The sequence below is a fragment of the Salmo salar genome, chromosome ssa14 (genome assembly GCF_905237065.1).
Source record: "Salmo salar chromosome ssa14, Ssal_v3.1, whole genome shotgun sequence".
Classification (NCBI taxonomy): Eukaryota; Metazoa; Chordata; class Actinopteri; order Salmoniformes; family Salmonidae; genus Salmo; species Salmo salar.
The window spans coordinates 75,147,411-75,291,589 of record NC_059455.1 but is presented as its reverse complement, the minus strand read 5'-3'; the positions used below and the strand labels follow the sequence as shown (position 1 = coordinate 75,291,589).

The 144,179-nt window shown below is 44.3% G+C and overlaps 3 protein-coding genes, 2 long non-coding RNA genes and 1 pseudogene across 5 annotated transcripts; 3 read left to right on the top strand and 3 right to left on the bottom strand.

The window, feature by feature from the left end:
* Positions 1–46,929: 46,929 nt before the first annotated feature.
* Positions 46,930–72,132, bottom strand: LOC123726596 (glucocorticoid-induced transcript 1 protein-like; annotated as a pseudogene).
* Positions 72,133–77,136: 5,004 nt separating this feature from the next.
* Positions 77,137–97,535, bottom strand: LOC123726792 (uncharacterized). Its single transcript, XR_006758937.1, has 4 exons — positions 97,199–97,535; positions 96,794–96,896; positions 80,945–81,030; positions 77,137–78,209 (listed from the first exon to the last, which is right to left on the bottom strand). It is a non-coding gene; the product is annotated as an uncharacterized lncRNA (long non-coding RNA).
* A 49-nt stretch (positions 97,536–97,584) lies between these two features.
* Positions 97,585–99,789, top strand: LOC106570310 (replication protein A 14 kDa subunit). The gene is made up of 4 exons (XM_045694805.1): positions 97,585–97,786; positions 98,055–98,129; positions 98,330–98,441; positions 98,807–99,789. Exons 1-4 carry the CDS (start codon positions 97,613–97,615, stop codon positions 98,887–98,889), a joined length of 444 nt encoding a protein of 147 aa, XP_045550761.1. The 5' UTR covers positions 97,585–97,612; the 3' UTR covers positions 98,890–99,789.
* Positions 99,790–127,573: 27,784 nt separating this feature from the next.
* On the top strand, positions 127,574–131,120 carry LOC123726785 (collagen alpha-1(XXVIII) chain-like). The gene is made up of 4 exons (XM_045694797.1): positions 127,574–127,891; positions 127,995–128,031; positions 128,353–128,579; positions 128,816–131,120. The coding sequence occupies exons 1-4, from the start codon at positions 127,823–127,825 to the stop codon at positions 129,002–129,004; spliced, it is 522 nt and encodes a 173-aa protein (XP_045550753.1). The 5' UTR covers positions 127,574–127,822; the 3' UTR covers positions 129,005–131,120.
* Positions 129,318–137,737, bottom strand: LOC123726784 (glycoprotein-N-acetylgalactosamine 3-beta-galactosyltransferase 1). The gene is made up of 4 exons (XM_045694796.1): positions 137,419–137,737; positions 136,928–137,120; positions 133,510–134,174; positions 129,318–131,420 (listed from the first exon to the last, which is right to left on the bottom strand). The coding sequence occupies exons 2-4, from the start codon at positions 137,094–137,096 to the stop codon at positions 131,244–131,246; spliced, it is 1,011 nt and encodes a 336-aa protein (XP_045550752.1). The 5' UTR covers positions 137,097–137,120; positions 137,419–137,737; the 3' UTR covers positions 129,318–131,243.
* Positions 137,738–138,148: 411 nt separating this feature from the next.
* On the top strand, positions 138,149–139,296 carry LOC123726791 (uncharacterized). Its single transcript, XR_006758936.1, has 2 exons — positions 138,149–138,677; positions 138,861–139,296. It is a non-coding gene; the product is annotated as an uncharacterized lncRNA (long non-coding RNA).
* The last annotated feature ends 4,883 nt before the right edge of the window (positions 139,297–144,179 follow it).

Below are 144,179 nucleotides of genomic sequence, written 5' to 3'. Positions count from 1 at the left end.
GTCACCCAAACTGTGAGGGTGCTTAGCCATCCTCAGGAAAGTTATCAAGGCGATCATTTGTAACAAGTTTCAATACATTTTGGGGTAGAATTTCTATATTGAAGATTTTAAAAAAAGAATTTGGTGCATTTTACCCCATATTCCATCCAGTTCGCTTTATTTTTATAATATTTTACTGATTTTCTTGTCGTTGTTTTAACCTTCCCCAAACCATAGCCCTAACCTTAACCCCTCCAAGTAATACCCTAAACATAAATCTTTGTTTTAACCCTTTAACCATATGAATTAATACGGCAAAAAATAGACATTCATCCATATACGCTGAATTTATAAGTAAACTATGAGATCTTGTTTGAGGGCCATACACGGGACAAGGGAGATGTGCTCAACACAACCAGCTGTTTCTTTACATATGTCCACTTTATGAATGATGTTCTCTTGATGTTTTCTAACTTGACCATGTTATAGATTTACGGGCTGCTTAAAAGAAAACTCCAACTTCTTTGTTTCATTATCCATTTTGACATAGTCCCCAAAATGTTTTGCTTTCGTCAGCAATTCAGTTTAAGATATCTAACTTGAATACTAAATCATCCCTCTCACTACTCTTTTTTCCTCCTTCCCTACTGTCCCGTGTAATTTCCAACTGTCCCAAACTGAACCCAACCATCCCAAAATAAATATATATTTTTAAACGTTTTATATGCCAACATGGGTCTAGGTCATTTTGCAGTGCTTTTAAGTAAATGGTGTATTTAACATAAGCTTAATTTATTAAAAAAATCTTTCACCATCTTAATAAGCATCCATGACATTATTATAATTTATTAATTGAACATGCTAACCACTATACAATATCTAAGAAACATGTTATATAAACTGGTCACTAATACATTTAAGTTAGAGACTTACATTCCACCACCAACTGCCCCATAATAAATATCATTCATATCTGTTTCCCCGCCTTCACTTTCTCTGCTTCCCCTCCCTCTTCAGTTACTAAGAATGAGTGCAGCCTTGACCTTTTTGAGAGCACCACCACTTGGTAACAACCACAGCCTAAAATTTATGGACACCAGCCACTGTGTCATGCAGATTTAAAAAATATCCCAGCCACTCCAGATTTTACCAGCCCAAATAAATAAAGATGCTCAAATTACCCAACAAAACACAAAAAACAGATGAGCATGCTTTGTAATGTTTCTAAAACAATTAATTATACTATAAAAGTAATGTGTGTGTATTGTTTAATTTCATACATTTTTTGTCATTTAACAAAAAATATCCAATAGACAAATATGTTCCACCTGCCCCTTTAAGGGCAGGGGGTTACCGTGTTAATGCAACTGTCATGTTTGTGTCTGTGTTCACGTCCTGGCCAGTATAAGGGTTAATTGTCATTTTAGTTTGGTCAGACGTGGCAGAGGGTATTTGTTTTATGTGGTTCAGGGTGGTGTGTTAGTTAGGAGGGCGTTTGATTTATTATTTCCGGGTTTTGAGTTATGGTCTATGTTATGTATTTCTATTGTAGTCTGGTTGATCTATTTCTATGTTGAGTTAATTGGGGTGGACTTCCAATTGAAGAGAGGCAGCTGTGTGGTGTTGCCTTTGATTGGAAGTCCTATAATTTGGTGTGTTTGTCTGTGTATTTGTGGGGAGATTGTTCTGTGTTTAGCCTTGTGCCTTGCCAACATGTCTATTAATCGTTCGTTCTCTTATTTTGTAATTTTGGTATTCATTTTTAAGTTAATAAACGTCAAAGATGAGCTTACACATACCTCTGTTTTGGTCCTCCATTACCACGACAACGTGACCAGAATCTCCCCCCAAACCAGGACCAAGCGCAGGAGCGAGGAGGAAGGATGACATGGCCGTTAAGGAGGAGAGTTTCCAGGGCGATGGAGGAGTTTAGGATTCCCCCCCAATAATTTTTTTTTGGGCACAAGGAACCGATTTTGCGGGGCAGAGAATGGAGCCCCAGGCCAGCTCCCGCACTAGCCTGGGCGGTACGTTTTCCCAGTCTCACTGGGTACGTCCAGTACCAGCACCACTGCCTCAGAGCTTCAGAGTCGTCATCCCATCAAGAGTCGCCAGAGCACCCCCCGCCAGTCAGTCGCCAGAGCCGCCCCGCCGGTCGTAATCGCCATTGAGCCGCCCGCCGATCGTGAAGTTGCCAGACCCCCCATATCAATTCATTCTAATCCCCCTCACGTCCATCCCCATCTATCCCAACCCCCCATCTATTCCCATCAGATCCCTAACCCCCGCCAGTCAGATAGCCAGAGCCGCCCGCCAGTCAGGGTGCCAGAACCCCCCCAGTCCCAGGAGTTGCTAGAGCCGCCCGCCAGTCAGGAGTCGCCACCCCCCCATCAGTCAGCCAAGCCACCCGCTGGTCAGGAGATGCCAGAGCCGCCCGCTAGTCAGGAGATGCCAGAGTGCTTGCCCCAGCTCCAAAGTGCCCATCGAGCTGTCAGAGGTGGCCCGACTACCCCATGCGTGCCCACTGCCCCAGCTGCCAAGAGTGGCCCCTGCCTGAGCTGCCAGAGTGGCCATGGAGCTGCCAGAGTGGCCCACTACCCCAGACTGCCAGAAGTGGCCCACTGCCAGAGATCCAGAGTGGCCCGACTGCCCAGGAGATGCCAGAGTGGCCCGACTGCCAGGAGATGCCAGAGTGGCCCACTGCCAGGAGATGCCAAGTGGCCCACTCCAATGCCGAGTGGCTCGACTGCCAGGAGATCCAGAGTGGCCCACTGCCAGGAAATCGAGTGGCCCACTGCCAGAAACCTCCTGCCAGGAGATACCGTCGCCCGACTGCCCCGGGAGCTGCCAGAGCGGCCCGAGCTGCCCCGAGCTGCCAGAGCGGCGCCGAGCTCCCCGAGCTGCCAGAGCGGCCCGAAGCTGCCCCGAGCTGCCAGAGCGGCCCGAGCTGCCCCGAGCTGCCAGAGCGGCCCGAGCTGCCAGAGTGGCCCACAGCTGGCCAGAGTGGCCCGAGCTGCCCCGAGCTGCCGAGTGGCCCGAGCTGCCCGAGCTGCCAGGAGTGCGGCCCGAGCTGCCAGAGTGGCCCGAGCTGCCCCCAGCTGCCAGAGTGTGGGCCCGAGCTGCCCGAGAGCTGCCAGAGTGGCCCGAGAGCTGCCCGAGCGGCCCTCTGGGCAGCTGCCCGAGCGGCTGCCCGGCTGACGGCCCGGCGGCCAGACGTGCCCCCCGGCAATGCCAGAGTGGCCCGACTGCCTGGAACGACAGAACCGGAGCCACCTCCAGATATAGGTGGGTTGGGGAGGGGGGGTGTAGCACAGTGCCGTCGTTGACGCAGCCACCCTCCTTCCTCCCCTTTAGTAGGGGAATTTTTGTTTTGTTGTTGTTTGTTTTGAGGTGCTTCCGGGGTCAGCACCTTTGGGGGGGGGTACTGTCACGTCCTGGCCAGTATAAGGTTAATTGTCATTTTAGTTTGGTCGGGACGTGGCAGAGGGCTATTTGTTTTATGTGGTTCAGGGTGGTGTGTTAGTTAGAGGGCGTTTGATTTATTATTTACGGGTTTTGAGTTATGGTCTATGCATGTGATGTATTTCTATGTGAGTCTGGTTGACAAACGTGACACTGTGGAGATTGAGTCTGACTAGCATCCGCATTGTTTCTCTTTCCATATGCTTGAAACTCAAACATTGAAAAACTTACTTGTGAACAAAACAAAGTCTCACTTCAGTAGACTTCGGTTTTAAGTAAATTAATGCCTGTGAGCAGCGCTTCTAAAAATGAATCTATCACTCAGCTCTTCACGTGCTATACTGCCACCAGCCCCCAGCCAGGCAATGATGCAGAAATACTTTGGAATCTGTTCAGGTCAGGGAGATATATTCTCTAGAATACATAGTAGCTTAGCCATAGCCTACAGACAATGCAAATGACGGCAGAAACTCCCGCACTTGAAACCTCAGCTCTATAGCTGGCGGGCCCTCAGACAGGCTGGGTGAGTGTAAAATAATAAAGCATACTAATAGGCCTATTTGCCCACCATTGAAATTATATTTTAGCATATTATACCATTTCATAACCAAATAATTACATATGCTATGCCTAGCAAGCCATATCATTGTTTAAACCTGGAAATGTGTTACATCTTGCCTTTAATAGCCAAAATCCAAAAGTGAAGATTTCCTGATATGCCATTGAAACCAGAAATTCCTTACTCTACTGTCACCAAGGGCAGTAAGCACAATCCTATTGTTGCATCTTCAGATATTCCCTCTAAGTTTCTACCATTGGGCTGTAAGTATCCATCTCAGTCCATTGTTTAATGAAAACACTTGCATCAGGTGCGCGTTTGAGAGAATGGTTTTATCCCGCAATAGAATTGTGGAATATTCACGCTTTATGGCTCGAGACAAGAGAACACATTGCTGCGACTTTTGTAATGTGAATTATTCAGGCTAAATGTTGTGATCTGTTTCATGAGTTGCCACATCTTTGTGTTAAACATTTTAGTGAAGTTCACGTCCTGACCAGCAGATGGAGCTGTTGTTGTAGTTTTGGGGTTCAGGACGGCAGTCTTGTGTGTGTGTGATTGTTCTGTGTTGGTCTTAGGACTCCGGAAATCAGGAACAGCTGGGGATCGTTGTTCCTGATTGGGAGTCATATATGTAGGAGTATGTTTGTCACTTGGTTTTGTGGGTGAGTTGTTTTTGCACTGCGTGTTGTGTAGCCTGCAAAACTGTTCCTGTCTTATATTTTGTTTGTATTGTTAAATGGATGCTCTACTCCTTTATTTTTATTAAAGATGATTATTCCACATACCTGCACCTTGGTCCATTTCCACAGAAGACAGCCGTTACAGAACTACCACCACCAAAGGACCAAGCAGCAGAAGAGGAGGAAGCCACAGGAGAGAAAAAGGGAACAATGGACATGGGAGGACGTCCTGGACGGCAAGGGAGCCTACACCTGGGAAGAGATCCTGGCCGGAAGGGATCGCCTCCCATGGGAACAGTGGAGGCACTCAGGAGAGTGGAGGCAGCTGGACAGAGGAACCATCGGGAACGTTCGCTGGAACACGGTTGGCTAGGAACCCGAGGGGCAGCCCCAAGATTTTTTTGGGGGCACACGGGTAGTTTGGCCAGGCCAGGGAAGAGCCGTAGGCCAGCTACCCGTGACTACAGGGAGGTGCGTGCGAGGTAAGGGGCGTCATGTTACGCTGAGGTGCGCACCATCTCGCCTATACGACGTGCAGCCCACTTCGCCCAGTACCAGCGCCCGCGGGCTGCTCCCAGGGCAAGGGAGCATCGAGCCGAAGGGGTGATGCCAACCCCTGCACTCAAGACCGCCAGTGCGCCCTTTCGGTCCGGTGTTTCCCAGCTAGACACAACTAGCATGGAGTGCGTGTCTCCAGGCTGAGTCGTCCAATACCTGCCCCACGCATCAGGAGTCAGCAGTCGGTCATCAGAGCTGCCCGCCAGTCAACAGTCACCAGAGCTGCCCGCCAGTCAACAGTCACCAGAGTTGCCCGCCAGTCAACAGTCGTCAGAGCTGCCCGCGCCAGTCAACAGTCGTCGGAGCTGCCCGCCAGTCAACAGTCGTCGGAGCTGCCCGCCAGTCAACAGTCGTCGGAGCTGCCCGCCAGTCAACAGTCGTCGGAGCTGCCCGCCAGTCAACAGTCGTCGGAGCTGCCCGCCAGTCAACAGTCGTCGAGCTGCCCGCCAGTCAACAGTCGCGGTGGCCGGACTCTGAACTGCGGAGTGGTCGGACTGCGCTTTGAACTGCCCGGAGTGGCTGGACTGCGCTGAACTGCCGGAGTGGCGGACTGCGCGTGAACTGCCGGAGTGGCCGGACTGCGCTGAACTGCCGGAGTGGCCGGACTGCCCTGAACTGCCGGAGTGGCGGACTGCCCTGAACTGCCGGAGTGCCGGACTGCCCTGAACTGCGGAGTGGCGGACTGCCCTGAACTGCCGGAGTGGCCGGACTGCCCTGAACTGCCGGAGTGGCCGGACTGCCCTGAACTGCCGAGTGGCCGGACTGCCCTGAACTGCCAGAGGTGCCCGCCTGCCCGCTGATCTGCCAGGTGCCCGGCCTGTCAGGGGATCAGCCCGAGTGGTCCTCCTGCCCTCCCGGTCCAGCCGAGTGGTCCTCCTGCCCTCCGGTCCAGCCGAGTGGTCCTCCTGCCCTCCGGTCCAGCCCGAGTGGTCCTCCTGCCCTCCGGCCCAGCCCGAGTGGCCCGCATGCCTTCCGGCCCAGCCCGGGAGTGGCCCGCATGCCTTCCGGCCCAGCCGAGTGGCCCGCATGCCCCTTCCGGCCCAGCCGAAAGTGGCCCGCATGCCTTCCGGCCCAGCCCAGTGGCCCGCATGCCTTCCGTCCCAGCCCAGTGGCCCGCATGCTCTACTCCTTTATTTTTATTAAAGATGAGTATTCACATACCTGCTGCACCTTGGTCCATTTCCACAGAAGACAGCCGTTACAGTATGGAACCACTGTTGTATGCTTTTTTATATTTTGGCCTATCATCCCGAACAACTGTCCCAATGTCTGTTTTGAACCTTCCCAGGCATATTTTTAGCATCTCCGGGATGACAGAACGCCCTTAACTTCGAGCTCTGCATCCCCGTATGATGCATTTTGCATCACATGATTGAAAATCCATCATACAGGGAGGATTTCTGTATTTTGAAAGTTAGATATCTTAAAAAACTAAACTCAGCAAAAAATAAACGTCCCTTTTTCAGGACCGTGTCTTTCAAAGATAATTCATAAAAATCCAAATAACTTCACAGATCTTCATTGCAAAGGGTTTAAACACTGTAAAAGGGTTTTAAACACTGTTCCATTGATCATCCTTGAGAGATGTTTCTACAACTTGATTGGAGTCCAACTGTGGTAAATTCAATTGATTGGACATGATTTTAAAAAAAGGCACACACCTGTCTATATAAGGTCCCACAGTTGACAGTGCATGTCAGAGAAGAAAACACCATGAGGTAGAAATAATTATCTGTAGAGCTCCGAGACAGGATTTTGTCGAGGCACTGAATCTGGGGAAGGGTACTAAACAATTTCTGCAGCATTGAAGGTCCCCAAAATCACAGTGGCCTCCAACATTCTTAAATGGAAGAAGTTTGGAACCACCAAGACTCTTCCTAGAGCTGACTGCCTGGCCAAACTGAGCAATCGGGGAGAAGGGGCCTTTGTCAGGAAAGGGTGACCAAGAACCCGATGGTAACTTTGACAGAGCTCTAGAGTGTTCCTCTGTGGAGATGGGAGAACCTTCCAGAAGGACAACCATCTCTGCAGCACTCCACCAATCAGGCCTTTATGGTAGAGTGGCCAGACAGAAACCACTCCTCAGTAAAAGGCATATGACAGCCCGCTTGGAGTTTGCCAAATGGCATCTAAGACTCTCAGACCATGAGAAACAAGATTCTCTGGTCTGATGAAACCAAGATTGAACTCTTTTCCAGAATGCCAAGTGTAATTTCTGGAGGAAACTTGGCACCATCCCTACGGTGAAGCATTGTGGTGGCAGCATCATGCTGTGGGGAGGATTTTCAGCGGCAGGGACTGGGAGACTAGTCAGGATTGAGGGAAAAATGAATGGATCAAAGTACAGAGAGTCGTTGATGAAAACCTACTCCAGAGCGCTCAGGACCTTAGACTGGGGCGATGGTTCACCTTCCAACAGGACAATGACCCTAAGCACACGCCAAGACAACACAAGTGGCTTCGGACAAGTCTCTGAATGTCCTTGAGTGGCCCAGCCAGAGCCCGGATTTGAACCTGAACAAACATGTCTGGAGAGACCTGAATATACCCGTGCAGCAACTCTCCCCATCAACCTGACAGAGCTGGAGAGGATCTGCAGAAAAGAATGGGAGAAACTCCCCAAATACAGGTGTGCCAAGCTTGTAGCTTCATACCCAAAAGACTCAATGCTGTAATCAATGTCAAAGGTGCTTCAACAAAGTACTGAGTAAAGGGTCTGAATACTTGTGTAAATGTGATATGTTGTTTATTTTGAATAAATTATAAAATTTATAAAAAAGTATGCTAAAACTTTTTTTTAATACATTTTGGAATAAGGCTGTAATGTATCAAAATGTGGAAAAAGTCAAGGGGTCTGAATACTTTCTACAGGCACTGTATATACATGTATATTTTTTTAACAGGACAATCTGCCCCAATGAGCATGACGCCTCTACATACACACTCCACCCCAGCAGTATGACTAATATCCAGTCAGTTTGCCCTGGAGATATTACAGTAAAGATTTACTTAAGTGCTCTGACATTTACAAGGAGATTTGAGTAGTTCCCTTGCTCTCTCTCCCCTTCTTTCTTTCCTTCCATCCTTCCTTCATCTCTTTCACTATCTCGCTCTCTTTCCGTCTTTTTCTCAGTTTTAATTGCTAAGGATAATTCCTAAGATATCATCTCAGTGTGGAAGAGGTGCTTGGGTAACCTTTTCCAGGCTTACCATGTTATGACAGAGTCCTTCTCAGTCTTTATTGCTCTGTGTGTGTGTGTGTGTGTGTGTGTGAAGACACTCATTGTGAGAGGAACTCCTGAAAAGGTTCCTGACACCATCAAGTCTCCCTCTTCACACAGCCACTGTTATGAATCCCTTTGTCCCTGCACGTCTAGGGGGATAGGCAACGAGACCCGGAGCGGATCTCATACAAATCATAACAGTGAAAAGGAACAGTGAGAACAAAAACCACAGACAACTTAAGTCTACCGTCAAACACTCATGGTTTATTTTTAAACACACGGTAAAGGGGGGTGGGAAAAGGGGCTGAGCTGGACCCAAGGAAAGAAATAATAAGTATTTAAACAAACCCCTAACTAGTCTAGCCTGCTTTAAGAACAGATAGCTAACCAAAAATACAGTGGGTGGTCCACCCAGTTCTAACTAGGGTATTTAGACAACAATTACCTACGGGTAGTGTATGCCCATGGGCGAACTTGTCTTGGTACCCCCTTTCCCACTAACAAACAAACGCCATAACAAAACAATACTCACAGGATAATGGCCAAAGTACCATGTAGTTGTAAAAACAAAGAGAGATCTAGCTGCAGAGAAAACAACTGACTGGGTTTTTTAAACCAAGAGAAAGGGGATGTGATTGGGTAAGGGAAAAGGAGCAGGTGTCTTCTGATTGGTGACTGATTGGGGAATGATGATTGCCACCTGTGAGGAGGGGAGAAGGAGAAAAAAGAAATACACCACAGGATATCTGTATCCATAACAACCACGTTAATGGACTCTCACAAATACACAGAATACATACACAGGATACCTGTATCCATAACAACCGTTAATGACTCTCTGACACTAAAACACGGGATACACACACAGGATACCTGTATCCATAACAACCACGTTAATGACTCTCTGACACACACAGGATACACACACAGGATACCTGTATCCATAACAACCACGTTAATGACTCTCTGACACAGGATACCTGTATCCATAACCAACCACATTAATGACTCTCTGACACACACAGGATACACACACAGGATACCTGTATCCATAACAACCACGTTAATGACTCTCTGACACACACAAGCGCACACACACACGTCGTGTAAATCAGAAATGAGAGGGACTGAGTGTACAGCAAGTACGCTGGGACATAAGTCAGACAAAAACAGAACTGAACTCTCACCTAAACGCACACACACACACTCACACACGCACACTCACACGCGCACTCACACACACAGACTAGTTGATTCTGATACCTGGATGTTGTGACATCTCGAACACGGAGGAGGAAGAAGACAGGGTTCCAACTGTCATATATTTAGTTCCTTTCTGTCTGTTGTGAAAATTGTTTCTTTGTCTGTTGTGTAATATCCAGTTCATGTTGACAAAAGACTAATAATAATATTAGTACAACTTTCACCATTCAGCAAAATTCCAAGAAAGGGATGACAAATCGGACCTTTCTATCTATCTCAGTTAAATTGCTCTGTGTTTAGAGTTGTGCTTGATACTAACTCAGGCTTGGTTGTGCAGTATAAGGTCCTCTCGAATTTTAGATAAATATTTGTTTCTAATGGTAAAGGTACTGAAGGAGTGACACACCTGCTAAATATCTGTATGGTACCAATAGCATTTTATTTGATTTGATTTGACATCAGGAAAGCGGTTCTGTGAAATTTACGGCCACATGAAAAGGTAAATACCGTGAGGTACAAGGCCGCTCAGAGTACAGGCTACTGATAGTCTTTCTATTATCAGCTTTATGGCTGGTGTAATTCACACAGACACGGAACAGGCTACACATAGCACCATCTACACACGTATCCTGTCTGTGTGTGTGTGTGTCTGTGTGTGTGCGTGTGTGTCTGTGTGTGTGCGTGCGTGCGTGTGGGTGTGTGTATTGTGTCTCCCAGGGCTACATTCACTCGCTGCCTTGTCCAGTGATAGGCCCTACAGTATGTCTAGATGAAGCAGATAATAGGAGACATTCAGTACCAGTCAAACATTTGGACACACCTACTCATTCAAGGGTTTGTCTTTATTTTTACTATTTTCTACATTGTAGAATAATAGTGAAGACATCAAAACTATGGAAATAACACATAGGGAATCATGTAGTAACCAAAAAAGTGTTAACTTCTCTAGGGCCAGTGGGACGATTTCGTCCCACCTACGTAACAGCCAGTGGAATCCCGTGGCGCGTTATTCAAATACCTTAGAAATGCTATTACTTCAATTTCTCAAACATATGACTATTTTACACCATTTTTAAAGATAAGACTCTCATTAATCTAAGCACACTGTCCGATTTGAAAAGGCTTTACAACGAAAGCAAAACATTAGATTATGTCAGCAGAGTACCCAGACAGAATAATCAGACACCCATTTTTCAAACTAGCATATAACTGTCACATAAACCCAAACCACAGCTAAATGCAGCACTAACCTTTGATGATCTTCATCAGATGACAATCTTAGGACATTATGTTATACAATACATGCATGTTTTGTTCAATCAAGTTCATATTTATATCAAAAACCAGCTTTTATATTAGCATGTGACGTTCCGAACTAGCAAACTTCCGTTGAATTTACTTCAAATTACTCCCCGATAAACGTTCAAAAAACATAACAATTATTTAAGAATTATAGATACAGAACTCCTCTATGCACTCGCTATGTCCGATTTTAAAATAGCTTTTCGGTGAAAGCACATTTTGCAAAATTCTGAGTAGATAGCCCGGCATCACAGGGCTAGCTATTTAGACACCCAGCAAGTTTAGCACTCACCAAAGTCAGATTTACTAGCTAAGAAAATGTTATTACCTTTGCTGTTCTTCGTCGGGAATGCACTCCCAGGGCTTCTACTTCAATAACAAATGTTGGTTTGGTTCAAAATATTCCATAGTTATATCCAAATAGCGGCGTTTTTGTTTGTGCGTTCAAGACACTATCCGAAGTGTAAATAAGGGTCACGCACGCGCTTTTTCGTGACAAACAATTTCTAAATATTCCATTACCGTACTTCGGAGCATGTCAACCGGGCTGTTTAAAATCAATTTTTATGCAATTTTTCCGTAAGCGATAATATTCCGACCGGGAAAGCGTGCGTTTTACGTTCAAAGAGAGAAAATAAAAGCATGGGATTCCCTCGTACCCGAGCCTGAGTCTCATAGTACTTTCTGACCCGGCCACTATCCAAAGCTGCTAATGTTTTTCAGCCAGGGCTGCCTCGATATCATTCAGCTTTTTCCCGGGTTCTGAGAGCCTATGGGACGTAGGAATGTCACGTTACAGCAAAGATCCTCAGTTTTCAATAAACAACGCCAAGAAGAACAAGAACTTGTCAGAGAGGCACTTCCTGTAAGGAATCTTCTCAGGTTTTTGCCTGCCATTGAGTTCTTGTGTACTCACAGACACCATTCAAACAGTTTTAGAAACTTTAGGGTGTTTTCTATCCAAAGCCAATAATTATATGCATATTCTAGTTACCGGGCAGGAGTAGTAACCAGATTAAATCGGGTAAGTTTTTTTTTCCGACCGTGTCAATACTCGCCCTTTAAGCCCTAACAGGTTAAATAAATCAATACTATATTTCAGATTTTAGATTCTTCAGTAGCCACCCTTTGCCTTGATGACGGCTTTGCACACTCTTGGCATTCTCTCATCAGCTTCACCTGGAATGCTTTTCCAACAGTCTTGAAGGAGTTTCCACATATGCTCAGGTACTTGTTGGCTGCTTTTCCTTCACTCTGGGGTCCAACTCATCCCAGACCATCTCAATTAGGTTGAGGTCGGGTGATTGTGGAGGCCAGTCTCCTGATGCAGCACTCCATCACTCTCCTTCTTGGTAAAATAGCCCTTACACAGCCTGGAGGTGTATTTGGGTCGTTGTCCTGTTAAAAACAAATAGTATCCCACTAACTTCCACCGAAAGGTCGGTTCTCTCTCCTTGTTCGGGCGGCGTCCGGCGGTCGGTGTCACGGTCTTCTATCCATCGTCAATCCCCTTTTCATTTTCCATTTTGTTTTGTCTTGTTTTTCTACACACCTGGTTCTTTTCCCTCATTAAGTGTTTGTTATTTAACCCTCTGTTCCCCCAAATTAAACTGCTCCCTATTACCTTGTTCTGCTCTCCTGCGTCTACTTCACTCCACCAATTCCCACCCCTTGCCTAGCGCAAACCCAGATGGGATAGTGTATCGCTGCAGAATGCTGTGGTAACCATGCTGGTTTAGTGTGCCTTAATTCCTAAATAAATCACTGACAGTGTCACCAGCAAAACCCAATCACACCTCCTCCTCCATCTTCCACGGTGAACCACACATTAGATATCATCCGTTCACCTACTCTGTGTTTCGCCAGAGGCACCTTGTAAAATCTCAAATTTGGACTCATCAACCGAAGACAATTACCGTCTAATATCCATTGCTCGTGTTTCTTGGCCCAACAAGTAAATTCTTATTATTGGTGTATTTTAGTAGTGGTTTCTTTGCAGCAATTTCGCATGGCCTAATGGTCACATTGTCCTCTGAACAGTTGATGTTATTGTCTCTGTGAAGCATTTATTTGGCTGATTTCTGAGATGGTAACTCCTAATAACTTATCCTCTGCAGCAGAGGTAACTCTGGAGTCTTCCTTTCCTCTGGCGGTCCGCATGAGAGCCAGTTTCGTCTCATAGCGCTTGATGGTTTTACGACTGCATTTGAAGAAACTTTCAAAGTTCTTGAAATGTTCCCATTACTCTTATGTTTTAAAGTAGTTCATGACCTTCGTTTCTCTTTGCTTATTGAGCTGTTCTTTCCACTAGTTAAGGTAGAAAATATGGAGTTGATCTTACCAAATAGGGCTATCTTCTTATATACCCCCCTACTTGTCACAAATCAAATTCAAATCATATAAAATGTATTTATAAAGCTCTTCTTACATCAGCTGATATATCAAAGTGCTGTACAGAAACCCACCTAAAACCCCAAACAGCAAGCAATGCAGGTGTAGAAACACGGTGGCTAAACTCCCTAGAAGGCTAAAACCTAGGAAGAAACCCTAGAGAGACTATGAGGGGTGTAGCCAGTCCTCTTCTGGCTGTGCGATGGAGATTATAACAGACCAAACTCACACAACTGATTGGCTCAACGCATTAAGAAGGAAAGAAATTCCACAAATTAACTTTTAAGAATGCACACTGTTATATTAAATACATTCCAGGTGACTACCTCATGAAGCTATTGAGAGAATGCCAAGAGTGTGCAAGAAGCTGTCGTCAAGGCAAGGGTGGCAACTTTTAAAATCTCAAATCTCAAATATATCTTGATTTTTTTAACACTTTTTTGGTTACTACATGATTCCATATGTGTTATTTCATAGTTTTGATGTCTTCACTATTATTCTATACAATTAGAAAATATAAAAATAAACTTAATATAGGTGTGTCCAAATTTTACTTATGTTGTATGGTGCAGCAGTAGCCTAGTGGATTTAGAGCGTTGGGCCAGTAACCGAGGTTGTTGGATCGAATCCCTGAGCTACAAGTAAAAATCTGTCATTCTACTCCTAACAGGCTCCTGAACACTGTTCCTAGGCTGTCATTGTAAATAAGAATTTGTTCTTAACTACTTGCCTAGTTAAATTGGTGGTCTGTTATAGCAGTACACCCTTTTATGCAGTTATATTTGTCAACAAAGCAACAGCATGGTGGCTGTCAGCTAATACAAACACATTGTGGTTGCTACTTTCAAGTAAGTATAAATAATATTCAAATGTATCTAAATACTTCTGTTAAAATACAACATACATCATTCCGTCACCACAGTTGGCCCAATTCGAAAATCTGTTCTATGTCTATTTATATGAGTCAGTCTATTCAAACGTTACCACCCTCAGCGATCTGAAGTTTGCTAGAGCATTTGGATATCCAGAGGAGGATTGGGAGGAATGTCATATGGTCAATAAACCAAAATATAATTTTGGTTAACTCCTTCGTCGTGTTTGGAGGCCAAAGAATGCTGAGTTCAAAAAAACACCATACCTACTATGAAGCATGGGGGTGGAAACATCATGCTTTAGGGTTGTTTTTCTGCAAAGGACCAAGGACTGACTATCCGTGTGAAGGAAAGAATGAATGGGGCCATGTATCGTGAGATTTTGGGTAAAAACCTCCTTCCATCAGCAAGGACATTGAAGATGGCATTGTGGCTGGTCTTTCAGCATACAATGATCCCAACACACCACCCGCTTCGTAAGAAGCATTTCAATCTCTGTGCCTACCATATCTCCAGATCTCAACCCCATAGAAAATCTTTGGAGGGAGTTAAATCTGTTCTTTGCACAAGCCCCAAAACATCACTGCTCTAGAGGAGATCTGCATGGAGGAATGCCGGCCAAAATACTCAACAACAGTGTGTAAAATTTGTAAACTTACAGAAAACGTTTACCTGTTCATTCCCAGTTTACTTATTAATACTTTTTGTTATTACCAAATACTTATTTTCCACCATAATTTGCAAATAAATTCATTAAAATCCTCAAATGTGATTTTCTGGATTTTCTTTTCTCATTTTGTCTGTCATAGTTGAAGTGTACCTTTGTGATGAAATTACAGGCCTCTCTCCTCTTTTAGAGTGGAGAACATGCACAATTGGTGGCTACTAAATACTTTTTCCACACATATTTTGTCATTCAGGAAACACTATCTCCTGCAGACATACGCCACCTCAGAGATACACTGTGCAGTGCGCCACTCCACCAAACACCATCTTTCTCACTCCACCAAGGACAGCAGCACCAACTTATGTACCCCTCTCCTCTTCCTCTCCTTTTCTCTTCTCTTTCTCTTCTCCTGCCCCAATGCTTTAGCTTCCCTCAGCAAAGAAAGCAACAATAAATCCCAAAGAAACAAACAAGCCTTCTTATAGTGTACTGCACTATTCTTAGTGTGTAACAACAGTTTCATAATGTTATTTATATGTAAATACCGACTTCGTTTGTGTGCTGTTACAATTGTGCAAAGAGAAAAAGCTCCTGAGTTATTATACTAGAGCTCAAAGCGAGTAGTACCAATGCCCTCTGCGTCTACACAGCAAAGCAAAATATGATTTCTATCAGCAGATTGTTCTCCTCTCTCTGTCTCGCTCTCCCCTTATCTTAGTCTACATTTCTCTCTCTGTTCCCTCTGTTTGTCTCTCAATATTTCTTCTCTGTGTCCACGACTTCCACCGAGTCGCTCCTCTCCTTGTTCGGGCCGGCGTTACGGCGGTCGACGTCATCGGCTTTCTAGCATGTCGCCACTCCATTTTTTCATTGTTCCATTTGTTTTGTCTTGTTCCCTGCACACCTGGTTTTCATTCCCTAATCACACTGCATGTATTTATTCCTCTGTTCCCTCCATGTCTTTGTGTGAAATTGTTTGTTGTTATGTGGTTATTGTGATCGCGCCAGGCTATGTTTCCATATTCCGTGTTTGTGCACGTTGTATGTTTATTTGGTACATTAGCTTTGGTGAGTGTTTTTCGCGCTTTACACTTTTTGCCTTTTGCTGGAGGTTTTGACGCGAGTTTGCGTCCGTCTGCTGTTCACTCCAGCCTGAATAAAGTGTGCGCCTGTTCCAACTCTCTGCTCTCCTGCACCTGACTTCGCCAAAAGTACACACACCCTTGACACTCTGTACCCTCTCAATAACAAACACATTCCATTCCCTCAACTGCTTTCAACAGTTAAGTTTTGTATTTGTATTTATTGTGTATCCACATTAGCTGCTGCCAAGGCAGCAATTACTCCGCATTATTCAGTTTACAAGATTTAGTTGAGGTTTAGGAGACTTAGGGAATGATTTTAGTTTTTGAAATATTTAGGACTGTGGCTGTGCGTAACTGCCTGCAGGGGAAGTCAGCACAGAGACAGCAGAAATGTGTAATAACTTGGTACACTTTAATAATGCAAAAACCAAGCTGCACCCAGAACAACAAAGATCCGGATAACATAACCCGTCAGAAAACCAGTCCAAGCAATGCACATACACTGTACAAACAAACAATTCCACGGAAAGACATAGAACAAAGGGTTATATACCACGTCAAATAATGAGGGAATATAAACCAGGTGTACGGGAAGACAAGACAGAACAAATGGAAAATTAAAAGTGGATCGGGTGATACCTAGAAGACCGGTGACGTCGACCGGCAACGCCGCCCGAACAAGGAGAGAACTGACTTAGGCAGAAGTCGTGTAAGTACCCCCCCCCCTTGACGCGGCTCCAGCAGCTCGCCCGACACCAGCTTCGGGGACGAACCGGAGGTTCGAAGTGCAGGGCTGATCCGGACAAGACAGGGGAACTCCCGCAGCATTGAAGGGTCAACACATCCTCCACGGAACCCAGCATCTGATCCTCCGGACCGTACCTCCCACTCCAGCAAGGTACTGAAGGCCCCTCGCCCGGTGCCTTGAATCCAGTATGGAGCGAACGGCGTACGCCGGGAGCCCCCTCGATGTCCAGAGGGGCAGAGAAACCTCCCACACCTCAGACTCCTCGAGCGGACCCGCCCAGACCACCGGCCTGAGGAGACACATGGAACGAGGGGTTATACGGCTCGGGGGGGGCTGTAACCTGTAACACACCTCGTTCAGTCTCCTCAGCTTTGAACGGCCCCACAAACCGCGGACCCAACATCCGGCAGGGGCGGCGGAAAGAGGCAGTTTTGGGTCAGAGCCAGACCCGGCTCACTCGCCGGTGACGGTCTCGCGCTAGCTTTCTTACGAGCACGGCCCGCTGAAGGTGAACATGGGCGGACCGCAGAAACCTACCCACATCCTGGTTAACTCTCTCCACACTGCCCATTACTCTCGGGGTGAAAACCAGAGGTAAGGGGTGAAAACAAAACGGGTGAAAAACACGGCCCACCTTGCCTGGCGAGGATTCAGTCTCCTCGCTGCCCGGATTAGCGGTGGTCAGTCCAGATGAGAAAAAGGTGTTAGCCCCCCTCAAGCCAATGTCTCCACGCCTTCAAAGCCGACGACAGCCAACAGCTCCCGGTCCCCACGTCGATAGTTTTGCTCCGCCAGGCTGAGCTTCCTCGAGAAGAAGGCACAGGGCGGAGCTCGGTGCGTGCCCGGAGCGTTGAGAGACCACGGCTCCTATCCCAGCCTCCAGACGTTATCCACCTCCACTATGAACGCCAAAGAGGGGATCCGCGATGGGGCCAGCACGCGGGGCGAGGTAAACAGAGCCCTCAGGTGACCAAAGCCCCTGTCCCCTCTCAGCCGACCACTGCAAACGTACCAGGCCCCCCTTCAGCAGTGAGGTAATGGGAGCCGCTACCGGACCAAAACCCCAGATAAAACCTCCAGTAGTAATTGGCAAACCCATTGAAACCGCTGCACCTCCTTTACCGTGGTGAGTCGGCCAATTCGCCGCATACTGAATACGTCACTCTCATCTCCACCCCTGAGGTGGAAATGCGGGTACCCCTAGGAAGGGAGACGGACTGCTGGAAGAACAGGCATTTTCGTCGCCTTGACGTACAGGTCATGCTCCAACAGTTGACCAAGCACCCTGCGTACCAGGGGACACATGCTGCGTGCAACAGAGTATATCAGAATGTCACCAACATACACCACTACACCCTGCCTGTGCAGGTCCCTGGCAATCCCATCTGCAAAGGCTTGGAAGACTGATGGAGCATTCATCAACCCCGGCATGACGACGGTACTCATATATGCCCTGAGGTAGAATGAGATGCCGCCTTCCACTCGTCTCCCTCCGGATACACAAACAGGTTGTGGCGCTCCCGAGATCTAGTTTGGTGAAGAAGCGGGCCCCGTGCATTGACTCAATCGCTGTGGCTATGAGTGGTAGCGGGTAACTGTACTCCACAGTGATCTATTTTAGGCCTCGATAGTCAATACATGAAGCGCAGACCTCCCTCCTTCTTCTTCAGCCAAAAAAAACTCAAGGAGGCGGGTGAAGTGGAGGACCGAACTGAACCCCTGACGAGGGATTCGGAGACATGTGTTTCCATAGCCGCTGTCTCCGCCTGTGACAGGGGAACCGTCGACTCCTGGGAAGTGCGGCGTCTACCAGGAGATTCTTCGCACAATCCCCCACGATGAGGTGGTATGAGTCTGCCCTCTTTTTGGAGAAGGCGAGAGCGAAGTCCGGAATATTCGGGGGGGAATGCGCACGGTGGAGACCTGGTCTGGGACTTTCCACTCGTAGTAGCACCTACGGAAACACCTAAACACCTCCCCGAGCACTCTCGCAACCACCCCGTGAGAGCCCTCTGTTGCCATGGGAGTTGCCAGTGGGGTCATGACAAGCCCCAACCAGGCTAGGCCTAGCACCACGGGAAACGCAGGAGAGTCAATGAGAAGAGACTGATTCTCTCCTTGTGACCCCCCCCTGCATCACCATGCCCGAGGGAGCAGTGGCCTCCCTAATCAACCCTGACCCTAATGGTCGACTGTCTAAGGCATGAACTGGGAAGGGCATAGCCACTGGAACAATGATGATCCTTAATTTATGGACGAATGATCGCCTGGCTCTTAAAATTCCCACCGCGCCTGAATCGACGAGCGCCTTATGCTGGGAATGCGGGAAAACTCAGAAGTAACATACAAAATATGTGCATGCAAAAACAGAGGGCTCCTGGGTGAGAATGTTTCCGCTCACCTGGGGTAATACCAGAGTGTCCTGCCTGCTGCCTCTCGACCCCCAGAGGATCCAACCGGCACCGACCGCCGAGTGTGACCTCTGAGGCCACAGATGGTGCATGCGGCGGAACCTCCTCCGGTCTCCCTGAGCGCAGCACCTCCCAGCTCCATGGGCATTGGAGTGGTGGTGCTGGGGATGGAACCGACAGACCCCGCTCTGGACGTCCGCGGGTAGCCAGCAGGTTATCCAGCCGAATGGACAGGTCCACCAGCTGGTCGGTGAGGGTGGTGTCCCTGCAGGGCCAAACTCCCAACGGACGTTGTCGCGCAAACTGCAGCGAGCAATGTGGTCAATTAGGGCCCTATCGTTCCATCCCCGCCAGGGTCCGAAAGTCCATTAGCGAACTCTTGGCGCTCCTCGTCCCCTTCCTCAGATGGAGGAGACGTGAAATCCTCAAAATGGTCCAGCACCGCATCTCTTTCTCCCCACATGGCGTTAGGCCACTCCAGGGCTTTCCCCCGAGGAAGCACAGACAAGGCGGACACCTTCTCACGGCCCGGGAGCCGGTTGGATGGTGCCGTGGTAGAGATCCAGCTGCAACAGGAAACCCTGAAGCAGCGTGCAGCCGTCCCATCGTACTCCGGGAAGGTCAAGACGAATCCCACTGGGATCGGGTGCAGGGGGCGACCCGGTGGTGCTTCCGTGGAGGTGCTAAAGGAACTCCCTGTCTCTCCCAGCGGTCCATGGTTTGGACGCACGTGGTCCATCGCGGCCCGAGATGGTGGAGCATACGCGTGCTCCTCGACCCCTATACCAGGGGCACCTGCTCCTGCTGACTCCTATTCGGTGTGTGGAATTCTGTGGGGTGGTGCGTAACTGGCTGCAGGGAAGTCCAGCACAAGACAGTAGAAAGGGGGTAATAACTGGAAAGCACCCAATGGCAATGCAAAAACCAAGCTGCACCCAGAACAACAAAATACGGGTAAGCCATAACAAATCGTCGCAAAACCAGTCAGCAGTGCACATACACTGTACAACAAACAATTCCACACAAAGACATGGGGGAACAAAGGGTTATATACACGTCAAATAATGAGGGAATGTAAAACCAGGTGTGTGGGAAAACAAGACAAAACAAATGGAAAATGAAAAGTGGATCGTGATGTGGCTTGAAGACCGGGTGATGTTCGACGGACCCGTAACGCCGCCGGAACAAGGAGAGGAACGGACTCGAAAGCGTGAAGTCGTGTACAAGGACTAACTTATTTCTTGCCACACATTGTGAAACGGACTACAACTCTTTTTACAAGTTTTCAGTTTCACTTGCTGTGTTAGCTGACGTGAGTCAACATCTATTGCTAGACACACAGGCATTACTCAGAGCCAGTCGCGGGTCATTAGTAAAGATTGAAAAAAAGTAAAGGGGCCTAGACACTGGCTGCCCTAGGGCTATTTGACTATGGATATGATGGAGAGGCTTCCATTAAAAAACACCCTCTGTGTTCTGTTAGACAGGTAACTCTCTGATCCACACAAAAAAGCACAGGATGTAGAGCCAGAACACACAATACATTTTCCGCCAGATTATAATAATGTCCACTGAAATCCTAACAAAACAGCTTCTTACAATATTTTTTTATACATTTCTCTCAGCACAATCATCAGTCATATGTGGTGCCGTACATGTTGAATGTCCTTCCCTATTAAGCGTGCGTTGAAAATCTGTTGTTTAATTTGTTTACTGTGAAAATAGCATTGTGTTTGGTCAAATCACCTTTTTTCCAGGCCTGAGGGCACTATACTTTCCTGTAGGTTTAGATTGAAGAAATGGCAAATAGGAGTTTGCAATGTCCTCTCATGCTCAGTAATTTTCCATCCAAGTTGTCAGACCCAGGTGGCTTGTTATTGCTGATAGACAACAATACTTTTTTCCCCTCATCCACACTCACTTTACAGAATTCCAAATTACAATGTTTGTCTTTCAGAATTTGGTCAGTTATGCATGGATGTGTAGTTTCAGAATTTGTTGTTGGCATGTTTGCTAATCTTACCATTGAAAAAATCATTAAAGTAGTTGGCAATATCAATGGGTTTTGTGATAAATTAGCCATCTTATTCAATGAATGATGGAGCCGAGTTTTCCTTTTTGCACAAAAATGTCATTTAAGGTGCTCCAAACTTTTACTATCATTCTTTATGTAATTTATCTTTGTTTCAGGTTATGCAGCACTTTTTGGTCACATAAGGTTGCATCCTTCGTCCTTGCTGGAAGAATCTTGCAAATGCCCATGGTCTATTCCTGTAGTGTTCTAGAACCTTTTTGCCTTGATGCAACTATACTTTGTTTCTGTGCATCTCAGATTCTTGCAATGCCTCATTGCCTATAGCTCTCCCTATCTGGGTCCAAGTTCCCTAGTTGACATGTGTTAGTTTTACACAGGAAACTATAGTATGCTGCCATAATGCAGCTATACTAGCCTGTGTGTGTGTGCAGAGTCTGAGAGTGCATGACGGGTTACCATCCGTCTCACTTGGGTCTTCCTCCTGCCAGCCGTTTGCCTGACGCGCTGTTATTAAATTGCCACGGCAACATGGTGTTCTAGCTTCTCTCCATGACCTGTCTGCTGATAACGGATCTGTTTGCTGTAAATTTTCCGGCCATCACACACACACAGACAGACATACACACACAGACCCTCCCAAATACCATCTGCTGCCCCAACAGCGCCGTGCCCCTCACAACCTCTAAAACTAGGCAGTCTGATTGGCCTCTCGAAAAGAAGGGGATCCACATCACACCCCCTGGCATAAAAACCCTTCAACCTCGTACATAATTGTCAGTCGCTCAGGAGTGGGTTTCGCTGTTTTTTACCTGCTTCCCATCCCAAACACTCCACACAATTAATTTGACAAATTTGGGTGCAAATCTAATGAAGCTGGTGTGTGTGTTTGTCTGCACGCTAAGTGTGTGAGTACACGTATGTGCATGGGCATGCAAGAGAGTGAGAGAGAGAGAAAAGAGAGAGAGAGAGAAAGGGAGAAAAAGATTGAGAGAGTGAAGGAAACAAACAACTTTCTCATTCTAAATCTCTCCCATGTTGGATGGATGCATGCATGTGGAGCACATTCCCTATATGGTTCCTGGATGCTTGTTTTACATCCTGCTCCGTCACACTGTGATTGGTCAGGTGCTGATTTATCAATTGCTGATTGGTCAGGTGCTGATATCGTCATTTGATGATTGGGCAGGTGCTGAAATGGGGGATGGTGCTTTCCCAATTTCATGAGTGCGGACTGCACTATGAGGTATGAGTAGTGTGTGTAAGAGATGTTGTTTAGTGGGTCCCTGGACATATATTTCCAGTCTGGTTAGAGAGACAGATATTCAAACTAAGAGGTTGAGGTGATGTTAGTTATAGAAGGTCACAGAGAGATTATTTGGTATTTATTAGGATCCTCATTAGCTGGTCGCAAAAGCAGCTAATCTTCCAGAAAAAAACATGGAAGTAATACATGCCCGCACGCACACACACGCACGCACACACACGCAAGCCCGCAAAACACGCACGCACTAACAGCACACATTGCCACTACAAATAGACTTCCCTTTTATCTTCAGAGTTTTAACTTCTCTTAAAAGAACCAAAACAGCTTTAGACCTACACTTGAATGTGATTTTATGTGTGTACTGAGAGTAAACGTCATTCCAGTTTCCAATATGTTTGTCATGTGTCTGCTCTACCTTAACCCACCCTTTTAGACTACAGTACTGGAAAGACTGATACTTCAGTGCCCTCCAAAGTGCAACAGAACTTTTTCACCGCCATGCAGTGATGCAGATAAATAAGCGAGTTCCTTTGAAAAAAGCTGAAGAAATCTATAATAATCTCCTTCTGGCCGGGGAGCCCATATCTGCACTCCAGCTCGGCTCTCTCTGCACATATTTAAGGGTCATCTCTAATTTTACAAGTGGTTAATGGTTGTTCCTACATGTCCATGAATTGGCTGATCTGTCAAGGAGGCTTGTTTATGAGCCGTTTTGTTACCCCTGCTGCTCCTGCCTTCTCCCCAACTCCGTAGAGTTCCAGCCGCCTCACGCTGCTCCCGGCTGCGCCACCAGAGCTCATTCCATTGGTCGTAAAAATACAGAATTGCCCCGGTTCATCACTGAATTAGTGGAGCCTGACAGCCCACTGCCGAGCCCATGCCACAGGCTGAGAATCCGTGATCCAGGTAGGCCTACAGTCACAAACTATTTATATAAACTGATTAGCGAAGAAGTTTATCCTGTCAACCCTGGCCTGGGGCAGCTAACTCTGGCTTGAGTTATGCACTCTGTTACATCATGCCATGCCAGAGTCTACGGTGGGAGTGGGCAGGAGCTACACAAATACTATACCAATGTTAATACAGTACTATACTATACCAATATTAATACTGATATTAATACTATAATATACTTTGCTTTAATACTATACTTTACCAATACTATACTATAATGGACTCCCGAGTGGTGCCCTCGGACTAAGGACTTATAGCTAATATATATATATATATATATATATCTACTACAAATCAAATTTTATTTGTAACATACACATGGTTAGTAGATGTTAATGCGAGTGTACGAAATGCTTGTGCTTCTAGTTCCGACAGTGCAGTAAAATCTAACAAGTAATCTAACAATTCCCCCAACAACTACCTAATACACACAAATCTAAAGGATGAACGAGAATATGTATATGTATACCATTTACAGATGGTAAAATACAGTATATACATGTGATATGAGTAATGTAAGATATGGTAAACATTATTGAAGTGGCATTATTTAAAGTGTGATTGTTTAAAGTGACTAGTGATTCATTTATTAAAGTGGCCAGTGATTGGGTCTCAATGTAGGTACGCAGCCTCTCTGAGTTAGTGATTGCTGTTTAGCATTCTGATGGCCTTGAGAAAGAAGCTGTTTTTCAGTCTCTCGGTCCCTTTGATGCACCTGTACTGACCTCGCCTTCTGGATGGTAGCGGTGTGAACATCGCAGTTGCTCGGGTGGTTGATGTCCTTGATGATCTTTTTTGGCCTTCCTGTAACATCGGATGCTGTAGGTGTAATGGATGGCAGGTAGTTTGCCCCCGGTGATGCGTTGTACAGTCCCGCACCACCCTCTGGAGAGCCTTGTGTGGTTGAGGCCGGTGCAGTTGCCGTACCAGAATGTGATACAGCCCGACAGGATGTTCTCGATTGTGCATCTGTAAAAAAAGGTTTGTCAGGGTTTTTGGGTGACAAGCCAAATTTCTTCAGCCTCCTGAGGTTGAAGAGGCGCTGTTGTGCCTTCTTCACCACACTGTCTGTGTGTGTGGACCATTTCAGTTTGTCTGTGATGTGTATGCCGAGGAACTCAAAACTTTCCACCTTCTCCACTGCTGTCCCTTCGATGTGGGATAGGGGGTGCTCCTCTGCTGTATCCTGAAGTCCACGATCATCTCCTTTGTTTTGTTGACATTGAGTGAGAGGTTGTTTCCTGACACCACACTCCGCAGTGCCCTCACCTCCTCCTTGTAGGCTGTCTCGTCCTTGTTGGTAATCAAAGCCCACTACTGTTGTGTCGTCTGCAAACTTGATGATTGAGTTGGAGGCGTGCATGGCCACGCAGTCGTGGGTGAACAGGAGTACAGGAGGGGGCTGAGCATGCACCCTTGTGGGGGTCCCAGTGTTGAGGGTCAGCGAAGTGGAGATGATGTTTCTTACCTTCATCACCTGTGGGTGGCCCCGTCAGAAAGTCCAGGACCCAATTGCACAGGGCGGGGTTGAGACCCAGGGCCTCCAGCTTGATAATGAGCTTGGAGGAAGTACATATGGTGTTGAATGCTGAGCTGTGGTCAATGAACAGCATTCTTACATGGTATTCCTTTTGTCCAGATGGAATAAGGCAGTGTGCAGTGTGATGGCAATTTCTTCATCTGTGGACCTGTTGGGGCGGTATGCAAACTGAAGTGGGTCTAGGTGGCGGTAAGGTGGAGGTGATATGGATCCTTCGACTAGTCTCTCAAAAGCACTTCATGATGACGATGTTGAAGTGCTACAGGGCGATAGTCATTTAGTTCAGTTATCTTTGCCTTCTTGGGTACAGGAACAATGGTAGCCATCTTGAAGCATGTGGGGACAACAGACTGGGATAGAGAGCAATTGAATGTGTCTGTAAACACATCAGCCAGCTGTTCTGTGCATGCTTTGAGGATGCGGCTAGGGATGTCATCTGGGCCAGCAGCCTTGAGAGGGTTAACACGTTTAAATGTTTTACTCACGTCAGCTGGCGGAGAAGGGGGGTGGGGTGCAGTCCTTGTTTAAGCGGGCTGCAACGGTGGCACTGTGTTAGTGTTTAGCCTGTCTGGAAAGCGTGACGTCGGTGTCCGTGACGTGGCTCGGCTTTCTTTTTTGTAGTCCGTGATTTCGTGCAGACCCTGCCACATGCGTCTCGTGTCTGAGCCGTTGAATTGCGACTCCACCTTGTCCCTGTACTGGCATTTCTACTTGTTTGATTGCCTTGGCGGAAGGAATAGCTACACCTGTTTATATTCAGACATATTCCCAGACCTCATTCCATGGTTAAATGCGGTTTGCGCTTTCAGTTTCTTGTGCCGGATCGTCACCATCCATCCACGGTCTGGTTATGGTAAGGTTTTAATTAGTTACAGTGGGTAGCAACATCTCCAATGCACTTCTTTATAAACGCACTCACCGGGAGTCAGCGAGGGTCGATGTTGTTCTCCCGAGGCTGACTCGGAAACATATTCCGTGTCCGGTTGATCAAAACACAATCTTGAAGTGTGGCTTCCGATTGGTCAGACCAGCGTTGAATGGTTCTCGACACTGGTACATCTTATTTGGAGTTTCTGCCTATAAGACAGAAGGGAGCAAGATGGCGTCGTGGTGGATTCGGGTAAAGGAGGACAGGGGAGGGCTTTGTATGCATCGCGGAAGTTAGAGTAAGCAGGGGTCGAGGGTATATGCGCATGCGAGTAGCATAATCAAATATGCTGGAAGAATTGAGGGTAGACTTGTTCTCAAATTTTCTTTGTTAAAATACTATACTAATACTATACTATACTCTACTAATACTGTACTATAATATAATTTACTTTCCATTTCAGGTACACATTTTCGGAGATAATAAATCCCACAAACTAAGCAGAGCAGGCTCATGTAATTATCGTACCAAAATCAGAAATTATCTGCTTACCCTGACATTTTGTAAGTGTAGTCGTTAATGGTTAGTTGTTAAAGGTTTCCTTAAACTATTGTTCTCCATGCACACTTTCACACACCGGTATATTACATTGTGTTGTTGCCTACAGAGTGCTGCCAACCTACATTAACTGATATCCTCTGATGATGTTGTAATATAGTTCAGGGTAGCTCCTCCAGTCCCACATGGCTATTTCCACACACTCTTACCCACACCAAGCTCCAAAGCACAGAAGCTGGCAGTAAAAAACCGTGGTTGCCGTGGTGTTGCCGACAAATACAGATGCTTAGCCCTGCTCTCTATGTATAATATTGTGAAGGGTCGTTCTTCTTTACCCATGCTTTGTTTTTCCTACATTTCTGTTCTATTTCTCACCTCAAGCTCTGTAGCGCTATGCTAAAGGTACGCTAGCCGGTAATTTCCCTCAGTTTTATAATCTTTATCTTCCTTTCCTCTGGTCTCGGTCTCTCTCTTCCTCTCCATCTCCCCCTCTTTCTGTCTCTCTTTATCTTCCATTCCTCTGGTTTCTCCGTGAGCGGAGGTGTCCTGCACATCTGATGGTGTAATCTTTCCTAGCGGATGTCCTCATTTAAATAATGCCTTTTACAGGGTCACATCACCACTCCTCTCTCCCATTGACACCTTTCTCTCATAGGTTGCTACATACAGAAATTCATCCCCGGATTTTCACTCTCACAGGGCGTATTCCTGACTCAAAATGCCCTGTTGGAAGTTTTCGGTAGGTGAGACACCAAAAAGCAAGATCTGAAAACACCATCCGGAAAACCACTATTTCCAGTCTGACTGAGTGTCATCTATCCCAATCATTTTCATTACATCCGCTTCATCTCAGTGTTTAGACTGGTTGACAGTAGACTGATACATACGGACAGGTTTTCGGAAAGATGCCTGGATGCTAATCCATGTTACAGTTTGACACCCGGTCTTGTAACATCACGTCCTATTGGCCAGTCTGCCTGTCCATCATTTGGACTGGGAAAAGGCTGTCGTTTTACATTGGCTAGTCTTACTTACTCGTCTGTCATGGCTGGTAAAAAGCTCACCCTATTGTTGGTCGCAGTATGGCTTCCTCTCTCTAGCCACTCAATGAAAGCGGTGAGAGCCTTCCAGCGGATGATTTGGCCTCGGAACAAAACGAAGGCAACAAGCGGGTGCCATGGCGGCAGTATACACCTACCAACTTCCTCACTGGCAGCTTACAAGCCCCCAATATTCATACAATGTTCCCACAGTGTCCCTGCAACGTTACAGAGCAACCAGTGCCATGCGATTATCATAGTCCCACACAGCCTTAGACGTCATGTCATGAGAGAGGGGAAAAAAAACAATTGAGCATTAGAATGTGCTGGTTGGTAGAAAGCTGGCTTCAAACCTCCCTCCTTGTCGGGGAGAGAGAGAGAGAGAGCGAGAGACAGAGAGAGAAAGAGAGAGGCTTGGATGACCTGGCAGACAAATCACATCGCTCTGCACCCTGAACGTCTGAACTGAATACGATAAGGCTTCATTACAATATGTTTATTTCCTCCTATTGAAAGGGCTGCTAAAACAAAAGTTTACTTGATTATTTTGCTTGATCATTGTAGCATTCAAGGCGTCTGTTTGAAAGGGAGAGTGAACAATGGGATCGCTCACAGGGAGAAGGGGAAGAAGGGGAGCTGATGTGCATACAAGGCAAGGAGGATAGCTCGATCCATGGGATCTGCCTGCTACCTGCCTCCGACTGTCCAGTTGAACACAATGGGGCTCACGAGACAGAGACACAGCACACACAATAAAGCCGAGACTGTCAGTCCCTGTTCATCCCCTGTCCATCACTGCCACTACTGTCCCTGAGAGCATGGACTAACTCATATATTAGTTTTTCCTGATTCGCAGAATACATTTTGACTGGATTTCACAATAGGCTTGATATTTGGATAGGCTTGATAGAATTGATAGAGCTGTCTCAGGACCAGGGAATCAATGCAAAAGTGGCTCTGATGGGGGTATTTAGGCCTTGAAGCGATACAATTGTAAATCTACAGAAAACATGGTAATTTGGTTTAGAGATAAATTATGTTTTATACCAATTTGAAAGTTAGCCTTCTGTCTTCATTTTTGTCCAAACATCCATAAAAAGTAAAGACAAGCATATCCATGTTACTAGCCTAAGAAACAAGGTTCATGAAATTGTTAACTTGCTGTAACAAATAACAACTCATTTACTGACTATCTCTGAAATTCACTCCAAATAATACATTTGATGATACAGTGGTAGCAAGACATGGTTTCAACATCTTCATGTTGCCGTTTGTTTTGTGTCATATTCCTGTAAAGCTTAAAGAGGATCTCTGTCAAAATGCTGTTGTGAAGTAATATGGCTACAGGTTCATCTGCCTCACCTAAAACACATTCTGATGGAAGCTGCTATAGACCACCAAATAGCTAACAGTAGTATCTGGATAATAGGTGTAGAAATTCTTGATAGTGTTACATGTGATATCCACAGAGAGGTATATTTTCTTGGGTGACCTAAATATTGATTGGAATACTATCATCAAAGCTGCCCACAAGAAAAAGTTTCTCTGAAACTCGTAAACTCAGTGCCTGCAACGGTTCGGTTTTAACCTTCAGTGGTAAAGTTACAAACTGCACAGAAATTAAATCATCAACATGTATTGATCACATCTTTACTAATGCTGCAGAAATCTGCTTTAAAGCGGTATCCATATCCATCTGATGTAGTGACTCACAATGGTAGCCATATCTGGGAAAACCCAAGTTCCAAAGGCTGGGCCTAATATAGTGTATAGTCTGGTGTGTAATGAAGGAGCAACCAGATGCTGCACTTGGACACAATTATGAAATAAGCATGCACCAATGAAGAAAATGACTGTAAAAACTGTTAAATCCCCAGTTGATTGTTGAGGAAATTGATGCACTGTACTGAAGTCAAGCCTGCTCCCCCTCACAGGCGACAAAGGCGCCAGGCTCTCAGCTTTTGCACTCCTGCCACCATGATACGCGCACACTGCCTTCCCCCTTCCGGGGCACATCAGCGTATTATTGGACTCACCTGGACTCAATCACCTGTCATTACCTCCCCTATACTCTGTCTGTTCCCAAGCTCTGTTCCCTGCTTCAGGGTAATGTTTGTTTGTCTTTGCATACCCGGTCTGACGCTGTCTGTCCTGTTTGATGTCTGTTCCATATTAAATGTTCTACTCCCGGCCTGCTTCTCTTCTCCAGCGTGGGTCTTTATAGAATCCTGGAAGCTCATCATAGGAAGATTCGGGAGCGCTAGCTTCCGATTGGTGGTGACGTCGGGTCCGAGGGCCACCCCGCCCGATGGGAACCGGGGTGCCTAAGCCAGCTTCGCTCCAGAGAGTTTTCTTGTCCGGTTGGCTCGAGGCAGGCGCCCATCCCACTTCAGGCCTCAGCCGGATCACCAGGGTTTTTGCCTCAGCCGGCGCGTGAAGTTCAGCACTTCAGCCGGCTCATCAGGCTCCCCACATTCCAGCAGGATCATCAGACTGTTACACCTCAACCGGGTCGTTCAGGCTCTCACGGCTCAGCCGTTCGCTCGCGGGCTCCCACGCCCCTGCCGGTTCGTTGGACTGTCACGCCCCTGTCCGTGGTCCCTAGCGCCCGGTCCTCGGCCCGTCACAGGCTCGCCCAGGTGGGGACAGCGTGTGGTGCCCCTAGAGGGGTGGGGGGTACTGTCCGCCTGCTCCCTCTCCCCTCCCTGGCACTCGGGCGCGCCAGAGCTCCCCCGTTCCACGCACTCCTCCACCATCAGTACGCATACCTGCCTTCGCCACCAGTCCGCGCGATTATTGGACTCACCTGGACTCCTGTGTCACTACCTCCCCTATATCTGTCTGTTCCCCAAGCTCTGTTCCATATTAGCTATTTCTACTCCCCGTACCTAAGGCGTGGGGTCCTTACAGTAGAAAGGGATGAGGCCAAAAGGAATGGCAAATAAGTCTGGATGCACAGCTGATTGGCAAAGCACTGTAAATTGAGAAATCATGTGACTAAACTGAACTAAAAGAAGAAAAGAAACAATAATATGAAACTAAGATAAATGATATAAAGAAATTTATGAATTTATAAAATGATTTTTTTTTAAACGGCAACCTCGGCTCCATCATTCATTGAATAAGATGGCTCATTCATCACAAAACCCACTAATATTGTCAACTACTTTAATGATTTTGTCATTGGCGATTAGAAAATGTAGACATGACATGTCAACAACAAATTCTGAACCTACACTTACTGCACCAACTGACCAAATTATGAAAGACAAGCACTCTAATTTTTGAATTCCATAAAGTGAGTGTGTAGCAGAGGTGAAAAAATCATTAGTTTCTAGCAACAATACAGCCAGCTTCACCTGGATCTGACAACATACTGTAGATGGAAAATGACTGAGCATGAGAGAGGACAATATTGCAACTCCTATTTGCCATCTCTTCACCTGCTCAGAGTATGTGCCCTCAGGCCTGGAGAGGAAGCAAAAGTCATTCCTCTACCCAAGATTAGCAAAAGTGCCCTTTACTGGCTCAAACAAACAAACCAAGAAGCCTGTTACCAACCCTTAGCAAACTTTTGGAAAAATGGTGTTTGTACCAGATACAATGCCATTTCACAGTAAACAAAATGAACAATAGGTTTTGTGCACACTTATAGGGGAAGGGCATTCAATATGTACTGCACAAACATAAATGGCTGGCTGAGAGAATCCTGATAATAAAAATATTGTTTTAGACTGCAAAGCTTTTGACATAATCGATCATAATCTGCTGCTGGAAAACATACAGTACATTCGCGAAAGTATTCAAACCCTTCACTTTTTAGACATTCTGTTGCTTACTTTGTCATTCCTAAAATGGATGAAATAGTTTTTCCCTCTCATCAATCACACACAATACCCCATAATGAAATAAAAACCTGTTTTTTTACATTTTTGCAAATGTATATAAAAAAACTGAAAATATCGTATTTACTTAAGTATTCAGACCCTTTACTCAGTAGTGTGTTGAAGCACCTTGGCAGTGATTACAGCCTCGAGCCTTCTTGGGTATGAAGCTAACAAGCTTGGCACACCTGTATTTGGGGAGCCTCCCATTCTTCTCTGTGTGATCCTCTCAAACTCTGTCAGGTTGGATGGGGAGCATCGCTATTTTCAGTCTTTCCAGAGATTTTGACTGGTTCAAGTCTGCCTCTGGCTGGGACACTCAAGGACATTGGAGACTATCCAAGAAACTCCTGCATTATCTTGGTCAGCTTAGGGTTGTTGTTCCTGTTGGAAATAGTGAAACCATTGCTCCAGTCTGAGGTCCTGGAGCGCCTGGAGCAGGTTTTCATCAAGGATCTTCTCGGTACTGTTTTCTTGTCTAACTTTGCGTCATCCTGACTAGTCTCCCAGTCTCTGCCGCTGTTAAACATCCGATGAGGCCGCCATCACCATACCACTGTAGGGGATGAAATGGGCCAGTTGATGAGCGGTGTTTGTTTTCCTCCAGACGTGACGTTTGGCATTCAGGGCAAATAAAGTTCAATCTGGGTTTTCATCAGACCAGAGAATCTGTTTTCATGGTCTGTGAGTCCTTTAGGTGCCTTTTGGCAAACACCAAGCTGGTTGTCATGTGCTCTTTACTGAAGAGTGGCTTCCGTCTGCCACTTCTACCACAGTGGCCTGATTGGTGGAGTGCTGCAAAAGATGGTTTTCTTTCTGGAAGGTTCTCCCATCTCCAGAGGAACTCTGGAGCTCTGTCAGAGGGAATCATCTGCCTTGGTCAACCTCACATCAGCGGCCCTTCTCCCAATGGTTCAGTTTGGCCGGGAGGCTAGCTCTAGGAAGAAAGTCTTGGTGGTTCCAAACTTCTTCCATTTAAGAATGGGCCACTGTGTTCTTGGGAACCTTTGATGCTGCAGAAATTCTTAAAGTACCTTTCCCCAGATCTGTGCTTGACACACCTCCGTATCTTCAGAGCTCTATGGACAATTCCTAGACACAGGGTGGGACCATATAGACAGGTGTGTGCCCTTCCAAATCAATGTCCAATCAATCGAATTTACCTGCCAGGTGGACTCCTCCAATCAAGTTGTAGAAACATCTCAATGAGGATCAAAGGGAAACAGGATGCACCTGAGCTCCATTTGAATCTCATAAAAGGGTCTGAATACTTATGTAATAAAGTATTGTTTTTAGTTTTTAATACATTTGCAAACATTTAAAAAACCTGTTTTCACTTTGTCATTATATTGTGAGGGGAAACCATTGATCAATTTTAGAGTAAGGGCTGCAACATAAACAAAATGTGGAAAAGTAAAGGGGTCTGAATACTTTCCCGAAGGCACTGTAAAGGGCGTTATGGCTTTACATCCCCTGCTATATTGTGATTTATTACCCGTTCAACATAAACACAGTGGGTGTTCTTTTAAATGGAAGCCCTCCAACATATTCCAGGCAGAGTCAGGTATTCCCCAGGCAGCTGTCCAGGCCCCTTTACTTTTTAAACAAGTTTACTAATGACCTGTCACTGGCTGTGAGTTAAGCCTGTGTGTCTATGTATGCTGGATGACTCAACACTATACGTCAGCCACCACAGCAATAGAAATCACTACAACCCTTAATGTGTGGCAAGAAATAAGCAATTAAATATTTCCCAAACAAAAACGCACATTTGGGACAAATCATCATAATTCTAAAAATGAATAAGGAAATTGAGCAACTTGAGGAGACTAAATCAAGCTGAGTAACTTGGATTGTAAACCTGTCATGTCAAAACATATTGATGCAAACAGTAGCTAAGATGTTAAGAAGTCTGTCCATAATAAAGCACTGCTCTTCCTTCTTAACAACACTATAAGAATATGGAACAGTGGGGTACTGTGAAGAGACACACACAGGCACAGACACATACATACATACATACACATGATAACATAAACACTATACACACTTAAACATGGATTTTGTGTTGTAGATATGTGGTGGTGAAAAGAGTCGTGGCTCGAGGGCACATGCTTAATGTGTTGTGAAATCTGTTATGAAATGTATTGTTGTGTTTTAAAAATGGTATATAACTAGTTTTAATTTTGTTTGGACCCCAGGAAGAATAGTTGCTACCTTGGCAGCAGTTTATGGGATCCTGACACAAATGCAAATACTAAAGCATAGCATACTAACAGAAGTACTTTGTCAAAGAATTCAGCATTTCCGTAGATGCTTCTCCAAAAGAAGATCATATTCTTCAATTCTGCAATCGAAGCAAGAAAACTTGTATAATTTTCACACTCCCCTATACCAAAGTGATCAATGTTTGCCTTATCTGCTAGACTATCTCAGTGTGAGAAGAGACAGAAAACTCAAGTGAGGAAGTGGTTTAACCTCTGAGCTGGAATTCTGTGTCCTGGAGTGCTGATTTGGTCGGGTGAAGAGGGCTCTGATGGGGCCAGCTCTCAACAACCAGCCAAAAAGAACAGAGCTGATTAATCTGTAGAATTAAGGTGAAGGGGAAACTAACCTGTCTGCCTGTCTCTGCTCATCTTCTGCCAAGTTTAGGTCTGCAACACTCAGTAGGTACAATGCTTTATAACTTGTTACAACTATGGCAAAAGAATAGGCGGCAATATAACAGCATCATAATGCATTTAACCTGTGGGCTTTAAAGTAAGGGCCAGTTCAGTAAATTAATGCGAGGAGGGTGTTGTTGCTAAAGCCGGAATTTCTGACCGTAGTATTTTTGTGTTTTTGTAATGCAAGTAGATTGAGTACATCACTGATCACACATAGGCCTGCCACATACTGTATGACTGATGTTGGTGTCAGCTGATTTGATAGAAATTCACTGGTTTTTAACTTTGTTCCATTGCTTCTTTAATAGAAGGACAGATTTGTGCATTATTATTATGCATGAAATATTGCTTTGAATAATATGGGAACAGCAAACACTACTAAAACAGAGAAAACAGAGGATTACAAGAGGCTTTTGCTCCATAATGTGATTTTAAAAGAAAATCTTACCTTTTGTCTTCCATGTTTCCTATAAGGCTGGTGGGAGGTGGAGATTAGCTCAGAGAATGGAGTTTGTCTGAAAGCCGATTAGCCAGAACTGGAAACAGGCCAAATTGAGTTTTCTCTCTGCTAAAAAAAAGGCGGTTTGCTGTGTGTTCAGCCAGTAAGAACTCTGGGAGAATCATCACAACATAATGAATGCCATTTCTACTTTGTGGATCTTGTTTGTTATTTTAATGCGCAGATGACATGTCATTACATTGAATATTAGCAGGTAGACCGAGACGTATGTTGGCTTATTATAAATTTTCAGTCCTTAAATGAACATATTTAAAAACGAATATTGATATTTGTAAATGATCCATCAAACAGAATATCTGAGTGTCAAATGTCCAATCATTGAACATTCATCCCAGATCCATTGTCAACCTGATCCAAGAACCACTGTTACACTAGACCCTGGGGGTACTTGACCTATCCACAGGGGAACTTAAAAGACCATGGTTCCATAGGGTTACTGGTAAACGCACGTGAGGGCAATTTCATGGGTATTCCAAAAGAGCTTCAAATTCAGTTGGTAGCACTGTAACCAAAAAAGGTTGGGAACCACTGCTCTAGGCAGCTCTAAACACCACATAGCTTTTAGTTGACTCCTCTTTGTTCCTATATACCCCACGATACAAATAGTACATATCATTGTTCCTTTTGGAATTGTTTTTTTAAATTACTTTTATGTCACCCAAAAACCCTAAACAGCTTTTAAATCACAAATTATAATTTCAAATGTTAAAAATTGTAAGACCTACATAAATTCTCAATGCGTCCATTGAATGATGGGCCACACCTGAAAAGTGTAGTTACGACTGGCCTAAGAGGTATATGGTTCAAGATGCAAAGGCTGAAAAGAAGCCAGCATCCTGTACGCAAAGGATCAAAACTCACATTCTGCTTGACTTTTGAGATCATGTGATGATTGACAAATGAATATTGTCAATTGGGATTTCCAAACGATGTCTCAAGTTTAAACGTTAAAGTTATTGTTTGAATACTCAGACCAAATCGGCTGGCGGCTTTTAAGTTTGGATGTATCATAACCTCAAGCAGACCCAGATGCAGACACAGGAGGTAGATGGTTGAAGCTCCTAGATGTTTAATAATCCAAAAGGAGTAGGCAAAAGAATGGTCGTGACAGGCAAAAGGTCAAAACCAGATCAGGAGTCCACAGGAGGTACAGAAGTGGCAGACAGGTTCGAGGTGTCAAGGCAGGTAGAATGAGCCAGGCAGACGATACAGAGTCCAGAATCAGGCAAGGTTCAAAACCAGGAGGACTAGAAAAAGGAGAAATAGCAAAAGCAGGAGAACGGAAAACTGCTGTTGACTTCTGGACATAACAAAGAGTAAACTGGCACAGAGAGACAGAAAATACATCGAAAATAAGCGACACCTGGAGAGGGTGGAGACAATAACAAGGACAGTGAAACAGATCAGGTGTGACAGGATATATCCAACATAACCGAGCCGCACCCACTGTCATCCACTTCCCCAATATTCTGCAAGGCCCAGCCTGCGTAATGTGTTGGTTTGAGGCTATTTACAGTCCATGTGACAGTGCTTTTTGTAGCCTGTACTGTATTGTATGGTACCCTCATACCCTACCCTCAGTCACTGTGGTAAACTAGTTGTCAGGCAGTGTTATCTGACAAACTGTCTGTCACTCCTCTCCTCCTCAAGGCCAGCCAGAAATAGCTACAGCTGAAGTCGGAAGTTTACATGTCAAATCTTTTAGCCAAATACATTTCAACTCAGTTTTTCACACCCTGGACTTTTAATCCTAGTAAAACTTCCCCGTCTTAGGTCAATAGGATCACCCTTTATTTTAAGGATGTGAAATGTCAGAATAATAGTAGAGAGAATGATTTATTTCAGCTTTTATTTCTTTTCATCACATTCTAGTGGGTCAGAAGTGTACATACACTCACTAGTATTTGGTAGCATTGCCTTAAATTTGCTTAACTGGTCAAACGTTTCTGCAGGTAGCCTTCCACAAGCTTCCCCACAATAAGTTAGTGTCAGCCAGCCCTGACCCTAGTAAGATGTCATTTTCTATAGTAGAGCAGGGCAGGGTGTTACAGGGGGTGTTTTGTGTTGTTCTAAGGTGTTCTATTTCTATGTTTAGTTCTAGTTTGTCTATTTCTATGTTGGGATTTGTGGTTGATCTCTAATTGGAGGCAGCTGATCCTTATTTGCCTCTTGGATTAGAGATCATATTTAAGTGCAGGAGTTTTTCTTCCTGTTTGTGGGTTATTATTTTTGAGTTTGTTTTTGGCGCCACGGCTTGTTGTTTTGTTTTTTCAAGTAATTTAAGTGTATTGCATTTCAGTTTCAATGCTTAATAAATATGTGGAACTACGAACACGCTTTGTATTTCGTCCGCCCTTCAACAGCCGGTATTGGGTTAATTTGGGCCCATTCTCCTGACAGAGTTGGTGTAACTGAATCAGGTTTGTAGGCCTTCTTGTTTCTCGCACACATTTTTTCAGTTCTGCCTAATAAATTTTAAATGATTGAGGTCAGGCTTTGTAACGGCCACTCCAATACCTGACTTTGTTGTTCCTAAGCCATTTTTGCCGCCGCCTTTGAAGTGGTTGCTTGGGGTCATTGTTCATTTAGAAGACCCATTTGCTAATTAAAACTTTTTGTCTCCTGACTGATGTCTTGAGACGTTGCTTCAATATACAGTGAAAAGTATTTATCCCCTGCTGATTTTGTTTGTTTGCCCACTGACAAAGAAATGATCAGTCTATAATTTTAATGGCAGGTTTATTTGAACAGTGAGAGACAGAATAACAACAAAAAAATCCTGAAACACGCTCAAAAATATTAGAAATTAATTTGCATTTTAATGAGGGAAATAAGTATTTGTCCCCCTCTTCAATCAGAGATTTCTGTTTTCTTAGTAGTGTCTTTATACAGATAGTAAGCTGAGATTAGGTTAAATAATTTCAAAGGGGAGTGCTCCAATCTCAGTTTGTTACCTGTATAAAAGACATCTGTCCACAGAAGCAATCAACTGAACTGATTCCAAACTTTCAATTGCGTGGCAAAGACCAAAGAACTCTTCCAAGGATGTCAGGGACAAGATTGTAGACCCGCTACAGTGCTGGAATGGGCTACAAGACCATCGCCAAGGCTTGGTGAGAAGGTGACAACAGTTGAAGAAACACAAAAGAACTGTCAATTCTCGCTTGGGGCTCCATGCAAGATCTCACCGTGGGAGGTAAATGATTATGAGAACGGTGAGGAATCAGCCCAGAACTACACGGAGGACCTTGTCAATGATCTCAAGGCAGCTGGGACCATAATACAAAGAAAACAATTGCAAACACACTACCGCTCTTCCGGTAGCGACTGAAATCCTGCAGCGCCCGCAAGGTCCCCCTGCTCAAGAAAGCACATATACAAGCCTGCCTGAAGCCTACAATGAACACCTGAATGATCTAGAGGACAACTGGGTGAAAGTGTTGTGGTCAGATGAAAATCAAAATGAAAGCTTCTTGGCATCAACTCAACTGCCGTAGTTTGGAGGAGGAGGAATGCTCAATATCCCAAGAACACCATCCCCACCGTCAAACATGGAGGTGGAAACATTATGCTTTGGGAGTTAGCTTTTCAAGGGTACAGGACAACTTCAATAAGATCACGGGGACGATGGATGGGCCATGTACCGTCAAATTCGTGAGAACCTCCTTCCTGTTAGGTATTGAAAATGGGTCGTGGATGGGTATTCCAGCATGACAACGACCCAAAACAATGGCCAAGGCAACAAAGGAGTGGTCTCAAGAAGTTATACACAGAAGGTCCTGGAGTGGCCTAGCCAGTCTCAGACCTTAATCCCATAGAAAATCTGTGGAGGGAGCTGAAGGTTGAGTTGCCAAACGTCAGCCTCAAAAACCTTAATGACTTAGAGAAGATTCCAAAGAGGAGTGGGACAAAATCCTCCTGATGTGTGCAAACCTGGTGGCCAACTACAAGAAACGTCTGACCTCTGCAATTGCCAACAAGCGGTTTTGCCACCAAGTACTAAGTCATGTTTTGCAGAGGGGTCAAATACTTATTTCTCTCATTAAAATGCAAATCACTTTACAACATTTTTACATGCGCTTTTCTCTGGATTTTTTTGTTGTTATTCTGTCTCTCACTGTTCAAATAAACCTACCATTAAAAATTATAGGACTGATCATTTTGTTGTAATTGAACGTGACAAAATCAGCAGGATCAAATACTTTTTCCCCTTACTGTATCCACATAATTTTCTCCTTATGATACCATCTAGTTTGTGAAGGTGCACAAACTCCTCCTGCAGCAAAGCAACCTCCACAACATGATGCTGCCACCCCCGTGCTTCACGCTTGGGATAGTCTTCTTCGCTGTAAGCTCTCCCGCTTTCCTCCCAACATATTACGGCTCACAAGGTAACAAACAGTTCTATGCTTGTTTCATCAGACCAGAGACCATTTCTCCGTGTGCAATGATCTTGTCCCCATGTGTGCAGTTGCAAACCGTAGTCTGGCTTTCTTGGTGGAGGTTTTGGAGCATTGGGCATCTTCCTTAAGCAAACGGCCTTTCAGGTTATGTCGATATAGGACCCGTTTACTGTGGATATAGATACTTTTAAATTCCGTTTTCCTCCAGCATCTTGTGGTGTCCTTTGTTGTTTCCTGGGAATGATTTGCACGTTTTGCACCAAAAGCAATGCTCATCTCTAGGAGACAGAATGCGATCCTTCCTGAGCGTATGACAGCTGTCGTGGTCCCATGGTGTTTATACCTTCAGGCGCTTGGAAATCAGTTGCTATGATGAACCAGACTTGTGGAGGTCTAAGCAATTTTTTTTTCTTTGGAGGTCTTGGATTATTTTTTGATTTACCATGATGCTAAAGAGGCACTGAGCTCTGAAGGTAGGCCTTTAAATACATCCACAGGTACACCTCCAACTGACTCAAATTATGTCAATTAACCTATCAGAAGATTCTAAAGCCATGACATCATTTTATGAATTTTCCAAGCTGTTTAAAGGCACAGTCAAATTAGTGTATGTAAACTTCTGACCCACTGGAAATTGTGATACAGGAATTATAAGTGAAATACCCGTCTGTAAACAGTTGTTGGAAAATGACTTGTGTCATGCACAAAGTAGATGTCCTAAATCCCGACTTGCCAAAACTATAGGTATTTGTTAAGAAATTTGTGGAGTGGTTGAAAATCCAGTTTATGTTCTTCTAAAGGAAATGTAAGGTGGGATTGAGGAAAGGGTAGGGCGACCGCCGGATTGGGGCGGGTGTATTGTTGCCACTGTGTTCCCAGGAGGAGAAAAAGAGAGACAGTAACCCTTCTCCTCCTCCTCACTAAGACAGCTTAACCATGGTCACCCACTAACCAATGGCCGTGGTACAAACATTTATCTTGTGTGCACTTTTCACCATAGAGGCTCTTGGAAAATATAGGCGGGTGACTTACTACACCTGTACATGAGATATACATTCAAAGTGTAGATTACATCTACCGATATTTGTTTCCTCACCCTTTTTACTCAAACACTCAGCCACACATTCACATGCACACTCTATCAATAAATCAATCATCCTCACAAGGAAGATGTTGCATCATTGACGGTATGTCTCCATTGAGATTCCAAAACCACCCTGAAGCACATGTATTTTGATTTGTCCTGTAGTTTTATGATATCGCAGGTCTACCAATGTTACAGTTATCATCGCCAAGATATCACAAACAAGCACACACACACCGGTCGTGTTCCTCTGCCCAGGCATTTCGGATGCATGCCAGATCTTACAACGCCTGATTGGTATTTGAAGTATCAGCTAACCACATCATGTTACAACAACCTGTCAGTTGATGACACAGTCGGCGACGCAGGGTCATTCAGAAAATTAAAACAATTGGTATCGCTTTTAATTTCAAGACACTCACCATCCAGTGTCAGAAAGGTATTTACTGGACAGATGAGCACCAGTTATGGTGTATTGAGAGTAATGTGTTTGAGATAAGTAGAAGCTCTGTATGCTTAGTGGCCCTTTATCACTAGAGAGCGCTCTACTGACACTCTTCTATTTCATAGCGACCCCTCAAAGATGGCTAGATAATAAACTTCCACCATAAAAAGGCCCAACCCGGCAGCGAAAAGAAATACGTGTTTGATAGTGTATGCATTTTAAAAAATATGTACTATTATTTGGATGTTTATATAGAGGTATACTTGTAAAACTTTTTTAAATAAACTGTATAGGTGACCAACGCGACATTCCACACAACTCCAGAGGAAGTGCTTTGAGTTCTGCTCATAACTTTTTTAACAAAGACTAACTAAACATGTTGATTCCAAATAAAAAAGAGTCATCAGCCACACACAGATGTCCATAACATAACAAACAAAAAAACAATGTGTGGAACAGTTTCCAGAACCAGTCATCCTGAGAACAGTGGGCGACTCCCGGTAGACCCAAAGGTACTGTATGCCTGGGGTATGCAAGCTCGCGCTAACAACATTCCCTCCAATAACATCTTTTGAACACTTTTACACCAAGGAAATGCCTTGCAAAACATGATAAAACAAACGCCTTTGCCCTGTACGACGGCTTCTAATCAGTCTTTCTGTGCTTTTTTTCTACATGTCACCTATGGGCTAATCTTGCAACAGCGGTCTCTACTAACACAGAGGTGAGAGGAGCACATTCAAAGACTTTGTTAGTGTGTTTGGTCCTTCTTGCACACAGGAACATTGTAGCATTTTTGTGCTGAATTTTCCACCTCTGGTCTAGTGTTCATTTGTTGGTATTGGCTTATTGTTGTTTGTAAAATGTTTCTTTGGATACATTTACATTTCCAGTCATTTAGCGAGACGCTCTTATCCAGAGAGCGACTTACAGTAGTGAATGCATTAAGCATTTCTTTTACATTTTTTTCTGTGCTGGCTTCCACATGAATTGACCCCACAACCTGGGCAGTTGCAAACTACCAGTGCTCTACCAACTGAGCTACAGGGATAGTTTATTTTTGTTTTTTTGTCTTGTTTCCTCTTAAGGCAGGTTCAAAAACATTCATGGGCCCTTACACCTTCTCCTCTAACTTTCCCTCCCCTCCTATAACTTTCTACACTTTACTCCTCCTATAACTTTCCACACTCTCCTCCTATAACTTTCCCCACACACTCTGCTAACCCTCCCCCCCTCCTACTTTCCCTCTCCCCTCCCATAACTTTCACACACCCCTTCTATAACCACCACACCCCTCCTTCTGCACTTCCACACTCTCCTCCTCCCATAATTTTCCCACCTCCTTCTGCTAAATTCCACACTCCTCCTCCTCCTATAAACTTCCACTCCCTCCCTATAACCTTCCCTCTCCCCTCTCCTCTTTCCACACCCCTTGATAACTTTCACACACCCCTCCTTCTGTAACTTCCACTCTCTCCTCCATCTATAACCCTCTCCTCCATCTATAACTTCCACACTCTCCTCCATCTATAACTTCCACACTCCTCCATCTATAACTTTCACACTCTCCTCCTTCTCAACTTTCACACTCTCCCTCCTTCTTTCCCACCTCTCCTCCCCATAACTTTCGACTCCTCCCAACTCTTTCTCTCCTCACTACTTTCCACCTCTCCTCCCTAAACCTTCCTCTCCTCTTCCAGCAACTTTCACCTCTCTCCACATCTATAACTTCACACTCTCTTTTCCTCCACTCTCATAACTTTCACACTCTCCCTCCATCTACAACTTTCTACCTCTCCTCCATCTATAACTTTCGCCTCCTCCATCTATAACTTCCACACTCTCCTCCTTCTAACTTCCACACTCTCCTCCTTCTAACTTTCCCACCTCTCCTCCCTTCACTTTCACTCTCCTCCTTCAAACTTTCCAACACTCTCCTCCTTCGAACTTCCACTCTCCTCCTTCCCCCTTTCTCTCCTCCCTTCCCCAACTTTTTCCTCTCACCCTCCCAACTTTCTCCCCCTCCTCTAACTTTTCACTCCCCTCACTCCTATAACTTTCCTCCCTCCTCCTCTATCTTTCCTCTCTCTCTCTCAACACTTCTCGCCACACTCCCTCCTCTAACTTTCCACCTCTCTCCTCCCCTACTTTCACACTCTCCTCCTCTCTCTTTATTTTTTTTTTTTTTTTTTTTCACACACTATCCCTACTAACTTTCACTCTCTCTCTACTAACTCTCACACACTACCCTCCTTCTCATAGCCCACACACTCAGTGATGTCCATAACTTAACACACAAACTAATTATCCTCAACAACTCAATCCTTTTATTGTGTTTGTGCATGACCTTTGGCCCCCAGAATCAATGAGGAGCATGTTTGTCTTGTTTCCTCTCTTCCAAGGCTGGTCCAAAAACATTCATGGGCCCTTACACACTCTCCTCCTATAACTTTCACACTTTACTCCTCCTATAACTTTCCTCTTCCCTCTAACTTTCACACACACTCCTATAACTTTTCCCTCCCCTCTAACTTTCCCTCTCCTCACTTTTCCACACCCCTTCTACTCTTTCACAATAACCCTCCTTTCTGTAACTTCCACACTCTCCCTCCTCTTCTGTAACTCACACTCTCCTCCTTCTGTAACTTCCACACTCTCCTCCTTCTGCCAACTTTCACACTCTCCTCCTTCTGAACTTCCACATCTCCTCCTTCTAACTTTCCACACTCTCCTTCTGTAACTCCACACTCCCCTCCTGTAGCACTTCCACACTCCCCTCTCCTGCTAACTTTCACACTCTCTCCTCCTCTACCTTTTCAACTCTCCTCCTCCTCAAACTTTCCACTCTCCTCCTCCTATAACTTTCTCTCCTCCTCTATAACTTTCACACCCCTTCTATAACTTTCCTCTCCCCTCCTCCTACTTCTTTCCCACACACCCCTTCCTATAACTTTCCTCCCTCCTCCATCTAAAACTTTCTCCTCCTCCATCTATAACTTTCACACTCCTCCTCCATCTATAACTCTCCACACTCCCTCCTCCAAACTTTCACACTCCTCCTCCAACAACTTTCCCACTACTCCTCCTCACAACCTTTCACACTCTCCTCCTCCAATCTTTCCACTCTCCTCCCTGAACTTTTTTCACTCTCCCTCTTTCCACACTCCTCCCCTTCTATAAACTTACACACACCTCAGTATGGTCAAAAACAACACACCAAACTGGTTAATCACTCAACAACCAATCCGCTTTATTGTGTTTGTGGCACGGCCCCACAAGAATCCAATAGGAACTTGAGCTGATTGGGTGAAAGCTGTGAACACTCGAACCCTAGCCAACCAGCTATGTGCTCTGTGTGACTTATCACTTATCTCCAGTGCTGGTTTGTAGCCGAGTAATGGCTTTCTCAACAGGCTGTTAGAGCTTTTCACACTACTGAGCCAACTGGGCCGAGCCACCATAGTGCTGGAACCGTGCTGGAAAAAGAAATGATCAGAGCCAGCACAGTACAGTCCTATAGTGTGATCTGGCTTAAGTGCTGATTTGCCTCTCTCCAAACCAAAGGGAATGAGAGAGAGTGAAATGGTGGTGAAGAAGAAAGCGCAAACATATCCGGCCCAACTTGGACACCAACTACCTTTGTCTATGCACACATCTAGTTAACCATGCCACATAGTTAATGTATGTTAGTCATTGGATGCTATATCGCTTGATAATAAGGTGCTAAATGCGATTAAAAACAACATCAACATTGCATTGATATTTTTAAAGCCTTATAGTTTATCTAACATGAACAAGAGTATCCAATGCAGACAAGAATTCCACAAGCATCACATTAGCATATCAAAAATAAACAATGTTTCTGATCATGGTTTATCTTTGACTTGAATGTCTTATTGTAAAGGAATCATGTACAGGTGGGGTGTGTTGTTGTGTTTCAGCACAGAAATGATGTTACAGACAATCTGCAGAGGGAATTATTGTGCACAGAATCAAATATGGGGCGCTCTTAGGATAATTGCTTCTTTGAGGAAGATGATGTCAACCAATTACTCATGAGTTATGACATTCTGAAGTGTATTAGCTTTACAAAGACATGGACTGGATAAGGTCCAGGACAGTTTATCGCTTCCTTAGAAATCCAAAGATGAAACATCTACCAATTCTGCAGGTGCAATAATACCTACTAGGTCCTCTCTAATTAAACCTTCAAAACTCACGCACCGGGAGGGCCTAAAGATCAACGTTTGGACATGACGTGATGAGTCTTCTCGACCCCTAACCAGCTACAATCTCATGGAATGTCTTATGAAACAATAGTAAAGCATTATGTTGTCTGGTATTAAAACAGTCTCCAGACTGGACATCACCTAGCGTAGTAACCAAGAAATGCTTATTTTTAGTGATGTTACTGCAGGCCCATGACACTAGAAACCAGTCAACCCAGACTGACCTAAGTTGAACACTGGAGTTGCGAAGTTACCTGACCTTGACCACAGCACAACGGCATGTGCAGATGGTCCCGACCACACAGAATCGTCCCGAGGCTTTGACAGTCATGGTCATTATTGACTTCTCTCTCAGAAACATGCACAGCCGTTATCTCTCACAGTGGTCTTGGTCTGTTACTGATGCTCATAAAGACAGCCAAGATCACTAACGACCAGTGGTTGTAAAGCGTTTCAGTGAATCATTTTTAAAGATTACTACTTAAGTCATTTTTTTGGGGTATCTGTACTTTCTTTTACTATTTATATTTTTGACAACTTTACTTTTACTTCACTACATTCCTAAAGAAAATAATGTACTTTTACTCCACACATTTTATCTGACACCCAAAAGTGCTTGTTACATGTTTGAATCTTGCTTGGGGCAGGACAGGAAAATGGTCCAATTCCACACTTTATCAAGACAACAATGGTCATCCCTTTCTGCCTCTGACACTGGCGGACTCACTGGGCATCTTTAGAAACTGATGTCTGAGTGTTTGAGTGTGCCCTGGCTATCCATACAATTTAAAAAACAAGAAAACGGTGCTGCCTGCTTTGCTTAATAGAAGGAATTTTGAAATTATTTATACTTTACTTCTTGATACTTAAGTACATTTATAACCAAATACTTTTAGACTTTTACTCAATTAGGTTTTACTGGTGAGTTTTACTTTTACTTGAGTAACTTTCTATTAAGTATCTATCCTTTTACTCAAGTATGACATGTTGGGAACTTTTTCCATCCACTGCTAACAACACAGTCAACCTTTCGTCGTCCAACCAAGCACAGGTCAAGTCTTGGGACAGCACATCATAACACCATGGAATGTCTAGGGGGAATAACACAGTTCAGAATTTCTGGAATGGAATCTGGAATGAGAGAAAGCAAAGCTTCAACAGGGAAAATGCAAAGTCGGAGCTGAGTCAATCTGTGTCATGGAATATGGGCATACATTCCAAATTTCCTGAGTTTAGACTCCGTTTGCGATATATACCTAGCTAAAGGCCAGAGCTAATGGAGACTGTCCAACGGATTGTTGTGGCCATTTAGAATTTTCTTCTTTATGTCTTTTTCCCACTTTTTGATTATTCTTTGCATGTTTCAAGGAGGTTTGGAAACATAACCTGGATTGTAAACCATAAATCCTGAATATTTTTTTTCTTCCTTTCTCTTACTGTACAAACATAACACAGCAATACACAGTTTTCAATTTAAACAAGCGTTGTTTTTTTCTTTTCATAAGATATATAATGTTTAATATGGTGTACTAGAGCTTATTTTCCCTACTGTGGAGAATGTCAAACAACAGAACACAATAACACATAAGTTAAAGAGATTCTCCGGTGCTTTTGTATACTTTGAGCAGTAGTTCTGAAAGTAGCATACGAGCCAAAAGTAAGTCCCTGAAAATTCCGTGCACTACTTCACATGTGTCGATTGCTCTCTCTGTGCTAGCCATTAGGGTCCACCTGCAGTTCATTGAGTAACGCTAGGCCGGCCTCCTGCTGCTGTCAGTTCCAGAATGCCAAAGCTGAAGCTCATTGGCTAGAACTCGAGATTGCTAGGGGAGATGGCTTTGGCCTATGTAGGTGTAGAAGAAAATGGCACAGCACATCTTCAAAGAAAATAGTGGCTTTTCAAACTAGGAATTTCGTGGCTAATTGAGGTAAGACAGTAATTCTGCTCATAGATTATGCATGCTTTATATACTACACATTGACACATCCAGCCCAACGAAAAGGTTTAAAATATACTTTCTTAGTTGGCTAAAAGTACCGGAGCATGTCTTTAATCTTAAACACACTGCCAGTTTAAAGCATGCCCTTATCCAAAAGTGTCTCATTTTCTTCCCATCCATCCCATGCCAGCGTCCAATATCTCTACTTATCTAGGTACTGTTAAAGATCATCATGTCTATCTCTGACAGTGAACAGTGCTTAAGAATAGGCTAGGAACATGTGGGACACTTATCTTTGTTTTTTCTCAGTTGGTTTTGTTGTTGTTGTGCGTCAGGTACATTGTTGTTGCTAGCACTACGCCATGCAGAGTCTGTGTAGAGTTCAGCAGAGACAGAGATAAGAGGAGGGGGAGGTCATTTAGAGAAAGGAGACCAGACTTCCGTGATGAGTGATGAATGATGATGGTGGTGGGGTGTAATAACCAAATGATTAACAACATAAGAAACAGAACAGTGGCGAGGCCAGCTCTGCCCAGGTCTAGCTGATGGCCAGGCTGTCTGTCTGAAGGCAGTCTCTGGTGTCTCCTCCGGCTGGGGAGAGGTGGGCGTTGCAGGGGCAGCTTCCTCGGGGGGTGGGAGGGTCGTCTGTGCTGGTGGAGGTGTGGACCTGAGGGGAGGACACGGCAGAATGCTGACATCATTGAGCTGGGGCCGGCCTCGGGGTCATCATCGAAGGGGGTCACAGAGAGGTGCAGGGCACCGGGGTCAGTCTGACGGGGCAGAAGGCGGGCCGGTGGAGATGAAGTTGACCTTGTTCTTGTCGGGGCAGGGAGAAGAGAGGGACGGACGCTGACTGCCTGGAGCCGGGATGGGTTCAGACAAAGGAAAAGTAAGAGACGGGGCGTGTTAACTCTTTTCATGAGTAACTGACCTTCAGTATTAACGACTTGGAAAATGTGTGCGATAAAGAGATCCTAAAAAATCGAATCAAACCCTCCTGGACCAGGTCCCTGGTCTCTTGCTGTGCTTACCTCATTTCCTCAAACACCTTGATCTTCTCACAGCCCTCTGGGGGTTCTCTCTTGAACATGTAGCTGTTGTTTGGGTTTTAGGAGACGAGGCAAACTTAGGGCAGCGGAGAAGCTACTGCCACTGTCTGTAGACAGAGACAGGGACAATGGTCAGAAACAGTCAGACACAAACACAGTCCACGTTGGGATTTCAGAGCCATGCTCAAGGGCACAACAACAGGATGGACAATGGAGGCCCTTGCCCTTGGTCTCGAGATGCAATTCTACGCATCCCCACCTTTATCCCTGTCGTGAGCAGATCGTCGGTGGAGTCGGGCTGCCCCGGTATGAGACTCGGACCCCGGGGGGCAGGCAGGAGAGGGACAGGGGACAGGCTGGAACTACTGCTGGAGCGCCGGGGGCAGAGAGGGAGTCTGTGTACGCTGCGGGTACTGCTGCTACGCTGCTGGGGGGGAAAGGGGGCTCGTCTGGTCTGGTACCCTCCAACACCTGGGGAGGCAGGGGATGAGGGGGAGAGAGAGAGCAAGATGTTAAGTCAGTAAATGGCTTTGCAATAATAGGATTTGACAGAGACACAACAGGTGAATGAATATAGTTTGCGTTGGTGTGCGTATCTACTCCTCTGTCACCTCCAGACACACATGAGCCTGACACAAGTCACCCTTGACTGGGAGTGTAAATATGCAGCCTTGTCTCATAGACTAGATGTAAAATAGTAATTGTAAATCCGGGACACTCAAATGAGTATGATATGTTACGTTTGGTATGGTTACATAAGACAGGTTGTACTTGGCAAAAAAGGAAAGGAGGGTGGTTGGCCTGGGTGTATAACGCAAAGCGTCTAGCAACCCAAAGGTTTGTGGGTTTTAACTCACGGATCAGCGTTGCACACACCTAGCTAGTGTGTAACAACAAATTGCAATTCATAACATATCGTACAAATTGTAATTCGTGACATATCACTACACGAAATGAATGTGCGATTTCCACAAATTAATAAATACCACTCCAAACGGGACCATCAGGAGTCCAGGTTGAAATATGTGATCGTTATATGTCTAACAGTCCAATCCCCACCTTGAAATGCTTCCCTTCTCCGTTGTTGTCTCTGATGAAGACCTTCTCCAGCTTCCTCAAGTGGTTTGATTCCTCCATGCTGCTGGGCACTCTAGTGATGGAGGGCTTGGGCACCGTTCATGTTGGACATCTGAGATGACAATTGAATGCAGGACCACTGCAGGGACCAGGGACACAACCGCAGAGAGACATTCAAAAAGAAACCTCCAACTTACACATATCATAAGAAAGCACAGTTTTTGAGATTAAGCTTCCCTGGCATGTTGGGTTGGCGGCGCAGAGTTTGAACGTCTGGGCCAGTCCTGCATTGGTTCCACTCTACCAAACAAAGCTAAATCACTTTCGTTATATTTTAACTCAGGTTTGGATGGCAGTTTTGTTCTCCAGTTGGTTGGTGGTGGTGTTGATGGTGTTGTTAGAGTCCCTGTAAAGGGAGACAGGCTGTCTTTGTCTGTATGATACTGAGACTGGGACGTTACTCCCTGCCGCTGCCTACTACCGCCACGCAGCTGCTGCCGGAGCTGGCTGTCCTGCTGAGGAGAACAGATGGAGGAGGAGAGGAAGGAGGAAGAGAGGAGGGGAAGTGGGAGAGAGAGGAGAAGAGGGAGAAAGACAAGAGACAAAGAGAGAAAATAAACATGGGGAAAGAGAGAAAGGAATAGTAGCATTGTTAACACAGCTGAACTTTGTCTCATGTAGCCTATTTCATCTTATCACGTTTTTGACACCAATATATCCACCAGGGTTCCATTAAGCTCGGGGAAAATACCCAAGGCAAAGCTCCAGTAATTAATACATCAGATCCATGTAGAGCTGGAAATGTATGTTCTTTAACTAGGCAAAGTCAGTTAAGAACAAATTATTTGCAAAGACGGCCTACACCGGCCAAACCCGGACGACACTGGGCCAATTGTGCACCGCCCTATGGGACTCCACAATCACAGGCCGTTGTGATACGTGCCTGGAATTGAACCAGGGTGTCATTTAGAAATGTCCTTGTTTTTGAGAGTTGCAAAGAAAAAAGCCATATCTCAGACTGGCCAATAAAAAGAAAGATTAAGATGGGGCAAAAGAACACAGACACTGGACAGAGGAAGATTTCTAGTTTGAGGTGTTTGGATTAGGGTTGGAACCGATTATGCGATTTTTCAATGATTCAATTATTTCGAATTATTACCGATAATTGAGACCAAAAAGCCGACATACCTCGATTAATCGGATGTATTTTTATATATTTGTAATAATGACAATCAACAATACTGAAATGAACAATGAACACTTTTATTTTAACTTAATATAATATACATAAATAACATCTATTTAGTCTCAAATAATGAAACATGTTCAATTTCGGTTTAGATAATGCAAAACCCCAGTGTTGGAGAAAAAGTAAAAGTGCACGTGCCTATGTAAAAAGCTAACCTTTAAGTTCCTTTGCTCAGAACATGAGAAAGCTGGTGGTTCCAATATTCCCTGTTCTTTAATATTCCCCCTGTGTTAAGAACTTTTGGTTGTAGTTATGAATTATGACGCCGGCCAACTATTTCTCTCTATACCATTTGTATTTCATACCTTTGACTATTGGATGTTCTTATAGAAGCACTTTATTATTGCCACCTAATCTTCGGGAGTTGATAGGCTTAGTCATAAACAGCGCTGTGCTCGCCATTGCTAAGAGCTGCTGGCTACCTGAGTAAAAAGCGCTGTTTGAATGATGCTTCTGAGCCTGCTGCTGCTCTACTACCGCTCGGTCAAAGACTGCTTATCAAATATCAAATTATAGACTTAATTATAATTAATAAACACAGGAAATACGCCTTTGGGCATTAATATGGTCAAATCCAGAAACGATCATTTTGAAAACAGCACAGAAAAAAGGGAATTTTTTTTTATGAAATGAAATGTATGCATTCACTACTGTAAGTCGCTCTGGATAAGAGCGTCTGCTCAATGAACTAAAATGTAAAAACATTTAAAAAAAATAAATGTAAATGAAAACAAAACGTTATATTCTTTCAGTGAAATATGGAACTGTTCTTATTTATCTTATGGGTGGCAACCCTAAGTCTAAATATTGCTGTTACATTGCACTGAACCCTTCAATTCTATGGTCAAGTAATTATGTGAAGGAAAAAGGAACACCACAATTCTGGCAAATTAATTACAGTCCTTATTGGATTAGAAATGGTTAGATATACCGAGTTGCCAAACGCATCATGCCTGAAACCTTAATAGACTTGGAGAAGATCTGCCAAGAAAGAGTGGAACAAAAATCCCTCCTGAGATGTGTCAAACCTGGTGGCCAATCTACAAGCTTAACGTCTGACCTCTTCGTGATTGCCAACAAGGGTTTTGCCACCGGTACTAAGTCATGTTTTACAGAGAGGGATCAAATACTTATTTCCCCTCATTAGAAGTGCTAATAATTTTGTAACATTTTTTGACATGCTTTTTCTGGATTTTTTGTTGTTATTCTGTCTCCACTGTTCAAATAAACCTACCATTAAAATTATAGACTGATCATTTCTTTATCAGTGGACAATACGTACAAAAATCAGCAGGAGATCAAATACTTTTTCCCCCCACTGTACATTTGTGCAACGATTGTGCTTTTTTTTGCGAATGCGCTTTTGTTAGATCATCACCCGTTTGGCGGAGTTGATGTAGGCTGTGATTCGATGATAAATGAACAGGCAACGCAGGACATGCTATTAACTACACATGGTTGATGATATTAGCTAGGTTAACTAGTGATTATGTGAAGATTGATTGTTTTTACAAGTTAAGTTTAATGCTATCTAGCAACTTACCTTGGCTCTTGCAGCCACAAGGTCCTTTTGATGCTGCACTCGCATAACAGGTAGTCAGCCTGCCATGCAGTTTCCTCGTGGATTGCAATGTAATCGGCCACAATCGGGCGTCCAAAAAGGCCGATTACCGATAGTTATGAAAACGTGAAATCGGCTTCCCTATTTAATCGCCATGCCAATTAATCGGTCGACCTCCCGTTCGGATCACAAAGAAGAACATTCGTGAGAGCCTAGAAAAATAAAAAGATGCTGGAGCAATGCTTGACGCCGATCTGTCAAACATGGTGGAGGCAATGTGATGGTCTGGGGGTGCTTTGAGGTGGTGGTAAAGTGGGAGATTTGTACGGGTAAAAGGATCTTGACGAAGGAAGGCTATCACTCCATTTTTCAATGCCTTGACCCATACCCTGTGGACGGTGCTGAATTGGGGCCAATTTCCTCCTAGAACAGGACAATGACCCAAAAGCACAGCTCCAAACTATACAAGAACTATTTAGGTAAGAAGCAGTCAGCTGGTATTCGGTCTATAATGGAGTGGCCAGCAGAGACAGTAGATCTCAACCTATTGAGCTGCTGTGGGAGCAGCTTGACAGTATGGTGCATAAGAAGTGCCCATCGGCCAATCCAATTTGTGGGAGGTGCTTCAGGAAGCATGGGGTGAAATCTCTTCCGATTACCTCAACAAATTGACAACTAGAATGCCAAAAGGTCTGCAAGGCAGTAATTCCTGCAAATGGAGGATTCTTCGATGAAAGCAACCTTGTCAACGTCTTGACTATATTTCCTATTCATTTTGCAACTTCCATTTCATGTATGTTTTCATGGAAAACAAGGACATTTTTAAGTGACCCAAACTTTTGAATGGTAGTGTACATCTAAAGGAGACAGTGTGAAAGGAAGGCGACTAGCTGGCAGGATAGTCATTGATCTAATAGCTAAAGGAAGAATCCATAAAACGTAAAACGAGCACACAGACTGGGTCAATTTGAGTATGCAAACATCTTAAAAGGCCATTTACGATGTAGTTAATGTATTTCATTTGCATGGTGCCGTTCACACCTTTGAAAGCCCCACAGACGGCGCTAAACTGCATCTAACAGAAGATATGACAGTGTATTGGCTTCCTTATCTGGTTTGAGAATCCCCTGTGCTCTGACCAATAAGGACAAAGGGCTAGAACTCCTGTCCTGTGTGGCTCTAGGTATATATTTGACCCAAATCTTTATGTCTTTATAATTCTGCATCCATATTAGCCCACAGAGGAAAGTTCCAATTGCCAAAATAGCCTTTTGAACTCTCAGACAAGTGGGGGCCTTCCTATATCAGATGGAAGCACAGTACAGTTAATGGCAAATCAGATAAACAGTTGCTTGCCACATGGTAGCCATCTTATTCTTATTATGTAGGCGGCATCTCACTACCAGCCAGGACAAGCCCAGACATGTTATTTACCCTGCGCCTTTACACAGAAGTCATTGTAGGCTCAGTCATTTTACCATAGTAGCACAACACAGGTCACCTTTTACACCAGCAAGACATGCTATGGTGGAAGAAGATAAAGGATGGTTTGTGTAAATGCATTGTGAAACATTCCACCAAGTCTTTTTACTATAGAAACACAACACAAACACCCAGCCTAACAGGAGGCTCTGTCTGAATGGACAGGCTGATATGTGATCCACTTTCTTTAGCCATCATGAACCTGGTGCACTCCAACAGTTAGTCAGCTTTCCAGATATAAAGAATCACTAGGTGTTAATAAACCAAATCTCTCCTATGATGCTGGGTCCAAAATAAACAAACTCAAACACACATACTGCAAACTCACTCAAGCCTTATATTCTTACTCTTCCCTTCCTGCACTTTCCCAGCGATTCACTAATAATACATACCACTAGTACAGGTAGTGCACAGTAGCTAACTGAAAACCCAGTCAGCAGCTGTGACAAAGTATGAATGTGTTCGTTGTCCGGCAGCTTACATGGCAAGTCAACAAACATGTTGTCCCTGCAACATTGCTGTGTGTGTGCGTGCACGGGTGAGTGTGAGCTGTAAGACATTAAGCTGGGCCGGGCAGCACTACACAGGGCTGAAAGTGTAGCGAGTACATCCTATATAACGCTGGGGGAAATAAGATCACAACAAGAGATAAGTGACAGGAAGTGTTTGTAAATAATGAGGTCTATGAGGTTAGGATTACTGTGGATTATGTATGTTGCTTAATAACGCTGGGATCTCTTGAGGTTATATAGCCCTAACTGAAGGAGACTTCAACTCCAACCCCTCTGCACTGCAGCTCCACTACAGCCCCAAGCTCCACTACTAGTACTAAGGAACATGCCTGAACACCACTATTTTAGCTGTTCCCCGGCTGCTAAACTAGGACGGAGAGAGAAAACGAGAGAGAGAGAGAGAGACAAACAGGGAGATAGAGAGAGACAAATGGGAGAGAGAGAGAGACAAACAGAGAGATGGAGACAGAAAGGGGAGAGAAAGAATGAAAGAAAGAGAGAGGTTAAAAGAGAAAGAGGAATCCGAGGCCTGCCTGGCTGTCTTTCCTGTCCATAAATTGCCAGTTGGGTTATGTGTCTGGTTGGTTAACGAGGGAGATAGACAGTGTTATCTGTCTCCTCCTGCCTGTGGCATTATAGCACCAGGGTGGAGCTGAGAGGGGATGATAAGACAACGACCGCCCGGCCCGGCGCAACGCTCCGTCTCTGACACCCAGCATTAGAACAGACCAAGCCCTGAGCATGCGGAAGTCTGAGGTCAGACAGGAAGTTATATATAGAAGGTGGTACCGTGTGGAGAGAGAGAGAGAGAGAGAAAGAGAGACGATGGCAGGTGGTAGGCAGTTTCCTATAGACTGATAACATTCTAGTATTGTCTTGTCAACTTCAAGCCATCTCAACATGGCAGAATCTACGTCTGGATTAAAGGAGGATGACAGCAATGACACATTGTGCTAGGATAGCAGATTTCATCAGTTTTACAGGGAGGCCTACTGTACAGTATGTTGTCATTGTTGATTTGAGAGCCCCCTCGGTCCAACGGTCATTAGGAATGTGCTGCAAGTTGTAGTTTCTTAAATAGGGTTTCTCATGACATGTTTAAGTGTGGTGTGTGAGTGGGTACCTCTTTGAGCTGGTCGGCGCTGCCCCAAGACGCCGAGCGCTGGTGTGTGCTCCTCCTCTCTCCTGCTTCTTCACTCCAACATCCAGGTGTCTGGACACAACAAGGAAACAACCGATGATATCATGACCTAATTACCAACCTCGTGTCCTCATTAGCCACGTCAATCATCATGATCATTATGGTCGGGAATAAAAGGCCTTTGCCCCAAGTCTAAACAGAGCTCTACTTTGCCATTTCAGATTTGCCCATTGTGAAGTGTTAGGTTTGACATGGAAACCTTGATATGTGTACATCATGTATAACAAGATATAAAATGGAGCATAACTAGCCGTGAGTTGTGTGTCAGTTGGCATCAGAACAAGGAGAGGTCTCTAAACGCCACAGCCTCAGGTACAGCTACTGTGATGAAGAAGTTATTATGTCAACTGGATGGAGAGAAGCCCTTGTTTCATCTCCTTGGTTACCCCCTGCTCTGACCTGCTCCTGGAGCTGAGAGAGGCAAGGAGGAGGAAGAGAGGAGGAGGAAGACAAGTGTAAACAGGAGAAAAGAGAGAAGAAGGGCTCTCCACACATGGCAGGCATCAGACAGGGATTAAATAGAGTGGGTGCTGTGATAAAGAATAGTCCTAGCTCTGTGTGTCTCTACTTTCAAGAGGGCAGAGAAAGAGAGAGGAGAGAGACTAGAGAGAGAGAATGTACACTTCGAATTAAATCCCAAGTTCAAGAACATTGGGAAACAGCGGCACTCCAAAATGTTTTTGTTATTTTAAACAAAGACATCACCTAATTTCACCTTTTTATTGTGAAAAGCGTTTCAGCGGTTATGCTTTCATCAGAGCATCCGAGAATGTACACTGTAAGGGCCAATGGAAGTGCTAGGCCAGTGCTATAACCAGAAGCTGTAGTGGATATTGTAAAGTGGTGAGTTGAGTTATTCTATTAATCTGTGGAGACTTCACATTTCAAATGTTGTCCTCTGTAACCTGCTCAACATCATCACCAAGCTAGGCAGGAAACAGAGAGAAAGCTTTGAACATTGTATTTTTCATCTCCTATTTAAGGGAAGAGGAGGGGGAGCACACACACACACACACACACACACACACACACACACACACACACACACACACACACACACACACACACACACACACACACACACACACACACACACACACACACACACACACACACACACACACACACACACACACACAAATTGAGTTACATGCATGCACACACAGACACACACCATCTCCTCTCCTCTTTCAGTGGACAATGTGTGACCACATACAGATCCTTGGTTGGTCCACCTTCCCTGGTCCACCTTCCCTACGGACCTGCTGTCCGAGGAGGTCCGTACTGCACGTGTAGATGTGGCAGATTTTTCCATGCCACTGGACAAAGAGCTGAAGTGAAGGAACAGTGGAATGGACGGGTTGATTCATACAGTAAACTGGCTGCCAGGTTGGTTTCTGGGATGATCTAGCAATATGGCGTTTGGGTGGCCTGAGGAGCTTATTGGGCCCTGGTTGCCGAGCAGTGCAGTAAAAACAGGATGTAGGAGGTCATTATGGGATGTCATCTCTGGCTCCGGTGGTGTCATAACCCTGCTAGTTCACTCTCACTGAGACTGGCTCCCACACTAGACCCAGAGAAGAGAAATAAAAAACTAAAGGCCTAATCTACCCCTTTAATGACCAGTTTGAGGGATTCAGAATATTGGGCTGCCACTGTAAAATCCTGTTCAACGCAGAAAGCAGAATGTCCATTAAAAGGCCTTTTAGTCCAGTTGAGGAATAGGTTTAACCTAGGTTCGTGAAACTGGCCCAGTACACTCACTAGCCTGCACAATCAATCTTCCACACACAAATACCTCTTTCTCTCTTGGCATAATCTTAGTGCTATGTGTTTGGGCCTGTCTGTCATAACTTGGAAGGATGGTGTGGGTGTTGCAGGTCACAGCAATGTACAGAATAGAGTGAGGAAGAGGAGGAAGAAGAGGGGGAGGAGGAGAACATTCCAGGTCACAGACCCAATGGCTGAGAATGATAGAAAATTACAAGGAAAAGGTGAGGAGTGGAAGAAGGAGAAAGAGGAGCAGGAGGAGAGAAAGAGGAGGGGAAAATTCCAGCCACAGCAGGACTGGCAGCAACATCGCTCTGTACAAACAGTTGACTTCATCTGACAAGCAGAAGCCGTGTGTCACACAGATAGACAGGAGCTCACATGTTCTCCACAATGACACCTTTGTGTTGCAGTGACACCAAGTGCCTACTTGTTCAAAGCACAGAAGGCCAGGCAGGTTAATACAGAGAGCCAGGCTGGTTAATCTATTGTAAGTCTAGAGAGGCCCACAGATGCGTAGTTGGTAAATCTCAAAGTGACTGACAGAAACAGGGTGTATAGACCTGTGAAAGAGGTCAACAGCGGCTAACTAATATCTGTGTGTGCAGGTGAATCAGTGACTGAGTACTATACAAGCCACTAGTCATTTGAAAGAGCCCACTTCCTTATAGCGATGCAGCTCAGTACTCAGCCACTTCTGCTTACAGATGTAGGATCTTAATTTGATCACTTTTTTAAAATCACTCTTTTGTTGCTGAGAATGTTCCTACAGACGAGCTTTGTGATTTACATAAATCAATTCACTGAAAACTCACACTAACACACAGTTATATTAACAGTTATGCACTTTTAATGTAGCCTACTTTTGACCAGCTAATGGCCTAACCACCAATCAAGAACCATTTTGGAGTAAACATTAAAATCCTGTTGCTGCTGGATTATTTTGCTGTGACAATATAGGTCAAATTAAGATCCTACATCTGTAGTAGTCTCCTGTCCTTCACCTCAGTATGCTAGTTCAAAACTAGCATGCTTTGCTGATCAAACTGTGCAGATCAGCAAACCAGAGCTATCAATAAACCTAGTTTCTTCTAGCTGGAATATCGTTAGGTCTTTGTCGTTGAATTAAATGCCACATGCATTCATCTCAGTAGGGGGACTGAACAAAGCGTGACACATGAAGGATAGGTTAGGGGGACAGGAAGTGGGGAGGCACCTACCTGAGTGGATTTATCTTTAATGCATGAAGCATAGTGTATAGTCAATCATTCATCTCAGTGGGGGAACCAGATAAAACGTGACACATAGGGGGGACAGGAAGTGAGGGGGCACCTACCTGAGTGGATTTATCTTTCATGCACGAGGGGTAGTGCACGTGGTGGTCACGAGGCCACTGGCCGGTAAGGTAGGGGCCGGTGATGGTACCCAGGGATGAAGTCCGCCCGGATGGCTCCCGAGTTACGCACCTGCTGCTGGGGCTTGGACCTCTCTACTGGAGAGAAAGAGAGAGAGAGAGGGTGAGCGAGAGAGGAGGTGGATGAGGCATTTTAATTGAGGAGGCTCTCAAAGGCAACGATTTATTAGAATCCCCATTAGACAACGCCAATGCCGATAGCTGGCCTTACTGGGGTCAGACACATAACGATAAAAACATTACAGACAAAATACTTTACAATTTACATACACTACATGATCAAAAGTATGTGGACACCTGCTCGTCGAACATCTAATCCCAAAATCATGGGCATTAATATGAAGTCGGTCTCCTCTTTACTGTTATAACAGCCTCCAATCTTCTGGGAAGGCTTTCCATTATGTGTTAGGGCATTGCTGCGGTGACTTGCTCTTGTAGCTGAATGGAAGCATCAGTGAGGTCGGGCACTGGTGTTGGGCGATTAGGCCTGGCTCACAGTCGGCGTTCCAATTTATCCCAAAGGTGTTAGACCCCCTGTTGAGGTCAGGGCTCTGTGCAGGTCAGTCAAGTTCTTCCACACCGATCTCAACAAACCTGTATGAACCTCGCTTTGTGCACGGGGGCATTGTCATGCTGAAACATGAAAGTGCCTTCCCCAAACTGTTACCACAAAGTTGGTGGTGCACAGAATCGTCTAAAATGTAATTGTATGCTGTAGCGTTAAGATTTCCCTTCACTGGAACTAAGGGGCCTATACCGAACCATGAAAAACAGCCCCAGACCATTACTCCTCCTCCACCAAACTTTACAGTTGGCACTATGCATTGGGGCAGGTAGCGTTCTCCTGGCATACCCCAAACCCAGATTCGTCTGTCGGACTGACAGATGGTGACGCGTTATTCATAATTTCAGAGAACACGTTTCCACTGTTTCAGAGTCCAATGACCGCGAGCTTTACACCACTCCAAACAACGCTTGGCATTGCGCATGGTGATCTTAGGCTTGTGTGCGGCTCCTCTGCCATGGAAAGCCATTTCATGAAGCTCCCGACGAACAGTTCTTGTGCTGAAGTAGCTTCCAGAGGCAGTTTGGAACTCGATAGTGAGTATTGCAAACCGAGGACAGATGATTTGTATGCGCTGCGCTTCAGCACTCGGCGGTCCCGTTCTGTGAGCTTGTGTGGCTTACCACTTTGCGGCTGAGCCGTTGTTGCTCCTAGACGTTTCCATTTCACACTAACAGCCCTCACAATTGAGCAGGGCAGATCTAGCAGGGCAGAAATTTGACGAACTGACTTGTTGGAAAGGTGGCATCCTATGACGGTGCCACGTTGAAAGTCACTGAGCTCTTCAGTAAGGCAATTCCACTGCAAAGGTTTGTCTATGGAGATTGCATGGCTGTGTGCTCAATTTTATAAACCTGTCAGCAACGGGTGTGGCTGAAATAGCCGAATCCACTCATTTGAAGGGGTGTCCAAATACTTTTGTATATATAGTGTACACTTAAAAACATTAACATGTAGTGTGCATCTATCAGTTCCACATACATGTAGGTACATACACACAACAAGTAGGTCACACGGGGGAAAGGTGTTGTTTTAACCAGGTTTCACATGCACTACATGAGATGGAAGGGACTTCCATGTATAATACTGTATGTTTCCTTGAATTTGTTCTGGCCCTGGGGAGTGTGAAAAGAACCCTGGTGGAATGTCCAATGGAGTAAATGTGTGTGTCAGTGCTGTGTGCAAGTTCACTATGTAAACAATTTGGAATTTCCAACATATTCATGTTTCTTACAAAAACAAGAAGTGATGCAGTCAGTCTTTCTCAACTCTTAGCCAAGAGAGACTGGCATGAATAATATTAATATTAGCCCTCTGATTACAATGAAGATCAAGACATGTCACTCTGTTCTGGGCCAGCTGCAGCACTTGACCATATGACTGGACAATAATCAAGATATGATAAAACTAGAGCCTGCAGGACTTGCATTGTGGAGTGTGGTGTCAAAAAAGCAGAGCATCTCTTTATTACGGACAGAACTCTCACCATTTTTACAACCACTGAATCTATATTTTTTGACAATGACAGTTTACAATCTAAGGTAACACCAAGTAATTTAGTCTCCTCAACTTTTTCAACAGCAACACCATTCATTACCAGATTCAACTGAGATCTAGAACTTCAGGAATTATTTGTACCAAATATAATGCTATTAGTTTTAGAGATGTTCAGGAACAGTTTACTACTGGCCAAGCATTTCAAGACTGACTGCAACTCTTTGATAAGGGTTTCAGTGACTAAATTAGTGGTGGTTCGAAATGCGTATATGGTTGAATCATCAGCATACATGGACACACATGCTTTGTTTAATGCCAGTGGCAGGTCATTGGTAAAAATAGAAAAGAGTAGAAGGCCTAGAGAGCTGCCCTGCGGTATACCACACTTCACATGTTTGACATTAGAGAAGCATCCATTAAAGAAAACAATCTGAGTTCTATTAGATAGATAGCTCTGAATCCACGATATGTCAGAGGTTGAAAAGCCATTACACATACAGTACCAGTCAAAAGTTTTGACACACCTTCTCATTCAAGGGTTTTGAGATTCTTCAAAGTAGCCACCCTTTGCCTTGATGGCAGCTTTGCACACTCTTGGCATTCTCTCAACCAGCTTCACCGGGAATTATTTTCCAACATTCTTGAAGGAGTTCTCACATATGCTGAGCACTTGTTGGCTGCTATTTCTTCACTCTGCAGTCTAACTCATCCCAAACCATCTCAATTGGGATGAGGTCGGGTGATTTTGGAGGCCAGGTCATCTGATGCAGCACTCCATCACTCTCCTTCTTGGTCAAATAGCCCTTACACAGCCTGGAGGTGTGTTGGGTCATTGTCCTGTTAAAAAACAAATGACAGTCCCACTAAGCACAAACCAGATGGGATGGCTTATCACTGCAGAATGCTGTGGTAGTCATGCTGGTTAAGTGTGCCTTGAATTCTAAATAAATTACTGACAGTGTCACCAACAAGGCCTCCGCACACAATCCCATCTCCTCCTCCATGCTTCACGGTGGGAACCACACATGCAGAGATCATCCATTCATCTACTCTGCATCTCACAAAGACACGGCGTTGGAACCAAAAGTCGCAAATTTGGGCTCATCAGACCAAAGGACTGTCCATTGCTCATGTTTCTTGGCCCAAGCAAGTGGCTTCTTATTTTTCACCTTTATTTAACTAGGCAAGTGTGCTTTAATAGTGGTTTCTTTGCAGCAATTCGACCATGAAGGCCTGATTCACGCAGTCTCCTCTGAACAGTTGATGTTGAGATGTGTCTGTTACTTGAACTCTGTGGAAGCATTTATTTGGGCTGAAATCTGAGATGCAGTCAACTCTAATGAACGTATTCTCTGCAGCAGAGGTAACTCTGGGTCTTCCTTTCCTGTGGCGGTCCTCATGAGAGCCAGTTTCATCATAGCGCTTGATGGTTTTTGCGACTGCACTTAAAGAAACTTTCAAAGTTCTTGACATTATCTGGATTGACCAACCTTCATATCTTAAAGTAATGATGGACTGTCGTTTCTCTTTGCTTATTTGAGTTGTTCTTGCCATAATATGGACTTGGTCTTTTACCAAATAGGACCGTCTACTGTATACCACCCCTACCTTGTCACAACACAACTGACTGGCTCAAACGCATTAAGGAAAGAAATTTCACAAATTAACTTTTTAACAAGGCACACCTGTTAATTGAAACTCATTCCAGGTGACTACCTCATGATGCTGGTTGAGAGAATGCTAAGTGTGCAAAGCTGTCATGAAGAATCTCAAATATAAAAAACACTTTTTGGTTACTATACGATTCCATATGTGTTATTTGATAGTTTTGATGTCTTCACAATTATTCTATAATGTAGAAAATAGTAAAAAATAAACCCTGGATGTGTAGGTGTGTGCAAACGTTTGACTGGTACTGTACGTTTTCTCAACCACAGGTTATGGTCAATAATATCAAAGGCTGCACAGAAATCTAACAGTACAGCTCCCACATTACTATTATTATCAATTTCTTTCAACCAATCATCAGTTATTTGTGTCAGTGCAGTACATGTTGAGTGCACTTCTCTGTAAGCATGCTGAAAGTATGTTGTTCATTTGTTACGGAGAAATAGCATTGTACTTGGTCAAACACAATTTTTTCCAACAGTTTGGTAAGAGATGGCAGCAAGCTGATAGGTCTGCTGCCTGACCCAGTCCATTACTTTTGCACTTACAATCTATTAAAAACGGATCAGATTACTATGCCAACCCACCACCTTCTGTACAGTCAGAAACACTTACTAGAATCCCCACAATATATTTTCTAGAGGCAATATGTGAGGATGCAGAGTGAAACAACAATGTCCCAGTGTTGTTGCCAGAGACTGCAGGTTGACTTGGTTACCCTTGGAGCAGCCCAGCCCGTCCTCCCCTCACGGCCAAGCCTTCATGGTGAGGCAACCCTACACCTGATAAAATACCTCACACACCCCCCCAAGGCTCTTTCCAGGCCCCCTGGGACCTGAGGATCTAGGTCAAGGGCTGTGTGTTTGTTCTAGCAACACTCTCTGGTTGGTGTGTGTATGTGTGATAGAAACAACAATATTTACACCATCCTAACCCTGTGGCCTTGTATGGGACTAGAATATTCAAAAACAAAAACCTTCAACTCACACGGTGCTAGCTAGCATATATATAGGCCTTTAGCAAAGTTGACCAAACAGGCCAGGTTTCTAAAAACAACATTCCAGTATGACATGAAACAGACTGGTGAAGTGTACAGTAACACCTCTGATTTATGGAGGACTTGACCTACGCTGAAGTTTATCATAACCAGGAAGTATTGAGTAAATGTTGGTATTTTGTTGTGCTGCAAAACCTCAATGTACGGCTATGATCGGAGGTTTTGAGGGAAGCAGTTGACATGTTTTTCAAAGACCTTAGCACAGCAGTGCTTTGCCCTCAAGTGTACTAGGTGGGCTTAGGAGGCTGGCCCCCTTACCCTGCCCCTGAGCTGACTGAGAGGTCCTGTAGGCCTTAGTGGGATCAGATCCCACTGAGAAAGGCACAGGGCAGGGTCACCTGGGGAAAATCCACTGGATTACAGGTAAATACTAGTGCATTCTGAGGGAATTTATAATAAGGCCTTGGCTGTGTTCTGACACACTATGTCAAGCAGCAGTTAGCTGTATCAGGGAAGCAGAGGTCAGAAGAAGTAAGAAGTAACAGGAAGTAAGAAAGAGGAAATAATACGCTGAGCTCTTCTTGAAAGATGTTACTTGTGTTTCTTCTCAGGAAGCTAAAACAGCATGTCTAGTTGACTGTCTTGAAGTCTTTTTCCGACTAAACACAAAAGCTCTGGGATACTTTAGAATTGTCACATTTAATCTAATTCACATTCAAAATCACAAAATATTGACATGTGCAATATCCATATAGCAAAGAAATCCATATCACATGCAATATTTTCAAATGCCACTCAGCCACGTGCAATGTCCGTTTTTATAGTTTATTCCATTTTTTTCTCCTCTTGAGGAACAGTTGCATGCTGTTATGTTAGGTCAAATGCAGTCAACAGACTTCCAAACTAAAATGATGCTGCTTCTTAATATAAATCATGTTATTTTTTATGATTCCAACAGTTCACCCAAAGGTTTTGATCTATATACGCAGGTCAAATCGTTAAGACACTCCTCTTCAAACTTATTGGGCTTCTCATCACTTCATTTGTATGAGTTGTAACTTGCTCATTTAAATGTTTGTTCTACTACACTCTACGAAAAAACAGTGCTATCTAGAACCTTAAAGGGTTTTGCGGCAGTCCCCATAGCAGAACCCTATCAAGAACCCTGGTTGGTTCCTGGTATAACCCTTTTGATTCCAAGTAGCATCGTTTTTTGGTTCCAGATAGAACCCTTTCGACAGAGGGTTCTACATGGAACCCAAAAGGGTTCTACCTGGAAACAAAATGGATTTTGGAACCCTTTTTTCTAAAGGCGTCTGCATGCTTCCCAGCCGAAACAGTTCGAGCATATATTATGACGACATTTTGTGACGTTTTGTTGGTTTATGACTTCAGAAAAGGTTTTTCGGGTGTTCGGGGACACACACAAAATTCTCAAGGCAAGCCAAAGTCAAGAGCATAAGTCTACACCCCCCTCATTGGCGATTGGTCAACAGTAGGCATTCGTCAATGAAGTGCCTGTTGTCATTAAATGAGAGACGCACTTCGTCCTCATGCAAATTCTTTTCACTAGGGATATACTGCACCAAACATCCTAGTCAGATGCAAAACTGCGGGACAAACTTTTGTGCGGCAAAAAACGTCAAAATTAATGAGATATTTCTTGAATTACCTCTGATTATTTTGAGGAAGTGTATCCTGGCTATGGAGTCTCAAAATTGACAAACAGTACTATTGCCACATTTTTCCGTTTTACAAGCGGTCTTTTAAGGGAGTATACAAGCTCAGCTAGGTGTCAGCCGAACTGAAGCATGCGGACACCTTATGAGTGTAGGTCTTCCTCACACCAGCTCTGTGCCTGTAATGGTTAGCCTAGTTACACTAGGAAGTGACACATAGGAGATTATTCTCATAATGAGGCTAGTTGGAACCGGTCTGAGCTCCAAACGGGTCAAGTGTTCCGCCGAGATGTGCAGGCTTCTCCTAGGACCGAGTAGACCCATTAGGTATACTGGACAGGCCTCTCAGTCCTATAGGCCTACAGCCGTTAGGTGTCTGCCTCCTGGTACAGACATGTTTCCCCTCAGTTTTTTCCAGTTTTCTGAGAGCAGATGGAGAGAGAGAGAGAGGAGCAAGACTGCCAGGAGCTGTCACAGAGCAGTCCACTGGCACCATCACAGCACTGTGCTCGCATGTGTGTGTGTGTGTGTGTGTGTGTGTGTGTGTGAACATGTGCCTCCTCATGCCTAATCATTTGGGTTACGTAGGTATTCAATGACTAACAAACTGCACCAACAACCTTAGGGGAGTTCTTTCAGTGCAGCTCAGAACAAGATGTGTGTTAGACTTTTTCCAAAAGTGACATAGTATAGGGAAAAAGCGATAGAGAACCTACACAGATGTCGTCATAGGTCTAGTTAGCAATACAAGCATTAATATCAACATAAGGGAACGAAAAAACAAAGATCAGTTTGATTATATCTGTTGCAACGATGCGTACATCCCTATCACACGAGGGGGAAAACTGTAAGGGAATGGATAAATATGCAAACATTCAAAACAGACATTACGATGTCTTCTTCAAAGCTAGGTAGTGTGACACACTGTCACGAGGAAGGTTAAAAAAAACAACGGCACCAGTCAGATAACAAAGAATAAACATTCAAGCTGAGCTCTTCAAAGTGCCTTATCAAAATAACATCCAACAGTTAAGGTCAGGTTTCACAAGGTTTAGCCTAAAGTGGAGACTTTAATGAAGGAAAAAGAGCCAACCTAGCCTGGTTAAACCAGACGGAGGGCTGCTTTCACGATTAAACGTCATCTGTTTGGATGCCAGGCTAGGGGCCAACCTGCAATCAGTTTTAAAAATAATAGTTAAACAGAGCTGGAAAATATAGAATACGATACAATATGGAATAGGCCTACTATAAGTAAGCCTGTTAAATAAAGCCACATGACAGTTACAACAATACAGTACTATTTAGGACCTACTACTAATGAAGACACATAATGGCAGTAAGAAAGACTCTTCTAAACCTACATACTTTCTCCTCAGGCCACAGGCTAACACCTACTGCTGAACATTGGTGAGGCAAGGACCAACTATGTATCAAACACACCCACAATGATTTAGATTAAGGTGATAGATGGCAATTCCTGGGGGAACGAACAGAGAAAAGGGGAATGGTGTTGACTGACAGAGAAACTCTCCCCACATCACACCAGAACAATGTTTAAGGGAACACAGGCTTACATATGGAAAACCTAACAGGACAATGCCACAGGTTTAGGCCTAGGTTACATATGTGACAGAAACAACAGCTAAAAAGTGCAATAACCATCAGTCTCAAGTCATTCAATAACCCTAATATGGTTATAGCCCCCATTACAATAGCATATTGACTATAGCGTAACCATTACTATACTATCTCTCACCGACTTATCATACCAGGGGAAAAATGCACAGGTTTACTTAATGTGACTACTTACAGTGGCTTGCATAAGTATTCACTCCCTTAGACTTTTCCACATTTTACTGTTACAACCTGGAATTAAAATGTATTTCATTGTAATTTTGTCAAAAATCTTCTCAAAATACTTTGTAATGTCAAAGTGGAAGAAATATTTTAACATTTTTTAAAGATGAATGAAAAATAAAACACTAATATACCTTGGTTACATAAGTATTCACAACCCTGAGTAAATAACATACAAAAAAAACACTTTTTGCAGCAATTAAAGCTGAGTCTTCTTGGGTAAGTTTCATAAGAGATTTGTGGAATTCCTCTCCCAGTGTCTGGTGTAAGGCAGACATAAGCAGGTTTTCCTCTAGAATTTTGAATGTGCTTAGCTCCATCCTGTTTCTTTGCATCCTGAAAAACTCTCCAGTCTTTGACGCTGTCAAGCATACCCGAGTGGGCTCCCCGAGTGGCACAGTGGTCTAAGACACTGCATCTCAGTGCAAGAGGCGTCACTGCAGTACCTGGTTTGAATCCAGGCTGCATCACATCCGGCTGTGATTGGGAGTCCCATAGGGCGGCGCAAATTGTCCCAGCGTTGTCTGGGTTTGGCCGGAGTAGGCCGTCATTGTAAATAAGAATATGTTATTAACTGACTTGCCTAGTTAAATAAAGAATACCCATACCATGGTGCAGCCACCACCATGCTTGAAAATAAGGAGGCAGTTACTCACTGATTGGTTGGGTTTTCCCCAAACAGAAGGCTTTGCATTTAAACCAAAAGTGTATTTCTTTGCCTTTAATTGCAGTATTACTTTAGTGCCCTTGTTGCATGTTTTGGAATATTTGTATTCTTCTTTTCACTCTGTCATGTAAGTCATTATTGTGGAGTCACTACAATGTTATTGATCCATCCTCAGTTCTCCCATCTCAGCCATTAAACTCTAACAGTTTAAAATCACCAATAGCCTCATGTTAACATTCCTGAGCAGTTTCATTCCTGTCCTGCAGCTCAGTTCAGAAGGACGACTGTATCTTTGATGTGTAAGGGTGGTTTAATACATAATCCACAGCATAATTATTAACTTTACTCATGCTAAAGAGATATTCAATGTCTGATTTGCTATTGTTACCCATCTACCAACCACTGCCCTTTTTTACGAGGCTTTTGAAAAGCTCCCTGGTCTTTTGTAGTTGAATCTGTGCTTGAAATTCAATACTTGACTGAGGGACCTGACAGATGTTGTGTGTATGGGGACAGAGGAAGGTTAGTCATTCAAAAATCATGTCAACATCTATTATTAGTCCTTGTAACACATTATTTGATTTGTTAAGCCAAATTGTACTCCTCAACTAATGTAGGCTTGCCTAAACAAAGGGGAGTGAATACTTATGCAACTATATTTTAGATGTACATTTTGTATTCATCTTTAAAAAAAATGTTAGCATTGGGGTGTCAGTCCAACCAGGCCTCTACATTGAGAGAGCACCCGTCATCATATCATAAAACAAGAATGAAAGAAAAACACATATTCCCACTTTGGAATGAGGCCCTGTGTGCATACGCTTTCCGAAATTCCAATGATTTTTCAGCCAGACCAAAAAAGAGATGTAAACTACAGAAGAAATAAGTTGAAATAGCCTAAAGTTTGGGTCTGGTCGCAGATACAAGCTTCTCTAGCCAAGATGAAAGCCTTTTATGTAGAAGCTATGGGACATTTATTTGACATTGGTGACAGAAAAGTATGTGGATGATTCAAAATGATAGTTCTTAAATAAAGGTGTAGATGAAATCACTCTCACTGCGTAATCCGTACAGTGTTAAACGGTTTTACAAAGGGGGGTTAATAATACAATAACACATGCTACTTAGCAGACGCTGTTATCCAAAGCCACTTACACTAGTTAGTGCATCCCATATATTTTGAGTGTGTGTAGGCTATGTGATCCATGCGGGAATTGAACCCACAATCCTGGTGCTTCCAGAGGTTGAATGCACAGCATTCATGCAAGATACCAATCCCTCTCTATCTGCAACGACTAACTCATTCATTCAACCCCTTACTATTTAAAGGCAACATTGAACCATATTGGAGTTTGGAAGAGAGACAGGTTGTGTTCTCGGTTCAAGGTGATGATGTCATGTGTTAATCACTCATAAAATCCCTCTCACTTTAAGTGTGGCTGACAGTTCAGCACAGGGTCGCACAAGGACTGTCACTAGCAGAACAGCATGACAGAGCCCTATAGATTTGTCCAAATGTAGTGCACTATGTGCCATTTTGAAAGGCTGTGGCTCTGGTCAAAAGTAGTGCACTAGCTTAATATAGGATGTAGCTCACAGATCTGCAGTATGGATCCTTTCATCAGGAAGTAGGTGGTTGTTGTTGTGTTCCTTTAATGCCAAGCCTACTACAGGAAGCTGCCTTGTCTTTGGTTTACAGCTTCACGAGAGCGTAGTGAACTGGCTCATTAACTGTTGCGTCACACACACACACCTTTTCAGCATAGTTTGCAACCCTAGCTCTCTCTGAAGTTATACCTGGAGAGAATTCACAAGTCCCTTGTAGGTAATGACTTCAGGTGTCAAAAGGAACATAGATTAGATTATATCCAATCGACTACCTCAACATATTCACTGTCCCATTTGTTCATAACTTGACCACGAGGGGCAATTTTCGGCACAGAAACACTTTCAAGATGCAGAATATCCACTGAATATGTTTTTAGTCCTGGACCAGATTTAGGCTTAATCTGTCCGTCGGAAACCGTCGATAAAGGGGGCAAATACAAGAAATTGCTGAAAGTGTAACTTTGCCCCCAACTTACTACCTGAAGAGATAAAAGGTTTTTCCATTAGAAGCAGTTCATGCCAGAGTAATGTATTCTCAAATCACTCTAGCCTGCAGTCCTCTATAAGCCTGGTTTACAAGCTATACGCTTAAAGACCTGTAACCATAACATCCCCCTTTTTATACAACAAGGTATTGATTATTCTATCATGGTGGAATATGAGCCCAGATTCAATATGCGTAAATGGAAATGCAAGCAACTCATGTCTCTAACATATATCTGTTAGGTTGACGCAGTGCAAAATCATTGCCTCAACATAACAACCTGTAGCAATGAAAGTTAGGCCTGTCTCTGCAGAAAGCCATAGATAGGATATAGGCCTACCTCCAACACAGAACTGACTGAGTGTCAGTCAACTTTAAACAGATGGTTTTAAACACCTTCCTGTTAATTTTTGGTTCATATAAGCTAGTTTCAGCTAAAGGTGATGTGTTAAAAGGGCCTTGAGTCAAGATGAATGAGAATGTTGTGGGATGTCTCTCCAGGGGTTTTCCTGGTCTTTAAGCATGATGATGTCATCTCCCAGAACCTTAAAAGGTAATGTGATGGAATGTCGGAACATGCCACACTGAACCAAGGAACGCTTTCAGCAGCGACAAACCAGAGTGTGAGCTGGAAGGAAAGCACAGCCTGTCTCACACACCTGCCTGTCACCCATTATCAAACAAACAACACCTACTTACGCACAAACTTGTGCATGTTGCATAACCAACACAGACTGGGCCCAAAGCACTACCTCATTTAATTTAACCAGGATAGTCCACTCAGTAACAATGGCCACTGCTTTTCAGGGAGTCCTTAATGCTAATGTTGGAACTAAATAGTGTTAATAGATGAGTTCTAATGACTGCATAGCACATAGGGCCATCAACAATGACTGCATATGCATGGCACACTAACACAGAGGGTATCAATATTATCAATAACTTTTTCTATCATGTGGTTGTCACTTATCATTCTTTGGAGACTAGATCCTACATGCTTGACCTGGAGCTCAAATTCATAATTACTACAGAACAAATTACAAACTGTTAAAGCTGGAGAAATCTAGCCCTTTGAATATCATATGCTTTTAAGAGATTGTATGATAAGACATGTTAAGGCCTCCTTTTTCCATTCCATTCAAACCCAGTCGTGGTGCCCCCTGTCCAATGCCCCCCGACCTAAAAAGTACAGAACCTCTGTGGTGATCAGTGACCTCACCATATTGCATCCATAATATCTGGCTTGACATGGAGAGAGGTCAAGGCTTTCTAGGGGCTCTGTGCAGTGGTATCCCACTGTTAAAATCAGTACTACTACCAGCAGACAGTCCTACTAAACCTGCAGAATCCGCATTGCACACCTAGGCTACTGAGGGCTCCTATTTTGAGAGAGGGTGCACAGAGACAGCATATTGTGGACCTGGTAGCTAAAGAAATGGATTGGAATACAGTCTCTACCTCTTCAAGAATCCATACCATCATAAGTTCTGGGAAAGAATAGCACTCCCCTAATAGCATTTCACCTCTTAGATGGATGTATTTACCTACCTGTCAAATAGAGTCAATTGCACTCTCCTGTGGTGTCAAATAACACTACAGCTTTAGAAAAACTTATTTTTCAACGAGCAAGAGCAGCACTCATATTTGCAATGGGAATTATCGTGTTTACGTCTCGAGATGCGCTTCGCCTGCTAGGCCCCAGTGTTGCCATGAGCGCGCGACCTTCTCCAGTCAACGACGTAATTATTTCCATTTCTTCGCGCTGGTAAACAAGCGTCCATTTCAGAGAAAATACCAGCTAAATACATTTCCATGTCACTCTGATCATGATTGGTATTGATTGAATACTTTTAACATGTCCGCAGATGTGGTTGCGGTTATTCGTTTATTTTAATACGACGAACCAGTCGTGTTGATCCAATTGCCGCGCGCTGGCCTGGAGGTACAGTAACTGCATCGTCACCATAATAGCCACGGATACATAAATCGAAAGCCCAAAGCAGTTGTTTGCAAATTAAACAACATAGTACATAAGCACATAACTGGTTTCAAAGCATCGCCTCGATGCCAATTCATTATTTGAACATGACAACATTTGGCTACTGGTCCACAATAATTCATACGACATACGCAATACATTTCAGCATTTTCAGGGTTAGCTCGGTTTGTTATTTGCTATATCTGGATTGGCCTATAAACACACAAATGTTGGGCAAAACAATATGTGTTTGCGTGCTAGTGATGCTGATGCGTCTAGCAGAGACCCCCGATCTGACCCAATTAGCTTGCTAGCTATAACAACAGCTAGCCTGTCTCGTTTTGGATGCAATAAATGGTGGACAAACGGCACTACTGCACCTTTGAAAACAGGCGAGATCGGACACCGCTCAGGTGAGCTCTTGCTGTCCGGCGGTGAGCGTCTCTGCCTTGCGACCAGCCTGCCCTCCACCGAGCCGTTTCCACCAGGGTTCGCGAGCAGCAGCTGCGTCGGGCTGGAGGGACTGTTGCAAGGGGACGTCGATGTCGGTTCTGTATTGCTCGCGACTGTGAAGGAAGAGGAGCAGGAGCGGGTTGGGCTGTGCTGACTTCCACGCAAGAGCTGGTATGGCACCGTGGCACGAATAGGCTGCAACCGGATCGTGGTGGTACTGCCGTTGCTGCAGCCGGCTGGAGATGGTTGGGGAGCCCCCCGCTGTCACCGCTTCGCTTGACCCGCTGTTGGGTTGAGTTGGTTGCTGATGATGCTGTTGACATTATGTTGATTGCCACAGTGCAACTCTTCCAGTTCTCAAACTTGGCAAAAACAAAAATACTAAGTTAAATCTTGAATAAGCCTCAAGTTACTTGCGAGTACTTTCGTTTGTTTACTCAAATATATCAATGTGACATGATAAAGCAAGTTGGTAACTTTCACAAAAAGCTGGAACATTTGTTCTTGTAAAAGTCCAGTTGAGTTTAGTTATTAATAAGCTGCCCAGAGTTAGTTTAGCTAGCTACATTTTCTCACTTTTTCTTCTACTTGTCCATGTTGAAGTGTTTCAACAAGTATGCATTCTCGAAAAACTCTCAATGAAAAATGTTCATATCGAACAAAACTATTTAAATCACGAAGTTCACTTATAAAAGCGCTATAACAACATAGCTAGCTAGTTAGCTATGTCTCTGTGTCGTCTGTCTTCCAACACGCAATCCCTTTCCTGTGTCCCTCTGGCAAACTACTGGCTGACAGACCAGGGCGGGACAAAATAACTCACTGTAAACCTCTGATTGGTTAATATAATACTAGAAGGGCGAGGTCATCGGGCACTCTCTAAGCATCCACCAATCGATTCATTGAAGTTGGCTGAAGATAGACTGCTCTCGAGCAAGCGATTGGTTGCAGAGTTAAATCTCAGAGAAATGGGTGGTGCACAATCTTCAGAAAAACAGAAAGGTCGTCTGGGTTTCTGTTGTTGACAACTGCAATGTTATTCTTATACCAGTCATCGTAAATTGAAACAACCACTGCACAGTTGAACTATTAAAATTCTGTAGCTAGATCCCTCCTAAAAATCCACATACTGCTGTACTAATGTAACAGACAGAAGCAATACTGTTACACTAACACATTTATTACAGCTTTATAAAGTACTAAGCGCCATATGTATTTTCACTACCAACAAGACAATAATAATCAAAATATTTTTTGTACATGTTTTAATAGCCTGCTTTTGTACAAATCTGATCAAGTTCTTTCACCCGCGATACAAAAAAAAAAATATGATGTATAGCTGATTCACAATCAAATGCATATACTGTTGAAAAACAAAGCGGATACAGAACCAAAATAAAATGTTACAGTTGCTATCGGTTGTGTAAAGTACTTAAGTAAAATACTTGAAAGTACTACTTAAGTAGTTTTGGGGCATCTGTACTTTACTATTTATATTTTTGACAACTTTTACTTCACTACATTCCTAAAGAAAAATATGTACTTTTTTCCTCCATACAAAAGTACTCATTACATTTTTAATGCTTAGCAGGACAGGAAAATTGTCTAATTCACACACTTATCAAGAGAACATCCCTTGTCATCCCTACTGCCTCTGATCTGGCGCACTCACTAAACACATGCTTAGTTTGTAAATATTGTCTGAATGTTGGAGCATGACCCTGGCTTTCCATAAATAAAAAAAACAAGTAAATAATGCCATCTAGTTTGCTTTAGATAAGGAGTTTTAAATTATTTACACTTTCATACTTAAGTATATTTCAAACCAAATACTTTTACTCAAGTAGAATTTTACCAGGTGACTTTCACTTGAGTCATTTTCTATTAAATTATCTTTACTTTTACTCAAATATGAAAATTAGGTACTTTTTCCACCACTGGCTGCAATATGTAACTTTTTGGGCGACCGACCAAATTCACATAGAAATATAAGTCATAGATACAGTCTGTTGCTCTCATTGAAAGCAAGTCTAAGAAGTGGTAGATCTGTTCCAAGTGCGCTATAAGTTGTCTTCTGCATCTATTACTTTTGGTTTTGTACAGAAAATACAATATTTAGCAAACTATTAGATTTTTAGCAACCAGGAAATGGCAGAGCCATTTCGCATATTGCACATGTAAAAGGCATTGGACAAGGACTGAAAAAGAAGTGAAGCTGAAGACCGGGTTCAGAATAAGGGGGGTGTAAACTTTCCAGATATACCACAATGTAAAATAGTTTGATTTTAAAGTGCCATTCAAACTTCTTCACAGGTAGGCTACATTTTCAAAGAACCCACAACTGAATGTTGAGGTTTACCGGATGTACTATTGCATGTAACATCCTTCATAAACTCTTAATATCAATTTGAAGTTGCAGTGTTGGGGAGTAGTGAACTTCATGTAGTTCAACTAGTAATTTACCTACATTTTTGAAGTAGCTTGGTGGTAGTTTAACTAAATTCAAATCAAGGTAGTATTTTCAGTAGTTAAATACTTTTTTGCAATGTAGTGGTGTAGCTAACTACTAGAACTAAACTCTACTACTATTTTTGCAAAAAAAAATATGGTTGAAATCAGCATCAGACCTGTCCAATTTTCACTTGAAAAATAGTTTGATTAATAGTACAAATTACATTCTGTTAACATCGAACTACAGAGGGATCTGTTCTTGACATTTTTCAACTATGACATTTCAGACTTACATGTGGATGTAGTGGACTACCACTTCAAAGTAACTTTAGTGAAGTAAACTGTATATTTTTTAAGGGTAGCTTTAGTGTAGCTTAATTTCTTCCAGTGTGAAGTAATTGGTAACAATATTTTCAGAGTAGCTTCCCCAACACTGAGTACTTGGTACATGATATCAGGATAACGTGCAAATACTTGGCTGATGTTCAGGTACTGCCATTATGAAAACAGAAGCAGGTAAGTATGGCAGATAGAGGATATGTTGTCATTGGGTTAGAGCATGTAAAACATTCTAACCCAATAACAACATATTTCCTATGTAGTAGCTACTACTAATAATACAAATACAGTACTCATGCTTTTACAGGTCAATCACCTTTAGAGAAACCTCAGTTAAATGACAAAAAATAAACAGCAGGACAAGACAATTAAATAATAAAAAACAATGTCTTGTTAATAGCAAACATGCATAACAACCACAACCACATAGATGAACCACTTTGTAAATAAACCCCCAAAATACATCCAAGTAAACCAAACAAACTAAAGTTACTCAAACGCAAATGTCCCCAAAATACAAAAGAAAACAAGTGTATATTTCCACGCTTGTGAAACAAAATCAACATGCAAGGTTAGGTCAGTGATTGAATTACAAAGAGAGGAAGAGGCCTGGGAAAATCCACAGTGTCGTTTAACACAGACAGAATACACTTGGTTTCCAGCTATGCAGAGCAAAGGATTGTCCAGAGAGGGTCAATACCAAACATTTCCTAATGTATACAGTAGAAAGTAACTTTACACAGGCAACCAAATTCAGATTTTTTTTGCCCAATTATTGTCAAAAGAGCTGATCTGATTAGTAAAATAAAATAAGAAATTAGAATTGAGCTGCCTGTATAAATGCAGCATCTGTGGATGATTTCACATGATGTGGAATACCACAACATTGCACTGAAAATACCAGTGCAACTTATGAGCCATTTTTTCAGATTCTTGAGTGGTTGTCTTGAGTTAACTAATTATGAGTAGTTAACTTCAAATAATTGTCATAAAAATAAACCGTTTATTATGCCATATAATTTGGCTTCTCTTGGCCATTTGTACAGCAGTCCAAAAGTTTTGATTGAGAGTTAACTGAATGTGTAATTGTTCACAAGATCATTTGTTTACAAGTGTGCAATGCAGTATATAGATACAGTGAATTCAGCAAGTATTCAGACCCCTTGACTTTTTCAACCTTTTTATGTTACCCTATTCTAAAATTGATGTTAAAAAATCCTTATCTACACACAATGCACAAAGCAAAAACTGTTTTTATACATTTTTGCAAATGTATAAAAATAAATAAAACAAAACTGAAATATTATATTTACATAGCTATTCAGACCCTTTACTCAGCACTTTGTTGAAGAACCTTTGGCAGCGATTACAGCCTCAAGTCTTCTTGGGAATGACACTACAAGTTTGACACACCTGTATTTGGGGAGTTTCTCCCATTCTTCTCTGCAGATCCTCTCAAGCTCTGTCAGGTTGGATGGGGAGCGTTGCTGCACAGCTATTTTCAGGTATCTCCAGAGATGTTCGATCGGGTTCAAGTCTGGGATCTGGCTGGTCCACTCAAGGACATTCAGAGACTTGTCCCAAAGCCACTCCTGAGTTGTCTTGGCTACGTGATTAGGGTCGTTGTCCTGTTGGAAGGTGAACCTTCACCCCAGTCTGAGGTCCTGAGCGCTCTGGAGCAGGTTTTCATCATGGATCTCTCTGTACTTTGCTTCGTTCATCTTTGCCTCGATCCTGACTAGTCTCCCAGTCCCTGCCGCAGAAAAATATCCCCACAGCATGATGCTGCCACCACCATGCTTCACCGTAGGGATAGTGCCTGGTTTCCTCCAGATGTGACGCTTGGCATTCAGACCCAAGAGTTCAATCTTAGTTTCATCAGACCAGAGAACCTTGTTTCTCATGGTCTGAGAGTCTTTAGGTACCATTTGGCAAACTCCAAGCGGACTGTCATGTGCCTTTTAATGAGGAGTGGCTTCCGTCTGGCCACTACCATTAAGGCCTGAGTGCTGGAGTGCTGCAGAGATGGTTGTCCTTCTGGAAGGTTCTCCCATCTTCACAGAGGAACTCTGGAGCTCTGTCAGAGTGACCACCGGATTCTTGGTCATCTCCCTGACCAAGGCCCTTCTCCCCGATTGCGCAGTTTGGCCGGGCGGCCAGCTTTAGGAAGAGTGTTGGTTGATCCAAACTTCTTCCATTTAAGAATGATGGAGGCCACTGTGTTCTTGTGGACCTTCAATGCTGCAGAAATTATTTGGTACCCTTCCCCAGATCTGTGCCTCGACACAATCCTGCCTCGGAGCTCTATGGACAATTCCTTTGACCTCATGGCTGGGTTTTTGCTCTGACATGAACTGTCAACTGTGGGACCTTATATAGACAGGTGTGTGCCTTTCCAAATCATGTCCAATCAACTAAATTTACCACAGTTGGACTCCAATGAAGTTGTAGAAACATCTAAGGATGATTAATGGAAACAGGATGCACCTGAGCTCAATATCAAGTCTCATAGCAAAGGGCCTGAATACTTATGTAAATACGTAGTTTTTATTTTTTGTAATACATTTGCAAAAATATCTAAAAACCTGCTTTCAATTTGTCATTATTGGTTATTGTGTGTAGATTGCTGAGAAAAATGTTTTATTTAATCCATTTTAGAATAAGGCTGTAACGTAACAAAATGTGGGGGAAAAAAATCTAGGACGGCTGAATGCTTTCCGAAGGCACTGTATATTACAGGATACCTTGAAACACTCAAATCTGAACTGTGCCATGAGAACTGGAGGAAACTTGGTCTGTTAAAAAACCCCAGACTAAAACAGAATAAATAACAAATACAATGTTTGGGAGGTTACAACAAGTAATGAAGATGATCAAAAGAGAAGGACACTATCCTGATAATAACTGTTGAAAATTAGGGGATATATATTCTTACATTTTAAATACATTATCAAAAAGCTACAAAGGTCCATTGTAGAAATGCTTATGCTACACAAACTTTTTTGGAAATGTCTTGTTGTCTTGTCTTGTAAACTTCATTGGCAAAGGTGAGGACACCAGGTTAAAAAAACGTAACCAGATAAAGAAGTAATTTCCTTCCTAAGATTCGATTTGAAATCTGTCTGGTACGTACATTAGTGCAAACCCAAAAGGTCAATCAGTGATTCCTAAACCAACAACAACAGCAGGTGAATCTAGACCCTGACTCTGTTCTTCAATGCCAGCCTCAGCTATGTTCAAACATTCCTATCATCAGACATGAAGCTAACGCTCTTCTGACACACACACACACTTAAAACAGTGAACCAGCACTACTATGACATGCATCAGCAAGTGATTAACATTCTTAACTAGTTTTCCTAGTCCGCAATCTTAAAAAGGTGGAACTCTGTGTACCCATCTACCTACATACTGTGTGTACCTACATCACTGCAGGCAGGTGCAATTTTGACCCCACCTAATGATGATCATCACCAGAACCAGGTTTATTATAGTACTGCCATTCTCAGACAGACCCCCATGGAACTGAAACTAAACCTGAATGGTAACGAGACAAGACAGTCCAAGGTTGTGTTCAGTAGAGCACATGTAGCTAAACTCTTTGCAAAGGAAAACAAAAATGTGCCTTTCTTATTAGGCAAGCCCAGGTTGTCCCGCCCTGTTTGTTTGCTTCCCAATGAACACGACCCAGGGTTGACAAAGGGTTGGTATTGGAGGAGAGGTTGACAGATCAAAAAGGTCAGAGGTCATACAGTCAGAAAGTAGACAGGTCAATGGTCACAGAGCACAGAGTTCTCCAGGGTGAAGTCGTAAGTGAAGGAGGCCAGGTTGTGGTTGATGTCTCGGGGGGGACATCAGCATCTCAGAAAAGAGGGGGGAACCCGGGACCCCCTGTCTGCATGGCCAGGACATGGGGGGCCAGGGTGAATGGGACATCTCCTAGTAGCTCTGGGAGAGACGGTGGGGCCTCCGCGATGGGGGCAGGGGGCTTCCACATGGGCCCTGGTGATGGGGCGATCACGGAAGGTGGAGCGGGGCTGGAGACTGGTGGGCCTGGGAAGGTGTCGCACTGGAAGACTGGGGAGAAGAGGAGAGAAAATGTCCACCTTCAGGCATTACATTTAGAAACAAGTGTAGGCTACACATGACAAGGAACACTAATGTGGCAAATTTTTGGCAAAACATGAAAACAGATTTAAGGGTGGGTAGGTTGCAACTAAAACACTAGTGATCGAACACAAAACAGTGTCACGACACGGTCAAGATGACGTTTCAGAGGTCTGCAAAGTCCTAATGAAGGAAGTCACAAGGTGTGGCCACGCACGACTCCAACAACATTATGAAGTTCGCTGACAATGGTGGTAGGCCTGATCACCGGCGACGATGAGTCAGCCTACAGGGAGGAGGTCAGTGACCTGGCAATATGGTGTCGGAGCAACAACCTCTCCCTCAACACATGCAAGACCAAGGAGCCGATTGTGGATTATAGGAATTGGGAGGGGGGCGAGCACAGCCCCATCGACAGGGCGGCAGCAGAGCAGGTAGACAGCTTCAAGTTCCTCAGTGTCCAAATCACTAAAGACTTAAAAATGGTCCAAAACACACACACGCATAGTTGTGAAGAAGGGCGCGACAGTGCCTCTTCCCCCTCTGGAGGTTGAAACGGTTTGGCATGGGCCTTCAAATCCTGAAAACATTTTACAGCTGTACCATTGCGAGCATATTGACTGGCTGTGTCACTGTTTGGTATGGCAATAGCTCCACCCTCGATCGCATGGCGCTACAGAGGGTTGTGTGGACAGCCCAGTACATCACTGGGACCGAGCTCCCTGCCATCTAGAACCTCTATATCAGGCAGTGAGAAAAGAAGGCCCGGAAAATCGTCAAAGACTCTAACCACCCAAGCCATAGACTATTTTCTCTGCTGCCGCACGGCAAGAGGTGCCGGTGCATCAAGTCTGACACCAACAGGCTCCCTGAACAACTTCTATCCCCAAGCAATACGACGGATAAATAGTTAACAAAATACCTACACGGCCCAAGTTTACTTCGATCTTTATTGACCTATTTCAATATTTGAACTGTCTCTATGCACACACACACAGGGCCCTACACACTCACCCACACTATCACTCCAACACACACACACCATCATTTGCTCACTCACACATAAATTGCACATACATTTACTCTACACACCCGCACACCCACTTACCTTCCAAGCTGCTGCTACTCTGTTTATCTTATATCCTGTTGCCTAGTCACCTTACCCTTTACATATCTACCGCCATCATTCCAGTATTCCTGCACATGTAAATATGGTATTGGAACTGACTTTAAATATTTTCTGTATATAGTACGCTTAGTTACTTAATTGTGTATTTCATATTCTTATCTCTTTTTTTCCCCTTCTAGTAATACATTGATTATTGCATTGTTGGGTTTTGAGTTTGCAAGAAAGGCATTTCACTGTACTTGTGCATGTGACATTAAAACTCAACTAGCATACTAGTGAGTGTACCACAAAACACAAGCAAGCGCCACACAAAATGATTTTTAGCCTGTGTCTTCCATGATATTATAGGCCTACTGTTTAACTGACTTCGTTAATTCAAAAGGATCCGGTGTACACACCAAGTGCTAGATTGGAGACTTAAGCTGTGCTTTGGGCCTTGTAATTAAGACCGAATGAAAGCCTAAATGCACAGAAGATGTTGTTACAGGAAATGGCTTATTCCTCTGCAATTAACATAACATTCAGTTGGGACGTAACCACGGAAACATCCTTTAATGAGTCTCAGAGTGTTTGTGCTCTCAAACACGATGATGAGGACTCACCTGGGAGCATGAACAGCAGCATGTGGTCTTTTCCTTATTTTTCATAACTTCTACCACTTCATATATAAAATAAGCTTACATTTTTAAACCTTAACCACTATAGCCTAATATAACCTCTGTAACAACCAATACAGAACACTGTAGGTAGTGTCCCACCATCTGTCCCTCTCGATTTGTCATATATAGCCCATCCTGAAGCAGACCAGGTTTATAGTGTTGTAGGTAGGTGTCTGTACAGTATGAAGGTCATGGGTCTGTAACTTCCTGTGTGCACAACATGAAAGGGCAGGGCACGGCACACCGTAGATCTCACTCATTGAACAACGGGAGCCAAGCTGCAGTGCAATGTCACCATATGAATCTCCAACACACACACACACACAGCTTCCATTGACATATTGCCCTTGATTAAACCCATAATGGCCACAGGCGACTTCAAGGACTAGTAGCGCTAACCAGATCATACGGACAACTAGCAGCAACACAATAGAGCTTTTCTACAGCCACCATATGTCCAGACTTCAGTCCAGACCCAGTGTAGCAGGCATGGAGCGTGCTGAATGGTAGTTGCATGCGTTGGCCCGCAAGCCTCTGTGTGTGTGTGTGAGTTTACAGGATCACACCCATGCCACTCAGCATCTGTCACCAACACAGCAGCAGCAGACTGACTGTAGGCAGTATGTATTAAGGCAGGATGAGCTAGGCCAGACAGAGAAGAAGAAAGCAAACTCACAGTCCTTTAAGTCAGTCAGTCTCACTGCTGTCCGTTTAAGTCTACAACAGTTGTGTTTCCTGGTACAGCACATGCATGACGGACATCTTGGCCATTTTGAGTAACGCAACCCAGGTTGCGTCCTAAATGACAGCCCATCGGCCTATCATCTATATGGTGTGCTACTTTTGACCAGATCCCATAGGGAGCGTTATACTGTATGTTCTGCATAGCGCTGCCCCCTGGTTATAAAGACAATCACCTTTGATGGTTGCACTATGACGTTACATGATGGTTTGCTGATGTTCACGTTTTGGATCTTCTGCCTCTGTTCCTCAACAGTTTCTCCTGGAGAGAAAAAAAAACAAGAGACATTGTGTCATTATACACTGTGGGCTTAGGCCTAGATTCTTCATCAACATACATGTGCATGAGTCCCACTTCTAGACCCCTGTCCAAGTCCTACTTTCCTAGTGGTCTTCGTAACAGAAGTACACCTGATTGGTGTATTTTTTCCTTCATTGGGACAACCAGGTCAGTTGGGTGATTAGATGTGGTTTAACGAGTAGAGTGGCCTTCTGATCACATTAATGGATTACACAGCATTAACACAGTTAACAATACAGTTCCACAGAGCACGACGTGGACCAGAGCACGCCTGCAGCTCTCTCTGGTGTAGCCTAGCCTGTCCCCAACCCTCTCCCTGGCGTGACCTAGCCTGTCCCCAACCCTCTCCCTGGCGTAACCTAGCCTGTCCCCAACCCTCTCCCTGGCGTAACCTAGCCTGTCCCCAACCCTCTCTCTGGCGTAACCTAACCTGTTCCCAACCCTCTCCCTGGCGTAGCCTAACCTGTTCCCAACCCTCTCCCTGGCGTAGCCTAGCCTATGTTCCCAACCCTCTCCCTGGCGTAACCTAGCCTATGTTCCCAACCCTCTCCCTGGCGTAACCTAGCCTATGTTCCCAACCCTCTCCCTGGCGTAACCTAGCCTATGTTCCCAACCCCTCTCCCTGGTGTAACCTAGCCTATGTTCCCAACCCTCTCCCCTGGTGTAACCTAGCCTATGTTCCCAACCCTCTCCCTGGTGTAACCTAGCCTATGTTCCCAACCCTCTCCCTGGTGTAACCTAGCCTATGTTCCCAACCCTCTCCCTGGTGTAACCTAGCCTATGTTCCCAACCCCTCTCCCTGGTGTAACCTAGCCTATGTTCCCAACCCTCTCCCTGGTGTAACCTAGCCTATGTTCCCAACCCTCTCCCTGGTGTAACCTAGCCTATGTTCCCAACCCCTCTCCCTGGTGTAACCTAGCCTATGTTCCCAACCCTCTCCCTGGTGTAACCTAGCCTATGTTCCCAAACCCTCTCCCTGGTGTAACCTAGCCTATGTTCCCAACCCTCTCCCTGGTGTAACCTAGCCTATGTTCCCAACCCTCTCCCTGGTGTAACCTAGCCTATGTTCCCAACCCTCTCCCTGGTGTAACCTAGCCTATGTTCCCAACCCTCTCCCTGGTGTAACCTAGCCTATGTTCCCAACCCTCTCCCTGGTGTAACCTAGCCTATGTTCCCAACCCCTCTCCCTGGTGTAACCTAGCCTATGTTCCCAACCCTCTCCCTGGTGTAACCTAGCCTATGTTCCCAACCCTCTCCCTGGTGTAACCTAGCCTATGTTCCCAACCCTCTCCCTGGTGTAACCTAGCCTATGTTCCCAACCCTCTCCCTGGTGTAACCTAGCCTATGTTCCCAACCCTCTCCCTGGTGTAACCTAGCCTATGTTCCCAACCCTCTCCCTGGTGTAACCTAGCCTATGTTCCCAACCCCTCTCCCTGGTGTAACCTAGCCTATGTTCCCAACCCTCTCCCTGGTGTAACCTAGCCTATGTTCCCAACCCTCTCCCTGGTGTAACCTAGCCTATGTTCCCAACCCTCTCCCTGGCGTAACCTAGCCTATGTTCCCAACCCTCTCCCTGGCGTAACCTAGCCTATGTTCCCAACCCTCTCCCTGGCGTAACCCTAGCCTATGTTCCCAACCCTCTCCCTGGCGTAACCCTAGCCTATGTTCCCAACCCTCTCCCTGGCGTAACCTAGCCTATGTTCCCAACCCTCTCCCTGGCGTAACCTAGCCTATGTTCCCAACCCTCTCCCTGGCGTAACCTAGCCTGTCCCCAACCCTCTCCCTGGCGTAACCTAGCCTGTCCCCAACCCTCTCTCTGGCGTAACCTAACCTGTTCCCAACCCTCTCCCTGGCGTAGCCTAACCTGTTCCCAACCCTCTCCCTGGCGTAGCCTAGCCTATGTTCCCAACCCTCTCCCTGGCGTAACCTAGCCTATGTTCCCAACCCTCTCCCTGGCGTAACCTAGCCTATGTTCCCAACCCTCTCCCTGGTGTAACCTAGCCTATGTTCCCAACCCTCTCCCTGGTGTAACCTAGCCTATGTTCCCAACCCTCTCCCTGGTGTAACCTAGCCTATGTTCCCAACCCTCTCCCTGGTGTAACCTAGCCTATGTTCCCAACCCTCTCCCTGGTGTAACCTAGCCTATGTTCCCAACCCTCTCCCTGGTGTAACCTAGCCTATGTTCCCAACCCTCTCCCTGGTGTAACCTAGCCTATGTTCCCAACCCTCTCCCTGGTGTAACCTAGCCTATGTTCCCAACCCTCTCCCTGGTGTAACCTAGCCTATGTTCCCAACCCTCTCCCTGGTGTAACCTAGCCTATGTTCCCAACCCTCTCCCTGGTGTAACCTAGCCTATGTTCCCCAACCCCTCTCCCTGGTGTAACCTAGCCTATGTTCCCAACCCTCTCCCTGGTGTAACCTAGCCTATGTTCCCAACCCTCTCCCTGGTGTAACCTAGCCTATGTTCCCAACCCTCTCCCTGGTGTAACCTAGCCTATGTTCCCAACCCTCTCCCTGGTGTAACCTAGCCTATGTTCCCAACCCTCTCCCTGGTGTAACCTAGCCTATGTTCCCAACCCTCTCCCTGGTGTAACCTAGCCTATGTTCCCAACCCTCTCCCTGGTGTAACCTAGCCTATGTTCCCAACCCTCTCCCTGGTGTAACCTAGCCTATGTTCCCAACCCTCTCCCTGGTGTAACCTAGCCTATGTTCCCAACCCTCTCCCTGGTGTAACCTAGCCTATGTTCCCAACCCTCTCCCTGGTGTAACCTAGCCTATGTTCCCAACCCTCTCCCTGGTGTAACCTAGCCTATGTTCCCAACCCTCTCCCTGGTGTAACCTAGCCTATGTTCCCAACCCTCTCCCTGGTGTAACCTAGCCTATGTTCCCAACCCTCTCCCTGGTGTAACCTAGCCTATGTTCCCAACCCTCTCCCTGGTGTAACCTAGCCTATGTTCCCAACCCTCTCCCTGGTGTAACCTAGCCTATGTTCCCAACCCTCTCCCTGGTGTAACCTAGCCTATGTTCCCAACCCTCTCCCTGGTGTAACCTAGCCTATGTTCCCAACCCTCTCCCTGGTGTAACCTAGCCTATGTTCCCAACCCTCTCCCTGGTGTAACCTAGCCTATGTTCCCAACCCTCTCCCTGGTGTAACCTAGCCTATGTTCCCAACCCTCTCCCTGGTGTAACCTAGCCTATGTTCCCAACCCTCTCCCTGGTGTAACCTAGCCTATGTTCCCAACCCTCTCCCTGGTGTAACCTAGCCTATGTTCCCAACCCTCTCCCTGGTGTAACCTAGCCTATGTTCCCAACCCTCTCCCTGGTGTAACCTAGCCTATGTTCCCAACCCTCTCCCTGGTGTAACCTAGCCTATGTTCCCAACCCTCTCCCTGGTGTAACCTAGCCTATGTTCCCAACCCTCTCCCTGGTGTAACCTAGCCTATGTTCCCAACCCTCTCCCTGGTGTAACCTAGCCTATGTTCCCAACCCTCTCCCTGGTGTAACCTAGCCTATGTTCCCAACCCTCTCCCTGGTGTAACCTAGCCTATGTTCCCAACCCTCTCCCTGGTGTAACCTAGCCTATGTTCCCAACCCTCTCCCTGGTGTAACCTAGCCTATGTTCCTAACCCTCTCTCTGGTGTAACCTAGCCTATGTTCACAACCCTCTCTCTGGTGTAACCTAGCCTGTTCACAACCCTCTCTCTGGTGTAACCAAGCCTGTGTCCACAACCCTCACCCTGGTGTAACCTAGCCTATGGCGGCAGGGTAGCCTAGTGGTTAAAGCGTTGGGCTAGTAACCGAAAGTTTGCAAGTTCGAATCCCCGAGCTGACAAGGTACAAATCTGTCGTTCTGCCCCTGAACAAGGCAGTTAACCCACTGTTCCTAGGCCATCATTGAAAATAAGAATGTGTTCTTATTAACTGACTTGCCTAGTTAAATAAAAAGGTAAAAATAAAAATGTCCCCAACCCCATTCCTCTTGCATCATGTCATCTGGGGGACAACTACTGGACCTTAGTAACTAGACTAATTGACTGCATGTTGTCAATGTCCACAGATAAACACTTTTCAAACCCTCCTCCCTCCCTTTTTCCTTCCCTCTGTAACCATTTCCATCTCCACTCCTACCCCTCTCCTCTGGGAGTGAACTCGCTCTCCAGCATGGAGTCATCCTCCCTGATCTCACCAGCTTCCTTTGATCTGAGCTCAGTGCGTCTACAGAGGGTTAAATTATCTCCATGAGAGGGAATTGAGGCCCAGAGCACCCTGAAAAAACAAAGGTTACCCTACTCTACACAGGAACAATGGGATCTATCAGCTCACTCTAGTCTAGTAGTACAATGTCTCTCAGCTTCACTAACATCAAGCTCAGATTAGTTTTATTTTAATACAAATATTTTGTCTATTGTCTTAATTTATTGTTATGATGGATATTCATATTTCCATCCATGTTTGAGGTATAGAAGTATGCAATATAAGTGCCTTTTATGCCTTGAATTTATAGCTTTGATTTCCCCCCCCTCAGGCCTACAGGTACAAAAATATCCCTAGCTCTTCTCTCAATTTCCTGACAAGCCCAGATTTCCATCCACATCTGGGAATTAATTCTTGGCATGGTAAGCATTGTTCACCTACAAAGCACTCATTATTCCACAGCAAGCAGTGCAAGTCCTAAGACAACAAGGGCATCTAAATAATGCCATGTAAAGTAAGCCTAGCCTATATTCACCTCTATGTGTCGTCAGCATTGTACATGCATGGCCTTGTCTCTGGACTCAGTCAGTTAGACACAGGCCTCTCTCTCGCTGTCAGTAAAACATAGAGCATGCATCCGTCTGCTCAATAGCATGCAGGAATGTATTTCTCCCATTCACTAAATCCTTCAGGAGAGAGGGATAACCAGCCTAAAGCACTGAAATAAGTATATATATATATCACACACAATCTCTGCTTTATGATACAGAGGACAGGTTAGTTCGGTTGTACTTGACTTCACATTATTGTAAGGCTGCATGTTGTTTTCATGTTCAACATCGTGAAAACACATTCACTTTGTGTGTTTGGATAATTGCCAGTGGAAACTGGACTGGCAAAAAAAAAAGACGTCAAAATGAAAATCTTGTCTAAACGGTGCCAGGGCAGGAGAGGGGCCTAAAACGTTCTGGTTTGGATCATGAGCTGATCAACTTAACACAAGCGAAGAGGAATGAAAAGGAGCACAGTTACATTCTGCATCGACCTGCTCTGTGCAGTGTGGACCTTGTCAATGACATCACGTTATGTCATGATTCATGCTGGAGTTGTGTGACCTGCTTAGAGTGTGGACCTTGACAATGACATGCAGCTTGTCAGGCTAGCAGGCTTCTTTTAAAAACAGCTCTGCCAGTCCAGATAGGATAGAACAAACTAGCTCTACTAATGATAGACACTGTTAGCCTCAGGTTTATTTTCTGGATGGGTTAAGTCACAATCTTCTCTTAAGCGACCAGTGATCAATGACTAAAACACTTATGAACTCACATGCACGATGCACACCCTTGCATTACCTGTAATGATTTTAGGACTCCCTGGAAAACAGTGGCAATTGCTACTGAGTGGCCTACTATCTGAGCTAAATAAATAAAGACTTTAGACACAAAAACAACAGTTGAGGACAAAGGTTCAAATTAATGTGGTGTGGGGGTGTAGGCTTATTGAACATGAGGTTAGTGAAAGAGACAACTTCAACTGTCGTGAGACTGTAGACACTGACAGCCACCCAAATACAAGTAAGGCTATGGTCTGTCTACCGGCTGGGATTAGAGCCTGTGAGAGAGGGAGATGGGCTCCCAGAAAAGGCACAGGCAGCTGCTCATGACTTCAGCAGTCAACCAGGCCCACTCCTCAAGAGTGTCAGCGTCAGACAGGGATGTGCAAACACACATCCTGCCTTTGAGGGACTGAAGGCCCTCGACTTGGATCGTCACAGAGATGACTAGGGAGATAAAAACAAATCCTTTCTCATCTTATTCCATCTGACAGGACAAAAAAATGTGGTGTTACAGATGAACAGCTTAGACTGGGAAGAGGGATTCGTTGTTATTGTAATAGCTAATTAGCTAATCTTCTGAGGTAAATGAGATTAAACTCCATGGCCCCTGAGAAATGTGAGCCATCCCGCCATCTAGTGTCAGGGGTAGACTCTGCAGATTGCATGCAGTCTTTAAGGGAAAACAATCTTTTTTTATATAAAATGTTTAAATCACACTGTATGTCTAATAAAATCACTGTGTGTGTTTATTTCATGAAAATAACTAAATATATTTTTTTGTAATTTATTTCCCTGAGCTTCCTTTGGCCATAGAAATGCTCAGTCTGATCATGTGGGCGTGTTGATACAAATTTGTATATATTTGAATACACAGCCCTGACTGGCAGATAGTCTAGTCTACCCCGCTTACCCCTTCAAAGAAAGAGCATACAAATGAAAATAAAAGATGACTGGTTATTGGTCTGAATAATCAGATTGTGAAGTCATGCTGTGGGCCAAAACCTAGAGAGGCTGAAAACCCAGCCATAAAAATAAATAACAGCTCTTTCACTAAAAAATCATAAAAAGGGGGGGGGGGTCTCATTTTTTAATGCACTGCCTTCTCTCCCTCGCTCTCTTTCCCAAAGAGGATTTCTCTCTGCCTGAATAACCAAATGTGGATGGAAGCGAGAAGGGCCACAGAGGATCCTGCTGCCAGCCTCCCAATCCCAGCGGAAAATCCCAGTGGGCAGGGTTTCTCTCCCACAGCCTCAGCCTGAACCTACCCAACCGGCAGGCTGCTGGCTGGGAAAGTGAACGGTTAATAGAGTGGCACATGATATCAACCCCCCACCATACGGACCCAGACAGATGATACCCCCCCCCCTTTACCATACGGACCCAGACAGATGATATCCCCCCCCCTTACCATACGGACCCAGACAGTTGATACCCCCCCTTTACCATACGGACCCAGACAGATGATATCCCCCCCTTTACCATACGGACCCAGACAGATGATATCCCCCTTTACCATACGGACCCAGACGGATGATATCCCCCCCTTACCATACGGACCCAGACGGATGATATCCCCCCCTTACCATACGGACCCAGACGGATGATATCCCCCCCTTACCATACGGATGATATCCCCCCTTACCATACGGACCCAGGCGGATGATATCCCCCCTTACCATACGGACCCAGACGGATGATATCCCCCCCTTACCATACGGACCCAGACGGATGATATCCCCCCTTACCATACGGACCCAGACGGATGATATCCCCCCTTAACATACGGACCCAGACGGATGATATCCCCCCTTAACATACGGACTCAGACGGATGATATCCCCCCTTACCATACGGACCCAGACGGATGATATCCCCCTTACCATACGGACCCATACGGATGATATCCCCCCTTACCATACGGATGATATCCCCCCTTACCATACGGATGATATCCCCCCTTACCATACGGATGATATCCCCCCTTACCATACGGACCCAGACGGATGATATCCCCCCCCTTACCATACGGACCCAGACGGATGATATCCCCCCCCTTACCATACGGACCCAGACGGATGATATCCCCCCTTACCATACGGACCCAGACGGATGATATCCCCCCCTTACCATACGGATGATATCCCCCCCTTACCATACGGACCCAGGCGGATGATATCCCCCCCTTACCATACGGATGATATCCCCCCTTACCATACGGACCCAGACGGATGATATCCCCCCCTTACCATACGGACCCAGACGGATGATATCCCCCCCCCTTACCATACGGACCCAGACGGATGATATCCCCCCCCTTACCATACGGACCCAGACGGATGATATCCCCCCTTACCATACGGACCCAGACGGATGATATCCCCCCCTTACCATACGGACCCAGACGGATGATATCCCCCCCCTTACCATACGGACCCAGGCGGATGATATCCCCCCCTTACCATACGGACCCAGACGGATGATATCCCCCCTTACCATACGGACCCAGACGGATGATATCCCCCCTTACCATACGGACCCAGACGGATGATATCCCCCCCTTACCATACGGACCCAGACGGATGATATCCCCCCCTTACCATACGGACCCAGACGGATGATATCCCCCCCTTACCATACGGACCCAGACGGATGATATCCCCCTTACCATACGGACCCAGACGGATGATATCCCCCCTTACCATACGGACCCAGACGGATGATATCCCCCCTTACCATACGGACCCAGACGGATGATATCCCCCCCCTTACCATACGGATGATATCCCCCCTTACCATACGGATGATATCCCCCCCTTACCATACGGACCCAGACGGATGATATCCCCCCTTACCATACGGACCCAGACGGATGATATCCCCCCCTTACCATACGGACCCAGACGGATGATATCCCCCCCTTACCATACGGACCCAGACGGATGATATCCCCCCTTACCATACGGACCCAGACGGATGATATCCCCCCCTTACCATACGGACCCAGACGGATGATATCCCCCCCCTTACCATACGGATGATATCCCCCCCTTACCATACGGATGATATCCCCCCCTTACCATACGGACCCAGACGGATGATATCGCCCCCTGCCACAGGGACCCAGACAGATGATATGCCCCCTGCCACAGGGACCCAGACAGATGATATGCCCCCCTGCCACAGGGACCCAGACAGATGATATGCCCCCTGCCACAGGGACCCAGACAGATGATATGCCCCCTGCCACAGGGACCCAGACAGATGATATGCCCCCTGCCACAGGGACCCAGCCAGATGATATGCCCCCTGCCACAGGGACCCAGACAGATGATATGCCCCCTGCCACAGGGACCCAGACAGATGATATGCCCCCTGTCACAGGGACCCAGACAGATGATATGCCCCCTGCCACAGGGACCCAGACAGATGATATGCCCCCTGCCACAGGGACCCAGACAGATGATATGCCCCCTGCCACAGGGACCCAGACAGATGATATGCCCCCTGCCACAGGGACCCAGACAGATGATATGCCCCCTGCCACAGGGACCCAGACAGATGATATGCCCCCGCCACAGGGACCCAGACAGATGATATGCCCCCCGCCACAGGGACCCAGACAGATGATATCCCCCCGCCACAGGGACCCAGACAGAGCCCCACAGATCAGCTTTGTAAGAACATCTGCTCCCTTTGGTCTGGAGCCATCAGTACCAGGAAAGAGTATAACGTGAAAAGAGGCTGTGGTGCGAACGGCAAACGTGAATGGCAAATTTCAGGGAAACGCGTAGCTAACCTTCACAGATAGTTTTTTACTGTATAAACTTATAAATAAAAAATTGTCTACGAATGTTCATTTTCAATGCAGCTGGACAAATTAGCCTAACTGTACTTTAATTGAAAGCCACTACCACAACTCCCATCAACATTCATTACACCCAGAGTAAATCTATTAATTCCATTTTGGTGATTCACCTTTCAAAACTCCCTGGTTTCCTCATCAGCCACCTGACTGAGCCCTTCCTTCCTTACAAAAACACACGCAGTCATTGGCGTCTTTGAACAGAAAATGTGATTAAACAGAGCACAGTCATTGGGTTTACACTAGAACGTCTGTGAGCTCAGTCAGACTTTCTACTTTATCTGGGAAGAAACGCTGGCTCTGAGACCGGCTCTCTTCTGTCTGCCAAGAGAAACATACAACTCCTGACCATCTGTGTCTACTGCTCCACCAACAGCCAAAGCTGGGTTCAAATACTATTTGAAATCACTTTAAATACGTTTGGCGTTGGCTTTAACCTGTCTGGAGTGCCAGATGGGTTGCATTTGCACTTTTGTGACTACTTTATTGGTTCCATTGCACCAGGCAAGCCCAATCAAGCCCAGCTAAAGTATTTGAAATGACTGAGTAGTATTTGAACCCAGGTCCACCAGCAGCGCTCCCAGTCAACGCCGTTTTTTTAAAGAGCCAATTATACTGCTCTTTACTGGTAGAGGAAAGAGGGGGAGGGAGCTTCCAATAACATCTTCATTATTTGAGGCTTAGAATTTGAAAAGGTACTAAAAGGAGGTTCTTGCATTGAACCTTCAAAATTGGCAGGATTTACCTTCATTTTTCAGTAAAGCATGTAGCAATCCTATATTATGCTCATTTCTTGTTATGCAAAATTACCGTGCCCATGAGCACGAGAAAACTGTTCTGCAACGCCTTACTTTCATTTCAGGTTCATCTCAACCTCAAGTGTTGAAAGACATTATTCAATGCTGGTGACATACTTAAAACAACACGGAACAAAAATATAAAAAAGTATCATGCAATAATTTAAGATTTTACCGAGTTACAGTTCATAAGGTATCAGTCAATTTAAATAATCTATGGATTTCACATGCATCCGAGGTCAACCGATTATGATTTTTCAACGCCGATGCCGATTATTGGAAGACCAAAAAGCCGATACCGATTAAATCGGCCAATTTAAAAGAAAATGTATTTGTAATAATGACAATTACAACAATACTGAATGAACACTTATTTTAACTTAATATAATACATCAATAAAATCAATTTAGCCTCAAATAAATAATGAAACGTTCAATTTGGTTTAAAATAATGCAAAAACTAAGTGTTGGAGAAGAAAGTAAAAGTGCAATATGTGCCATGTAAGAAAGCTAACGTTTAAGTTCCTTGCTCAGAACATGAGAACATATGAAAGCTGGTGGTTCCTTTTAACATGAGTCTTCATTATTCCCAGGTAAGAAGTTTTGGGTTGTAGTTTTTATAGGAATTATAGGACTATTTCTCTCTATACGATTTGTATTTCATATACCTTTGACTATTGGATGTTCTTATAGGCACTTTAGTATTGCCAGTGTAACAGTATAGCTTCCGTCCCTCTCCTCGCTCCTACCTGGGCTCGAACCAGGAACACATCGACAACAGCCACCCTCGAAGCAGCGTTACCCATGCAGAGCAAGGGGAACAACTACTCCAAGTCTCAGAGCGAGTGACGTTTGAAACGCTATCAGCGCGACCCGCTAACTAGCTAGCCATTTCACATGGGTTACACCAGCCTAATCTTGGGAGTTGATATGTTTGAAGTCAAACAGCGCACTCCTTGAAGCACAGCGAATTGTCCCTAGAATTTCTAAGCAAACGGCTGGAGGTAGGGCTTTCTCCTATAGAGCTCCATTTTTATGGAATGGTCTGCCTACCAATGTGAGAGACGCAGACTCAGTCTCAACCTTTAAGTCTTTACTGAAGACTTATCTCTTCAGTAGGTCCTATGATTAAGTATGTCTGGCCCAGGAGTGTGAAGGTGAACGGAAAGGCTGGAGCAACGAACCGCCCTTGCTGTCTCTGCCTTGCCGGTTCCCCTCTTTCCACTGGGATTCTCTGCCTCTAACCCTTTTACAGAGGCTGAGTCACTGGCCTACTGGTGTTCTTCCATGCCGTCCATGGGAGGGGTGCGTCACTTGAGTGGGTTGAGTCACTGACGTGGTCTTCCTGTCTGGGTTGGCCCCCCCCTTGGGTTGTGCCATGGCGGAGATCGTTGTGGGCTATACTCGGCCTTGTCTTAGGACGGTAAGTTGGTGGTTGGAGACATCCCTCTAGTGGTGTGGGGCTGTGCTTTGGCAAAGTGGGTGGGGTTATATCCTGCCTGTTTGGCCCTGTCCCGGGTATCATCGGATGGGGCCACAGTGTCTTCTGATCCCTCCTGTCTCAGCCTCCAGTATTTATGCTGCAGTAGTTTATGTGTCGGGGGCTAGGGTCAGTCTGTTACATCTGGAGTATTTCTCTTGTCTTATCCGGTTGTCCTGTGTGTATTTAAATATGCTCTCTCTAATTCTCTCTTTCTCTCTTTCTGTCTTTCTCTCGGAGGACCTGAGCCCTAGGACCATGCCTCAGGACTACCTGGTATGATGACTCCTTGCTGTCCCCAGTCCACCTGGCCGTGCTGCTGCTCCAGTTTCAACTGTTCTGCCTGCGGCTATGGAACCCTGACCTGTTCACCGGACGTGCTTGTTGCACCCTCGACAACTACTATGATTATTATTATTTGACCATGCTGGTCATTTATGAACATTTTAACATTTTAACATTTTGACCATGTTCTGTTATAATATCCACCCTGCACAGCCAGAAGAGGACTGGCCACCCCTCATAGCCTGGTTCCTCTCTAGGTTTCTTCCTAGGTTTTTGGCCTTTCTAGGGAGTTTTTCCTAGGGAGTTTTTCCTAGCCACCGTGCTTCTTTCACATGCTTTGCTTGCTGTTTGGGGTTTTAGGCTGCGTTTCTGTACAGCACTTTGAGAATATCAGCTGATGTACGAAGGGCTATATAAAAATAAATTTGATTTGATTTGAATAAATTTGAAAATTTGAAGAGCTGCTGGCAAACGCACGAAAGTGCTGTTTGAATGAATGCTTACGAGCCTGCTGCTGCCTACCACCGCTCAGTCAGACTGCTCTATCAAATCAGACTTAATTATAACATAATAACACACAGAAATATGAGCCTTTGGTCATTAATATGGTCGAATCCATAAACTATCATCTCGAAAACGTTTTTCCTTACAGTGAAATACGGAACCGTTCTGTATTTTATCTAACGGGTGGCATCCCTAAGTCTAAATATTCCTGTTACATTGCACAGCCTTCAATGTTATGTCATAATTACGTAAAATTCTGGCAAATTAGTTCGCAATGAGCCAGGCGGCCCAAACTGTTGCATATACCCTGACTCTGTGTGCAATGCACACAAGAGAAATGACACAATTTCACCTGGTTAATATTGCCTGCTAACCTGGATTTCTTTTAGCTAAATATGCAGGTTTAAAAATATATACTTCTGTGTATTGATTTTAAGAAAGGCATTGATGTTTATGGTTAGGTACAATCGTGCAACGATTGTGCTTTTTTCGCAAATGCGCTTTTATTAAATCATCCCCCGTTTGGAGAAGTTGGCTGTCTTTGTTAGGAAGAAATAGCATTCACACAGTTCGCAACGAGCCAGGCGGCCCAAAGTGCTGCATATACCCTGACTCTGTTGCAGAGGTGACACATTTTCCCTAGTTAAAAGAAATTAATGTTAGCAGGCAATATTAACTAAATATGCAGGTTTAAAAATATATACTTGTGTATTGATTTTAAGAAAGGCATTGATGTTTATGGTTGGAGCTACGTGTACCTAAGCGATTATATGCAATGCAGGACAGGCTAGATAAACTAGTAATATCATCAACCATGTGTAGTTAACTAGTGATTATGATTGATTGATTGTTTTTTATAAGATAAGTTTAATGCTAGCTAGCAACTTACCTTGTCTTCTTACTGCATTCGCGTGACAGACAGGCTTCCGTGGAGTGCAATGTAAAGCAGGTGGTTAGAGTTTTGGACTAGTTAACCGTAAGGTTGCAAGATTGAATCCCCGAGCTGACAAGGTACAAATCGTTCTGCCCCTGAACAAGGCAGTTAACCCACCGTTCCTAGGCCGTCATTGAAAATAAGAATGTGTTGTTAACTGTCTTGCCTAGTTAAATAAAAGGTTAAAAAAAATATTAAAAAACAATAATCGGCGTCCAAAAATACCGATTTTCGTTTGTTATGAAAACTTGAAATCGGCCCTAATTAAAAATCGGCCAATCCGATTAATCGGTCTACCTCTAATCCGTTCGTCACAGATACCTAAAGGTAGCGTTATGGATCAGAAAACCAGTCAGTATCTGGTGTGATCACCACTTGCCTCATGCAGCACGACATCTCCTTCCCATTGAGTTGATCAGGCGTTGATTGTGGCCTGTGGAATGTTGTCCCACTCCTCTTCAATGGCTGTGTGAAGTTACTAGACATTGGCGGGAACTGGAACACGCTGTTGTACACATCCCAAACATGCTCAATTGGTGACATATGTCTGGTGAGTATGCAGGCCATGGAAGAACTGGGACATTTTCAGCTTCCAGAAATTGTGTACAGATCCTTGCGACATGGGGCCGTGTATTATCATGCCGAAACATGAGGTTACGGCGGCGGATGAATGGCACGACAATGGGCCTCAGGATTTCGTCACGATATCTCTTAGCATTCAAATTGCCATCGATAAAATGCAATTGTGTTCGTTGTCTGTAGCTTATGCCTGCCCAAACCATAACCAGCAGGTAGCCTAGTGGTTAGAGCTTTGGGCCAGTAACCAAAATGTTGCTGGATCGAATCCCTGAGCTGACAAGGTAAAAATCTGTCGTTCTGCCCCTGAGCAAGGCAGTTAACCCTGTGGATGTTGATGAAGGCAGCACCTCTCTGATTCAGAGGGGTTGGGTTAAATGCGGAAGACACATTTCAGTTGAAGGCATTCAGTTGTACAACTGACTAGGTATCCCCCTTTCCCTAACCCCACCACGAGGCACTCTTCAAAGTTGACATCAGCAAATCACTCGCTCACACAATGCCATCTGCCCGGTACAGTTGAAACCGGGATTCATCCATGAAGAGCACACTTCACCAGTGGCCATCGAAGGTGAGCATTTTCCCACTGAAGTCCGTTATAACGTTGAACTGCAGTCAAGACAACAAGCACGCAGATGAGCTTCGCTGAGACTGTTTCAGACAGTTTGTGCAGAAATACTTTGGTTGTGCAAACCCACAGTTTCATCCGCTGTCCAGGTGGCTGGTCTCAGACAATCCCACAGCTGAAGAAGCCGGATGTGGAGGTCCTGGTCTGGAGTTGTGAAACCAGTTGGACTTACTGCCAAATTCTCTAAAACGCCTTGGAGGTGGCATATGAGAACTTAAATTAATTGGCAACAGCTCTGGTGGACATTCCTGCAGTCAGCATGCCAATTGTACGCTCCCTCAAAACGTGAGACATCTGTAGCATTGTGTTATGTGACAAAACTGCACATTTTAGAGTGTCCATTTATTGTCCCCACAGGTGCACCTGTGTAATGATCATGCTGTTTAAATCAGCTTCTTGATACGCCAGATTATCTTGGCAAAGAATAAATGTAAACAAATTTGTGCACAAAATAAGATTTTGTGCGTATGGAACATTTCTGGGATCTTTTATTTCAGCTCATGAAACATGGGACCAACACTTTACATGTTGCGTTTATATTTTTGTTTAGTGTACATGGACTGACTCTTTTTGAAGCTTAGTGTTACAAAGTAGAGGTTCAGGATTTAGTCTTGGTGATAAAAAATGGTTCATATAAAATGTAAAAAGGAACAAGAAACTCAAAATATAGGCCTATGTTCTTGACTAAATGTGTACAGCAATTTGAAACATTTAAAATACAATTTTATAATAAAGTAGTACTGGACACAATGGCAACATTGTGTGCAACTATCTGAGACACAACCCCCAAAGCATTGTTCTGGGTGATATCAGTAGGTGATCAGGAGAGGCCCAGCCACCATTTAGAGACATTGATTTATGAAACAAGATTTGTACAACCAGAAGAGCATTGTGGAATCCACACATTTCATGGATTAAATGATAATCACACCATTACTTTGAGTGTGTGTTCCGCCCAACTTGTTAGATGGTGAGTGTTGGTTTCCAAACTGACCGGAGCCTACTGAGCAGTAGGATGGCCTGAAACCTCAAAGTTCTGTTGAGCATCTAGACGTTGATTTACATATAGCAGATTTACATTTCTCACTCTTACAAATTGAGCAAGATGAAGTTTCGTGTGTTTCTCACCGATTATCACGAACCCATCTGTATCCCCCTCTGACGATGACTTCTTGTAAGAGTCTTTATTACGATGTCCGAAAAAACTGAACATACTGACTCCTTACGCTGTCTGCAAAGGCGAGAAAAACAACTAAGTAAGACCACATATGGCAACATCATCACGACACTTGGAATTATAAAATGCAGTAAACATTCCACTGTTGTTACCTTTATGTATTTAGAACCTAGGACTATGCCTGAATGTTGATCATAGATTGTAATATCATAACTAAATACAAGGTGACGTTCAGTTTGATATCGTTGTAACTTCCGAAGTATCAAATGTCACGTTTGACCAGCGAGCTAACGTTAGCGGTTCTTTCTAACGTCTAGTTAGCTCGGTTTTCAATAAAACAAATGCGAAGTACTTACCTTACCAGTGTTTCGTTTCTTTAAAAAGTTGAGTAAAGTAACATAAAATGTTGCTATTGTTAGATTATCTATGCAATTTCACTTCGATTTCGTGTAGCTAGTTAGACATAGGCCCGTGTGTTGTTGTGATTGTGTCTTATGTGTTTCCGGTCATTCCTGTCCTATAGATGGTCCGTGTAGAAACAATGTCAAGAATGATCTAAATCTGATTCGTTTTACAATGGTTATGTCGCAATATATCGCTTGGATTCTGGCGTTTGGTTATTATACTCAACTTTAAATGACTGAAGTTGTTTTTATATAAAAGTATCCCTTCAGCTGGCATTTCAATATTAATAGGAGGGACGATACTTAATACGAGCTTGTATCCTGGGAAAGAATGTAACATAGAACAATGCGGAAACATCGTCATTCATGGTATTTCCCGCCCTACAACTTGCTTGTCTGATATTCAATCGTAGCTGCAAGTTGTGCACCGTAAAATCTTTCGAAATGGCAGTTTTCGAGACACAAAAATCCAGGATAAACTCTGATATGCTGTCTCGATATATCAGCAGGCCGATTTGCTTCGTTGGACGCGTTGAGAAGGTAATATGCTAGTGTTATTGGTCCACCGTTAGTTCAGCACTATAAAATAGATTTCTAGTAAGTGTTTCACTGTAAAGTCGACTCCTGTTGTATTCGGCGCGTGTGACAAAGACAAATTGATATGGATGGCGGTCTTCTCTTGACGAAAGATTCGTGGTGGTAACGTTACACCAGACTACACGGCCAGAAATGGCAATGAAATTCGATACTTACCTAGCTAGTTAGTATTATCAAATCGCAATTCATTGTTTAGTGTCGTCTATGACAGGTCAACCCAACAGGAAAATCATTCAGTCTTTCGGACGGAGAAGGGAAGTCTGCATCAGTGGAACTCAACGAGCCTGTAAGTACAGTCACAGCGTTTCTATAACGTTAGTTGCAAGACTTGACCAACTAGCTAGCACAGTAGACTGGTTGAACAGTAAGTAGCTATCTGCTAGGAATTAAGAATACAAAGATTTGACAAAGACAACACAACTGAAAGTGAACATTGTACTTGAGTTTATTATGTTGCCTGATGTAACATTGTTTATTTTTCCCCAGCTTGATGAGGAGCTGAGCGGGGTGGTGGAGGTGCTTGGTATGGTGTCCAACAAAGGGACAATAATGGCCTCTGCATACAACATACTCAGAGAAGACAAAGGCATTCCTTTCGGTAAGTACATAATCTCTCCTGTGGAAAAGGGAATGTGTTCTCAAAGTTAGACTGCTAAATGACATTATACACAGCAGGGTGACTTCCTGCAACAAAGTCAACAAAATATGTTCTCTTCCCAATGTGGGCATATCTCAAGGGAGAGCACATATTTGGGATAAATAATAATGGTGGTCTTGGCATATTTTAATTCTTGTTGATGACGGTGTTTCTAGGATGTCGCCCCACAGTATTTGATGATATTGACCTCTTGCAGAGTCTACTTTTAAACGTACCAAAGACGGTGTTCAACTGGTTTGACATCTCTTTATTTTCTTCACATAATGGCTTAACTAATAGCATTTTAATTTGTGTTTTCTTTTCAGACCTGGAGCTGTACAATGAAGTCCTGAAAGTCATCCACGATTTCCCCCAGCACTATCCATTTGAAATAGCCACCAGTGGATGAGCACTTTGCACTTATTTATTACTTCCTAAAGATCATTGTCAACATGAACCTCCATTCTCTTCTTTGCCATTTTTTATATACTTGTATATGAGTGTTACATGGATATGTACAGTTTCTTCTATTTCTTCATATGGAAAACAAGTCATTACAACAAGATTCATTAATAAACCCAAAATAAGCCGGGTCTCAATTTGTTTGATATCATCCTCGACTAAAATCAAGCTTTATTATCTTAACTCAACCAAGTTACTGCCTCGACTGTTTATAATATTGTCGTGAGCGGGTCTACTCCTTAGCTAATTAACTTGAACAGCGAGGGTTAGGAGGACTGCACTAAACAGTAGTGCGGCGCACAATTGACCCAGCGTTGTTAGGCTTTTGACGCGGTAGGCCGTCATTGTAAATAAGAATTTATTCTTAACTGACTTGCCTAGTTAAATAAAAAAATATATATATTTTCCCTTCCCAAGTTTTCTGAGCACTTTTTGTTGTTGTTGACAAGACTATAAAAACACCAGCAAATCTGCTTCTTGCGGTCAATTTGCAGTCTACAAATGATTTGTAATTATGTTCCAACCCTCTGACCCTCCGCTCAAGAAAAAAATCGGTCCGCGGCTGAATCTAGTTGATCACTGAGCTAGTGGGGTCTCTGCAATATATATATATACTGTATTTCAAATCTGACTTGAAAATGGCTTTCCACCATCTAGTCTACTGCATGCATGGCTGTGTTGTTACGCCCTCTGTTGATGCAAAGTGTTCAACACAAGCTACTGTACTGCTGGAACCACACTTCTTACCACCAGGTGGTGAGGTAGGGACTAAATAACCATCAGCAACACTATCACTGTATTACTTATCCCTAAAATAAAAAGTAGTTTCCCACCCCTGAAAAAACAATGTTTTTGCTTTTGTTTCATTATATCCCATCAATATATTCATGGTTTGACAAGTTTGAGGTTGTTCATCACTTGGCAAATGCCCTCCAAATATTGTGACATCTATGCATGGTTCATGTTCTTTACCTGAAATCTGAGATGCACAATTGACTATTAACATCACCGGATGTAAAATTCTAATTGGTATTGTAATTTTCTCATCTATAGGACCTGCCCATGCAGTATGTGCATAAAGGCACTATTTGGTTCTGTAATAAACAGTGAGAAATATTTTTCATTTCTCAATGTAATTGTATTTAAGACCTGTTTTGAAATGAAAAATGAAATATTACTTAATGGCAATTGTATGTCTGTGTATATCATCGCAGCACAGGAGCTGCAATGATTGTCTGATAGTGCTAATGTTATATGATATGCTGCTTGCTATATTGTGCTTCTTGATGGGTGTAAGAGGAGTAGCCTAGGGGAGGCAGGGCAGCTGCCATATTGTGGGATGTTCAGACAAACTATAGTGGTGATTGTTAAGTTGCTAGCCTATCACTGTCACTTGATATCATTTATCCCAACCAGAGATAGTCTGTCAAAGATAGCTGTCTTTTTGAGAGAGAGAGAGCTAACAGTCTCTATGAGTAACAGAGTCTGACTAAATCTTAGTTTACATTTTTATTTTATTTCACCTTTATATAACCAGGTAGGCTAGTTGAGAACATTTTGCAACTGCGACCTGGCCAAGGTAAAGCAAAGCAGTTCCGACACATAAAACAACACAGAGTTGCACATGGAATAAACAAACATACAATCAATAATACAGTAGAAAAATGTATATGCAGCATGTGCAAATGAGGTAGGATAAGAGAGGTAAGGCAATAAATAGGCCATGGTGGCAAAGTAATTACAATGTAGCAATTAAACACTGGAATGGTAGGGTGTGCAGAAGATGAATGTGCAAGTAGAAATACTGGGGTGCAAAGGAGCAAGATAAATAAATACAGGATGGGGATGAGGTAGATTGGATGGGCTATTTACAGATGAGCTATGTACAGGTGCAGTGATCTGTGAGCTGCTCTGACAGCTGGTGCTTAAAGCTAGTGAGGGAGGTAAGAGTCTCCAGCTTCAGAGATTTTTGCAGTTCGTTCCAGTCATTGGCAGCAGAGAACTGGAAGGAGAGGCGGCCAAAGGAAGAATTGGCTTTGGGGGTGACCAGTGATATATACGTGCTGGAGCGCGTGCTACGGGTGGGTGCTGCTATGGTGACCAGTGAGCTGAGATAGGGCCTAGCAGAGACTTGTAAATGACCTGGAGCCAGTGGGTTTGGCGACGAGTATGAAGCGAGGGCCAGCCAACGAGAGCATACAGGTCGCAGTGGTGGGTAGTATATGGGGCTTTGGCGACAATACGGATGGCACTGTGATAGACTGCATCCAATTTGTTGAGTAGAGTGTTGGAGGCTATTTTGTAAATGACATCGCCGAAGTCGAGGATTGGTATGATGGTCAGTTTTACGAGGGTATATTTGGCGGCATGAGTGAAGGATGCTTTGTTGCGAAATAGGAAGCCGATTCTAGATTTAATTTTGGATTGGAGATGCTTAATGTGAGTCTGGAAGGAGAGTTTAGTCTAACCAGACAACCAGATATTTGTAGTTGTCCACATATTCTAAGTCAGAACCGTCCAGAGTAGTGATGCTTATATACCAAGCCAGATATCTCTTCTATTAGCTTCGTGGCTGTTTCCCATGAATGAAACAACTCTCCATCATACAATATGAACTGACATGTCTAAAACAACCTCCTCCTTCACATATCTATCCAGAATCATGCCTATCAGGGGCCCATCTGAAAGGTTTGATACAGCCACATGAAGCCCTCAAACGCACTGAAGTTAAAGCTGAAAACTGCCACAGGCAGTTGAAGCGGAAACTGACACGTTTAACAACTGCTCCAAACATGGCAGTTTCAGGAAAACTCCATACCCGCAGGCCACTCATGTATTAGCACCCAAGGGCGTAAAACTGTTTCTCATTAGTTCTGCTTGCTACTGCTGCAGATATCAAATCAAATTGTATTTATCACATGCCCCGAATAGTAGACCTTACAGTGAAATGCTTACTTACAAGCCCTTTAAGCAACAATGAAGTTTTAAGAAAATGCCTAAAGAAAAGGTAAGAGATAAAAATAACAAATAATCAAAGAGCAGCAGTATGCAGGGGGTACTGGTACATAGTCAATGTCATTGTGCTGGGGCACCGGTGTCAAGGTAATTAAGGTACATGTACATGTAGGTAGAGTTATTAAAGTGACTATGCATAGATGACAGGGTAGCAGCAGCGTTCCAGAGGGTGGGGGGACAATGCAAATAGTCTTGGCGCTCCGGTACCGCTTGCCGTGCGGTAGCAGAGAGAATAGTCTATGACTAGGGTGGCTGGAATCTTTGACAATTTTTAGGGCCTTCCTCTGACACCGCCTGGTATAGAGGTCCTGGATGGCAAGAAGCTTGGCCCCAGTGATGTACTGGGCTGTACGCACTACCTCTGTAGTGCCTTGCGGTCGGAGGCCGAGCAGTTGCCCTACCAGGCTGTGAAGCAACCCGTCAGGATGCTCTTGATGGTGCAGCTGTAAAACATTTTGAGGGTCTGAGGACCCATGCCAAATCTTTTCAGTCTCCTGAATAGGAATAGGTTTTGTCGTGCTCTCTTTACAACTTTCTTGGTGTGCTTGAACCATGTTAGTTTGTTGGTGATGTGGACGCCAAGGAACTTGAAGCTTTCAACCTGCTCCACTACAGCCCCGTCAATGAGAATGGGGGCGTGCTCGGTCCTCCTTTTCCTGTAGTCCACAATCATCTCCTTTGTCTTGATCACATTAGGGGAGAGGCTGTTGTCCTTGTACCACACGATCAGGTCTCTGACCTCCTCCTTATAGGCTGTCTCATCGTTGTCGGTGATCAGGCCTACCACTGTTTTATCATCAGCAAACTTAATGATGGTGTTGGAGTTGTGCCTGGCCATGCAGTCATGAGTGAACAGGGAGTACAGGAGGGGACTGAGCACGCACCCCTGAGGGGTCCCCATGTTGAGGATCAGCGTGGTGGATGTGTTGTTACCTACCCTTATCACCTGGAACCTTTAGAATGTGTCTGATGGTACACAGACCTTTAGAATGTGTCTGATAGAACATGGAACATTTAGAATGTGTCTGATAGAACATGGAACCTTTAGAATGTGTTTGATAGAACATGGAACCTTTAGAATTGTCTGATGGTAACAGACCTTTAGAATGTTGCAGATAGAACATGGAACCTTTAGAATGTGTCTGATGGTAAACAGACCTTTAGAATGTGTCTGATAGAACATGGAACCTTTAAAATGTGTCTGATAGAACATGGAACCTTTAGAATGTGTCTGATGGTACACAGACCTTTAGAATGTTGCAGATAGAACATGGAACCTTTAGAACGTTGCCATATTTATATCTGCAGCAAGGCTCTGAACATTGGACTCTGTTGAACAACATGTCTGGTCATGACACAATTTGGTGTTCTTGCCTCTTGGATGACAGACTGTACAAACTTCCAAGTGATGGAGAGACAAGACAACCTGGGTTGGATTCCTCTATTCTCCATCAGAGCCTGCTGTCTATAGTTTTGTTTCATTGTTATCTCAGTCTCATGTTTAGTTGCTGCACCCCAAGAGATGGCAAGAAGCCGCCCTTCAAACTCCCTGGCCGGTGGTGGCAGGGCTGGCATCGGTCTGTTGGTTTAACATAGCCTGGCCCAGACACCCAGCCTGAGCCCAGTTACCGACACAGTACTCACTCTCACAGTGCCAGAGCATGGCTTTCACAACAACCACACTGAATAATAATGACACTATATGCCACTGTGCAGACACTTTCATCCAAATCGACTTACAGCATAGTACAGTTCTTACATTTTGTGTAGGCCTTTGTAATCCCTGTGGGAATTGAACCCACAACCTTGGATTTTGTTAGTGTCCTGCTCTAACCAATAGAGCAACACAGTACTTCAATTCCTATGTAATGTAATGTAATGTAAATGTAATTCCAGCCATGCAGTTATCAAGTAACGTTCCTTCAACATTCTCAGAAGTAGAACTTTTTGGCAGGCATGTTCTGTGGTTTGACATCTTTATAATGTCTGGAAGAAGAAGCAGCATGGTCCCTGTCACAGTGTAGATGTAGATCACTGCCCCCTCCAGCTAATGAGCAACCTTCAACTAAGGAAGTTTATGGCCGATTCCTCAGGGTGACATTTTAAGTACTGCGAAAGACAAATATATGAGGCTACTAATGCCACCAACACCTGTGTCCTATTGTCAATATAGGTTGGTAATTTGTCATTTGAGCAAGTTTGCGAACCTGGGATCTTGTGATAGTGAGTGACCTTGATGAAGTCACTAGGTGTCTTCATTACATCTTCAGAAAAACATATTGTCAACAGAGGTTCACCGTGACTGTTTGTGGGTTCAATGAGACTCCGTAGTGTACAGATATGAATATAAACATATACAGTAGTCCAACTAACGTTATTTATTTCATTGTAGCACATTAATAACAGAGGTTGGGTGGGAGGGATGTTGCACATTGATAGGCCGCAACATGGTTTAGTTGGTATGAATGATGACTGAGAAAACAAGGTGGTCTGACCTCAATATTGTAGAGTGAAAAAAAAACGGATTAACTATTGTTGTTATCAACATCAAAAATGTGTAATAACCAACATTAATTTCTTTCCATCAATCCGTTTGACAACAGTGTGATTGTCGGTGCGCTTCATAAAAATTCAGTGTTCCCAGTGCAGCCCCCTCGTGCAGGTTTGAATCGATTCGAGCAGGTTGATCACGGTTGCTCTCTCCTGCTTTAGGACTAAACCGGGGATAAAAAGGTTGCCCACCGGACTATGTAATTCAGACTAAATTAGCTGACTATTACTGTGATTCATTGTATATAAATAAGAATCAAGGTACGGTTTAATTGATTTGAAACTATGTTTTAAGTAACATTTGTGTCAAGTGGACTGTAGGCTATTGAACATCAAGTCATTTCCAGAGAGAAATTTGTTGTAGGCTATCCAATGACAATCACATGTGTTGCATGTTGTGTTGCAGATTGAAATGCCATTTTTAAAAATGATAATGGGTAACCCTGTCATTTTGATGATGGGTTCAGGGTTATTTGTGCTTTTAAATTAATCAATCCATTGATTTGGGAGCATTAACTAGTTCTCAGAATAATTCTCAGGATTTATACATTTATGATAACATATTTACAATTAAATATTTGATATGAAATAAATCAATTGAAATGGAATTCAAGAAATGTAAAACTTTTTTGGAACTAAATGGGGAACATTTCAGAAGAAAAAATGGTGTTTGACCATATCCTGCAAATTACTGCTATAGAGGCAAAAGTTAACTGGGAATAACTTGGCATCAGAATCTATTCTATCTGGTGAATGAAACAGAGGATCTGACAGAGAGCAGTGGTTTTGGTTCCCTGGGTAGTCATTAAGTTACACCGGCAGCTATTCCCTCACTGGAGGCTTCATGTGCAACCTGTTCCCTTTGCTTGCAAACAAATTATGATATCACACTGGCCCAAATTGATCTGGCATAATTTAGTGTTGTGTATTATGGTGTTGGCGCCCTCTAGTGTGTATATAAGTCATAGCACTCTTCTGTGACGTGTGTGTGTGTGTGTGTGTGTGTGTGTGTGTGTGTGTGTGTGTGTGTGTGTGTGTGTGTGTGTGTGTGTGTGTGTGTGTGTGTGTGTGTGTGTGTGTGTGTGTGTGTGTGAGAGAGTGAGAGTGAGAGTGAGTGAGTGAGAGGACTAAGGAGGAGTAAGGGCCAGAGAGATGACAACCAGGTCCTCCAAAATGAAGGAATAAGTTAGTGGGTTCCAGAAAGCGGACTTTCTTCATTCATCCATCCATCCATTCGTTCATTAATTCCTTAATGTGTTCATTCACCTTCCATCCTCTCCACCCCACCTCTCTTTCTACTCCTGTCTCTTCTCTCCACCCCTCTTCTCTCCATCTTTCTCTCCTCCTCCCCAATAGTTCTGATCTGCCCCGTGGAGATCATGTTCATCCAGGACAGCTCAGAGAAGACCAAGGTGCTGCTGTTTGAGAAGCAGAAAAACTTTGTCCTGCGTTTCAGCACGCGACTCATGCAGATCCAGGCAGCAGGTTGGGGACTGAGGATGATGCTAGCTGCGCTGCAGTACAGCAGGTTGGAGACTGTGGATGATGCTAGCTGCGCTGCAGTACAGCAGGTTGGAGACTGAGGATGAGGCTAGCTGCGCTGCAGTACAGCAGGTTGGAGACTGAGGATGATGCTAGCTGCACTGCAGTACAGCAGGTTGGGGACTGAGGATGATGCTAGCTGCGCTGCAATACAGCAGGTTGGAGACTGAGGATGATGCTAGCTGCGCTGCAGTACAGCAGGTTGGAGACTGAGGATGATGCTAGCTGCGCTGCAATACAGCAGGTTGGAGACTGAGGATGATGCTAGCTGCGCTGCAGTACAGCAGGTTGGGGACTGAGGATGATGCTAGCTGCGCTGCAATACAGCAGGTTGGAGACTTAGGATGATGCTAGCTGCGCTGCAGTACAGCAGATTGGAGACTGAGGATGATGCTAGCTGCGCTGCAGTACAGCAGGTTGGAGACTGAGGATGATGCTAGCTGCGCTGCAGTACAGCAGGTTGGAGACTGAGGATGATGCTAGCTGCGCTGCAGTACAGCAGGTTGGGGACTGAGGATGATGCTAGCTGCGCTGCAGTACAGCAGGTTGGAGACTGAGGATGATGCTAGCTGCACTGCAGTACAGCAGGTTGGAGACTGAGGATGATGCTAGCTGCACTGCAGTACAGCAGGTTGGAGACTGAGGATGATGTTAGCTGCACTGCAGTACAGCAGGTTGGAGACTGAGGATGATGCTAGCTGCACTGCAGTACAGCAGATTGGAGACTGAGGATGATGCTAGCTGCACTGCAGTACAGCAGGTTGGAGACTGAGGATGATGCTAACACAGGTGTTTAGCCGTGAGACAGCGGCTAACAGCCTGAGGGTGGCGTTGCTGATGACCGACAGCGTGGACCATCCCCGCAGCCCCAGTGATGCGGCCGAGGCCAAGAACCACAACATTTGTCTGTTCACCATCAGGCTGTAGGGACTACCCAGGCAGGGACTGGCCCACCAATGCCAGGCTACGTTCCATCGCCAGCACCCCACCACAGCAGCACGTCCTCAGCCTCACAGACAACCTGCTGGAGGATAAACTCTTTAAAGAACTGGTGAGTGGTGGGAGGGATCTGTCCTCAAGGATACCAACATTCCTATACAATTCTAGATGTTTATATTTTCCCTCAAACCCTAAATCCCAATTCAGTAGAGCTCATGCAGTGAGATGACTGAACAGGATTAAAATGGCTAAATTGAAACATACATTACTGAGCACTGAGTGTGAGCTATTATTTTTAGAAAGCACTTGTCAACATAGGGGTAAGTGCCTTTTTTTGTAATCATCCATTTGGAATGCAAAGATAATTATCTCTGAGGTGTATATTTAAATGTTGCTTCTCTTACATCACATGATGTATTGTTGTCTCTACCTTTTTGCCCTTTGTGCTGTTGTCTGTGCCCAACAATATTTGTACCATGTTTGTTCTGCTGCTATGTTGTGTTTCTACCGTGTTGTTGTCATGTTGTGTTGCTACCATTCTGTGTTGCTGTGTTAGGTCTCTCTTTATGTAGTGTTGGGGTGTCTCTCCTGCCGTGATGTGTGTTTTGTCCTACATTTGTATTTTTTATCAAATGAAATTGTATTTGTCACATGCGCCGACTACAACAGGTGTAGACCTTACAGTGAAATGCTTACAATCCCAGCCCCCGTCCACGCAGGAGGCCTTTTACCTCTTGGTAGGCTGTCATTTTAAATAAGAATTTGTTTTTAACTGACTAGTTAAATAAAGGTTAAATCAAAAATAAATTCACAAATTATCTTGGTTTCAGTGCCCACAGCCAAAGTCTTGTCTGTGTGATTTAAGAGAGAGATCCCCCTGGAAGCCTAGTGAGTCCACTTCCTTATCTGTCTCATCAGCTAACCTAGATAGTGTTAAACTCATTCCACATAAATCCCAGTGTCTGCTGGTTTTTGTTTCCTCCTTTCAATTAAGACCAGGTGAAAGGTGAAAGGAGTTATTTACAAATTAGTGACCTTAATTAATCAAAAGCGTCCTCTAGTAGCCAGTAAACGTCATACACTATAACTATCAGTTCAGGAAGTACACTGAATTTAAATTCCCCTATTGAAAAGCAATGACTGGTTTGACCGAATTTACATGAAATTGTCCTCAAACCCGCCCTTCATATTTCCCAGTGTTGTGTCTGTGTGTCAGATCTGGTGTGTCTGAAGTGTCCAGGTTGACAGTGGTTTACTCTGCAGTACAGAGGAGCAGTAATCCTCAGACAGGTCTGTGTTATTGCTGGAAAGTTCACCAGTTGGACAACCATTTGCTATAACCCCCCTACACACCCCTCTGTATGCAACCAGGGGCTCTCCCAGGGTTAGCACCCCATTTCTCTCCCAGGGTTAGCACTGGGAGATTGTAACATTCTCTGTATCACGGAAACATGGCTCTCTCGGGATATGTTGTCGGAATTGGTTCAGCCACAGGGCTACTCCATGCATCGCGCCGACAGAGATAAAAACCTCTCTGGGAAGAGGAAGGTCGGGGGTGTATGCTTCATGATTAACGACTCATGGTGTAATCATAACAACATACAGGAACTCAAGTCCTTCTGCTCACCCGACTTAGAATTCCTTACAATCAAATGCTGGCCATATTACCTCCCAAGAGAATTCTCATCAGTTATCGTCACAGCTGTGTACATTCCCCCTCAAGCAGACACCACGACGGCCCTCAAGGAACTTCACTCGACTCTATGTAAACAGGAAACCATACAGTGCCTTGCAAAAGTATTCATCCTTCTTGGCGTTTTTCCTGTTTTGTTGCATTACAACCTGTAATTTAAATTGATTTTTATTTGGATTTCATGTAATGGACATACACAAAATAGTCCAAATTGGTGAAGTGAAATTAAAAAAATAACTTGTTTCAAAAAATTTAAAAAATGTTAAAACGGAAAATTTGTTTGTGCATATGTATTCACCCCCTTTGCTATGAAGCCCCTAAATAAGATTAGTTCAATAAAGTCCACCTGTGTGCAATCTAAGTGTCACATGATCTGTCACATGAACTCAGTATATTTAAACCTGTTCTGAAAGACCCCAGAGTCTGCAACACCACGAAGCAAAGGGCACCACCAAGCAAGCGGCACCATGAAGATAAAGGAGCTCTCCAAACAGGTCAGAGACAAAGTTGTGGAGAAGTACAGATCAGGGTTGGGTTATAAAAAAGTATCTCAAACTTTGAACATCCCACGGAGCACCATTAAATCCATTATTAAAAAATTGAAAGAATATGGCTCCACAGCAAACCTCCCAAGAGAGGGCCGCCCAACAAAACTCACAGACCAGGCAAGGAGGGCATTAATCAGAGAGGCAAAAAGAGAACAAAGACAACCATGAAGGAGCTGCAAAACTCCACAGCGGAGATTGGAGTATCTGTCCATAGGACCACTTTAAGCTGTACACTCCACAGAGCTGGGCTTTACGGAACAGTGGCCAGAAAAAAGCCATTGCTTAAAGAAAAAAATAAGAAAACACGTTTGGTGTTCGCCAAAAGGCATGTGGGAGACTCCCCAAACATATGGAAGAAGGTACTCTGGTCAGATGAGACTAAAACTGAGCTTTTTGGCCATCAAGGAAAACACTATGTCTGGCGCAAACCCAACACCTCTCATCACCCCGAGAACAACATCCCAGTCAAGCATGGTTTTGGCAGCATCATGCTGTGGGGATGTTTTTCATCGGCAGGGACTGGGAAACTGGTCAGAATTGAAGGAATGATGGATGGCGCTAAATACAGGGAGATTCTGAGGGAAACCTGTTTGTCTTCCAGAGATTTGAGACTGGGACGGAGGTTCACCTTCCAGCAGGGCAATGACCCTAAGCATACTGCTAAAACAACACTTGAGTGGTTTAATGGGAAACATTTACATGCCTTGGAATGGACTAGTCAAAGCCCAGACCTCAATCCAATTGAGAATCTGTGGTATGACTTAAAGATTGCTGTACACCACCGGAACCCATCCAACTTGAAGGAGCTGGGAAAGTTTTGCCTTGAAGAATGGGCAAAAATCCCAGTGGCTAGATGTGCCAAGCTTATAGAGACATACCCCAAGAGTCTTGCAGCTGTAATTGCTGAAAAAAGTGGCTCTACAAAGTATTGATTTTGGGTGAATAGTTACGCTCGCTCAAGTTTTCAGTTTTTTTGTCTTATTTCTTGTTTGTTTCACAATAAAAAAGATTTTGCATCTTCAAAGTGGTAGGCATGTGGTGTAAATCAAATGATACAAACCCCCCCAAAAAATCTATTTTAATTCCAGGTTGTAGGGCAATAAAATAGGAAACATGCCAAGGGGGTGAATACTTTCGCAAGCCACTGTATATCCTGAGGCTGCATTTATTGTAGCTGGGGATTTGAACAAAACAAATCAGCATATTGATTGCAGTACCTGCAGGGGTAATACACTCGATCACTGCTACTCTAACTTCCGCGATGCATACAAGTCCTCCCCCGCCCTCCCTTCGGCAAACTCAACCACGACGCCATCTTGCTCCTACCGTCTTATAGGCAGAAACTCAAACAGGATGTACCAGTGACTAGAACCATTCAACGCTGGTCTGACCAATCGGAATCAATGCTTCAAGATTGCTTTGATCACGCAGATTGGGATATGTTCCGGTCAGCCTCAGAGAACAACATTGATCAATACGTTGACTCGGTGAGTGAGTTTATAAGGAAGTGCATTTGAGATGTACCGACTGTGACTTACAACTTACCCTAACCAGAATCCGTGGATGGATGGCGGCATTCGCCGCAAAACTGAAAGCGCGAACCACCGCATTTAACCATGGAAAGAGGTCTGAGAATATGGCTGAATATAAACAGTGTAGTTATTCCCTCCGCAAGGCAATCAAACAAGCGGAATGCCAGTACAAGGACAAAAAGTGGAGTCGCAATTCATCGGCTCAGACACGAGACGTTTGTAGCAGGGTCTACAGGAAACCACAGACTACAAAAAGAAAACCAGCCACGTCACAGACACCGACGTCACGCTTCCAGACAAATTAAACACCTTCTTTTCCCGCTTTGAGGATAATACCGTGCCACTGTCGGAGCCTGCTAACAAGGACTGCGCCCCCTCTCCTCCGAGTTAACCCTTGCAAGGCTGCTGGCCCAGACGGCATCCCTAGCCGCGTCCTCAGAGCATGTGCAGACCAGCTGGCTGGTGTGTTGACGGACATGTTCAGTCGCTCCCTATCCCAGTCTGCTGTCCCCACATGCTTCAAGATGGCCACCATTGTTCCTGTACCCAAGAAGGCAAAGATAACTTAACTAAATGACTACCGCTCCATAGCACTCACATCTGTCATCATGTAGTGCTTTGAGAGAGTCAAGGAACATATCACCTCCACCTTACTGGCCACCCTAGACCCACTTCAGTTTGCATACCGCCCCAACAGGTCCACAGACGATGCAATCGCCATCACACTGCACACTGCCCTATTCCATCTGGACAAAAGGAATACCTATGTAAGAATGCTGTTCATTGACTACAGCTCAGCATTCAACACCATAGTACCCTCCAAGCTCATCATCAAGCTGGAGGCCCTGGGTCTCAACCCCGCCCTGTACAATTGTGTCCTGGACTTTCTGACGGGCCGCCCTCGGGTGGTGAAGGTAGGAAACAACATCTCCACTTCACTGAGCCTCAACACTGGGGCCCCACAAGGGTGCGTGCTCAGCCCTCTCCTGTACTCCCTGCTCACCCATGACTGTGTGGCCATGCACGCCTCCAACTCAATCATCAAGTTTGCAGACGACACAACAGTAGTGGGCTTGATTACCAACAATGACGAGACACCCTACAAGGAGGAGGTGAGGGCACTCGGAGTGTGGTGTCAGGAAAACAACCTCTCACTCAACTTCAACAAAACAAAGGAGATGATCGTGGACTTCAGGAAACAGCAGAGGGAGCACCCCCCCATCCACATCAAAGGGACAGCAGTGGAGAAGGTGGAAAGTTTTTTAAGTTCCTCGGCGTATACATCACAGACAAACTGAAAATGGTCCACCCACACAGACAGCATGGTGAAGAAGGAACAACAGCGCCTCTTCAACCTCAGGAGGCTGTATCAATTTGGCTTGTCACACAAAACCCTGACGAACTTTTACAGATGCACAATCGAGAGCATCGTGTCAGGCTGTATCACATTCTGGTACGGCAACTGCTCCGCCCTCAACCGCAAAGCTCTCCAGAGGGTGGTGCGGTCTGCACAACGCATCACCGGAGGCAAACGACCTGCCCTCCATGACACCAACAGCACCCAATGTCACAGGAAGGCCAAAAAGATCACGAAGGACAACAACCACCCGAGCCACTGCCTGTTCACCCCACTACCATCCAGAAGGCCAGGTCAGTACAGGTGCATCAAAGGGACCGAGAGACTGAAAAACAGCTTCTTTCTCAAGGCCATCAGAATGCTAAACAGCAATCACTAACTAAGAGAGGCTGCTACCTACATTGAGACCCAATCACTGGCCACTTTAATAAATGAATCACTAGTCACTTTAAACAATCCCACTTTAAATAATGCCACTTCAATAATGTTTACATATCTTACATTACTCATATCATATGTACAGTTGAGGTCGGAATTGTACATACACCTTAGCCAAAAACATTTAAACTCAGTTTTTCACAATTCCTGACATTTTTATCCTAGTAAATATTCCCTGTCTTAGGTCAGTTAGGATCACCACTTTATTTTAAGAATGTGAAATGCCAGAATAATAGTAGCGAGAATGATTTATTTCAGCTTTTATTTCTTTCATCACATTCCCAGTGGGTCAGAAGTTTAAAAATACTCAATTAGTATTTGGTAGCATTGCCTTTAAATTGTTTAACTTGGGTCAAATGTTTCAAGTACCCTTCCACAAGCTTCCCAAAATAAGTTGGGTGAATTTTGGCCCATTCCTCCTGACAGAGCTGGTGTAACTGAGTCAGGTTTGTAGGCCTCCCTGCTCGCAGACACATTTTCAGTTCTGCCCACAAATGTTCTATAGGATTGAGGTCAGGGCTTTGTGATGGCCACTCCAATACCTTGACTTTGTTGTCCTTAAGCCATTTTGCCACATCTTTGGAAGTATGTTTGGGGTCATTGTCCATTTGGAAGACCCATTTGCGACCAAGCTTTAACTTCCTGACTGATGTCTTGAGATGTTGCTTCAATATATCCACATAATTTTCCTTCCTTATGACGCCATCTATTTTGTGAAGTGCACCAGTCCCTCCTGCAGTAAAGCACCCCCACAACATGATGCTGTCACCCCCGTGCCTCACAGTTGGGATGGTGTTCTTCGGCTTGCAAGCGTTTTGGAGCAGTGGCTTCTTCCTTCATGAGTGACCTTTCAGGTTATGTTGATATTGGACTCGTTTTACTGTGGATATAGATACTTTTGTACCGGTTTCCTCCAGCATCTTCACAAGGTCCTTTGCTGTTGTTCTGGGATTGATTTGGACTTTTTGCACCAAAGTACGTTCATCTCTAGGGGACAGAACGCGTCTCCTTCCTGAGTGGTATGATGGCTGCGTGGTCCCATGGTGTTTATACTTGCGTACTATTGTTTGTACAGATGAACGTGGTACCTTCAGGCATTTGGAAATTGCTCCCAAGGATGAACCAGACTTGTGGAGGTCTACAATTCTTCTTCTGAGATCTTGGCTGATTTCTTTTGATTTCCCATGATGTCAATCAAAGAGGCACTGAGTTTGAAGGTAGGCCTTGAAATGCATCCACAGGTACACCCCAATTGACTCAAATGATGTCAATTAGCCTCTCAGAAGCGTCTAAAGCCATTACATCATTTTCTGGAATTTTCCAAGCTCTTTAAAGGCACAGTCAACTTAGTGTATGTAAACTTCTGACCCACTGGAATTGTGATACAGTGAATTATAAGTGAAATAATCTGTCTGTAAACAATTGTTGGAAAAATGACTTGTGTCATGCACAAAGTCTTAACCGACTTGCCAAAACGCTAGTTTGTTAACAAGAAATTTGTGGAGTGGTTGAAAAACGAGTTTTAATGACTCCATCCTATGCGTATGTAAACTTCCGACTTCAAATGTATATACTGTATTTTATACCATCTATTGCACCTTGCCTATGCCGCTCGGCCATCGGTCATCCATATATTTATATGTACATATTCTCATTCATCCCTTTAGATTTGTGTGTATTAGGTAGTTGTTGGAGAATTGTTAGATTACTTGTTAGATTTTACTCCACTGTCAGAACTAGAAGCACAAGCATTTCACAACACTCACTTTAACATCTGCTAACAGTGTGTTTGTGACCAATAAAATTAGATTTGATTTGACACTATTATGTTGACTGAGGCTATACGGCACAGAGGCCCCTGACACTATTGAGTTGACTGAGGCTATACGGCACAGAGGCCCCTGACACTATTGAGTTGACTGAGGTTATACGGCACAGAGCCCTCTGACACTATTGAGTTGACTGAGGTTATACGGCACACAGAGGCCTCTGACACTATTGAGTTGACTGAGGTTATACGGCACAGAACCCTCTGACACTATTGAGTTGACTGAGGTTATACGGCACAGAACCCTCTGACACTATTGAGTTGACTGAGGTTTTACGGCACAGAATCCTCTGACACTATTGAGTTGACTGAGGTTTTACGGCACAGAATCCTCTGACACTATTGAGTTGACTGAGGTTATACGGCACAGAACCCTCTGACACTATTGAGTTGACTGAGGTTATACGGCACAGAGCCCTCTGACACTATTGAGTTGACTGAGGTTATACGGCACAGAACCCTCTGACACTATTGAGTTGACTGAGACTGTATAGGCTACTACTCAGGGTTTGAGGCTGATAATATACAGAGGTCACAGAAAGAGCATAGACAGAGGATTTACACACCGAACGATCATAGTCACCTACACACGCATTTACAAACACCATGGGGATGTTATGGGAACAACCAGGGATGAAAAAGGGCCCCAAAAAATATATTCTGTCCAATGATCTGTCCTCTGATGGAATGATATCTCCATTCCTGTGTAATTTGCAGGGGAAAACAGGCCGGTCTGGATCTGACGGTACTCCAAGTCCTAAAGGATTTCGTGTAAATTCTTTGTTTTGTCCTAAATGAATCTGTAGTGACAGAAGCAGTGTTTTTACATACGTTGATTTTCCAGGAGAGAGATTTTTTTTTTTACTAAATAAACTAAGAGGGTTCAATGACAGTTCAATGGGATCGAACCCGGGTCTGTAGTGACGCCTATAGCATTGCGAGGCAGTACCTTAGACCGCTGCGCCACTTGGGAGGCCCTGACTGATTGGTTTTCTTATTTGTATTTGTGAAAACCTCAAGGCCCTGTGATTATAGCCCACTGCAGAGGATTTATATTCACGCATTGACCGAGGTGTTTTTCTTGTCTCTTTTGCAGGGTCTTTTTTAATGAATTAATTTTTATTTAACTTGGCAAGTCAGTTAAGAAAAAAGTATTATTTGCAATGACTGCCTACCCCGGCCAAACCCTAACAACGCTATGCCAATTGTGCGCCGCCTTATGGGACTCCCAATCACGGCTGATTGTGATACAGCCTGGAATCGAACCAGGGTCTGTAGTGACACCTCTAGCACTGAGATGCAGTGCCTTAGACCGCTGCACCAGTTAGTGGAGGTCTTGGGGACCAGGGCCCTGAAGGACCTTTAGGACCCAAAGTAAGGATTATGCTAAACTTCCTATACCTCCAGAAATGTTCTAGATAAAGATACAGCTAAAATGTACAGAGAAAGTTGGGGAAAGGTGAATGATGCCCCTCTTTCCCAGGGTGACCTAGTGGAGTGACGGAACCTCCTGGGGATACTGGCATCAGGTTTCCTACACCTAAGGCCAGTTTAAATCTGTTGTTAGAGGTGACTTCTACCTCTTTTCTGTCATACGATCTCTCTAGTCATCTCTGACTCTAATCCTAATTTATCCTGTGTCAGAACACCTAGGGTGATAAAGGAAACCAGGGAAGACCTGGACCTACCAGGGGGGGGGGGTAGAAGGATTACTTTATCCTATCCCAGGTATTCCTTAAAGAGGTGGAGTTTCAGGTGTCTCCGGATGGGACTGGGATGGGGGGTGGTGGGACTGGGATGGGGGGGTGGGACTGGGATGGGGGGTTGGACTGGACTGGGATAGGGGGACTGGGATGGGGATGGTTGGACTGGTGATTGTTGACCCTGACCTTAACCTAAACCACCTCAAGATGGGAGGTATTGAAGTGCTGTGTGTCTGTGGTGATGATGGTCATGAAAACATGGCGTACAGTAAGGCAGGGGGTCCGGCGACAGAATTGTCTCTCTGCCCCAAGTCTAAATTTGTAGAATAGCAGGAAATGTGCTTTAAAACTGGAAAATTGTCTCTCTGATGCCAAGAGGGGGGGCCTTTTAAATGTTCAGTCCCTGGGGCCAAGACTTGAGTCCAGCCATGCACGGCAGAAGTCATAGTAAAACCTCTTGTATGCCATTTTTATCACACTGTAGTAGGAGTTGTGTTCTGATATTATGACAGGGTCCTTGATGAGGTTGCTATCATAAATGGGGTCCCGACGCAAAAAAAATGTTTGGGAACCCCTGCACTAAGGGATTACCTCTTATCCCCTGATCCTCTAACTTCTGACCTCCAGGGAAACACAGGAGCCCCAGGGTTGTCAGGATTGATGGGTTTTCTAGGAGAAATGGCAGGCCTATCAAATGATTCAATTTTTTCCACTGTGTTCAATTGTTTTGATTTGTATCCCACTGCCATTCTGGTTTGTTCTATCACTCACTTATAACTGAACTGAGTAATCTATGTCCCTCTCTCTCCCTGCAGGGAGACCATGGTCCACCTGGGTCTTCCAGCCCTCGTGGGCCACCAGGGCTGGGAATATTCGTCCCGAAGGTGAGTAGAACTAAATATGGGAGTGGGTGATATGGTACATTGCCCCCTTACTCAAATCCAGACCTCGAGGTGCTTAGTACAGCTGGTTTTCATTCTTCACCTCTATTTATTTTTTATTTTATTTCACCTTTATTTAACCAGGTAGGCTAGTTGAGAACAAGTGCTCATTTACAACTGCATCCTGGCCAAGATAAAGCAAAGCAGTGCGACACAAACAACACAGAGTTACACATGGGATAAACAAACGTACAGTCAATAACACAATAGAAAAAACATCTATATACAGTGTGTGCAAATGAGGTAAGATTAGGGAGGTAAGGCAATAAATAGGCCGTAGTGGCGAAGTAATTACAATTTAGCAATTAAACACTGGAGTGATAGATGTGCAGAAGATTAATGTGCAAGTAGAGATACTGGGGTGGAAAGGAGCAAAAAAATAAATAACAATATGGGGATGAGGTTGTTGGATGGGCTATTTACAGATGGGCTATGTACAGGTGCAATGATCTGTGAGCTACTCTGACAGCTGATGTTTAAAGTTAGTGAGGCAGGGTAGGATAGGTATAGGTCTGTAACAGTTTGGATCTAGATTGTCTCCCCCCTTTGAAGAGGGGGATGACCGCGGCAGCTTTCCAATCTTTAGGAATCTCGGACGATACGAAAGAGAGGTTGAACAGGCTAGTAATAGGGGTTGCAACAATTGCGGCGGATAATTTTAGAGAGGGTCCAGGTCCTCTAATCAGGGACTGATTCAGTTGTCTTCTCCACAGGGTGACCAGGGCTTCCCAGGGCAGCACGGACCACAGGGAGAGAGAGGAGTTGTGGAGCCAGGGCCGAAGGTGAGTGGATGGCAAAGGTCTCCAATGCAGCATACAATATACAGCTGAGATGAGCAGGTGTTGAATGTGGAGGTGAGTGTCTGATCTGTGGTCGTCTCCAGGGTGAACCAGGACCTGACGGATCCTCTGGGATACCTGGTATACTTGGGGAAGATGGAGCGGTCCAACCTAAGGTTGTCACGTCCTGACCAGTATAAGGGTTATTTGTTATTGTAGTTTGGTCAGGACGTGGCAGAGGGTATTTTGTTTATGTGGTTCGGGGTGGTGATTTATTTAATAGGGTGTTGGTTTAGTTAGTTCTGGGTTTTTGGGGTTATGTTCTAGGTTTGTATTTCTATGTGGTCTCTAGTCTTTTGTATTTCTATGTCTAGTTTATTGGGGTTGGACTCTCAATTGGAGGCAGGTGTTTTCTAGTTGCCTCTGATTGAGAGTCCTATATATGGGTATGTGCTTGTGGGAGATTGTTTCTTGTTTTGCCTGTGGGAGCCTGACAAGACTGTTTTGTTGTTCGTGCATTCTTCGTTTTGTTATTTTGGTGTTCCCTTTATTTAAAATAAATAACAAGATGAGCATCCACATTCCTGCTGCGTTTTGGTCCTCTATTCCCGACGACAGCCGTTACAAAGGTAAGCAAGGTGTCAAAAGTTCATTTAGAGGTCAAAGTTCATTGGGCCCCATTGTTCATCTACTATACAGTATAAAGAGCACAGACATTTGAAGTAGTTATTACATAACTTGTTTATTGTCTGCATTTTCTTTGTGTCTTGAAACAGGGTGAGATTGGTTTGCCAGGACTGCGAGGAACAGAGTGTGCGCCTGGGAAAGGAATTCCTGGATTTTTTTTTTGAAGGTTTAGGGATCTAGAATGTTTACCCAGACAACCACCCAGAGTCCTATAGAAACCTTTAGTAGTTCTGGCCTACCTGCATACACCTACGTTATACACAGCATTGTCTGCTTCCAGTATAAGAGTCATACTGATTAACTCAAACTTAAGCAATACAAGAGAGGATATCCTGAATAGTCAACCTTTGAAGTACAGGATGGACAAATATTGTGCTGGGTCTTACACAACTTAATTGAGTGAGTTTACCAGTCACCCTCTCCTGGGTGACAAAATATTGAACATGCCCTATACGTCAGGCTGGCTGAATAAACATTTCCTGAACACAAAGTCAATATATATCCACTACAACTAGACTCCCTGACTGGTGCTTCACCTTTAAAAGGCAGTTCCAAGCAATATTATATGTCATAATGAAATATGATAAGTTATGAATGGTACCTCTATTGATAACGGAAGCTTAAACACAGTAGTGGTGCTTTTAGAGAATCCAGACAGGGTTGGGCGTCCCAAATAGCATCTTATACCCTTAAAGTGTGGTCCACTGCACTCTCGTGGAACTGGGTCCTTTCTATGACTTCTGCAGTGAAACCTTTGACAATGACGACCAAAATGGTCAAGAATTTGTCCAGGTCCTAGTTATAGGCTAGCTACCTGAGCAGGTAATATGGGAAATGTTAGGGTTAACAATGTTAGGGTTACCAATTCCCCCACCAAAAAAACCTCAGTCTCAACTTACTGTTGATAGTTAAGTTAATAGAATACACAAGGTGCAATTTCGAAATTTGGTTGTGCATCACCAGTCACTCAATTAGCCCATGTCAATTTCTTTTTTAGGTTGGTAAGTTAGTCTGGTGGCCAGCTATCTAAACTTGTAGTAAGCATGGTCGAATTACCGACCGGGGTGGGGCCCATTGATCATCAGCTATCATGTTAAAAACTGCAAACATTTGCCTTCAACCTATGGCAAATTGTGTAGAATTGCAGGAAATTAGCTGTAAAACTGTACATTTTTATCTCCGCTCCATGGCAAGATGATTAGAAATGTAGCGAACTTGCTTTAAAACTGCAACATTTTCTCTATGCCCCATGGCAAAATGTGCAGAATTGCAGTAAATTAACTTTAAAACAGATTTTTTTCCCCTTTCGCTATTACGAGGGGGCCGCTAAAATGTTTTGCTCGCAAGGTGGAGAGATATTGATGTGGGTACACAGACCCACAAGCCACTGGGGCCCCTTATGATGAGTTCGGTTTTTTAGTGGCCCCCACCCCCATCAAAGTTGCCCATCCCTGCTGTAGATGTTAGAGAATGTTAGTGTTTAAGGCGGGTCATCTTTAATAGAGGAGGCATTAGGATTTATGGCTGGGTTTGGTTTGAAGTGTTTTTTTAAAGGAATTCTAGGGGCTAACTTTAGGGTTCGATTATATGGCTGTTTATGAGTGTCATCTGAGGTTCCCTTTCAAGTTACATGTGTGGAATGCCACTTGGAATTCTTCAACTTTTTCAGTCTGGGTGGTTTTCGGTCTTGAGATCTTCACACAACATTTTTAATTATAGATGGTTATAGGCTACATGTGCACCACCAAGTCAGGACAGTTGGCAAAATTAAGAGGGGTAAATAGACCAAATTATTAGGGTGAGGCACATGGGCTACTAACAGCTTACTACACAACATACACTTATTATTACTTTCTTAGCTACAGTGTACATATCTCCCTGGCATATTACATAATTTACGCAGCAGCATACAATAAATGTTTTGGAATCACCTTGTTGTGCTCACTTGAACAGGAAGGTGGCGTGGGAAAATCCTTAATGGGAAAATTTTGCCATCGAAGTCTGGCATTCTCTGGATTTAGGGTGCTTTCAAGACAACTGGGAACTCTGGGGGGAAGAAAAGGTTGAATCATGATGACGTCAGTGATCTCCAGGTTGTAGCTCTAGAAAGAGGCCCGAGTTCCGAATGTACAATTCCAAGTTGGATGAAAGTTCAAAATGTATTTTCCCAGTCATATTTGAGCACGGCACAAATCATGCTTCATTGACAGCATGGCAAATGTTGAATGTTTATCATTTTAAACTAGGAAAAGAGACCCTTAATCTTAGACTTTGGACCACACAGCCGCTTCACTGAATAGCAGGCTAGTGATTGCTAGCCACACTGATTCCTTCCAAACCACTCATTGTTGAATTTGCGATTTCCAACTTGTGTAATGTTTATCTCCAACGGCCGAGGAGCACCGATACGTTCTATCTATAATTTCTCTTCATTATTTCTCTTCATATGACAAGGATTAAACAGGATTTGCCAGTAGATTGTCGACTTGATTCATGATGATGACTGTTAGCTAAGATTTTGAAAGTATGATGTTGACATGGTCAGTGCAATCAAAGCTATTGTAGATGTAATGTGATTTCACATAATTTTATCAGTGGCCAATGACCTTGAGCCTTCTTGGATGGGCACTTCTATTGTAACTCTATGGCAGCACCCAAGGGGCTAGAATTTTCTAGCTCTACCCTTAGACTTGGCGATGACGTGCAGTCCTCATGAGTGACAGAACACTGAGACGATCACGGCGCAAAACCACCACAGAAAACACTGAGCTACACTGAAACACCTGCATTTTGGAGCTGCCTTACTCAAGAAAAGAGACCACGTTTCTATGCGGCTTTATTAACTCAATTATATATTTTTTTTACATTGTTTGCAAACTGATATGTGACACGTATTAATGCCAAAATAACATGCAAAACAGAAAAGCTCCGCCCAAAAAATGTTTTGGGGCCCCACCTGCCCTGAATGACGTGTCACCACTGGACATAACATAGTAAATCTAAATCCTGGACACTTAAATTAGTGTAACATGTTACATTTGGTATGAATACATGAGACAGAAAATGTCTTAAGGCAAAAACGAAAGGAACCCTAACCTTAACCGTTTAAACAAATTCATAACCTTAACCCTAAACTAGCTATTGTTAGCCAGCTAGCTAGCGTTAGCGTTGTTTTTACTATCAGTATTTGCCTTCTTACCATAATCCTCAGATTTCAAAAGACATAAGTATTGCTTCTATTACTTTACAAACTATTTGACTATTGTGTGACATGAGGTTGTTTGATTAGGGATAAAGACAGATGAACAATATGCTTTAACAATACCAGTAAGCTCTCCCACCCATGATTGTATTTTACATCTCTTTTAGAGTTGTTGATCCTATGAGAGGTATTTCTTAACTATATGTTTATGACAATAGCAGTGAACTCCCATTACGCTCTTTTACAGTAGATTTGGCTCATAATATGAAATGTGGCTTTTGACAGCTGGTTCAACATATCAGTGGAACAGGTTGTGTGTGTTTGCTGTATTTGCCTGGTTATTGTTGGTCTGTCATTCGAGGTTCATGATGTTGCGTATCTCACGTCTCTGTTCTTCTGCTTGGCAGTTTTGTAATGATGGGTCTACCAGGTCCTCCTGGCAGGGGTCTACCTGGGTCAAAGGTAAGTGGTATACACACAGGTGCATGCAAACAGCTGCGCACACACACACACAGCAATCCAGAAACAGCCTGTATCTCCGTAGCCCCTACCACCTAGTCCCTACCCCTTATCACCCCTTTTCCCCTGACCCATTTCCCTGTATTCCTTTCCCCTACCATTTGCCCCTCCCCCCTAATTCCTATCCCCTACCCCCTAGCTCCTACCCTGTAGCCCCTACCCATATCCCCTACCCCCTCGCTCTATCCATAGCCCCTACACCCTATCTCCTACCCCTAGACCCTACTCCTAGCTCCTATCCCTATTCCGTACCCCTAGCTTCTAGCCCCTAGCCACTACCCCCTAGCCTCTACCCCTAGCTTCTACCACTAGCCCCTAGTCCCTACCCCCTAGCTTCTAGCCCCTATGCCCTAGCCCCTTGCTCCTACCCCTAGCCCCTCTCCCCTTGCTCCTACGCCCTAGCCCCTACGCCCTAGCCCCTCTCCCCTTGCTCCTACGCCCTAGCCCCTCTCCCCTTGCTCCTACCCCTAGCCCCTAAGCCCCTGCCCCCTTGCTCCTACCCCCTAGCCTCTACCCCTAGCTTCTACCACTAGCCCCTAGTCTCTAGCCCCTACGCCCTTGCTCCTACCCCTACACCCTAGCCCCTTACGCCCTAGCCCCTCCTCCCTTGCTCCTAGCCCCTACTCCCTAGCCCCTCCCCCTTGCTCCTAGCCCAATTGCCCCTATGCCCAATAGCCCCTATGCCCTAGTCCCTCCCCCCTTGCTCCTAGCCCAAGGGGGTGGCAAAGTACAGCCCACGGGCCGTATTTATTATTCTAATATATATATATATATATATATATATATATTTATTATTATTTTTTAAACCCTTTTTTCCCCCCAATTTCGTGGTATCCAATTGGTAGTTACAATCTTGTCCCATCGCTGCAACTCCCATACGGACTTGGGAGAGGCGAAGGTCGAGAGCCGCGCGACCTTCCGAAACACGACTCAGCCAAGCTACACTGCTTCTTGACACACAACGCCGCTTAACCCGGAAGCCAGCCGCACCAATGTGTTGGAGGAAACACCGTACACCAGGCAACCGTGTCAGCGTTCATGCGCGCGGCCCGCCACAGGAGTCGCTAGAGCGCGATGGGACAAGGAAATCTCAGCCTGCCAAACCCTCTCCTCTCGGGAGGCCCAAATTGATTTTAACAAACAATTGGTCCCCCATAAAATGCAGACCTCCATTGAATTGCAAAATTCCGATGTGGCCCTCAAGCCAAAATGTTTGCCTGCCATAGCCCCTACCCCTGGCCCCTACCCCTGGCTCCTACCCCTGGCTCCTACCCCTGGCTCCTACCCCTAGCTCCTATCACCTAGTGCTATCACCTAGCTCCTACCCCCTAGCCCCTACCCCTGGCATAGACCCTTCATCTGCTGTAGATCACTTATTGTCAACATCTCTTGTTTCTTTTCAATACCAGTGTCCCTTTAAAAAGGTCAAATGTTTTTCTTTTTGAAAATTGTCATGTGGAACTGAACTAATGTTTGTATGTTAAGCAGGGTTCTGTGGGCCAGCCAGGTCCACTTGGTCTGTCAGGTATCCCAGGAGCCCAAGGTAGGGTAACATTATCATACTGGACTGGCATGGTGGGGTGTGCGATAGTGATCATCATTTTATTTTACCTTTATTTAACTAGGCAAGTTAGGAACAAATTCTTATTTACAATGACGGCCTAGGAACAGTGGGTTAACTGCCTTGTTCAGGGGCAGAACGACAGATTTTTACCTTGTCAGCTCGGGGATTTAATCTTGCAACCTTTCGAGTCCAACGCTCTAACCACTAGGCTACCTGCTGCCACATAATGGTGATGATGGTGTAATATTTCTTGGATAATTATGTGTAATTGACAATATATCAACTGCAATTCTAGTTAAATGCCCATGTAATTATAGTATGTCGTTCATGGCCCCACAAACAAAATACTCTGCTATGTTCAAGTGGTGAGGTACAGGTAACTGTCAAAATAAAGGAAACACCAACATAAAGTGTCTTAATAGGGCATTGGGCCACCATGAGCCACCAGAACAGCTTCAGTGTGCATTGGTATAGATTCTACAAGTGTCTGGGACTCTACTGGAGGGGTGCGACACCATTCTTCCACAATAAATTCCATAATTTGGTGCTCCAGAATCTCCCATACGTGTTCAATTGGGTTGAGATCTGGTGATTGAGACACACACACCCTTTAAACCCCCTATGCTTCTTCTAGCCATTGTAGTGTTCAACTGGCCATTTTATACATGACCCTAAGCATGATGGGAGGTTTTAATTGCTTAATTAACTCAGGAACCACACCTGTGTGGAAGCACCTGCGTCAATATACTTTGCATCCCTCTTTTACTCAAGTGTTTCCTTTATTTTGGCAGTTACCTGTATGCTCAGAGGGAAATTGGTTTTGGTACTATCACACTGACGTGGCACAATATTCTGTGTGCCACTGTATACAGTGTTGTGAGCTGTTATAGCCATGATTAACCATGCTAATCATTAGTCTGGTCTTCTTGTGACCTTCAGGGGAGCCTGGGTTCCAGGGGCCAATGGGCCCCCCGGGGCCTCCAGGGGACAGCTTTCCAGGAGAAAAGGTACAAACTTAGCCAACGCTTTTGATCCCTGCGGGAATTGAACCAACAACCTGAGCCACACAGGACTGTAACTGCCAAACAAACACACACAGACCGGTTCAATGACAACATGGACACACACAACCATTTGCTGTTCACTATAAATGTTCTTGTTGATGTGCTTAACAATACTGTCATATTACTCTACACAGGGGGATTGGTGGAGACTGTGGGAGGAAAGGAGACAAGGGAGAATTTGGAGAGCCAGGGTCTATAGGACCCATGGTATGATAGTCTTTTGGTCCCATCATGGTTATAAAACTGAGACTGCTCTTCTCTGTGTCACGGAGGCTCTCCGCACTGCTAAAGTTAACTCTCTCTCCTCTGCTCTCATCCTTCTAGACCTATCTGTTGCCTTTGATACTGTGAACCATCAGATCCTCCTCTCCACCCTCTCCGAGTTGGGCATCTCCGGCGCGGCTCACTCTTGGATTGTGTCCTACCTGACAGGTCGCTCCTACCAGGTGGCGTAGCGAGAATCCGTCTCCGCACCACGTGCTCTCACCACTGGTGTCCCCCAGGGCTCAGTTCTAGGCCCTCTCCTATTCTCGCTATACACCAAGTCACTTGGCTCTGTCATATCCTCACATGGTCTCTCCTATCATTGCTACGCAGACGACACACAATTAATCTTCTCCTTTCCCCCTTCTGATAACCAGGTGGCAAATTGCATCTCTGCATGTCTGGCAGACATATAGTGTGGATGACGGATCACCACCTCAAGCTGAACCTCGGCAAGACGGCGCTGCTCTTCCTCCCAGGGAAGGACTGCCCGTTCCATGATCTCGCCATCACGGTTGACAACTCCATTGTGTCCTCCTCCCAGAGTGCTAAGAGCCTTGGCGTGACCCTGGACAACACCCTGTAGTTCTCCGCTAACATAAGGCGGTGACCCAATCCTGTAGGTTCATGCTCTACAACATTCGCAGAGTACGACCCTGCCTCACACAGGAAGCGGCGCAGGTCCTAATCCAGGAACTTGTCATCTCCCGTCTGGATTACTGGAACTCGCTGTTGGCGGGGCTCCCTGCCTGTGCCATTAAACCCCTACAACTCATCCAGAACGCCGCAGCCCGTCTGGTGTTCAACCTTCCCAAGTTCTCTCACGTCACCCCGCTCCTCCGCACACTCCACTGGCTTCCAGTTGAAGCTCGCATCTGCTACAAGACCATGGTGCTTGCCTACGGAGCTGTGAGGGGAACGGCACCTCCGTACCTTCAGGCTCTAATCCTTCTAACCACCCCCCCCTTAAAAGATTTAGATGCACTATTGTAAAGTGGTTGTTCCACTGGATATCATAAGGTGAATGCACCAATTTGTAAGTCTCTCTGGATAAGAGTGTCTGCTAAATGACGTAAATGTAAAATGACATACAGTTGAAGTCAGAAGTTTACATGCACTTATGTTGGAGTCATTAAAATGCGTTTTTCAACCACTCCACAAATTTCTTGTTAAAAACTAGTTTTGGCAAGTCGGTTAGGACATCTACTTTGTGCATGACACAAGTAATTTTCCAACAATTGCTTACAGACAGATTATTTCACTTATAATTCACTGTATCACAATTCCAGTGGGTCAGAAGTTTACATACACTAAGTTGACTGTGCCTTTAAACAGCTTGGAAAATTCCAGAAAATTATGACATGGCTTTAGAAGCTTCTGATAGGCTAATTGACATAATTTGAGTCAATTGAAGGTGTACCTGTGGATGTATTTCAAGGCCTACCTTCAAACTCAGTGCCGCTTTGCTTGACATCAAATCGGCCGAAAAATTGTAGACCTCCACAAGTCTGGTTCATCCTTGGGAGCAATTTCCAAATGCCTGAAGGTACCACGTTCATCTGTAAAAACAATAGTATGCAAGTATAAACACCATGGGACCACGCAGCTGTCATACCTCTCAGGAAGGAGACGCGTTCTGTCTCCTAGAGATGAACATACTTTGGTGCAAAAAGTGCAAATCAATCCCAGAACAACAGCGAAGGACCTTGTGAAGATGCTGGAGGAAACGGGTACAAAAGTATCTATATCCACAGTAAAACGAGTCCTATATCGACATAACCTGAAAAAACACTCAGCAAGGAAGAAGCCACTGCTCCAAAACCACCATAAAAAGCCAGACTACGGTTTGCAACTGCGCATGGGGACAAAGATCGTACTTTTTGGAGAAATGTTCTCTGGTCTGATGAAACAAAAATAGAACTGTTTGACCATAATGACCATCATTATGTTTGGAGGAAAAAGGGGAGGCTTGCAAGCCAAAGAACACCATACCAACCGTGAAGCACGGGGGTGGCAGCATCATGTTGTGGGGGTGATTTGCTGCAGGAGGGACTGGTGCACTTCACAAAATAGATGGCATCATGAGAAAGGAAAATGATGTGGATATATTGAAGCAACGTCTCAAGACATCAGTCAGGAAGTTAAAGCTTGGTCACAAATGGGTCTTCCAAATGGACAATGACCCAAAGCATACTTCCAAAGTTGTGGCAAAATGGCTTAAGGACAACAAAGTCAAGGTATTGGAGTGGCCATCACAAAGCCTTGACCTCAACCCTATAGAAAATTTGTGGGCAGAACTGAAAAAGCGTGTGCAAGCAAGGAGGCCTACAAACCTGACTCAGTTACACCAGCTCTGTCAGGAGGAATGGGCCAAAATTCATCCAACTTATTGTGGGAAGCTTGTGGAAGGCTACCCGAAACGTTTGACCCAAGTTAAACAATTTAAAGGCAATGCTACCAAATACTAATTGAGTGTATGTAAACTTCTGACCCACTGGGAATGTGATGAAAGAAATAAAAGCTGAAAGAAATCATTCTCTGTCCTATTATTCTGAAATTTCACATTCTTAAAATAAAGTGGTGATGCTAACTGACCTAAGAGAGGGAATTTTTACTAGGATTAAATGTCAGGAATTGTGAAAAACTGAGTTTAAATGTATTTGGCTAAGGTGTATGTAAACTTCCGACTTCAACTGTATTTCATGGTTCATTTATATGTTGATTGCTAACCTGTGTCCAAACTTGCAGGGGAAATCTGGTGAGAAGGGGGAACCTGGCCTGACAGTGAGGAGAGCACAAAATGCTTACTGTTTCATAATAACACCTTTTGTTATGTCTCTCAACCATATTTTTCTATCTCAGTAACGTTTTCTTCTTCCTCCCACAGAGAGAGGAAGTCATCAAAATCATCAGGGACATTTGTGGTTAGTTAAAACAGCTCATTGACTATGAATGAATGGATGTGTACAGAACATAAACACTATTGACTTACAGAGTTAGCTGATGTTTCTTCCTTCTAAGGAACTGTGTCAAGAGCTCCCTGGAAAACAGTGGCAATTGTTACTATTGCTGGACTATCCTTTGCTAAATAGATCAAAATTAATATATTAAATGTTCTTCTGTTTGCTCTTTGTGTTCTAGGCCAGGTTACTGTAAAACACTTTGTGACAACTGCTGATGTAAAAATGACTTTTTAAATACATTTGATTGATCGATAAAGACACTCTCTCTGTTTATGTTCTCAGGCTGTGCTCTGAAGTGCAGAGAGAGTCCTCTGGAGCTGGCGTTTGTGATTGACAGCTCAGAGAGCTTTGGACCGGAGAACTTTGAGGTGGTCAAGGACTTTGTGAACGCCCTGACTGACCGTATGTCTGTGAACTGTGAGGCCAGCAGGATCAGTGTGATCCTCTACAGTCATTTGGACATGGTGGTGGTCAATGTGAAGCAGCAGTCCAGCCAGAACGATGTTAAGGTCAGTAGTATTGAAGCAGATGAGTACCTGTTACAGACTGGGTTCAAATCCTGGGTTTCTTGCATGCCACCACTGTGTTAGCCCTCTGAGCTAATGTCTAGACATTCTTGAAGCAGACCTGTGTTCATTCTGCTGTATCCTTTTTCTGTCTGATGTTAATTACACTCATTCATTCATCCACTGGTATATCTGTCTGTCTGTCAATCTATGTAATTTCTCTGACTGCGGTGAGGAAGATGCTATACCTGGGCGAGGGCACCTTTATGGGTAGTGCCATCTTGAGAGCCAACCAGCTGTTCCAGGCCTCGCGGCCCGGTGTTCATAAAGTCGCCGTGGTACAAACCGATGGGCAGGCAGACCGGTGTGATGCAGTGCAGCCTGAGGACGCCGCCAGCATTGATGTTTGTCATCGGAGTGGTAAATAAGAAAGGCCCGCTGTAAGCAGAATTCCAGGCTGAGATGATTGCTATCACCTCTGGCCCAGATGAGGAGCACGTGTACCTGATAGACGACTTCATGACGCTGCCCAGTATGTGGTTCGAGATCAAGTTCAAGACTCTAGATCAAGTTTAAGACTAGATGCTAGACTGCCTAGTATATGGTTCTAGTTAAGTTTTATTTACACTGACACTCATAGCAGTCAATTCAAAATGGAATCCATGCAAATAGCATAGGCCTATCTAAATACATTGATAAAATATCTATCAGAACTCAGGATAAGACCCAGATGCAGACAGCTAGAATTACAGATGTTTATTGACCCAAACAGGGGGCAGGCAAAAGACAGGTCTAGGCCAGGAAGAGGTTCGTAATCGGGTCAGAGTCAGGCAGGTACAGAACGGCAGGCAGGCTGGTCAGAACTAGTTAACAGAAACTTGAGAAAACAGGAAGACGGGAAAACATGCTGGTAAGACCTGACAAGACGAACTGGAAACAGACAGAGAACACAGGTATAAATGCACAGGGGATAATGGGGAAGATGGGCAAGACCTAGAGGGGGGTGGAGACAAGCACAAAGACAGGTGAACCCAATCAGAGTGTGGCAAGAACAGACAAGGGATCTATTCTACCAACACAAATGAAGAGCCCCTTAAGGGGTTTGTGATGGGGATGTCTTGATTTCTGTAGATCGGCATGGAACAGGGCCAAAACTGCTTTGACATTAACTCGATGATGTTAAAAACCTTTATATAACCCTTTGGTTTATGACGTCTGTGAGAGAGCAGCGATTATTTAAAATGTAAGTATTTGAGTTTAAACAGTGTGAAAATGCATTGCATGTAAAGCAGTCACCATAGTTGCAGTATTGTAAACTCTTTAAACGTTATAGATAATGTCTCATCACATCCCAACTATGCTCACTGCGTGGCCTGTTTAAAGTTACATTTGGGGAAAAGTTATATTTTGATACTCCCTGGATGACTATTTAATAATTTGATAGCTTGAAATTAGCTTGATGTTGATGACAGTCTTTGTTAAACTGTGTATCTTGGCACAGCCCTGGAGAGTATGCTGCTCTTTGTCTTATCTGTACATGGATTTCTTCACACTTCCATACACCCACTATAAATGTTTTGTCTATGGCAGACTCAGATCTGTTTCCTTGTTCAGATTACGTCATAATGTTACAAAACCAGTTCTCACAACCAGTTCTCGCATGTAACAGACAGTGGTGCTTTGTTTAAAGAGTTGGGCCGGATACAAAGCCTGCACATTTCCCAATGTTGATGTCAGAGGGATGCACTGAGGACATGGCCTCCTATCTATCTATGGCTGCATCCCAATTCTCCCAAGGATGTGGAGTATGTAAGTGCATACTTTGGGATAAGGGTGGAGAATTGGGACACAGTCTCTATATCAGTTACAGTTTGACCAAAGCTCAGGCGAACGACAGCACTGCTACACTGATGCTCCAGAGGACCTGTATACTCTATTTCTCTATTGTGTTCTTTATGTAGTCTGTGAACCACCCCTGTACTGTACAAATATTCAACCAGTTCATATTTTTTATATTTTCACACCCTTGTTTTTACTCATTGTGTTGCTTCAAATAATTGTCCATTAAAAGACACCTTAACTTCCACACCAAAAACACTGAACTGAACAGATTCTCACAGGTCAGGAGTCTCATAACATAAAATGATCTGTTGTGTACTGAACTTTGTCAAAATGTCATCTTTAGCTATCAATCTGAATTTAATATTTTACTAGACCTCCATAAATCTGTAGAACCCATTAAGTACATACTTCTATTTTCATTTTAACAAAATATCATGTTAACCTTTGTTTAACTGTAAGTTGGAAAAAATGAACACTCGACTGTAAAATAGATATTTTTTTACATTGTATAACAAAAGCAAAGAAGGAAATGTGAAACTCTATCAACAGAATGAACTCAACTTAGTACAACTGTCTCACCCTGTCACAAAAAAACTGTAACTCTATTGTTCATGTTTGTTTACATAGACAACAAATACAATGTATAGCTTCAAAATATGTTTAAAACTACCATGTCAATGAATTTGATAGTGGTTCCATTTCCTTAGTCTCATTGCCACTTTCTTTGGTAAGCTGAGCAATGTCAGGCTGTTGTTTCGGCATTTAAACATGACACAGAAATAAGTTCTTTCTTCAGTGCAGTAGTCTGTCTGTGATATCTCTGTGTTAAGCAGAGACAGGTGTGGTGGTGTTACTCTCAATTTCAGCTGCTGCAGCATCAGGGTTGTACCTGTACTTGTATCCATAGGGCCGTAGATGATAGGTGAAGTATTCCAGCGTGTACATCTCTACAGGATAGATGTAGTGAAATGATACGATGTGATCTGAACAACATTCTGGGCCCTGGGAGAAAGAAGAACGACAGTCTGATTAAGTATATAAATAGTCGTTTAGGTCAAGGGTTCTTCAACGTTTTCAGCCTGGGACCCAAATGAGAAATTCTGTGTTTTCCTGGGACCCAAGCATAGGAAAATGTGCAACTATACATACATATCAGTACATCTCATTGCACTTACGCCTAAAACAAATGCAATATAGACAAAAACAAATAACAATGAAATTAAATATCCATATAAATATTTATTAATGTTAATTTTCCCCCATTAAAAACACTCTTACATATCTGTCTAGGTTGGAACTGTTGCTGTTAAAATACAATAAATAATTTTCATTCTGAACTGGAATAAACGGATTTGATCACATCACACAGACGAATAACAGAACACACACAGGCTTTCTGATAGTGCAACCCTAAGTAACAGTACAGATTAAAAAAAAATGATCAGGCCTACTGTACATCTTACTGTAGAAATTATTGTTAAGTCTAGGTTGGAACTGTTGCTGTTAAAATACAATACATATGTTTTATTCTGAACTGGAATAAACTGATTGATCACATCACACAGATGTAGGCCAGAAAACACACAGCAGTCCTAATGAGCATGTCTATTCTGGGCTCTGTTTTTGACAGTACAACACTGAGGTCATGCTCAGCCTTCAAACTGTTTCTGTACTTGTTTTTTAAGTATGCCAGAGTTGAGAACCCTGACTCGCATAGGTATGTGGTGCCAAACTGGACCAGAACATCTACTGCTTTCTCAGTCAGGCAGGAGACCGCTTCCTGCTGTTGATGAACAACCCAGAACTGTATTGAGTGTGTTTGCCTCAAAAAGCATCTTGCTTCAATCAGTTTATTCCAGTTAAGAATAACAATTATTATTGTATTTTAACAGCAACAGTTCCAACCTAGACTAGTTTTTTCAACAATCATTTCTACAGTAAGATGTACAGTAGGCCTGATCATTTTTCATCATCATCTGTGCTGTTACTGGGTTGCACTGGTAGCTAGCTTGCTTTGGCGAATGTTAGCTATTAGCAGTGTACACGGCCAGGGGATTGTATGAAAGAGAAACTCACATCTACTACTATGAGAGTTAGTACTCCCTTATTTCTGCTTCTCATCACCTGTTATAAAATGACAACAATGCCTTGCTAGCTGACTTACTTTTCCACTGTCGAAGCACTGTTTCCTGAAGCATTCTGTCCTGTTCTGAAAGAACTCACTGGGTTTACCATCATGCTGTGGATGTTTGGTCAGGACGTGTCGTTTTATTAATTTGTTCGTCATGAGAGACTCATTACTAAGCACTTCCTCACACAAAACACATTGTGGGCGCTCCTCGTTATAAGTTTGTATGAAAGAGAGAGAAACTCATCGCTGTATATGCGTTTCATGACAATTGAGCTCAGTCAGAACTTGTGACTAGCATAAGTCCATTTGATAACAGCGGTGAGTGATTGGGAATGAAGAGTCAATGGCTAACAGCGGATCATCTGCTGCCTGAACGACAGCGCTGCATCGGGTGGGTCGCGGAGTGATCTTCAAGAAAACTGCAGAAAAAGATCCGGTAAACCGCGAAGCACACGGGCATCTCCTCTCTCAAACTCGCGCAGCTGCCAAACTGAGCAGAGAAGCAGATTCACTTGGCCAAATCAATAATTATACATTTACACTGACACGTCGCGACCCATACTTTAAGAAAGGCTTATTTAGGTAGTATACCAACTGCTGTATTAAGCCTGTATAAAACATTATACAAGTGTTTATATAAGGCCCTGTACATCATGCTGCCTCACGCTACAGTAACAAGATATAGGCTTTTGTCTTAAGAGCCTTTCCGGCTCGCACAAGCTTTGCTACTTACTTATAATAAGTACAATGCCATGAGTAAATCCATGAGTAAATATTTACTGTAGTTACTCAATCATAAAACACTTTGAATGCCAAACCCAAAGCATCTATGACACCTCTCAATATACATTACACATGATTGAGGAAGTATCACACAGCTGAAAATATAATTGAATAGAATGGTATGTATGATTATACTTGATGTAAGTGTCTACTTCATTAGGGTTAGGCTATGCTTACCTCTCTTGGTTTGTAGTGGTCGTATAAGAGATACCAGGGCCGTTTTCTGGGCGGCTCTTTGATCAAGTACATGTCTGGTGGGTAGGGATGAAAAGTCTGCCTTCCCTTCACATCTCTGGAGTCCCCCGGCTCCACACCCATAGTCTCCATACACTTCCCTAGAGCCATGTCTTCTATGATGGAGAAGTTGGAACATTTCCCTGTGTCGAATCCCTTGATGAACCTTCTGACGGCTTCTTTACTGAGGACATAGCCGGCTCCACCACTCATGTAACCCTGCTGGACGAACGGGTGGAACCTTCGCCCAAAGTATACAGGCTTCTCCGGGTCCTGTTTAGACAATGTGTGTCGGAGGTTCTCGATGACCACGAACGTGTCATCGTCGGCTTTGAGGACCCAGTCGTAGTCGTTGCGGTGGTGTTGGTAGATGTACTGGAAGGCTCTGATGGTCTTCCAGTAGAGCTGGTCTCGTCCCTCAGTTACGTTGAGCCCCACCGTGGGGAATTCTGTCTCCTCTGAGCTCATGTAGAGGTTTTTTTTGCATCGTTTGCCCCAGGTGGCCCGGATGTGTTTGGTTCTGGACTCCAGGTTCTTAGGCCCAGTCATGATCCAACATAGTAGTCGTACATTTTGGGACAGGTTGGCTGCAACACTCCTGTCCTCATCTGAAAGAGATCATTTAAAAAATAATGAATAAAAAGTGTGGTCAATTAGCACATGGTGTCCCAAACTCGGTCCTGGGGTGCGTGCTTAGACACCTCCTGCACTCCCTGTTCGCCCACGTCTACGTGGCCTTGCACAATTTCAACACCATCATTAAGTTTGCCGACGACACGACGGTGATAGGCCCGGTTCACCGATGACGATGAGTCAGCCTACAGAGAAGAAGTCAGAGCCCTAGCAGTGTGGTGCCAGGACAACAACCTCTCCCTCAACATCAGCAAGACAAAGGAGCTGATCGTGGACTACAGGAAACAGAGGACCAAGCACGCACCCATCCACATAGACAGGGCTGTAGTGGAGCAGGTTGAGAGCTTCAAGTTCCTCTGTGTCCACATCACTAAGGAATAATCATGGTTCACACACACACCAACACATTCATGAAGAGGGCATGACAACACCTCTTCCCCCTCAGGAGGCTAAAAAGATTTAGCATGGGTCCTCAGATCCTCTAAAGGGTATACAGCTGCACCATTGAGAGCATCTTGACAGGCTGCATCACGGCTTGGTATGGCAACTGCTTGGCATCTGACCCCAAGGCACTACAGAGGGTAGTGTGTACAGCCCATTACATCACTGGGGCCGAGCTCCCTGCCATCCAGGACCTCTGTACCAGGCGGTGTCAGAGGAAGACCCTAAAAGGTCTGAACTATTCCCTCTGCTACTGCATGGAAAGCTGTACCAATGCCCCAAGTCTGTAAGCAACAGGACACTGAACAGCTTCTACCCCCGTAAGACTGCTAAATAGTTAGTCCGGGTAGCTATTGGTTAACTATATGAATTGACCCTTTTTGCAACTCTTTTCACTCATCACATATACTGCTGTTGTCATGAACACAATGGGAGACAGAGAGCTGGTTTCATGCGCAGGGCACAGCAGGTGTTTATTTGTAAACAACCACAGGAGGAGGCAAGTAGCTGGGTCCAGGGGAAGGTAGAAGGTCATACACGGGGGTCCAAAAAGGCAACAGTACAGACAGGGAAAAAGGCTAGTAATGTCATCCGGGAGATCAGGCAATAGGTTGATAACAGGAAATTCGATAGGCTTAGCTACAGGCAGGTAATAGGCAAAACGCATTTTTAGTGAGGCAGGCCAAAACTATCATACATGGGAGGATTAAATTACAGTAAAACCAGCACTCCAAGTAGAAGTGTGACACAAAACAATCAATACCTCACAATGATGGGGTGCAAAGAACTGAACTAAATAGTGTGTGATAATGACATACAGGTGTGTGAACAGGTGATTGGGATCTGGAGAGTGAGCTGCGTTCAGGGGATCTATGTGTGTTGAGAGTGTGAGCTGGAAAGTGCGCTGCGTTCAGGGGATCTACATGTTTGAGCGTGTGAGTTGGAAGCAAACGTTACAGCTGTTACTGTTTATTATCTATCTTGTTGACTAGTCACTTTATCCTTACATATGTACATTCTGTACAATGACAATCTAGATGATTCTGTGCTTTCAACTTTGTGGCAACAGTTTGGGAAAGGCCCTTTCCTGTTTCAGCATGACATTGCCCCTGTGAACAAAGCGAGTTCCATACAGAAATAAATATTTGTCGAGATCGGTGTGGAAGAACTTGACTGGCCTGCACAGAGCCCTGACCTCAACTCTATCTAAAACCTACGGGATAAATTGGAACGCTGACTGTGAACCAGACCTAATCGCCCAACATCAGTGCCCTACCTCACTAATGCTCTTGTGGCTTAATGGAAGCAAGTCTTCACAGCAATATTCCAACATTTTGCCGTTTCCTTCCTCTCTGGCAACTGAGTTAGGAAGGACGCCTGTATCTTTGTAGTGACTGGGTGTATTGATACACCATCCAAAGTGTAATTAATAACTTCTCGATGCTCAAAGGGATATTCAATGATTTTAGTTTTTACCCATCTACCAATAGCTGGGTTTTTCTTCTTTGCTAGGCATTGGAAAACCTCCCTGGCCTTTGTGGTTGAATCTATGTTTGAACTTCACAGCTCGACTGAGGTACCAAAAATCATGTTAAACACTTATTGCACACAGAGTGAGTCCATGAATTTATTATGTGACTTCTTAAACACATTTCAACTTTTCAAGACATTTAAGCTTTTCATTTTTTATACATTTTTATACATTTGCAAAAATGTCTAAAAACATAATTCCACTTTGACATTATGGGGTATTGTGTGTAGGGCAGTGACACAAAATCTCAATTTAATCAATTTTAAATCAGGCTGTAGCACAACAAAATGTGGAAAAAGTCAAGGGGTGTGAATACTTTCTGGAGGCACTGTATTTGAATCAGCTGTGTTGTGCTAGAGCACCCACATTTTTTTGTTGGGGCCAGGACCGAGTTTGGGAAACTCTGATTTAGCAGATGCTATTATCCAAAGTATTTGGTTGTGTCATTGAAACAACTGCATGTGGCCTATGCAGGAATCAAACCCCTAACAGTAGTGTTCCCAGCACTGTGCTCTAATCCACTGGCCTCTTGGAACCAGAATTCTTTCAGGAATCACAGATGTTAGAAGATTCTCTCTCACACACACACAAAAAAAGCTTTCTACTTAGACTTAGACCTTACACATTAATAGGAAGTGGAGAAAACCTCAACGCATTTGTTTATATTCGTTTTTGATTAATAACATTCTATTACAATATTGGGATTAAGAAAGCGACAAATAAAATGCAGTGAATGGATATTCAGAAGTCAATTACCTGAGAGTATGTGTCTTGGAACCCTTTTGTCATAATGAACTCCACTGGAGTAACCCAGTGAGAAAACAGCTGGTTTTGCAGTGCTGGTGTCCAAGTAAACAAAGTATTGAATAAACAGAAATCCTATACACAGCCCAGACACAAAGGGTACAGGTGAAAGAGTGATCATAATTCCCCTCTTTTAGACCAAACCCTGTGAGTGATACAAAAAAATAAGTGAGTTAGGGCAGGTTAACAAACACTTGTTACTTCCAACCTGTCAAAAATAATTTGCCAATATGCTATATACAGTATTCAACTGACGTTGACTGTGCTATAATGTTGAAGATCAGTTTACAAGGGGGATGTATTTAAAATAAAGAATTGTAATAATGACTCTCAATCAAAGTCATTGTTACTTTTAAAGTTACAATAACACCTTTAGCAACATTTTGATATTAAAATATTTTGATATTATCGTTGGTAATTTTTAATGAAAAAAATGGGCTTACCAGTTCACACAAAAATGTAAAAAAATATATTCTCCTCTGATTGTGGATAACGCCGGAGTAGAAACATGGAGTGACAAGAATAAGAGCACATAGTGGTGGGAGTGAGTTTTATAGGCCGGTTAATTCCTCCAATACGCATGCATGGAATGTTACCAAGCAGTTATTGCGTTTGCCTTGTCTGATACATCTGATGATGAGACTGAAATTATGTATGTACACTAGTAGGCTATAATTGACACATTTTCAGTCAGTGCATGATCATATCCACAGATCCAAATGGTATCCGTATTTGTTGTTTAAATTCGGATATTGAACGAACGGTACACGGATCGTGCTTTCATCCATTTACCTGCAATCACAAGAATGTTCTAGGAAACAACAAATCGATTTAGTCAGTGTCGCCTTTATTTTTTTCTCTTTATTTTGGGAGAGGGAGCTCAAAAAGAAATGTCCTGTTTTTATAAATAACAACTTTGTAACAGTTCTATAACATTTTCATAACCACTCTTTATAATACTTGTGTCTAAGGTTACGATGGACATTGAGATTCCCCTGACTGATTTGGTGTTTGTCGTTTAGGCTACTGCTTAGTGCTGCATGCATATATCATTTGGTGCGAGTCATTTCCAATAAATGTAACCAATTCACGTTAATAACTTTACGTCCAAATACAAAGTCACCGCTAGGGGGCCCTATAAGAAAAGGTTTTCCCATCCAAGTCTATGAATGGTCAAAGAAAATTCTACTTCCGGGATAAACAAGGGAACGCTGTTTTTTTGAATAACTGTCCTTGTTTTAATGTGACTAAGTTGCCAAAACTGCACATCTACAGAGGTATTTGTTTTTTATCTGAATGTGTCATGCGACATTTGTCACGAAAGGACTTGCCTTACATAGTAGTGAACGTGACGCATAGCTTGAAACCTGAAAGTTGTGAGTTCGAGCCAGCAGTCACAGATTAGTCATACAATCAGCCACCGAGTTGTCTTTGAAGGAAGGTCAAGTAGCTAACCGTCATACATAGTTGGCTTGCGATCTTACTACATTTATTTGTTTTGCGTGTTTCTCTTGCCAGCAACTTCATGGCGAATCCTTCCCACGTATCAAGAGTTTTGTCTTTGTATAAGAGGATTCTACTGTTGCACCGGTTCCTGCCCATTGACTTGAGAGCGCTGAGAGACCAGTATGTCAAAGATGAATTCAGAAGGAACAAAACGGCGGCGCCCGAGGAGGTCACTGTCTTCATGAGGGAATGGGGGGTAAGTTGGCAACACTACAGAACTGCTTGTGCATGTGCACGATCAATACATATACATGTGTAGCTAATAAATGAAATTGATAAGCACGTCCTTCTACTTATGGTCATGCTATTTCTTGCATTGAATAGAGGATATTTGAGGGGACAGGAGATTTAACTAATATCTTTGGTCACTTTTTTATAGAAGAACATGTGCCGTTTAATCCCTCGCCGCACGATGGCGGTGTTTACCATAATTCCAGAGCCTGGACAATATCTCTGCATCTCTGATTCAAGATTTTAGCACAGCACACAATGAAGATATGTTATCTATCATCAGTATTGTAGTACATGTAGCGTAGCCGTTAAGCCCACTTCAATCTTTGATTTCAACCAATTTATCTGGTTGTTATATCCATAACCGTTTTTATTTGAAGCCATTCAGATGTTTTATTATTAGGTTATTGACAGCTGTGTAAGTAACCACTAGTTACCAGTTTCAAAGCTGTAAAAAAACGTTGGTGTTGAGGTGACCCCCAGATAAACACATTTTTCACACATGTTTTGTATCTTCTCAGATAATTGATCATACTTCATGTACTATTAAAATGTTCATGTGCAGATATATGCACAGGATAGCACATTTCATTGGCATTAATTACTATTTATTAACCAATTGAAAATATTTTTCATGCTAAGTGTCGAGCCTGTATGTCACAGTCACACAATAGCAACATATTTTGGTTAACTATATCAAGATAATAGATTTCAGGCATTCACAGCTTACATTTTGAAATACATTTTGTCTTATTTTACTGTTAAATGAACCTTGCATTGTTATACATACATACCATTTTTGTCAGTTTGACATTTATCTCAGGTGAGCTTAAAGCAGTGGTCACCAACCTTTTCTGACTCAAGATCACTTTCTGAGTCAAAATGCAAGCCGAGATCTAGCGCTCACATGTATTGTTGTTCAGACCATTTAAAAACATTATACTGATGGTCAGTCACAGGGTCCACCTCTCAACGTCCCTCCGCTCTCCCTTTCCTCCACTGACACTGACCAAAAAGGGACGCCGTCTTCCAGCTGATGGCGAAACTCGAGTCGCCTCATGCACAAATTCATGATACACTTTTCTACTCCTTCATTACAGCTGCAGTGCTGGTTGTAGCAGGAGTGGAAGTAGGAAGAATGCACATTTTATGGCTTATAAAAGTGTTGAATAAAAGGTGTTGACAGTGCTGAGTAAGAACTTAAACATAAACTCACTTTTAAAAACAGAAGCTCTTTGCTCTGTTCGTTGACAGTCTCTCTCTAGTCGTGGTTTTAAATGTTTTGAAATCTCACAGTATCAACTTTGCAGTGAATTTCTTTTACGCCTGCTATGTTAATGCAGACACGGTAATCTGAGCCATCCAATTAGCCAGCGGTCGGCCTATAGTGCACTTGATTTGTACCTTCAGACACATGAAATCGCGATCGACCAGTTGGTGACCACTGGCTTAAAGGGTGCAGTAGCACAGAATGTAAACGACAATAAAGAAATGTTCAATATCATCAACACTAGCTTTGCATAATATTGTAGTCTATAGCAGCGGTCCCAAACCACCGGGCCGCGGACATTCGCTACCGGGCCGCACGGAAAGGATCAATATTATTATTATTATATCTTTTTTTATTGGTAAAATAATAATTATATACAATTATAGGCTATTTGTGCAGTAATTACATTGAACTTGGTGTCTGTTGGTGCCTGTTGGTCTGTTGGTCCCTTTCTCACCACTCTAATATCTCTGTCAGGCCCACAACAGTTTACAGACTTTGAACTTGAGTAATGCGTGCGCTGCGAGTTCATCAGTCTTCGTGAGTTGTGTTGTCTGACAACGTTGTACTAGCTAGCTACGTTACCTGACATGAATAAAAACAAACAAACGTCGCTGGAGAGCTTCTTCGGAAGGAGTATGGGAGATAAAAGGCCCAACGACGATGTTGATAATACAGAGACTGCAGAAAGAAAAAAGCCTCATTCTATAGAAAATCTGATGTCCTACCTAAAATATGGCTTTATTGTGACAGGTGACTCGCGTGCTCCAAGCCCCCTGTGCGTAGTATGTGGAGATAGGCTATCTAACGAGGCAATGAAGCCCTCAACTGCATCGGCACATCGAATCCAATCACCCTACACTTAAAGACAAACCTGTTTAATTCTTTGAGCGAAGAAAACGTGAACAAGAAGGACAGAAGCAAGTCTTGAAAGCCAACACATCAACAAACGTGGCTGCACTGAGAGCGTCATACTTGGTGGCTAGCCGTATTGCTAAGGCCAAGAAGCCTTTCACTATTGGCGAGGAGTTGATTCTACCTGCTGCTAAGGACATTTGTCGTGAACTCTTAGGAGAGGCTACAGCTAAAATGATAGCACAGGTTCCTCTTTTGGCTAAAAATGTATTTATCCTTTCCGTGCGGCCCGGTACTGGTCCGCGGCCTGGTGTTTGGGGACCCCTGCTCTAAGACGTTGGGTCTCAACAACAGTCATGAAGCATGTTTGGAGCGAGCAGTCGCACTACGCTTCGCTCCACAGGTAATATTACACTTCACTACATTACAACGGCTTGATTTGTCTGATCTGAGCAATTCTTCTTAGCTAGCTACATAGCCGTCTTTGTATCAAAGATAATTGTGTAGTTTAGAGTAATTAGAGTAAATATCGAGGCTAGCTATCTTCGTCATCCTAACGTAGTCAACACTGCTAGCTGCTAGCTAGCTAGCCATCACTGCTAGCTAGCCAACTTAATCCGACTAGCAGCACTGCAGAAACTATTACATTACAACGTAACGACTTGATTAGTGCGGTGTTAGTGTTAGTTAGCCAGCTACATAGTTGTCTTTGCTGTCTCTGTATCTAAGATAATTGTGTAGTTTGAGTAATTATCGAGGTGAGCTAGCCAGCCGCGACGCGGCGCCAGACTTAGTCAACACACCTAGTCATCATTAACCCACTGCTAGCTAGCCAACCGTTACCGACTAGCAGCGCTGTAGATACTAATACTTTACAACGGAACGATTTGACTAGTGCAGTGTTAGCTAGCTAGCTACTTAGTTGTCTTTGTCATAGCTTGATAATTGTGTAGTCTAGTAATTACCGAGGTTAGCTAGCCAGCCATTGAGGTCAGCTAGCCAGCTATTTCCGTCCCCCGCGACGCCATTTTTCCTAACCCAGCCAACTATTACCGACGAGCAGCATTGTAGAAACTAAATACATTACAAGGACGTCTTGATTAGTGTTATGTTAGCTAGCTAGCTACAAAGTTGCTTTGTATCATGACAAGGGGTAGTACTGAAACTATCGAGGTTACCTAGCCAGCTACACGTTCAAAGTCAACAACGCAGCCACTGCTAGCTAGCCTACTCCACCAGCCAGCAGTACTGTATCATTTTCGTCATTTTAGTCAATAAGATTTTTGCAACGTAAGCTTAACTTTCTGAACATTCGAGACGTGTAGTCCACTTGTCATTCCAATCTCCTTTGCATTAGCGTAGCCTCTTCTGTAGCTTGTCTACTATGTGTCTGTCTATCCCTGTTCTCTCCACTCTGCACAGGCCATACAAACGCTCCACACCGCGTGGCCGCTGCCACTCTAACCTGGTGGTCCCAGCGGGCACGACCCACGTGGAGTTCCAGGTCTCCTGCAGCCTCTGGAACTGCCGGTCTGCGGCCAACAAGGCTGAGTTCATCTCAGCCTATGCTACCCCTCCAGTCCCTAGACTTCCTGGCGCTGACGGAAACATGGATTACCACAGAGAACACTGCTACTCCTACTGCTCTCTCCTCGTCTGCCTACGTGTTCTCGCATACCCCTAGAGCATCGAGCCAGCGGGGTGGTGGCACTGGAATCCTCATCTCTCCCAAGTGGACATTCTCTCTTTCTCCCCTGACCCATCTGTCTATCTCCTCATTTGAATTCCATGCTGTCACAGTTACCAGCCCTTTCAAGCTTAACATCCTTATCATTTATCGCCCTCCAGGTTCCCTTGGAGAGTTCATCAATGAGCTTGACGCCTTGATAAGTTCCTTTCCTGAGGATGGCTCACCTCTCACAGTTCTGGGTGACTTTAACCTCCCCACGTCTACCTTTGACTCATTCCTCTCTGCCTCCTTTCCACTCCTCTCCTCTTTTGACCTCACCCTCTCACCTTCCCCCCTACTCACAAGGCAGGCAATACGCTTGACCTCATCTTTACTAGATGCTGTTCTTCCACTAATCTCATTGCAACTCCCCTCCAAGTCTCTGACCACTACCTTGTATCCTTTTCCCTCTCGCTCTCATCCAACACTTCTCACTCTGCCCCTACTCGGATGGTATTGCGCCGTCCCAACCTTCGCTCTCTCTCTCCCGCTACTCTCTCCTCTTCCATCCTATCATCTCTTCCCTCTGCTCAAACCTTCTCCAACCTATCTCCTGATTCTGCCTCCTCAACCCTCCTCTCCTCCCTCTCTGCATCCTTTGATTTCCTCTGTCCCCTATCCTCCAGGCCGGCTCGGTCCTCCCCTCCTGCTCCGTGGCTCGACGACTCACTGCGAGCTCACAGAACAGGGCTCCGGGCAGCCGAGCGGAAATGGAGGAAAACTCGCCTCCCTGCGGACCTGGCATCCTTTCACTCCCTCCTCTCTACATTTTCCTCTTCTGTCTCTGCTGCTAAAGCCACTTTCTACCACTCTAAACTCCAAGCATCTGCCTCTAACCCTAGGAAGCTCTTTGCTACCTTCTCCTCCCTCCTGAATCCTCCTCCCCCCCCTCCCCCTCCTCCCTCTCTGCGGATGACTTCGTCAACCATTTTGAAAAGAAGGTTGACGACATCCGATCCTCGTTTGCTAAGTCAAACGACACCGCTGGTCCTGCTCACACTGCCCTACCCTGTGCTTTGACCTCTTTCTCCCCTCTCTCTCCAGATGAAATCTCGTGTCTTGTGACGGCCGGCCGGCCGCCCAACAACCTGCCCACTTGACCCTATCCCCTCCTCTCTTCTCCAGACCATTTCCGGAGACCTTCTCCCCTACCTCACCTCGCTCATCAACTCATCCTTGACCGCTGGCTACGTCCCTTCCGTCTTCAAGAGAGCGAGAGTTGCACCCCTTCTGAAAAAAACCTACTCGATCCCTCCGATGTCAACAACTACAGACCAGTATCCCTTCTTTCCTTTCTCTCCAAAACTCTTGAACGTGCCGTCCTTGGCCAGCTCTCTTGCTATCTCTCTCAGAATGACCTTCTTGATCCTAATCAGTCAGGTTTCAAGACTGGGCATTCAACTGAGACTGCTCTTCTCTGTGTCATGGAGGCTCTCCGCACTGCTGAAGCTAACTCTCTCTCCTCTGCTCTCATCCTCCTAAACCTATCTGCTGCCTTTGATACTGTGAACCACCAGATCCTCCTCTCCACCCTCTCCGACCTGGGCATCTCCGGCGCGGCCCACGCTTGGATTGCGTCCTACCTGACAGGTCGCTCCTACCAGGTGGCGTGG

Excerpts from the sequence above, each read along its gene's own strand:
- LOC106570310 (XM_045694805.1), top strand. The coding sequence starts at position 97,613 with ATGGTATTTCCCGCCCTACAACTTGCTTGTCTGATATTCAATCGTAGC. Across the intron at positions 98,130-98,329 it reads CAGTGGAACTCAACGAGCCT|CTTGATGAGGAGCTGAGCGG; the intron begins GTAAGTACAGTC and ends ATTTTTCCCCAG. Across the intron at positions 98,442-98,806 it reads AGACAAAGGCATTCCTTTCG|ACCTGGAGCTGTACAATGAA; the intron begins GTAAGTACATAA and ends TTTTCTTTTCAG.
- LOC123726785 (XM_045694797.1), top strand. The coding sequence starts at position 127,823 with ATGTTGATTGCTAACCTGTGTCCAAACTTGCAGGGGAAATCTGGTGAG. Across the intron at positions 128,032-128,352 it reads AATCATCAGGGACATTTGTG|GCTGTGCTCTGAAGTGCAGA; the intron begins GTTAGTTAAAAC and ends TTATGTTCTCAG. Across the intron at positions 128,580-128,815 it reads CCAGCCAGAACGATGTTAAG|ATGCTATACCTGGGCGAGGG; the intron begins GTCAGTAGTATT and ends GCGGTGAGGAAG.
- LOC123726784 (XM_045694796.1), bottom strand. The coding sequence starts at position 137,096 with ATGATCACTCTTTCACCTGTACCCTTTGTGTCTGGGCTGTGTATAGGA. Across the intron at positions 134,175-136,927 it reads TCCAAGACACATACTCTCAG|ATGAGGACAGGAGTGTTGCA; the intron begins GTAATTGACTTC and ends GATCTCTTTCAG. Across the intron at positions 131,421-133,509 it reads ACCACTACAAACCAAGAGAG|GGCCCAGAATGTTGTTCAGA; the intron begins GTAAGCATAGCC and ends TCTTTCTCCCAG.